Consider the following 144,179-nt stretch of genomic DNA (forward strand, 5'->3'; position numbering starts at 1 on the left):
TGTACGCGGCATAAGAATACCCAACAATGCAATAATGAGATGTCAGAGTAAACCCCATTTAGAAGACCATTCAGTGTTACAATGATCTGCGAAAATTTGAGCACCCAATCAGCAACCCAATAAAATGGTATTTGCTCATCCCAATAAATCAAAAACGGGACAATTGCCTCTATAAATCTAAACGATATCACAGTCTTTCTGTGTACTATCCCATCCTCTCCTGGTTCTCACAACCAATTTGCTGGTACATGCCAAGGATAATTAGCAGGCATAGAGTAACTAGAGGAGACATTGAGGTCTATGGTCTGTATTAAGGGCTTCCTGAATGCAACTTGAGTACACCAGTTACAGCAAGTTTGGCAATAAGCTTTGTGGCCTGGGAATTCTAACATTTTCATCACCGTTCCTTTCTCAGCCTTTTATGGTGGGATCATTACGCCACTGGGTTATTCCTTGTCAGGAAAGCATTCAAAAGCAACATTTGTCTCATCCATGCAAACTCTATTGCAATTCAAACAAATGTTGGATGCATACACTAGCAAGTGACAGACCCATAAAGTCTGCTAAATCAATGCATTGTGCTGCTTTTGGCAGGAGGGTTCCCTGTGAGATCACATTTTCCTGCAGAAATCCATGAAGTGCAATCTAATTTATGGTATCCTCCTTAAAAGAACCAGTCCAAAACGTGTTGCCATTCTGTTGGACCAGTGGTCAGGGGTTTACTTACGACACATCTGCCAATACAAGAAATACACGGCACTCAAACAACACCAATTAATCTTCACTTTTGGAACTTTAGGCAAAAAGAGGGAAAAAGAGGAAAAAGTCAACAGCTACAGCCGGAAGGTTCAACGTTTTATTTCCCAATATCTGAAGGATATCTCTAGGCAAGGAATGAGGGTATGGGAGAAAGTAACTGCTAGAAAAGGTACTTGCTACCCCAAAAAAGACCCCTGATGGGCCTGTCACGGAAGCATGAATCAGACGTACAATAACAGATACATGAAATAGGAAGGCTTTATTAAAAACCAAACAGCAAGGTTAAAGTTCAAACGGATGATCAAACAGTCAGCAGAGTCTTCCACCGGAGCCAGGGTCGATAGCCAGGAATGGGAGTCAGCCAAGCCAGAGTCCGTAGTCAGAGAGAGGTGGTGAAACGAAGCCGGGGATCAGGAGCCAGAAGGATCGTCCGTGGGAGCTGGGTCGGTAACCAAGAGCAAGCAGCACAATCACAGGAGCGTGTAGACGAGAGGCCCAAGCAAGGAAATGCTGCAGCAGTCCTCATATATATATGCTGAGCATCCAGCTCCTCCCAGTGGGAAGGAGGAGCCGCAGGGTGTGGTAAGTTATAAGAACCCCAAGAAGCAAGATGGCTGCCAGCACATGTCAGTGATTAGAAGCCTGCAAGGAGGTAAGACCATGACAGGGCCTTACTGATTTGTCCTAGGTTCTCTTCTAAATTGGGTGTACATGCAACCGGGCACATAATAACTCAGGGACCAGGCAGGAAATGTATTTTTATGTTTTAATGCTAGTTGAACTTTGTTGGGGTGCAGGGTGGGCTGTGGGATACTCCAAATACAGTGCACAAAGAAACCAGAGGGAACTCATTGCTTTGTCTATACTTCAGGATAATTCCCCTGTTGACAGACAATAGGAGAGCAAGCAACCTTGGGACTCCAAGTAAAAGAACGGTTCCAAATCAGCAGCACTGGAGGAGATGTTCAAAGGGTTAGAAGCAGTGAACAGTCACTAGGATCCTACACTCAGGCCTATACTACAATAACCTTGTATACCTGTATCCATCCTTCCAATAATCGGCCAACCCCCTTTAGGAAGCGCTCTCCCAAGATGGTCAGCTTGCGGGCGTGCTCCCGTGTAATACAGTCGACGGCCATAGCCGCCGACTGTATCACTCGAACCCCGCCCCGGCACGCCGCATCATTGATTTGATTGACAGCAGCGGGAGCCAATGGCTGCGCTGCTATCAATCATCCAATGATGAGCCGACTAGAGCTGGTGAAAGCAACGCGCGACCACGTCCAAGGAGATTCGGGTCTCAGGTAAGTAAAACGGGGGGGGGGGGTGTTGACTGTAAGGTGTTTTTTCACCTTAATGCATAGGATGCATTAAGGTGAAAAAACACAAAGCTTTACAATCCCTTTAACAATTTCTGCCTCTCAGATGAGTAACCAGTGGCACCAGTGATATTTTCAGCTAGCTGGACACTGCTCACGAATGTCCGGATCATTCTTCATAATGACTATTACACTAATGTAACCATTCCCAATCGGGGTTCTTTTGAGTTCCGGAGTTCCTCCAGACGTTGCCAGGGGTTCCTTGTGCCGTTGCTAACTTACCTCCCTCTATCTGGTGGTGCCTGCATCATTTTGGGTCCAACACCACATCTTTTTAGCAGTCTGTAAAGGGGCATTCTTACCACTGACCACCAATGCAAGAGGTTCTCTGAGACCTGAACAATATTTCAAGGCTTCCTCTGGGGTAAAAAGGTTGAGCAAGGCTGCAATAATGTTTCTTTGTGGATGTAGTAATTATTAGCAGGGATTCCCTAAGACCAGAAAGTTATTTTGAAGGTTCCTCCGTGTTAAAAAGGAGAAAGGCTGGCATAGACGTTACTGAAGGGGCAATGGCCTCCTTGCTAGCCTTCCCCTGGCTTGTCCTGTCTTTCCTCTTCTGGTGTACCTACATATGCCAAATTCTCCTGTCTCTTATCTTCCAGCAAACACAATGGGCCAGATTCACGTACCTGGGCGTATTTCTGTGCGGGCGTAGCGTATCCTATTTCCGCTACGCCGCCGCAACTTAGACAGGCAAGTGCAGTATTCACAAAGCACTTGCACCATAAGTTGCGGCGGCGTAGCGTAAATTGGCCGGCGTAAGCCCGCCTAATTCAAAGTAGGCTGGTAGGGGGCGTGTTGTATGGAAATGAATCATGACCCCGCGTAAATGATGCGCCTAACGAACGGCGCATGTGCGCGCATGCTCAGTATCACGTCAAATTTTCTCCCTAAGTTACGCCGGCTCAATGCCTGTGACGTGAACGTAACCTACGCACAGCCCCATTCACGTACGACTTACGTAAACTACGTAAAGAGATACGCTTGTTCCTATGTCTATACTTTGCATTACCTGCGCTTCATATACCAGGGGTAACGTTACGCCGGACGTAAGCCTTAAGTAAAGTACTTAGTGAATCAACGTATCTAGCTCATTTACATATTCGACGTGTAAATCTATGGAAGCGCCCCTAGCGGCCAGCGTAAATATGCACCCTAGATACAACGGAGTACTAAGACTTACGTCGGTTGGCTGAAGCCATATTTCAGGTGTATTTTGTTCCCAGAATACCGCGCATAGATACGACGGTGCAACCTTTAAATTACGCGGCGTATCAATAGATACGCCAGCGTAACTCGTTCGTGAATCTGGCCCATTATCACCAAAATAACAAAAAATGACTTAATGATCCTAAAACCCTGTCGATCAAACTGAATGCTTTATCAGGAAAGGAATTCAGCAGCCTTTTTAGAAAACGACTTTCCCACAATGACACATCATCATCACAAAACCAATTTTTTCCACCCTTTTTCTTCTTCCCTTTTTGCTTCTCATTTATGGAATGAATCTCTCCCGCCATTTACCGTTTATTTTTAACGCTTCGCCTGCAAGTGCCATTTGCCTGAATTGCCCGTCAGTGAATCAATATTTCATTGCGATTTTTCCCTCTTTGCAATTTCGCTAACAACCTCTGATGCGTACAGGCCCCTTTTAACTCCGACAAAACGTGCATCTCTTATTCACCAGCGCTGTGTTCCTGGGACTAAATAGCTTGCTCATTATCTTGTCCCTTGATATTACTCCCAGAGAAGTGATATGAAATGCCATTACACCGTAATGTTCCCGGGGATTGTGCAATCGTATTAGTAAACACAGAAGCTTATAGAGATGGTGTATAATGCGTGTTGACAGTTACAGCTTTATTAAATCAGCAACACGAGGGAGCGCAGAGGAAATAAAACGGACCCATAGACAACCTCCGTAGCGTTGGCAAAATCTCTTGCTTGCTGAACTCCAGATTTTATGTCAGTAAATAATGCCTTCTCTCCTTTATTTAAAGGACCATTAACCACTGAAATTGGAAAATTTCAGGTGTGAACTATGAGGGTAGACTATGTAATTTGGTGCTAACTTGACGTCCCACTGCAGCTCTGTTATAAAATATCTCCTCCGTTCATTGCAAAGTCCTCCCGTATCTCTTTTACAAGAGGATCACGCCAAAAAGATGCTGAGGATGACGTTTTGTGAGACGCTGCGATATAACGAGCCCCTCATTCTGAGCATGGATTCACTAATACACTCTATGATGTTTTTGTAAAACAAACTTGTCCAGGGTTCATTTTTGCTAGGAAACCAAAGGGCCCATACAGTGGGGTTGATTTATCCACTTGAAGGCCAGGCCTTTTCCTGACACTATGGGGAAAATTTACGTATTATTGGGCGGGCGTAACGTATTTGAGTTACGTTACGCCGCCGCAAGTTTTACACGCAAGTGCTTTATTCACAAAGCACTTGCCTGTAAAGTTGCGGCGGCGTAGTGTAAATCCCCCTTTTTCACTACACGATTTCTCTGCCGAATCTTTAAATCACTGAACACAACATGGCATTAAAAATGTAACTGTTTATTTTGCAAATTTGAAAAATGCCACAGTATCAATGGAGACAAGGAAAGAAGTGCTGATTGGACCAGCTTTGCTCATATAATTGATTGGCGGTGAAGAGATCTGGAGTATCACAAGACGCGAAGAAGCCAACTGCAACAAAAAATTACAGAAATGGTAAACAGTTGAGTAAGACCTGGACCCCTGGTCTGCAATCAAACCCTTACAGATTACAGCAACTTCTAAAAAGCCTCTGTGTGTTTGTGGGACTTTCATGTGTTCTTTAAACGCACTTCAACAGAAAAAAAAAAAAAATGACACAATCTGTTTTTTTGCAAACACGAATGTGCATCCTAATCAGGCCTACATGGCTGTAATGCAATAGTCACACTCTTGTTTCATAAATGTTTTTTTGCGGCTTTGTGGCAGTCATTAAATCAGGGACAGACAAGACATTTGAGCTGTGTACTGTTTACACAATAAGGACTTTATGCAAACGCAGGCTATCAATATGGCTACTGTTTACCAGATGGAGGGTGCGCAAGAGGCAGCGGTCCTTCATCTGCTTCTTAAGTAAAAGAAATTGTGTCGCTCAAGGAGGTCATGAATGGGCACTTTCATCAGGTAGCATGTTACAGCTAGTGGGGAAAGAAGACTAATTTGTGTTATAAGTCGGCTCTATTTAATGTGGGTTTTTTTTATAGACGGACTTGAAGAGTACATAAACAATATTTTCTCTGAAGAGTCACTTTAATGTATTCTATACATTTCTTGACTTTGCAAGAATCTATAGGAAGTGCGGGTGCCTTGAATATTTCGTTTAAGAATGTGTAGAGTATTAAAATATTCTAATGTCTACATATTTATAATACAGTCAAAACTCTTTGATTACAATACAATTGTCAGGAAAAACGGCTAAAGCCCTCCTGTCGACAGAACAAAAATCTCCTGCGCTCTGGTGTTTTGCTAAACACGGGTAGTGTAGTCCAGTCTTTAAGGCAAGGTCTATAGTCTTGCAGCCCTCCTCAGAACAATGGGTGTTCATATGGCTACAGAGAAAAAGAAAGAAAGTAGGGCGCACCTACCTAGTGAATACCGTAATAAAAATGTTTATTAATTAAAATAGAATAAAAGCAATGGTCCTACTCACAAAACGAGCATAGATATACACTTTTCTGACAAACAAACTGGCTCTACTAAGCCCCTACAGATGGGACTTGATGACGAGAGGATCGGACGTCCCTCAAACGTCTGACACGTTTCTGGGGAGCACCTCATGGACCACCTAGGCTTAGAAGAAAGGGGTGTGCCCCAGAAACGTGTCAGCCGTTTGAGGGACGTCCGATCCTCTCGTCATCAAGTCCCATCTGTAGGGGCTTAGTAGAGCCAGTTTGTTTGTCAGAAAAGTGTATATCTATGCTCGTTTTGTGAGTAGGACCATTGCTTTTATTCTATTTTAATTAATAAACATTTTTATTACGATAATGCACTAGGTCGGTGAGCCCTCCTTTCTTTCTTTTTCTCTAAAGCCCTCCTGTGTTCAAAGGAATGCAAATGCAGGAATGCATCATACAGTCCATAGAACTGTGCACAAAATTAGGACCCTGCACACATCTACATGAGCATGTGCATGTTTGATGGACTTTGGCACCAAGTGGCCCTACAGGACACAGGTGTTACAAGTTAGGCCCTGTGGAGGAAAGAGGGACATAGAGACTTTGTTCCAAATCAGGGACAACCCCTCGAAATCATGGAGAGTTGAGAGCTATATATATATATACCAGTGGCCATACGGGGCGCAGGGGCACCCCCCCAATCCATGCACCCATCCCCTAATCTACATGCGGGGCGCCAGAAACACACAATTAGAGCCTGAGGCATTATTTGGCTTGTGTGACAATAGCAAATTAATATCCGATATTGTCTTCCTGATTTTCCCTCTGTAAGCGTGTCCTGAGACCTGATTGGCCTGAGAGGAGAAGCGCTTGTATTGGAGGAGAAGAGGTAGAGGAGGAGGAGACGCAGGGGAAGCCGCTGTGAAGCCAAGGAGGAGGTAAGGCCACTGCTCGGAGAAAACTACCTAGATGGGGTAAGTACAGGGTTGGTGACCTACAGACGGATGGACGGAGGGGGGGTCCGGGTGGCGGGTCAGATTGTTTGCCGCCCCCCCCAAAAACATATGCAGACAAACAACACTGCACATTACTGTATATGTTCTAACCAATGAACATGATCCTATTATTCTATCGCTATAGATCCTATTGTATTCTATATTACGTATAACACACTGCATCACTAACCTGATGTAACCACTGGATACAATCATGATATAGTTCTGACAGCATAGCAGGAACACCAGACATGATCATAATACAATACATACATGGTGAACTATGGCCAGTGTGTGAGCAAGGTGCAGCGTGCTATGGCGGGCAGTGAATACACAGTGGGGTTGATTTACTAAAACTGGAGAGTGCAAAATTTGGTGCAGCTCTGCATGGCGGCCAATCAGCTACTAACTTCAACTTGTTTAATTAAGCTATAAAAAAAGCTGCACCAGATTTTGCACTCTCCAGTTTTAGTAAATCAACCCCACAGAGTCCGAGATAAAGAATAGCAGTATATTATAGAAAGTTCCATCAAAATACAACAAGACCATGTGGGTAGGCACAGCTGTCCGGAGACACTTACGAACAGTACCAACAGTCTGTAGTCTTGTTTAGTGCCAACAGCGTCTACAATGAGGAACAGGAATGGGGCCTGGCCAGGGGAGGCTCCCTGAAGCAGAAATGGACGTAGTCCCTGCACTATTCCTTCTCCTCCGGAACCTTTCCTTACCTCTAAGCACTGCCCCGGCTAGACAGTGAACTTTTCCCTACACTAGCCACTCACATAAAGTGAAGCCAAACCAGGGGCCGGACACTTAAATAGACTCTGATTGACCCAAGATGGTCGTGCCACATGTGGCACCAGCGTCCAATCAGACAGATGGGTCCCTGTCACTAAATGAAGTCATAGAGGAACCAAGATCCTCACAACTCCCTTCCCCTTCTGCATTGATGCTTCAGTCGGGAGCCACCTGCAGTGGGGGGAGTACAGACTGCACCTGCCTACAAATGACCTGATGTCTGGCAGCTTACCTGTTTCCATCTGTCCACTAAGAGGCCTGACTTCCTGTATGGCCCCACCCAGGCCATCCCAGGAAGTCTATATTAACTGTTGCACTACAGGCCTGCAGTGCTGTTCAACAGTGTTGTTTGCTTTAGTTCCTGTCTGCAGTGTGCTACGATTATCTTCCTGTGTATCGTTTTTGGCTCGTCCATGACTTCTCCTGTTTGCCTGTGAGCTTGAACTTTTGCCAGTCCCTCGGTTACCCCTGTCTGCCTGTTGCCCCAACCTCAACTTACCCATCACTACCGCTTGTCTGCTTGCTGCTTCCCCTCTCTCCCTGTAAAGCGTGACCTAGGGGATCCCAGGGGTCGCGACCTGGATCCAGCTGCGGCGAAGGCCATCCTCACCACTAGAGGCTCTGGTGAACACAAAGCTGGGTCTTAGACTCCGCGCCCTGGGCGATCTTGGGTTCACACTTCCTCTCTTATCGCAGCAGTCGGTCATAGGTTTCACTACCCTGTGGTGCATCCCTGACACCAACGGGGTGCACTTGTCACCTGGCCACAGGTGACCTGACACCTGAACACTAGAAGATCAAAATCAACTCTGTTACACTGTGTAAGGCATAGAATATTAAACAAAAAATAAACTGCTATTAAAAATGTGAAAAAAGTCTATATGCATAATATGCAAAACAAGTCCATATGGTGACGTGATTTCCATGGGATCCCTTGTATTGGATAACTTCACCAAAAGATTAGTGCCAATAGAAAAGCGAACACCTCCACCCAATAAATGTATGCTTACCAGCTCCTGAGTCCTGAAACCTCCTATCACGGGAGGTCTTAAAAACTCTTCGGGCTCTAAACCTAGCCAGGGCCTTTGATCTCGCAATATGGTCCTACTGCCAGACTTGTGATGAAAAGCAATGCGAAAAATCTACCAAATTCATTTGCATGCACCTAATCACTTTCTGAAGTGTAAAAGTGGTGATATACTTTTCAATGCTAAGAGTATCATTAAAAAAGTATTTGATGCCTCTTATTATTTTCTGCATGTGATAATTAGCGGTATTTGTGAAAATCTTTGCTCGCATCCCAGCCTGCTAATCAGATCAGGGAGCCTTGGTGGCAGTCAATTTTCTTCTGCCATCTGCACTGGCTGACAGGTTCCAAACATCAACAGCTTGTTTAGGGACTGAAGATGAGGTGCCCTCGCTGCGTCATCCAGCGGGCAGCTGTTTCCAGTGTTATATCGTCTCTTAGGTTTGCCCTCCAGGAAAATAATACTCCAGTATTTATGACACTTTTATTCTCAGGCTTCACTTAAAATGTGTTAACTTTCAAATAAAATTAAGCACCTGTCATCCAGCCATTAAAGATCTACCATTAAAGCTCCAGCCCGCGTGAAAGGTATAAGGTAGCCCGTGCTACCACCGACTGGCAGTAATCCCTTTAAAGCAGAGGTTCACCCATAAAGAACACATTTTCCCCTTAGATTCCTGCTCGTTTTGTCTAGGGGAATCGGCTAGTTGTTTTAAAATATGATCCGTACTTACCGTTTACGAGATGCATCTTCTCCGCCGCTTCCGGGTATGGGCTGCGGGACTGGGCGTTCCTTCTTGATTGACAGTCTTCCGAGAGGCTTCCGACGGTCGCATCCATCGCGTCACGATTTTCCGAAAGGAGCCGAACGTCGGTGCGCAGGCGCAGTATAGAGCCGCACCGACGTTCGGCTTCTTTCGGCTACGAGTGACGCGATGGATGCGACCGTCGGAAGCCTCTCGGAAGACTGTCAATCAAGAAGGAACGCCCGCTCCCGAAGACCCATACCCGGAAGCGACGGAGAGGATGCATCTCGTTAACGGTAAGTACGGATCATATTTTAAAACAACTAGCCGATTCCCCTAGACAAAACGAGCATGCATCTAAGGGGAAAAGATAAAAAAAAACCCTAATTGGGTGAACTCCCGCTTTAAGTTATTTTGGATAAAGCCTGGAGCCTCCTGTTTGAACATGCCCAGCAAGAGCCATCCAGGGGGGCATCCATACAAGGTATCCTAAGCCCATTCCAAAGGCTCTTCCCATTTCAAAGGGACTGCTGCAATGTAACATAAGTCTGGCAGGCCTGCAGAAAAATCTCATTTATTTTGCTTGTGCTTTGCAACTCTCTTCTTACGGTTAGTACTTCACACCATTTGCGAATTGAATGCGGGATCCATACATCCAATACGCAATAGCAGGTGATTTTGACCGACTCTCTATGGAGCAGTGTTGCCAACCTACCAGATTGAAATTTACTGGCACGACACCCGAAATTTACGGGCGCAGCCACGTTTTTACTGGCATTTCACAAAAGTTACTAAATTACATTTTTAGGTGCAAATTTCAGTATTTAGGCTATAAACAAGTACGCTAGGCAAATAGCAATGTGATTTAAGGTAGATATTAAGGTAGAAAAACATATTTTTGTTATTTTCGATATAATAAGGGCAAATTATTTAGTCACATCACCCCCTGCCTCCATCCCCCTCTGTCACCAACACCCCCTGCCTTCACCCCCCCTCTGCGGTGCCACAATCTCCCTCTGCCTCCAATCTCTCCCAGGCCCCCTGTCTCCATCCCCCACCCTCTGCGGTGCCACCATCCCCCTCTACGGTGCCACCAACACCCCCTGCCTCCAATCACCCCCTGCCACTAACACCCCCTGCCTCCAATCTTCCCCTGCCTCCATCCCCCTCTGCGGTGCCACCGCAGCCACCATCACCCCCTGCCTCCAATCTCCATGTGCAGTTCCAAGCCGAACCGATCTCGGCTATTTTTACTGGCACATTCCCGCAACCACGGACATTTACGGGGGAAAAAGTGCCCGTTTTTACGAACTGTCCGTAAAAATACGGACGGTTGGCAACACTGCTATGGAGCTGGTTCACATATCTCCCCAGCGGGTCCGGTGCGTTTTGCATCCGTCTCTTGGTCCGTTTCAGGTCGGGATTCAGCTCGAAATTCGGGCTGAAATCGGACCTGAAACGGTGATCGGGGACACGCCGGGCCCCTGCTGTAACGGCGAGCGGGAAAATGCCGGACCCCTGCTGTAACGGTGAGCGGGGACACGCCGGACCCCTGCTGTAACGGTGAGCGGGGACACGCCGGACCCCTGCTGTAACGGTGAGCGGGAAAATGCCGGACCCCTGCTGTAACGGTGAGCGGGGACACGCCGGACCCCTGCTGTAACGGTGAGCGGGGACACGCCGGACCCCTGCTGTAACGGTGAGCGGGAAAATGCCGGACCCCTGCTGTAACGGTGAGCGGGAAAATGCCGGACCCCTGCTGTAACGGTGAGCGGGGACACGCCGGACCCCTGCTGTAACGGTGAGCGGGGACACGCCGGACCCCTGCTGTAACGGTGAGCGGGAAAATGCCGGACCCCTGCTGTAACGGTGAGCGGGGACACGCTGGATCCCTGCTGTAACGGTGAACGGGAAAACGCCGGACCCCTGCTGTAACGGTGAGCGGGAAAATGCCGGACCCCTGCTGTAACGGTGCCGCAAACTGCCCCTGCTGTACGGTGCCCCTGCTGTAACGGTGAGCGGGGACACGCTGGATCCCTGCTGTAACGGTGAACGGGAAAACGCCGGACCCCTGCTGTAAGCCGCATGTGCCTCAGATGTGAACCGAACCTCAAAGCAAAGAGTTGTGTCGCCTCTTCCCTTTTAAGCCATGTGGTAAGCACCCGCTAAATCTCAACAATACATACAGTGTAGTTTTCCCCTTCTCATAAAAGAAAAAAAAAAAACTTGTCATCTTAATTTCCATCCCTTATGTTCAAACAAGGATAAAGCAATTTAAGACGGAAGATTTTAGCTGTAGCATTTTCTGGATATTTTTTTTTTTCCTGTAGCCCGAAGGCTGTCGATTTCAGTTTTCTGAATCCATCAGAAGTTAATTTAGCAGTGGTGGGGACAGCCCAGCTTGTAATGTACATTCATAAGTTCCTAATCATGGCGTATCTATCCCAAAAAAAAAAAGAAAAAATTTACAATCCTCACTCAGCACCATATGGAACGAGATCCACGCGATGGCAAACGCGATATGCCCGAACGGACAAAAAAAAAGACGACGGTTATGAAAAATGAAAAGAACGTTGGATATTATTATATTGCTCCATTACTAACACATTACACTTCAAAAGACCTGCCTTTCCCGAGCTTTTATTTATTCTTGTAAGCCAGTAACAATACCTGTTTTATGCGGCCCCGGAATTGGAGACACATTGAGCCGTTTTCTTGTGATTTGCACTGTGTAATTCAGGCCTTTGGCAAAGTGATACAAATCTCTGCCTGCTGACAACAGACATATGCGGTGCATATGGTGGCTATAAGGCAGAGAGGGTGAACGAAGCCAAGAAACGCACAGCGATCAGAGGGAGATAATCATGTAAAAAAAGGAACAAAGGGGAAAAGACAAAAATAATTAGTTCTGTTCTGGAACATGCCAATTAGAGATCTTGTTTAACCCTTCCAGTTAGAAAATACTTTACATTTATACACAATATTGTCAAAAGTATTGGGACGCCTGCCTTTATACGCACATGGGGCCAGATCCACGTAGCGCGGCGCTTTTTTACGTCCGGCGTAGCGTATCTCAGATACACTACGCCGCCGTAACTTACAGCGTATTTCCCGTATCCACAAAGAATTTGCGCCGTAGGTTATGGCGGCGTAGTGTAAATGTGTCGGCGTAAGGGCGCGCAATTCAAATCACTAAGTTGTGGGCGTGTTTTATGTTAATACGTCTTGACCCGACGTAAATGACGTTTTTTTTTTAACAGTGCGCATGTTCCAAATTAACCCGCAACAAGCCAATGCTTTCGACGTGAGCGTAATTCTACGCAAAGCCCTATTCGCGAACGTTTTACGCAAATGACGTAAACAACGGAAAATTCGACGCTGGCCCGACGTCCATACTTAACATTGGCTACGCCTCATATAGCAGGGGTAACTTTACGCCGGAAAAAGCCTTACGGAAACGACGTAAAAAAAATGCGCCTGCCATACGTTTGTGGATTGGCGTATCTAGCTAATTTGCATACTCGACGCGGAAATCGACGGAAGCGCCACCTAGCGGCCAGCGGAAATATGCACCTTAGATCCGACAGCGTACCAAGACGTACGCCAGTCGGATCTAGCCCAGCTTCAGGCGTATCTTGTTTTGTGGATACAAAACAAAGATACGCCGGAGCAACCTAGAAGTTACGCGGTGTATCAATAGATACGCCAGCGTAACTGCTTTGTGGATCTGGCCCATGAACTTTAATGGCATCCCGGTCTTAGTCCGTAGGGTTCAATATTGAGTTGGCCCCGCCCTTTGCTGCTATAGCAGTTACAACTCTTCTGTTTTTTAACGCATATGTAACGGAATGGCCCGTGATACCCAGAGACTTTTGAAGGATGCGGGGTACTCCTGTGCCAGCTTCACTAATGACTCTTGGGTCTAGGGTCATCCTATGTCCAATAGGGGCATAGGATGACTGAGAAATGATATCTCGGATTACATGAGATGGGACAGTAATGATAATATATATTGCAGGATATCTTGAAATATTACAAGTTGTTGTTAACCTACACTGACCACTATACTAACCCACCCGATCCCAACACTTACCTACCTGACCACTACAGTAACCTACCTGACCACTACACTAACCTACCTGCTTCCTATACTGGCCACTACACCAACGATTCCTACACTGTCCACTAGACTACCTAATTTCTACACTGACACCACACTGACCACTACAATACACTGACCACTGCTCTGTCCACTCCACTCCACTGACCACTACACTACACTGACCACTGCTCTGTACACTACACTGACCACTCCACTGACCACTACACTACACTGACCACTGCTCTGTACACTACACTGACCACTGCTCTGTTCACTACATTGACCACTGATCTGTCCACTAAACTGACCACTGCTCTGTCCACTACACTACACTGACCACCACTACACTGACCACTGCTCTGTCCACTACAGTATTCCTATCCTGACCAATACTGACTCTGCTTGTCTAATCTCTCTCTCTGGCTGGCTGCTCCCTCTCCCCAGACCGTATCCACGACCCCTTGAGGCCAGCAACACGACCCTGCAGATTGTGTCTTTCATCAATCTGGAGGAGGTAAAGAAAGCACATCGGTCCGGAGGAGAGGGGGAGCCTGGAGGAGGTAAAGACAGCACATCGGTGCGGAGGCTAGGTGGAGGCGGGACTCCAGGAGCAACCATGATCGTGGATAGGCCAGCCCTGCCGTGTTCGTGGATAGGCCAGCCCCGCCGTATATGACCCCATTCGCCAAATCACAGGGCGCCAGCCGTAGGGACACACACTGCCTGGCACAGGATTTTGCCCCCCTAAATGTTGTGTCAAGGGCCACGGTCCCCTCCGCACCCCCATGCTACACCACTAGAGCTTACTGACGGCTGTACTGCCACACCACTCTCTCATTAAGCCCTTCAAACCTCCTGGCCAAGGTGAGTAGAATATCAGCCCAGGAACAGGGTGAACTGCAAAAAGAAAATTGGACCATTAATAATGGAAATAAGAGTCAAAGAAGAGGGACTGAGAAGCACAAGCCACAGTGATAGAGGCTGGTGGACCTCGTATGTCTGCTGTACTCATTAAACAACAACAAGAAAAAAAAACACAAAGGCAACTTTATTCTTTAAATAAAAGTACAAAAACATAAAAGTAACGTATAATTAAAGTTGAAAGTAATGACTTTTCAATGTTTGTCTGGTCTAATCGGAATGAGTACATTCAGATATTTAAAACTTCTTGTCCGTGTGGACTCTGTACAGTAAGAGGAGAAGGTAAATGACTTGATATAAAAGCCATGTGTTTGCATTCAGAAGTTGTGACTTAAACCTATACGTTTGGCTGGCTGTATAGAATGGCCCCCGGGTGTAAACGGGATGTGTTGCAAGATTGGGACCCATTGAGACAAAGGCCCTGTACACAGCGCCGGCCCAAGACATCCTCTTGCCTGGTACCAAGAATGAAATGCTGCCCCCCCCCAAAAAAAATAATAATTAAGCCCACCAAAATGCCCCCACAACCATTATTTTATATCATGATAACTAAAGTGGACCTATCATGGCTCTATACATGTATATAGGAGTATAAAGAGGACCTGTTATGGTTGTTTATATGTATAGGAGCATAAAGAGGACCTGTTATGGCTCTATTCATGCAATTAGCCCCACAGTGGAGCGGAGAGCGGAACGGGAGGAGCGGTAATTAGCCCCACAGTGGAGCAGAAAGCGGAGCTGGCGGAATGGGATGGCCGGTGGGCAGCAATTTGCCACCCCCCCCGAAAGTGCCGCCTGGTACAATGGCACCATCGGGTCCCATGGTAGGGCCGGCCCTGCCTGTACACACGACCGGTTTTCCTGCAATTCTCTAAATCTATTCCCTATTTTGTAGCCACTTTTAGCTGGATTCAGGTAGGGTTACGCCGGCGTATCAGTAGATACGCCGCCGTAACTCTGAATCTATGCCGGCATAAATTTAAGCGTATTCTGGAAACCAGATTCGCTTAAATTAGGCTCAGATACGAGCGGCGTAAGTCTCCTACGCCGTCGTATCTTAGGGTGCAATTTTTCCACTGGCCGCTAGGTGGCGCTTCCGTTGAGTTCGGAGTAGAATATGCAAATGACTAGATACGCCGTTTGACGAACGTACGTGCGCCTGTCGCAGTAAAGATACGCCGTTTTCCTAAGAGGTACTGTACGCCGGCGTAAAGATAAAGCTGCCCCCTAGGTGGCGTAGCCAATGTTAAGTATGGTCGTCGTTCCCGCTTCGAAATTTGAAAATTTTACGTCGTTTGCGTAAGTCGTCCGTGAATGGGGCTGGACGTAATTTACGTTCACGTCGAAACCAATACGTCCTTGCGGCGTACTTTGGAGCAATGCACACTGGGATATGTACACGGACGGCGCATGCGCCAGTCGTAAAAAACGTCAATCACGTCGGGTCACCAACCATTTACATAAAACACGCCCCCTCATCCTCATTTGAATTAGGCGCGCTTACGCCGGCCAATTTACGCTACGCTGGCGCAACGTAGGGAGCGAGTGCTTTGTGAATACTGCTCTTGCCTCTCAGAGTTACGTCGGCGTAGCGCATATGAGATGTGCTACGCCGGCACAAAAATGCGGCGATCTACCTGAATCTGGCCCTATAACTTTTGCGCAAACCAATCAATATACGCCTATTGTGATTTTTTTTTTACCAAAAATATGTAGCAGAATACTGGATGAGAATTTTTGGGTGGGGGAGGGGAGTATTTGTTTGACGATGGTCCCACCTAAATTTGCAGAATTTTGAGATGCCTCCAGCTCATGATCCTTGAAGTCCCCAATGGTAACCAGTTCAGACATTATTTAAACTGGGAATTCCCAGTGATAAAAGCTTCTATTGTCTTATTTTTTGCACAGATCATTAAAATGTACTGTGATCCACCTTGCTGACAGTTTGTTCGGTACAGACAGGAAAATTATATTTTTTTCTCCTGGTGTCAAGTGTGCATGGCGGCAGTCTGCGGATGTTCAGCACTGATTTACGCACTGTGGTTTAGGATTAATGGAGACATTGTGACATTCTTGGAATTTTACTTCTCCTGATTTAGACCCGGGAGAGGAATATGAGATTGTGAATGGTCTTTCCAACATTCTGGCAAATTTTCTCTCCAAGAACGCATTTTAAAACTATGTACGTTTTTAACGTAAAGTCTACTTTGTAAATCTCACATTTGTTGCATGATGATGATACTTAAAGCAGAGTTTCACTTATTTCTAATCATTACCGTATATACTCGAGTATAAGCCGACCCGAATATAAGCCGAGGCACCTAATTTTACCAGAAAAAAATGGGAAAACGTATTGACTCGAGTATAAGCCTAGGGGGCCAGATTCACAGTGGAGATACGACGGCATATCTGCTGATACGCCGTCGTATCTCTGTTTCTATCTATGCGACTGGTTCATAGAATCAGTTACGCAAAGATAGCCAGAAGATCCGACAGGTGTAATTGTTTTACACTGTCGGATCTTAGGATGCAATACCGCGGCCGCCGCTGGGGGGAGTTCGCGTCGTAAACCAGCGTCGGGTATGCAAATTAGGAGTTACGGCGATTCACAACGGATTTTCGCATTCGCTACGTCGCCACTAGTCTAGTCTCCCGTCGCAAAGTTAGTCGTCGTTTTAGGTGCCCTAACTTTAGTCAGCAAGCGTATTGCTGTCTAAAGTATGTCCGTCGTTCCCGCGTCGAAATTTAAAAATCAACGTCGTTTGTGTAAGCCGTCCGGGAATACGGAATTACGCTACGCGCGTCGCCGTTCAAAAAAATGACATCACGGCGCGCAATACACGACGGGAGTTCGGAAACGGAGCATGCGCGGTAGGTCCGGCGCGGGAGCGCGCTCCTAATTGAAATGGCACACGCCCATTTAAATTGGCCCGCCTTGCGCCGGAGGCCGCCGGCGTAGGTTTTCATCGCAAGTGCTTGGTGAATCAGGCACTTGCGATGAAAAATTGCGGCGGTGTAACGTATCTACGATACGTTACGCCGCCGCTCTTCTATGTGAATCTGGCCCAGGGTGTCCATCTGCATGCCTCACTGTGCCCATGTCCCACTGTGCCCATGACCAGACTGACGTTTAACATGGAAGTCTATGGAAGGGGTGTCCGGCTTCAAAAAAATCAGTGCACCCCAGCCGTAGGTCCCCGGGACAACAAACTTTGCACCCTTGTAGAGGAGAAATGGGGCTACGTGTGTGTCCAGGGGACCTACGACCGCCCGGTACCGGGTCCCCAAAGTCACCAGAGAAATTACCATTTAACATGGGAGTCTATGGAAGGGGTGCCCGGCTTTGAAAAAATTGGTGCTCCCCGGCCGTAGGTCCCCCAGACAACAAACTTTTCTACATGTGGGGCTACATGTGTGCCAAGTTTGGGGTCCAGGGGAACTATGGCCAGCCGGTACCGGGTCCCCAAAGTCTGGGAGGTTAGGCGCAAAAAGGTGACTTGAGTATAAGCCGAGGGGGGCATTTTCAGCACAAAAAATGTGCTGAAAAACTCGGCTTATACTCGAGTATATACGGTAAACCTCATTGCAATGGCCACCAATGGTGCTGTAATGCAATCTATTCATTAGGATAAAAAAAACTTCTGTGTGCAGCAACCCCCCCTCAGCCCCCTCATACTTACCTGAGCCCCATCTCGATCCAGCGATGTTGCAGGAGTGTCTCAGCTGCCAGGGACTCTCCCCCCTCATTGGCTGAGACAGCAGCGCAGTGCCATGGGCTCCTATTGCTGTCAATCAAAGTCAGTGAGCCAATGACTTTGATTGACAGGGCTGAACCGCGGCTCCATGTCTAAATGGAGCAGTGGCTTGGTTCAGGTGCTGCCATTGCAAGTTGCTTGCTGTAGGGGCACTCGGCAGGAGGAAGGTCCAGGAGCATCGGCGGGAGACCCGAGAAGAGGAGGAGCTGGGCTGCTCTGTGCAAAACCAACTGCACAGCGGAGGTAAGTATTGTTAACCAAGTATTGAAATGATGCGCTGGAAGCTTCTTGGATGCGGTGAATACTTTCCTTTTTTGGAGGATATTAAAAACAAGATTGGTTAAACCCACAAGTGCTTTTTTTATTTTTTTTACCAATACTATTCCTTTATTTTGGCTTTTGGAATTTACAAATGCAGCAAATTTAGAAATCAGGCGAAAGGTTTAGGGGTGGAAAGCACTTTTTGATAGATAAAAAGTGCATTTTATATACAACTATATAGATCAGACCCAAATGAGGGACAGATTAGGAGGAATGAAGGACAGAGGGACATTGGCCCAAATCAGGGACAGTCCTTCGAAATCAGGGATAGTTGGGAGCTATGGAAACATGAAAACAGGAAGTGAATGACAAACAAGTGCATTGAACATAGATAGACAATACATCCTGTTATATCAGACATAGAATATAGGAACTGTACACTATAATACTACAGCGCCACCTGCTGCATAGATAGGTATAGTGCATACAGTATTGTCAGTTTATTTACAACCATGCTGTTGTTCTTTCCAACAAGTATAACATGTTTGTTATTTTTTAAAGAAAAAAACTGAGACTTTAGCATCACTTTAAGTTACAAAACCTTCCGCATGCAGCTCCGACCTCCCTCCTTCCCCACAGCCCCCCTTTTACCTACCTGAGCCCGATCTTGATCCAGCAATGTGCATGAGAGCAGAGGCTTTCGGCTCTCTCCCTCCTCATTGGCTTAGACACAAGCCAATTGGCTTCCACTGCTGTCAATTACAGCCAGTGAAAAGGAAGCAGGGGCGGGGCCTAGCCACACTCTGGGTGTCTCATGGACGCACAGAGCAAACATCAGAAAGGGGGGGAGCCAGAATGAGGGCTGCTCTGTGCAAAACCATTACACAGGGCAGGTAAGTATAATGGCCCGGATTCACAAAGCACTTACGCCGACCTAAATCACTTTACGCCGACGCGCCGTACCCACAAACCTAAAAACAGGCTTAATCCCGCCGACGTAACTTGCCTACCCCGGCGTAGGGTGGGCGCACATTTACGCTGGCCGCATGGTGGCGCTGCCATTGATTAACCATTCAAATATGCAAATGAGGAAAATACGGCGATTGACGAACCTGCGCACGCCCGACGCAGGCTACGAGAGGTGCGCGTAAGGCCGCGTACACACGGGCAAACATGTACGATGAAACCGGTCCGCCGGACCGTTTTCACCGTACATGTCTGCCCGGGGATTTCTGTACGATGGCTGTACTAACCATCGTACAGAAATCCGCGCGTAAACAATACGCGGGGCGTCGCCGCGACGATGACGCGGCGACGTGGGCGGGCCTGCCAGTTAAATGCTTCCACGCATGCGTCGAAGTCATTCGACGCATGCGAGGGATGGCGGGCGCTCGGACATGTACGGTAGGTCTGTACAGACGACCGAACATGTCCGAGCGGGCAGGATTCCAGCGGACTGTTTTAAAACAAGTCCAGGAATATTTGTCCGCTGGGAAAAGGCCCGGCGGGCAAATGTTTGCTGGAATTCTGTCCGCTCGGTCCTACACACGACCGAACATGTCTGCTGAAACTGGTCCGCGGACCAGTTTCAGCAGACATGTTTGGTCGTGTGTACGGGGCCTCAGTTGTACGTCCGGCGTAAAGTTAAGCCCCATAAAGGAGGTGTAACTCAGCAGCAGACATGCAAAGGTCTGCATCAGGGAACACAAGCCGGCCAAGCCGGCGTATTTTACGTTGGACGCGTGTTTGGATGGGCGTAGATTACGTTCATGGCGTAGGCAGTGATCCGGCGTATCTTAGGCAGTTGTTCCGACGTGGTTGTGAGCATGCGCACGGGGATGCGTCCACGACACGGTCACGCCTCATTTGCATGGGGTCACGCCTCATTTGCATGGGGCAAGCCCACTTCCACCTACGCTGGCCTGCGCCTTCGAAATCTACGCCACGCCGACGCAGCTTTGGGAGCACTGGCTTCCTGAATTCCATGCTTGCGTAGCCTACATTGATATGCGCTACGGCGGCGTAATGTGCGCCCGCTCTCTGTAAATCCGGGCCATAGTGTTTGTTATTTAAAAAAAATACATTCAGACCTTTACATTCACTTTGAGGGCCAGATTCACAAAGAGATACGACGGTGTATCTACAGATACACCATCGTATCTCTGACTTAGGCTGGGTTCACACTACGGTTTTCCCGTCCGTCAGCCGCATACGATTTCAGTATTGAAAACGTACGGGCCCGGACGGGAAAACGTATAGATAGACAATGCATTGCAAATCGTATGCACTCAGATGCATCCGAGTGCGTACGATTTGCTGGCAAAACGTTTTTTAAACGTACGCAACCACGGTTTTGCGGCCGTTTTTAAAACAGTATGGCAAACGCATACGTTTTCCTTTAACATTAACGTCAATGGAAAACGCACATATGTGCGGTTCCATACGTTCCTGTCCGTTTCAGCCGCATACGGTTTTTCATATAAATCGTATGCGGCTGACGGACAGGAAAACCGTAGTGTGAACCCAGCCTTACACTGGTCCTATCTATGCGCCTGATTCATAGAATCAGATACGCATAGATAGGGCTAGATCCGACAGGTGTAACTGTGTTACACTGTCGGATCTTTTTTTCAATTTAAAAATGGCGCCGGGGGCGTTCCCGCTGATTTACCTTGAATAATATGTAAATCAGCGAGATACGCAAATTCACGAACGTACGCGGACCCGACGCAGTCTTCTTACGACGTTTCCGTAGCGGCGTACCCGTCGTATACTTACCCCTGCTTTTATCAGGCGCAGCCAATGTTTAGTATAGCCGGCGTTCCCGCGTTGAATTTGAATTTTTTAACGTCGTTTGCGTAAGTCGTTCTAGAATACGGACGGACGTCGTTTACATAAGCGTCGAAACCACTGACGTCCTAGCGACGTCAGTGGGAGCAATGCACGCCGGGAAATTCCCCGGACGGCGCATGCGCTTTTAAATCGGCGCGGGAACGCGCCTGATTTAAATAGTACACTCCCCCTAGCCGCGGAATTTGAATTCCGCCGGGGGATTTAGGATCCGCCGCCGCAAGTTTGGAGGTAAGTGTTTTGTGAATTAGCCACTTTCCTCTCAAACTTGCGGGAGCGGATCTTAAATCACGTAGATCGAGCGGATCTATAGATCCGCTGATCTACGTGAATCTGGCCCTAAGTTTTAGAAAACTTGTCCCAAATTCGATAGAAACAAAATATTAGGAAGTGTTTGTCAGACTTCAAAAAACTTTTACTGGCAGCAAACAACATTTTCTTCTTTCGGATTTGTACTTTTTCATTTTGAGAGCAGCAATTTATTTTGTGTACAGGATGATCCGCGTTCTGGATTGCTGTGCCCGTGTCTTAATACCTGTGGGTTTTTCTTGTCCTATTTTGCAGCTTTGCTCAGAACTTCGCTCTGCTAAAAGCAAATCACATCAGCTGTGCATGTAATGCGACACTGGCAATTTCTGCACATTAAAACTATTTACTGCGGAGATGTGATCGTCACACTAATGGATCCTTGTTCTGTTCACAGCTAAACTGTTGTTGTTCATTTTTACAGCAGGCTGACCCAAGATGACGTTTTTGTTGTTTAACTATTTCACCGACAAAAAATGTTCTTACAGGATTTGCCTGTAAAAATTGAGGCCCAGATTCACAGCGGAGATACGATACTCTGTCGTATCTCTCAGAGTATCTATGCGACTGATTCATAGAATCAGTTACGCATAGATATCCCTAAGATCCGGCAGGTGTAATTGTTTTACACTGTCGGATCTTAGGATGCAGTACCGCGGCCGCCGCTGGGGGGAGTTTGCGTCGTAAACCAGCGTCGGGTATGCAAATTAGGAGTTACGGCGATCCACAACGGTTTTTCGCGTTCGATACGTCGCTGCTAGTCTAGTTTCCCGTCGCAAATTTAGTCGTCGTTTTGGGTGCCCTAACTTTACACAGCACACGTATGTGCTGTATAAAGTATGGCCGTCGTTCCCGCGTCAAAATTTAAAAATCAACGTCGTTTGGGTAAGACGTCCGGGAATACGAAAGTACGCTACGCACGTCGCCTTTCGAAAAAAATGACGTCACTTCGCGCAAAGCACAGCGGGAATTTCGAAACGGAGCATGCGCAGTAGGTCCGGCGTGGGAGCGCACCTAATTTAAATGGCACACGCCCCTTTAAATTACGCGGGCTTACGCCGGAGGCCGCCAGCGGAGGTTTTCATTGCAAGTGCTTTGTGAATCAGGCACTTGCAATGAAAACTTGCGGCGTTGTAATGTATCTACGATACGTTACGCCGCCACACTTCTACGTGAATCTGCCCCTTAATACCTTGGGCTAGATTCAGAGAGGAAATACGCCGGCGTATCTCCAGATATGCCTTCGTATTTCTGAGTCCGGCCGGTCGTATCTATGCGCCTGATTCATAGAATCAGTTACGCATAGATTTCCCTAAGATACGACCAGCGTAAGTGTCTTACACCGTCGTATCTTAGGCTTCATATTTACGCTGGCCGCTAGGTGGCGCTTCCGTATAGTTAAGCGAGGAATATGCAAATGAGCTAGATACGCCGATTCAGAAACGTACGTCCGGCCCGGCGCATTTTTTTACGACGTTTACGTTAGGCTTTTTTCGGCGTATAGTTACCTCTGCTATATGAGGCGTATCCTATGTTAAGTATGGCCGTCGTTCCCGCGTCGAGTTTTGAAAATTTTACGTTGTTTGCGTAAGTCGTTCGCGAATATGGCTGGACGTAATTTATGTTCACGTCGAAATCAATGACGATTTGTCGGCCGAATTTCGAGCATGCGCACTGGGATTTTCTCACGAACGGCGCATGCGCCGTTCGTAAAAAACGTCAAATACGCGGGGTCACATGTAATTTAAATAAAACACGCCCACACCATCCACATTTGAATTAGGCGGGCTTACGCCGACACACATACGTTACGCCGCCGTAACTAAGGGCGCAAGTTCTTTCTGAATACAGAACTCGCGCCCTAAATTACGGCGGCGTAGCGTATCTGAGATACGTTACGCCGGGCGGATAGATAGACCATTCTATCTGAATCCAGCCCATAACATGTAAACTGATTTATCATTAATTTTCCATTAACATTTTGCTTTCTGAAAGAGCCGCAGGATGTTATATTTACACAGCAGAAAATCAATAGTTTGAGTTGTGATAAATGGTATAATTTAGTTATTATCTCCAAAATTATGCAACTGTAAAAAAAAAAAAAACAGCAATATACATTATTTGTGCGCTATTTAGCAAAATAATGCATTATGTTAATGCCTAAATAAATGGGACTAAATTACAGGTTTTGAAAGGTACAATTTTAAAAAAAGAAAAAACGATGAAAACAGATTGCTTAATTATTACAAGTTTTCCCGACTTCTAAAGTGTACCTGTCACTGGGGATGAGCTTAGAGTTCGAGTCGAACATTAGTTCGATTCGAACGCTGGCTGTTCGCCAGTTCGGCGAACAACGAACAATTTGGGGTGCTTGCGGCAAATTCGAAAAGCCACGGAACACCCTGTAAAAGTCTATAGGAGAATTCTAAAGTGCTAATTTTAAAGGTTAATTTTCAAGTTATGGAGTCTGGTGGAATCACGTGACTCCGCCCACTCTGACGCAAGGGGAAACGCAGGGCTTTCCTATTGACGTGGATGGGTGGTTTCCGTTGCATCAGAGGGGGCGGGGTCACCCACCCACGTCACTGGGAAAGCCCGGCGTTTTTCCCATTGCGTCAGAGAGGGGCGGGGTCACGAGACGGGTGGCCCTGCCCTCAGCTACATAAGAGCTGTCAGCCAGGCAAGCCGCGGTCATTCCCGGGGTGTCTCCGGTGGAGTAAGGATGATGTGCGTGTTCCTCTGGACATCATCGCTGGAGCGTGGAGATCACCCATCGCTGGATACCAAGAATGGATTCCATCGCTGGAGTGGGGTTCGAGACATCGCTGGAATGTTTTTTTTTTCTTTTTAATAAAGGACTTATAAAGCTGTGTCTGTGTGGTTAACAATTGACACAGGAGTGATCAGTACCAATCACTCACTGACACCAATGACGGGGCATTATTCCTCCCGCTGACACCAGTGATGGAACACTATTCCTCCCACTGACACCAATGATGGGACACTATTCCTCCCACTGACACCAATTATGGGACACTATTCCTTCCACTGATACCAATGATGGGACACTATTCCTCCCACTGACACCAATGATGGGACACTATTCCTCCCACTGACACCAATGATGGGACACTATTCCTTCCACTGACACCAATGATGGAACACTATTCCTCCCACTGACACCAATGATGGGTCACTATTCCCCCCACTGATACCAATGATGGGACAATATTCCTCCCACTGACACCAATGATGGGACACTATTCCTCCCACTGACACCAATTATGGGACACTATTCCTCCCACTGACACCAATGATGGGACACTATTCCTCCCACTGACACCAATTATGGGACACTATTCCTTCCACTGATACCAATGATGGAACACTATTCCTCCCACTGACACCAATGATGGGACACTATTCCTCCCACTGACACCAATGATGGGACACTATTCCTTCCACTGACACCAATGATGGAACACTATTCCTCCCACTGACACCAATGATGGGTTACTATTCCCCCCACTGATACCAATGATGGGACAATATTCCTCCCACTGACACCAATGATGGGACACTATTCCTCCCACTGACACCAATTATGGGGCACTATTCCTCCCACCAACACCAAAACTAGGGCACTATTCCTCTCAATGACAACAATAGTACACTATTCTTCTCACTGACACCAACGAGGGGCACTATTCTTTCTACTGACACCCATTGTTTACTCCCATTGACACCAGGACATCTTCTTCTCCCAATGGCCACAGTCCGGCCACCTAAAGTCTGAAGGACAGTAAACTGGCTCTGTGTTTGGAACATTTGAAGACCTCTGATCTAGATGAATGTACTGTAATATTGGGAAAAAATATACACAATACACTAGGTTATGTTTATACATTTTTAGCCAGCATCCCATGATCCAGATTGAATAAAAAAAAAAGTGTAACTAAATATTTTATTTTGGTTATGAAAAGGAGAATTTATTATAATGTGATTGTTATACATCTCTTATTGTGAAGACACAACCTAAAGATTTATTTTTAAGTGTAAAAAAAATATAGAAGTTTAATATATTATATCTGTTTTATTTATGAATCCCAGCCAAAGTCATGCCCAGTCATTTGGTAGAACTTCATATTAAATGGCCTGTAGAATTCCCGTAGTCTCTGCACCACTTCGGGGTCAATGTTGGGGTGAGTCCTGCCCTTGGTTTTTCCCAAACAGTGGGGTTTGCTGCTCCCTTCTGCCTTCTTCAAGCAAGGAAAACCTTTAGTCTTATTGAAATAAAAATGTTTGTCCGTTATGATCCTTTTAAGCACCAGAAAATCCTGAACCCGCCCCAGTTCTCCAGCGGGATCGGTGATCAGTCTCTCCCCGCTCACAAACAGGATCTGCCTCATAGGGAAATACTGGAGCCAGTTCTCCAAGTGCTTGGCATAGATGCCAATCTGGATGGCACTCCATGAGATATCGATAAGGCCCCTAGTCCTGTTTTTAAACGTCAGGCTCTCGAAAGTAGGGATGTCGGGCCTCTTGGATAACGTCTGGGTATAATCCGATATGACGCGAGTCACGGGGTCCCTCACCACCACGATAAGCTTGGCGTCCTTCGACATGGCCGAAATACGGGCTGGGGCCTCCTTGGTCACAAAATAACTGGGAGTTTTTTCCATGGTAATCTGGCCATCGAGAGTCCGCGGCATCAAGTCCCTGCCAATAAAAAGAGAAAAACAGATTAGTAAAAAAAAACGATAAGCTTTAACATGTCATGAAATACTGATAAAATGTTTAAGTTGTTTGCATTATCACATCTACCTAGGATAAGGTGACCAGATTTTTAATATGAAATCCGGGGACATTTTTTTTTTTTTTACTAGTAATGGCGACAATTTGCGACTCTCTTCTCGTCGCCGCCCGCCTCACAGCCTGTCAAGTCTTAGGCCTCGTACACACGACCGTACATGTTCGCTGAAACTGGTCCAGCGGAGCAGTTTCCGCGGACATGTTCGGTCATCTGTACGGCCGACCGGACAATTTTCCGGTGGATCGGACAGGTTTCCAGCGGACAAATATTTCTTAGCATGCTGGAGGCCTGTCCGTCGGACATGTTCGGTCGTCTGTACGACTCACAAGACATGTCTGCTCGGCCGAAAGCCCTCGCATGCGTCGAAGTGATTCGACGCATGCGTGGAAGCATTGACCTTCCAGGGTCGCGCACGTCACCGCGTCATTGTCGCGGCGACGGCGCGGCCACGTCACCGCGTTCGCTGTCCACGGGAAATTTGGTCTGATGGTGTGTACAGCCATCAGACCAAAATCCGCCAGCGGACATGTCCGATGAAAACGGTCCGCGGACCGTTTATCGGACATGTCCCGTCGTGTGTACGAGGCCTTACTCTCCAGGCCCCCGACTACTACTGGATGGGGAGTGGAGGAAGATCACTCCGCCAGAGAGGGCAAGGGGATAAGCAGGTAGGAGGCTGGCCGGAACTTGGGCCATGGCAGAAAAACATGCAAAAATATTCCCTCCGCTCCGACCAGCACATGATCATCAGAAAGGGGCACCGATAATGGAAAAAAACACCCCCCCCCCCTAAGCTAGTAGGAGCGGCGGGGGGGGGGTGTAATTCAGATTTTTTTTTCTGTTTTGGAAATTGCCTCAGCCCAAATCCAATCCGGGGACAGACTTGATCCAAGGACAGTGTCCTCAATCTGGGGACCTTCCCTGGAAACCGGGGATGTCTGGTCACCCTAACCTAGAAAAAACCCAGCAAATCTAGTTTTCTGTGAGACAGTGTGGTTGATTTATCAAAGGCAAAAAGACTGTGCACTTCTACACTCTGCAAGTGCACTCTTCAGAGCTCAGTAAATGAGGTGAAGCTTAAAGCGGTAGTTCACCCCCCCCCGACACATTTTACCATCGAGACAGGCATTGTAGCGCGAGCTACAGTATGCCTGTCCCGATTTTTTTAACCCCGTACTCACCTTGTACTGGGACATCGTAGATTTCGTCTCCCGCGGGGAATGGGCGTGCCTATGGAGAGGGAGGATGATTGACGGCCGGCCCTGGCACGTCACTCTCCCCGAAGACAGCCGGAGTAGGTCTCGGCTCTTCACGGCGCCTGCGCACAGGCTATGCGCACGCGTCGTGAAGACCAAGCCTATTTCGGCTATTTCCGGAGAAGCGTGACGCGCCAGAGCCGGCCGTCAATCATCCTCCGTCTCCATAGGCACGCCCATTCCCCGTTATCTTCGATGGACGACTACAAGGTGAGTACGGGGGTAAAAAATTTGGGACAGGCATACTGTAGCTCGCGCTACAATGCCTGATTTTAAGGTAAAAGAAAAAATGTTTTTTTTTTTTTCGGCGATAGGGTGAACCCCCGCTTTAAAGCGATTGTAAAGCCTTGTTTTTTATTCTATTAAAATAAAAAAACATGTTATACTTACCTCCTCTGTGCAGTTGGATTTGCACAGAGCACCCCCCCCCCCATCCTCTTCTTCTTCTTGGGTCCCCTTTCACTGCTCCTGGCCCCTCCCTCCTGTTGAGTGCCCCCACAGCAAGCAGCTTCCTATGGGGGCACCCAAGCCGAGCTACAGCTCTGTGTATCCATTCAGACAGGGAGCTGCGGCTCCGCCTTGCTTTAAGAATATTTTGATCAATGCAGCTCAACGCACCTGGTTTGAAGTAGCCCTTAAAGTGTCCCTCTAAATTATTTCACAATGTTGGCAACCATGTAGATGATGTCATCTGCAAGAGCCGCAGAGGAAGTGAGTAGAGGAAGACTTCCACTGCCAGCTTCTGTGTTTACAGCGGCACTTACAGGTCCCGATAAACCAGCTGAAATTTGCTCAATAGGTGGCCTGCTGATTTTTTTTTTTTTTTGGGCCAAATCAGAGCTGTGTCAAATCTTATGCAGCTGCTGTTGAAGTATTCTGATGGCCGCCACCTGTCAGAATACAATGGCTCAGTAGAGGGATTCATCCTGCTGTTTAGTATAGATGGAGAAATCAACAAGAAACAAGTTGTGGCCAGCTTTACACTTGCCTTCCTCTGGTAACTGCATGAGACTAGAAAAAGGTATTTAAATGTAGTCTATCCACCCCTAAGCTAAACTGGAATATGCATAAGACCTAATTTATTCTAAATTTCTGCTGTTGCTATGAGATCTATCTTGGCATATGCAGTAATACTATTCAGATTTAATGGCTCTTTATATTCTCTGCTAAGTTTGTAAAAAGGTTCCAGCTGTATAATGTTGAACAGTGCATGACGACAAATGTAATACTACTTGTTTAAACAATCAGCAGTACAAAATAAAATAACAGTCAGTCTAAAATGCAAATACACCTAATGGCTGCAATAGAGCGTTTTAGAAACTTCAGTATATTCTTTATGTTTTGTTCATTGTACTGCGTTGCTTTTTATTATTGAAATTTTGTAAAAATGACTTAAATAATGCACATGATGTAAACCTGGTTATGTATGCTCTAAATGGTGAAAAGGATGCTGAGCTGTGGGGAAGAGGTGGAGACCAGAACTCCGCGGGGGAAGGAAATAAGGGCCAGATTCACAGCGGAAATACGACGGAGTATCTCAGATACTCCGTCGTATCTCTCAGAGTATCTATGCGGCTGATTCATAGAATCAGTTACGCATAGATATCCCTAAGATCCGACAGGTGTAATTGTTTTACACTGTCAGATCTTAGGATGCATCTTAGCCGCCGCTGGGGGGAGTTTGCGTCGTAAACCAGCGTCGGGTATGCAAATTAGGAGTTACGGCGATTCACAACGGATTCTAGTTTCCCGTCGCAAAGTAAGTCGTCGTTTTTGGTGCCTTAACTTTACACAGCAAACATACCTCCTCACTTCATATCATGCAGCCCAAGGTCTGAGCCCTGGAGCGCCAGGTTGATGATGCAGAAAACAGTAATAGGAGTAATAACCTACATATTGTGGCCCTGGTGGAAGGCTAGAATCCTACTGTCTTCTTGGGGAGTTGCTGCACTCTCTCCCGTTCGCTCGGGGGGGCCCACGGACACCCCTCCCCCACACCTTGATATTTTGGTTGCTTCATTACAGGGACTGGGACGAAGCTCTCTGTGCTGCCCATGTCAAAGGAGGCCTGGCCTCCCAGAATTGTAGGCTAGTTCTTTTCCCTAACTACTCGTTGGAAAGAGTTTTCTTCTACTTTAAGGTAAAAGGGAGAGGGTGCAGCAACTCCCCACGAAGACAGTAGGTTTCTAGCCTTCCACCAGGGCCACAATATGTAGGTTATTCCTCCTATTACCTTCTTTAAGCAGCTCACCCAGCCCACTTATACTTACCTGACCCCGGTCTCAATCAGAGGCCATCTCGGCTCTCTCTCTCCTCATTGACAAAGACACAGCAGCGGCCACTGACTCAGACATAGCAGTGGCCATTGACTCCCACTGCTGTCAATCACAGCCCATGTGGAGGGAGTGGGGGGCGAGGCCGAGCCACGGTCTGTGTGTCTTATGAACACACAGAGCCGGCTCGGGAGTGAGCATGCACAAGTGCCTCCTCAGCAAGTAGCTTGCTATGGAAACACTCTGTGGGGAGGAGAAGCCAGGAATGCCAGTGGGGGACCCAAGAAGAGAAGGATCAGGGCTGCTCAACACCATTGCACAGAACAGGTAAGTAAAATGTTTGTTATTTTAACAAAAAATTATAATTGTGCCTTTAAATTGACTTTTTACTGCCCAATGGCTGTCCATGTGAACGAGCCCTTAGTAAGCATTATAATATTATCAACCTAAAATGTGCACTAGTTCCTTTTAACCTGAAAACAAAAAAAGAGGAGAACTAAAAGTTAATGGAATCCATTACACACCCAACAGCCTCTGTATGCAATCCCATTCACCGGATAGTCATTGGAACCTTGTATCACTCTCTCCGTAATTCACTGCACTCATAAAGTATATACTTATATATACAGGTATGTATAGTAGCAGTTTCCATGGTACCTGCCTATAAGAGCTGACAAGTTAAAGGTTGCTGAACATTTTACTACAATTTTCATGCATTACACAGAGGTAACCATTAAGTGTAGTAATACAAGTACAATCACAGGGATCTGTAATGTTGCTACCTTACATTCATAGCGTGCATAAAGATATTCACCACCAATTGTACACACAGCGCTGCTGAAATAGGACAGCAATCTATCATATCACATTGAAGGGTCTATTTTTAGTGTGTCACTAAAGGGAACACATTATGAGGAAAATAAACTGCAGTCCTCTGCCATCCAGGTATACTCCGACTATCAACTGCCAATCTATCAGCAGCGGGAAGATGAAGAGGAACAAGAGATGAAATGGGTCACGTGATCACCTGTCAGCTGCCACTTAGCCCCAAGAGAACCACGGCACTGTACAGTTTGCAGAGTGTGATACATTTTGTTTAGTTTATTATGAAAGGGATCTGTATAAAGTACATGAACATGCACATAGAGACGGGTGTGTATGTATTAATGCACAGTATGGGGCAGATCCTCAAAGAAATTACGCCGGCGTATCTGTTGATACGCCGCGTAATTTCAAATTTTGCTGGTCGTATCTTTGTTTTGGTATCCACCAAACAAGATACAACGGCATCTGTGTTAGATCCGACAGGCGTACGCCTAATGCCCCGTACAGACAAGCAAACATGTACGATGAAACCGGTCCGCCGGACCGTTTTCACCGTACATGTCTGCCCGGGGATTTCTGTATGATGGCTGTACTCACCATCACACAGAAATCCGCGCGTACTCGATGACGTGCGTGGCCCTGCCAGTTCAATGCTTCCACGCATGCGTCGAAGTCATTCGACGCATGCGATGGATGGCGGGCGCTCGGACATGTACGGTAGGTCTGTACAGACGACCGAACATGTCCGAGCGGGCAGGATTCCAGTGGACTGTTTTAAAACAAGTCCAGAAATATTTGCCCGCTGGGAAAAGGCCCGGCGGGCAAATGTATGCTGGAATCCTGCACGCTCGGGCCTACACACGACCGAACATGTCTGCTGAAACTGGTCCGCGGACCAGTTTCAGCAGACATGTTCGGTCGTCTGTAGTGTTACACATTAGTGTTACATCTCTCTCTCTGTGTAAGGTCCCTCTCCTTCCCATGGTTAATCTCCCAAAAAGAGAGCCCTAGAGACCCATCTACAGGAACCTTAACAGGTCACATGGTAGACACACCACATCAAAGTTAACCCCAACATGTCACAATTACAGTACAGACTTTAATACTATTAACACCTACTGTGCCTAGACAGTAAATAAGTGTTTATACATGGCCGTGTAATTCAGCGTGGAAGTCCAACAATTGTTCTTGCGGTGGACTTTTGCTGAGTACATCCGCCGTTGGTTTCAGATCAGGGATGCAGGAAGTGCTGAAACATGCCAGCAGGCCAACAAGTATGTATAGTATGGAGTCCAGTATGGAGTCACCAATGGAAGGCCAAGGGTTTCTTTTAAACAACCCACTAGGAATTATTCATTCGATAAATTAACGATATGCATGTGCATGTATACAAACTTCCTACTGTAAGTAAACCCATCAGCACTGATGGAAGTGCACCGCGGTGAAGCAGTCAGTACTGTTAACCTCCCAGCAACAGGGAGGCAACAACAACATCTGTTCTCCGGGTTGTCCAATTCTCCTCTCTCTCTCAGACGAACAAAACATTTTTACCAAAAATCTACAAGTGATCCAAAGCTGCCCCTCTTGTTTTTACAAAACAATTAGCACTTCACATAATGAAGCCAAACTGGAGCTGACACGGTGGCCCTGGGCACCTGAGATAATTACACCAATTTGCTAATGCTGCAAAGCACTAATCTGTCTTGAAACAATCGTCCCTCTCGGGATGCTGCTGAAATATTAACAGCTGATGAAAAAGGCTCATATACGAGGCTCTGCATAAAACAGACAGCTGAAACATATATAGGAACCTGCCAAGAGCTATACATAGCAGTGTCCATACTCCTCTGATTCCATCACCTCTGCTGTGCATTATTACATAGGGGTGTCATGGGATGTAAGTTCCCTTAATAGAGTAGTCCTTGTCCATAGGTTGTAAGGGGCATCTTCTGTCCATCACCCTAGGAGGTATATAGTACAAACAAATGGCAACCACCCCAACCTTTAACTGGCCTTTGCAGTAAGGAGCACATAGAAACTCCCTCTACCTAGGACTTCCCAAAAACCAAATTTCACGTCTACAAGTAAGTCGTCCAGAACATAGCAGCCAGACTGGTAACTGGGGAAAAAAACCTGGGAATCAATCACACTGTCCCTGAGGACCCTCCATTGGCTAGCTGTGAAGGATCGGGTTACATTTAAGACCCTTTGCCTCACTCACATATGTACACAAGGAAAAGCCCCCTCCGGTCAACTAACCAGAACCTCCTCCACATTCGAGACCCGCTACAATTTAAATGGCGAACGAAGATTCGCAGTCCAAGGACCCCGTCTATGGAACGCTCTACCCGCGTATATCCGCTTGGAAGAAAACCATCTGATCTTCGGGAAGAAGCTTAAGATTCACCTCTTCTGAAGACACAGACGGACACTGGCTGCAAAAGTGCCTTGAGGCGATTAGTTCGCGTTTGCAGCGCAATACAAGTTACTCATTCGTTCACTCATTCATTCATTTAAAATACAACAACAAAAAAATCCCAGCTCGCTTACCAGCCAGCCTGCGCCAAACTGAATTGTCCTGTCTAACAGTTCACGCTAAAAGCAAGGGGTTTAGTTTGCAAATATATGCATAAGCTGCAATGGTCATGTCACGGCACCCCAGTGTACTGCAGTCCTAAGTCTATAATTTTGAGAGTCTCCTGAGTTGGAGCACAAATCTAATAGTGGATAGATTAAGGGCAGGTATGCCTGGAGAGAGCCCACCCCTCCTTAGAGGGGCAAGGGCAAGGGGTATAAACCCTGGCTGGGGGAAGAATTGAGAAAGAGCTAGTGGAAGCTTGAGGGAGTGAGAACCTAATTTTCCCTGGAAGGATGAAGATCTCCTGAACCCCTAATATAGTGGTGTGATGAAATGATATAGGAACCAAAGAAAATTACTTTAAGGCTCGTGGTCAAGGGACGGAAATTCCTATCTTCACTTACACACTCGACAAGGAGGGAGAAGAAACTTTTCAAACCTTCTAATGCTTCCACTGTCCCACCATCTGGAATATTGATGAATGTGGCCACTTTTGTGCTACCCACCTTACCCAACTAAGTATTTTATCAAGTTAAAAAAGACATGTGTTCATCAAGTTCAAACAAAAGCCAAAAATGAAATAAACTACTGTAGAGGTGAATAATTTTAAGTTCTGGAGATTTTGTAGAGTTGGAGTCAAAGGGAAATGTAAAATAAAGAGGTTTTTGGTGGTTTTTAAGGATATAATGGGTCTTTATTGTCTCCTGAGGACAGTGGCGTCTCCAGCTTTCATATTTAGGGGGGGCACATGGGGGGACAGGGACAAAAGTAGGGGGGCCAACTATAAAATGCAATTATATATATATATATATATATATATATATATATATATATATATATATATCCTGGGGCCCTTTATTACGATTCCACTATGGGCCCTTTCACATGTTCTGCAGTGAGCTCCCTTCCTACTATACTGGGGCCCCCCAGGGTGGCAGAAAACAAGAGATATATGTCACCAGCACACCAAGAAAATATAAGGGTCCAAAGCAGTGGGAGAACTATCAGGGTTTCAAAGGTTGTCTTGCCACCGGGCCCTGGTGTTCTGCCACAGTGGGGGATCCCCAGCTGTCTTGCCCCTGCTATTTACAGCGCTGGTCTGGCATCTGTCTCCTTGGCAGCGGCGGCAGTCTATTAGAACCTAGTGCTGGTGACATTATGGGTGCATGCAGGGGAAGGCTGGCACTATTGGTTATAGAGAGCTGAGCCCCCAGCTGGTCACCTAGCAGCAGTAATGCTGTATAACCTTCTCTGTTGACATGCTGATCGGGATGTGATCCAGGTGATGCTCCCAGTCAGATCTAATAAACACAGTATTTATTAGCATCAAGAGTACAACCACATAAATATAATCAACCGTATGATCAGCAGCCATGTGGGCTCTCTGCCTGTAAAGTGTGGGCTTTGATCAATAAAATCACTGATATTTATGACTAGGATTTGACTAAGAGCATCACCTGGATTGCATCCCAATCAGCATGTCAGAGAAGGGTCCACTGCTGCTAAGCAGGGAGCTCAACTGTCTACAACCAATAGAGATGGGCTTGGGTGTGTTTGAAATCCCACATGCCCGATCACGCCAGGAAGCCGACACTCCACAGTGCTAATCAATGTATGGGCTGCCTAAGAGCTAAGACCAGCCATAGACAGTTTTAAATCTCAGCTGGTTCAGCAGAAACTGGCTGAGATTTGAACCATTAATGAGCAGATTCTCTTATGATTATCACTAGTGGTTGCTGTATAGTCACTGGTGATAATCACTGTTTGTCGGGAGAATATAATTGCTGGGCAGGAGGGATATTTCCCTGTCACCACTGTCTGTTGATGGGGGAATCATGCAAGTTTCTTTCCTGCAATCTGTGGATGCAGGAAAGAAATTTGCACTGTATATTATCTGCCTAACTGAAAGTGAAAGTAAATTGTGAATGTTTTGAAAGAACAGGAGAGGGGGAGGGAGACAGATCGGGGGGGGGACAGAAGGGATGGAGATAATGAAGTTCAGTGATTACAGTGTACTGCAGTCTGCAGTGCACACATTTAAACACGGCCCAGGCTAGAATATCTGGTTGTGTGAGCGCTCGCATTATGCAGTGTCGGCGAGCACAGGGAGGGGGAGGAATCCCCTGCAGAGTTGACTGGGGACGCTCTCCCTCTCGGGAAGCAAAATACAAAAAAAATTTTTTGGGGGGGCACATGGTGGGGCACAGCATGATGTTGGGGGGGTCAGGGCCCCCTCTGGCCCCCCCCTAGGGACGCCTCTGCCTGAGGATTCCTGAAGTTTTTTTATCTATTCTGGATCTGTTCTTGTGCCATAAATTTGTCTTTCATTAGCCTCATTATTTTTATGTTTTTTTTTTTTCCAGAGAATTAAAAAACAGATGGCTAAGGTAAAACATTGAAGTTACACGAAGTAATGTACAATACACAAATTACAATCTAGTACACAAAAAAAAAATACAAAGAACACTTTAAGGTGTTGACAGCCCATAAGAATCAATTTGGATGTCAACACATCAAAATGTCTCAAAAATCGGTAGCAGCTCAATATTTTTAACACACAGCAACACACTATGGTGCCTTGCTGCCAAAGGTGTGCGCACTGGGTGTGCCTGGGCACACCCTAATCACCCCAGGCAGCGCAGATTCCCCCTACTGCCCTGGCTCCCTCCCCCCGCAGTGCTGCCGGCTTCCCTCCTCTTCTCTCTCGTTGGCTGCCACTGCAGGCCAAGAAAATGTTTGCCCAGGGTCCAATCAATATAAAAGATGGCCCTGGCTGCTTGTAATAGAAATTGAGCAGCTAGTTAGCCATTTGGATTGCTATTTCAAGAGAGGCTCTAAAAAGAGGTACCGGAGTTACAGGCATCATCCCCTTACAACCACTTGAAGACTGATGATGTACCAGGTACGTGACTGGTCGGCAGTTGGTTTACATCAGTAACTGCCCGCTTGGCTTATAAGCTAGCATTGTAGCCCTGAAGGAGGCCCAATTGGACCCTATTGGCTCATCAGTGCTGACCCATTTGCATAGGTGTGCGCAGCCTATTGCATTAGGGTGTGCACCCCAAAGATCAAACATATTTGCATGTGTGTGCATGTGTATATACAGTATACTGATGGTGTCAGCAGAGCGGTGGATGGTGTCAATAGGGCAGTGGACAGTGTCAGTAGTTAGGGAGCTTTGGTGAAATTACAGGGGTCTACAGTATTTCTGTGCGTTACTACACATTTAACGCAGTATATTTCAGTGCATTACTGCACATTTAATGCAGCATATTTCTGTGCATTAGTGCACATTTAACGCAGTATATTTCAGTGCATTACTGCACATTTAATGCAGCATATTTCTGTGCATTAGTGCACATTTAACGCAGTATATTTCAGTGCATTACTGCACATTTAACGCAGTATATTTCAGTGCATTACTGCACATTTAATGCAGCATATTTCTATGCATTAGTGAACATTTCTGTGCATTAGTGCATGTTTAACGCAGTATATTTCTGTGCATTAGTGCATGTTTAACACAGTATATTTTGGTTTGTTATGTGCCATTTAATGCTGTATTATTCTGTGCGTTAGTGCACATTTAATGCAGTATATTTCGATGCATTAGTGAACATTTCTGTGCATTAGTGCATGTTTAACGCAGTATATTTCAGTGCATTACTGCACATTTAACGCAGTATATTTCAGTGCATTACTGCACGTTTAATGCAGCATATTTCTATGCATTAGTGAACATTTCTGTGCATTAGTGCATGTTTAACGCAGTATATTTCTGTGCATTAGTGCATGTTTAACACAGTATATTTTGGTTTGTTATGTGCCATTTAATGCTGTATTATTCTGTGCGTTAGTGCACATTTAATGCAGTATATTTCGATGCATTAGTGAACATTTCTGTGCATTAGTGCATGTTTAACGCAGTATATTTCAGTGCATTACTGCACATTTAACGCAGTATATTTCAGTGCATTACTGCACGTTTAATGCAGCATATTTCTATGCATTAGTGAACATTTCTGTGCATTAGTTCATGTTTAACGCAGTATATTTCTGTGCATTAGTGCATGTTTAACACAGTATATTTCGGTTTGTTATGTGCCATTTAATGCTGTATTATTCTGTGCGTTAGTGCACATTTTACGCAGTATATTTCGGTGCAATTTGTGATTAGGGTGTGCCCAGGCACACCTGGCACACCCTGTGCGCACGCCTATGCCCATTTGTAAAAATGGGATTGGCCCAGGGGGTAATTGCCCTCTTAACAGTCATTCACTAGTGTTGACTTTAGACAGAAAAAAAAATAAGCGTTGAATACTTGTTGCAGCCCATGTCTTGAAACCATTACACCGTCAAATGCCACATGCTATCATGTACAAGTCACAGATTGTTAAACAGTTTGCAATTTGACCCCCGGCAATCGGTTGGCCCTTTGACTGCCAGTCAGTGTGAATTAAGGACAAGGTTGACATCGTTTTGACAACTCCGCTCAACGAGACATCTTTCTACACCAGGATTAAATCATTATTTCGCAGCTGGTGGCTGTGGAGGAGTGGGGGGGGGGGGTTGCCCACTTGACCGCGTGATGCATAGCAGCAGGTGAACAAATTAATGAAACAAATATTAAATAATGACTCGACGAGAGGCAATTGAGGAAGGTGACTGTGCAGGAAAAACACATTAGCAAAGTCTTATTGCAGACTGCCAAATCATGAGTGTTGGCGGCGTTACCAGATTATCGATGTCTGTATTAATGAACCAGGGTAGTGCCAAGAGGCTGCATCCAGAGCTGGCTGTACTGTCGCCAGTGGGTGTCTATGTATGGGGGGTGGGGACTGGGAGAAGGTGACAGGCGTCTTTCCTGACAATGGTATTTTTATCATACCCTCGAGGGTAAATCTGGATGGCTTGTTAGAATATTATATTACATGACGCTATTGCCAGATCTCTGACATTACCGAACAAATGTTCCTCTGAGTGGGCAACACAAGGGCCTGTCAACACCCAACTGCGGCATTTAAAGCGAATCTCTGCATCAGACATAACTGGCCATGCTAATGTACACTATATTGTCAAAAGTATTGGGACGCCAGCCTTTACACGCACATGAACATTAAAGCGGATGTGCCACTAAAAAATTATATTAAAAGCCAGCAGCTACAAATACTGCAGCTGCTGACTTTTAATATAAGGACACTTACCTGTCCTGGAGTCCAGCGCCGATCGCAGCAGATGACGAGCCGATCGCTCGTCACCCTGCTGCTCCCCCCTCCATCCACGGTGAGGGAACCAGGAAGTGAAGCGCTCCGGCTTCACTGCCCGGTTCCCTACGGCGCATGCGTGAGTCGCGCTGCGCCCGCCAATTGGCTCCCGCTGTGTGCTGGGAGCCGAGTGTTCCCAGCATACAACGGGGGACGGACGGGAAGCAAGGGAAAAACCCGTCTTTTGCCCGCATCGTAGGGCCGGAAGTGGGTGCAGATACCTGTCTGTAGACAGGTATCTGCACCCCCCTCCCCCCTGAAAGGTGTCAAATGTGACACCGGAGGGGGGGAGGGTGCCGATCAGCAGGACTCCACTTTAGAGTGGAGATCCGCTTTAATGGCATCCCAGTCTTGGGCCGTAGGGTTCAAAATTGAGTTGGCCCCCGCCCTTTGCCGCTATAACAGCTTCAACTCTTTTGGGAGGGATTTTTCCCAAGTTTAGGAGGGTGTCTATGGGAATGTTTGACCATTCTTCCAGAAGAGCATTTATGAGGTCAGGCACTGATGTTGGACAAGAAGGCCTGTCTTGCAGTCTCCGTTCTAATTCTTCCCAAAGGTGTTCTATGGGGTTGAGGTCAGGACTCTATGCAGGCCAGTCAAGTTCCTCCACCCCAAACTCGCTCATTCGTGTCTTTATGGATCTTACTATGGATAGGGAAGCAGTCCTGCCTCCAATAATTGTAATTGTCACGTCGCCACTCCAGCCGGAGTGGGTAAAGTGCCCCTGGACAGACCTCTCTCACAGGCCTGGCAGCCAGAGCGTCACTTAGAACTTCTGGGAAGGAACAAGTCTCTGCCACCGACTTGGCTCTAATAGAATTAAGATCTTAGGATGAGACCTCTGCCACAGGCCTAGTGCTTGAAAGTTTGGATAATAGAGCGAATCCTCCCAGTGTATCACTGACAGTTTGCCGCATACAACCTGTCAGTGTCCGGTGCCCAGATCCCTGATGGTTCATCTAAGACTTGTTGGATCAACTACCTCCAGGTTCACCTCAGACCGATTCCCCTGTACAGCATCAGATGCTCCGGGCCATGAGGGCCCAGAGTCAGGAACTCCGCGTAGCACGTGCGCCCCGGCCTGGTAGGCCATATCGCCGGGGCCCGTGATGTGGGCAACCCCTAAAGGTGGGTGCCGCACCTGGAACCAGGAACCCGCGAAGAACCCCGAGCAATGGCCTCCGCCACAGAAATACCCCTCCCCAGCATGCTCCGCGAGGGAAAACTCCTCTAATTGGCTGCTGGGGAGAAGCGGCTCCGCCTGGACCCCTCTGGCGCCACCTACCGTCCAGAGATGAAACGGCATCTTTGGAGAAGAGAATGACCCACGGGACAGTTCAGGGCTGGCGATAGTCACATTTAGATAAATCAACACAGATGAGAGCAAATAAGTCTCTCATCCTACTAAATTTAACAGACTGATAACTGATAAGTACACAGGCGCTACAGGAATATTCACATTCATATGATATACAGTTTATAGAATTTGACACCTGCGGCTAAAGTATCAGCATTATAGAAATGGGCAGTGGAGCACATAACTGAAGTCTGTGTTGGAAGAGAAGATCATATCAGTGCGCACCAAGAACTGGAATTTTACCTTGCTGGGCCCTTAGCAGAGACGGCAACACCTCTAAGACAACCCCATTGCTTCTGTGCATCAAGGACATAACTAGCCATTGCCAGGGGTGTATTTAGGTTTTGTGCTGCCCTAGGCCTGGTGAAACTCGCGCACCCCTACTTTATATATGACGCACCCCTTCCTTTTTAAGACTCGTCCTGTCATTTTCATGGGATGAGGACAGGGGGGGGTGAGGACAGGGTGGGATGAGCACAGGGTGGCATGAGCACAGGGGGACAGGGTGGCATGAGCACAGTGGGACAGGGTGGCATGAGCACAGGGGGACAGGGTGGCATGAGCACAGGGGGACAGGGTGGCATGAGCACAGGGGGACAGGGTGGCATGAGCACAGGGTGGGATGAGATGAGCACAGGGGGACAGGGTGGCATGAGCACAGGGGGACAGGGTGGCATGAGCACAGGGGGACAGGGTGGCATGAGCACAGGGTGGGATGAGCACAGGGGACAGGATGGGATGAGCACAGGGGGACAGGGTGGGATGAGCACAGGGGGACAGGGTGGCATGAGCACAGGGTGGGATGAGCACAGGGTCGGATGAGCACAGGGGGACAGGGTGGCATGAGCACAGGGTGGGATGAGCACAGGGTGGCATGAGCACAGGGGGACAGGGTGAGATGAGCACAGGGTGGGATGAGCACAGGGGGACAGGGTGGGATGAGCACAGGGTGGAATGAGTACAGGGTGGAATGAGCACAGGGGGACAGAGCATCTTTTAATTTAGGGGGAGAGGGTGGTATGGGGATATGTGCTGGGGAGTTATTTGAGAGGGAAGATGATATGTGCTAGGGGGGGGGGGGGGGGCGCTTTTTCGCCGCCCCCCACAAAGTGCCGCCCTAGGCCTGGGCCTTGTCGGCCTAGGCCATAATACATCTCTGGCCATTGCACACAATGCAACGCAAAACTACCAATGTGAAATCTTTACTGGTAGTTATTTTTCTATCCTGATAAGTTTCCTCCTTAGATCTAAGAAAATTTTGTGAGTTTCCCTTTAAGCAGTAATCCCCCCCCCCCCCCTTAAATCACATCCCATCTTAGAGTTCTTCTTTTCCAGCCTTCACGAGAGCTCATCCTCAGCAGCCTGACATAATCCATCGTTAAATCAATTGTCTAATTGTGAAATTGCTTCAGCTAATTGGAAGCAGTAATAGCGCTGGTGTCGCCGCGTGCTCGGGACCCTGAGAACAGATGGGACATTTAAAGCATTAGCAAAGCTTAGATTCGATCAGTCAATTACACTAGGTGACACTTGTTGGGATAAGGGTAGCATACGGCTGTGGCGGCGCGCCAGATCCAGCCATTAACCTTCTGCAAATGACTGTGGAGAGAGGCAAAAAGATACCCCGAACCTCCATAATGATAAATTAAACATACAAAAATACATCCAATATTTCTGATTAAATTCTGTTAAAGGGCAACTCCAGCGTCACCACGCCACCTACTGCTAATCCTGTGCAGGAGACACTGTAGCTATGCTAAAGTCATAAAACTCCCAGTTTTATCATATCAGTTGCAGCCAGGTTCAATGTTACTTCTAGGCAGGCTGCAGGCCAGGGCCGATCCTAGGGTCACAGACGCCTGGGTGCAGAAATATTTCTGGTGCCCCCACATGGGCGTGGTCATCTTAGTATCTCCTCCCCTTTACAAATGGTTCTATGGCTACGACTTAAACACAGAGATGCTCCCCTAAGAAGTCTTCATTAGTGTCCCCCATCAGAGTCCCCCCCCCAGCAGGTGTCCCCCATCAGAGCCCCCCACAGCAGGTGTCCCCCATCAGGGCTCCCCCCAGCAGATGTCCCCCATCAGAGCCCCCCCCCAGCAGGTGTCCCCCATCAGAGCCCCCCCCATCAGAGCCCCCCTAGCATGTGTTCCCTATCAGAGCCCCTCACAGCAGGTGTCCCCATCAGGGCCCCCCCCCCCAGCAGGTGTCCCCCATCAGAGCCCCCCCCAGCAGGTGTCCCCCATCAGAGCCCCCCCCAGCAGATGTCCCCCATCAGATCCCCCCCCCAGCCGGTGTCCCCCATTAGATCCCCCCCAGCAGGTGTCCCCCATCAGAGCCCCCCCCCAGCAGGTGTCAACCATCAGAGCCCCCCCACACCAGGTGTCCCCCCATCAGAGCCCCCCCACAGCAGGTGTCCCCCATCAGAGCCCCCCCCCACAGCAGGTGTCCCCCATCAGAGGCCCCCACATCAGGTGTCCCCATAGATCAGTACCTGTCCAATAGATTACTGTAGCTCAGGTGCGCTGGGAGCAGAAGCACATTACAGGGGGCGGGGCATACGCGGCATCTTTCGTTACTTGGAGGGTGGCACTCCGAGAGCATTTCTGGGAGTGCACGGGATGATTGGCAGCAGCTCCGGCCAACCCAGAAGCCTCTCATCACACCGCCTATGGGAGAAGAGCCGACACGCGCAGAGGGGGCGGGGCAGACAGGAGACTGCTACATGCACACCGGACAGAATTAATTAATGGAGCCTAGTACCAGGACATGTTCCGGTACTTAGTTCAGCTGTGGTACCCAGCCCAGATTCCGGGGACAGTGGGAGGTATGCGCTCGTCCGTTGCCAGCGGAGAGAGCAAGCAGGATGGGGAACCACAGCACCCGCTACATGCGCTCCGCCTCTGGACACAGACAAGGAGGAGGGAGGGGAGCACTTTGGAGCTTCGACGCCCCCACCTCTGCATCCTGCCTAGGATCCGCCCTGCTGCAGGCTCTTGTCACATGATTCTTTGCAGCCTCCTTCCCCGAGAACTACAAAGAGCAACACTATCTGCAACCACAGGGATTAGACACCTTTCACACTGGAGCGTATTGCAGGCGCTATAGTGTTAAAATAATACCGCCCTTAAAAATATGTCCCCATTCACTCCAGTGTGAAAGCCAGAAGGGCTTTCACACTGGAGCGGTGCGCTAGCAGGACGGTAAAAAAAGTTCTGCTAGCCGCATCTTTGGAGCGGTGTGTTTACCGCGCCTCCTCCGCTGCTACCCATTGAAATCAATGGGACAGCGCGGCTATACCGCCCACAATGCGCTGCTTCAGCCCTTTCTCGCCCGCTAGCGCGGGGGGTAAATGCACCCCGATAGCGGCCGAAATGCGCCATAAATCCGCCCATAGCGTCAGCGGTAAAAATAGCGGCATTTTACCGCCCGGCACTATGGGCGGCACAGTGTGAAAGGGCTCTTAAAGCGATAATAACCACTTAAGACCAGGACCTTTAGGCAGCTAAAGGACCCGGCCAGTTTTTGCGATTCGGTTTAACTGACAATTGCGCGGTCGTGCGACGTGGCTCCCAAACAAAACTGGCGTCCTTTTTTTCCCACAAATAGAGCTTTCTTTTGGTGGTATTTGATCACCTCTGCGGTTTTATTTTTTGCGCTATAAACAAAAATAGAGCAACAATTTTGAAAAAAAATCAATATTTTTTACTCTTTTGCTATAATAAATATCCCCAAAAATATATATATATAAAAAAAAAATGTCCTCAGTTTAGGCCGATACGTATTCTTCTACATATTTTTGGTAAAAAAAAAAAATCGCAATAAGCGTTTATCGGTTGATTTGCGCAACATGTATAGCTTTTACAAAATAGAGGATAGTTTTATTGCATTTTTATTATTTTTTTTTTTACTATTAATGGCGGCGATCAGCGATTTTTTTCGTGACTGCGACATTATGGCGGACACTTCGGACAATTTTGACACATTTTTGGGACCATTGTCATTTTCACAGCAAAAAATTACTGTGAAAATGACAATTGCAGTTTGGGAGTTAACCACAAGGGGGCGCTGAAGGGGTTATGTGTGACCTCATGTCTGTTTCTAACTGTAGGGGGGTGTGGCTGTAGGTGTGACGTCATCGATTGTGTTTCCCTATAAAAGGGAACACACGATTGATGACGGCACCACAGTGAAGAACGGGGAAGCTGTATTTACGCACAGCTCTCCCCGTTCTTCAGCTCCGGGGACCGATCGCGGGACTCCAGCGGCGATCGCTTCTGTGGGTCCTGCGGTCACAGAGCTTCGGACCGGGTCGCGGGCGCGCGCCCGCGACCCATGGCTGGGCACTTAAAGAGGACGTACCTGTATGTGCTTGTGCCAAGCCGTGCCATTCTGCCGAAGTAAATGTGCAGGAGGCGGTCCTTAAGTGGTTAAAGCCATATTTTTAGAAAATAAAAAGTAGCAAACATGTTATATTTAACTGTTCTGTGTAATGGTGTTGCACAGAGCAACGCCGCTCCTGGCTCCTCCCCCCCTGCTGGGTACCGAAAGACACAGCAAGCAGCTTGCACTTGGGGCACACTCCTGAGCTGCGGCTCTGTCTGCCCATTCACACACGGAGCTGTGGCTCGGTCCCGCCCCCTCCTGAGTGGCTCACTGGCCGTGTTTGACAGCAGCGGGAGCCAATGGCCAAACATTCCCATAGGCACACTCCTAAATCTTGTGGACGGCCTTCCCGGAAAAGTTGAAGCTGTTATAGCTGAAAAGGGGCGGGGCCAACTCAATATTGAACCCTACAGACTAAGACTGGGGTGCCATTAAGGATCATGTGTGTGTAAAGGCAGGCGTCCCAAAACTTTTGGTAAAGTGCATTTTCCCAAGTACATGTTTCATATTAATGTAAATCTTACAATGACTGTGAAAGAAATTATTCTTCAGATAAATAAATGAAGCCCATCGCGTTTTTATACTTTACCCTACAGAGTCGCAAATCAAAATAAAAAAAATAAAAAAAAATTAAGTAACGATAATTCACCCGGCTTTGTTTTTTGAGATCACAAATCTCAGTTTGATGAATGCGAGTCGCGGTAATAATTTTTATCCGCCAAACCGGTACTAAATGTATTTTGAGCGCAGTTTGAGAGCGCTGACCTCGGCTTGTCTCTATTTTCTCTGCTGTAATCCTCCCTGATTTATGCGGCTCTCTGCCTGTGAGGCTGCTTTGTGCTCTCTATACGCACACCGGCCCGAGCATGCTCTGATGTGTTGATCATTATCGCTCATCGTTTCCCACCTCTCCGCCGCACTTTGCTTGGCTGATAAATTTGCTGTCATTGGTTTGGTGACGGCACCCGAAAAAAGGCTTTTGTGTGACTGTGAGTCCTCGTTTAACCTTTATCCTAACCACTTCAATGCCGGGCACTTTCACCCCCTTCCTGCCCAGGCCAATTTTCAGCCTGTAGCGCTGTCACACTTTGAATGACATTTGCGCGGTCATGTAATACTCTACACATATGACTTGATGAGGTTGCACTGAACTAGCTAGATTCAGATAGAGTTAGGCCGGCGTATCAGTAGATTAGTCGACCCAACTCAGAATCTGCGCCGACCTAAGTTTAAGTGTATTCTCAAACAGAGATACACTTAAACCTATCTAAGATACGCCGGCTTGCGCCATCCTATGTTAGGGTGCAATATTTTGGCTGGCCGCTAGGTGGCGCTTCCATTGCGGTCGTATGTAAATCACTAGATACGCCTATTCACGAACGTACGCCCGGCGCAGTACAGATACGCCGTTTACGTAACGCATTTTCAGGCCTAAAGTTATTCCATCAAATAGCTGGAATAGTAATGTTAAAGTTTGGCCGCCGTTCCCGCGTTGAAATTCGAAAATTTTACGTCGTTTGCGTAAGTCGTCCGTGAATAGGGATTTACGTCGTTTACGTCCACGTCGAAATCAATAGGCCCATGCGGCGGACTTAGCCGCAATGCACACTGGGAAATGTAGGCGCACGGCGCATGCGCAGTTAAAAAAAAAACGTCAATCAGACCGACTTACGCAAACGACGTAATAATTTGAAACTCAGCGCAGGAACGACGGCCATACTTAACATTAGCTACCCCTCATATAGCAGGGGTAACTATCCGCCGGAAAAAGCCGAACGCAAACGGCGTAAAAAAAAAGCGACGGGCGGGCGTTCGTTTCTGAATCGGCGGTTCTCTTCATTTGCATATCCGACACGTAAAAGACCGAGGCGGCACCTAGCGGCCGGCGGGAGATTGCAGCCTAAGATCCGACGGTGTAAGTCGCTTACACCAGTCGGATCTAAGGGAGATCTATGCGGAACTGATTCTTATGAATCAGTCGCATAGATCCGACCGTCGGATCTCAGAGATACGACGGCGGATCAGGAGATCCGCCGTTGTATCTCTTTGTGAATCTGGCCCACAGTCCGAGTCAACTAACTCTCAGACTAGCCCCTAAATTTAAAGTAGCGCCGGCCAGAAAGTAGCAGGCCGCCACATACGTCACCTCGTTCCTGGCGGTCGGAATTTTGTGTGACCGTTTTGTATGCAACACAAGTTTGAGCCAACATTACGTCGGAAAGAAATCCAAGTTTTTCTTGTCGGATTTTCCGATCGCGTGTACGCGGCATTAGACTCACATTACGTTCTCGGTCTTCGGACTGAATACTTCTAGTGGAGGAAATAAATTCTTGCAGGGGATATTACAGTCAGACTCATTTTAAACTACTACGTGGGGACTATTTAAAAAGAAAAATGGCCAGAGTTGGACTTTAACAGTAAGGAAAACACACAACTGGCGTCCTACTGAATGTTCTTCTTGGGTCCACTAATGAGCTCAGCGCTGTAGAAATCCTCTCGTCTCCCCCGGCTGTGTGTAAATAAACATATTATCTCCATCAGCTGCCCAGACACAACCTAATAAATGATTTAATCACTTATAACATTATGATCAGCAGCATCCCCGCCTTTCCCCCCCCCCCCCCCCGGTGGCTGAGAACGGCCGGAGGTTAAAAATGATTTCCTTCCAGCACAGAATTATCACCCCCGTGCATATGTGAGCGCGCCTGATAACAGCGTGTGTGTCGCCGGGCCCAGGCAGATGGAGTCTATCAATAAAGGGCAAGAGGGAAAGAGAGGGCTCCAAAACAGAAACGCTATTATTTTGATTGATGCGTTGGTGCGTTTGTGACACGGCAGCATAATGGTTCGGCTTTTGAAAACGTTATTACTGCTTAAAGGGCGGCTCCAGCCACACAGAACAATAAGCAGAACATGAAACGCGTAGATTATGCCCACATTTCCGGGAGAAGAGACGCTTAAAGAGGAGATATAAGCACAATGTACAAGTATCTAAATAGTGAATCGAGCATAGGGGATAGACTATTCAATTTGGGTCTGTTAACCACTTGCTTACTGGGCACATAAACCCCCTTCGTGCCCAGGCGAAATTTCAGCTTCCGGCACTGCGCCGCTTTAACTGACATTTGCGCGGTTGTGCGACGTGGCTCCCAAACAAAATTGACGCCCTTTTTTCCCCACAAATAAAGCTTTCTTTTGGTGGTATTAGATCACCTCTGCGGTTTTTATTTTTTGCGCTATAAACAAAAAAAGAGCGACAATTTTAAAAAAATATATATATTTTTTACTTGTTGCTATAATAAATATCCCAATTTTTTTTAGAAAAAAATATTTTTTTTCTCAGTTAAGGCCGATACGTATTTTGACGTATTTTTGTAAAAAAAAAAAAAAAATCGCAATAGGCGACTGGTTTGCGCAAAAGTTATAGCGCCTACAAAATGGGGAACAGAATTATGATTTTTTTTAATTATTTTTATTTTTTACTAGTAATGGTGGCGATCTGCGATTTTTATTGGGACTGCGATACTGCGGCGGACGTATCGGACACTCTTGACACAAATTTGAGACCATTCACATTTATACAGCGATCAGTGCTATAAAAATGCACTAATTACTGTATAAATGTGACTGGCAGGGAAGGGGTTAACACTAGGAGGTGAGGAAGGGGTTAAATGTGTATCCTGGGTGTGTTCTAACTGTGTGGGGGGAGGGGGGTGACTGGGGGAGGTGACCGATGCTGTGTCTCTATGTACAAGGGACACAGATCGGTCTCCTCTCCTCTGACAGGACGTGGAGCTCTGTGTTTACACCCCATCATTACACACAGAGCTCCACGTCCCTGCTGTGTTACCGACGATCGCGTGTACCCGGTGGACATCGCAGCCTCCAGGTACACGCATCGGCTCTTCAGTGATGGGACAGTGTTTACCCGCTGCGCGCCACCCAGAGGCGCGCTCGGGTAATGCACTTTAAATGACGTCCAAAGACGTCCACTTGGCACTTGAGAGCCGCGCTGTTGACGTCTTTTGTCAATAGCGCGGGTCTCAAGTGGTTAAGAAGGCACACAGCCACTCTTTAACCTTTTACCACTTCCTTCAAATGGATGTACTTGGGTTCAAGTGGGTATACTCGGGGCCATGGGTGCAGCTGGGGACATCAACATTTTCAGCTGGCGATGCTGAATAAAGAAAAAAGAGATCCAGTGGCTAAATACACTATATTGTCAAAAGTATTGGGACACCTGCCTTTACACCAGGGGTAGGCAACCTCGGCACTTCAGCTGTAGTAAAACTACAAATCCCATCATGCCTCTGCCTCTAGGAGTCATGCCTGTGATTGTTAGGGTCTTGCAATGTCTCACGCAAGTTGGCATCACTGGCGGAAAGGAGGCAATACTGTATACCAGGGGTCTCCAAACTTTTTAAACAAAGGGCCAGTTTAATGTCCTTTAGACTTTAGGAGGGCCGGATTGTGACCAGCAGGGGCAAAAAAAAAAAATTGGCATCATTGAAAATAAATATGGTCTCAGGATTGGTGGTCAATAGGAGGGGTAGTTCCACTATTAATAGGAGGAATAGTATCCCATCATTGGTATCAGTGAGAAAGAGTGCCCCATTGTAGCTGTCAGTTGGAGGAATAGTGCCTCATATCAGTGGAAGACGTAGTGCCCCAAGGGCCGGATAGAAGCTAGAAAAGGGCCACATCTGGCCCTCGGACCACAGTTTGGAGATCCCTGCTGTATAATATTTGTTACAAAGTTCACCAGGTACTATGTAGCAGTTTGTCTTTTTACTTCATGGCGGAAACAAGTAAAGAGAGGAAATTGATTTATGAATCTATAGAAATTCTTGTCGGAAGGCTTTATTTTCATGGGCTTTTTTTTCCCCCACAAACCCGTTACAAAGTTCAGCAGCAGAAATGTCTCATCAAGGTAGAGATATGGGGACATTTTACGACAACGTAGAGCTCATTCAGCGCAATGCTTTTGGAGGGTTACTCAATTCCGTACCAGCAGATCATTCATAAAGGAAACTTGGAACGCTCCTATCTGAGATGCAGAATAACTGGCAAGTTGATTATTTTGGAAAATCAGTCTTGCGAGATAGAATGACTGCCAATTTCGCGATTTCAGGCTCTTTACAATATCCAGATCCTATCTGCACATTGTGCGCCGTGAGTTTAAAACTTATTACAGTCTACAAGACTTTCAGAATCAAATTTTCTCCTGAGATGAGCAATCAGGCGGTGATGGAGCTTTTTTTAACATGAAATATATTCTTTTTAAACATTATGGATGGAAGAGCTCTGAACTGGCTCCCTATAGGCGTATCATTCTAAAGTTTGCCTTTCTAAAGTTTGTCTTTTTTTTTTGTGTGAACTGATTGGCTACAAGTTGTCTTGGGGAATATAGTAATGATCTGATTGGATACTGGTTGGTCTAGTACTTTGACCGCACATTGGTTGTAGACCGCTATAGTGATCTAATTGTCTACAAAGCTAGTTGAGTCAGTCTGAGACATTAAATTCAATACATTCCTACGCTCAGATGCAAATCTTGAGTTCAGCTCAATAAAAATATAACCGGTAAGCATGTCATCTTAAATTGTCTTGCGTTTCATCTGGAGGGGGGGGGGGGGGATTCAAAGCAGCTTTAGCGTAGAATTCTATCCTAAACTGAACTATGCTGACTAACCTGTGTACCTGAGCTGTCCCCACTGGAAGAACACAATGGCCCGGATTCACAAACACTGGCGCATATTTATGCCGCCGTAGCGTATCTCCTTTACGCTACGCCGACGCAGCGCAGAGAGGCAAGCACTGAATTCACAAAACCAGTGCTTCCAAATCTGCGCTGGGTTTCCAAGGCGTAAGTTGGCGTAAGTGGAAGTGGGCGTGAGTCATGCAAATGAGGCGTGACCCCATGCAAATGATGGGCCTAGTGCCACACAGATACATTTTGCCAACTGCGCATGCGCCATCCCGTGGGCACATCTCAGTGCACTTGCTCACAAGCACGTCCGAACAACTGCCTAAGATACCACGGATCACTGCCTATGGCGTGAAGGTAACCTACGCCTAGTTATATTCACGTCCTACGTAAACTACGTAAAATACGTTGGCTTGTGTTCCCTGGTGCAGCCCTTTGCATGGATGCTGCTGAGTTACACCTCCTTTATGGGGCATAACTTTGCGCCGGACGTATGACTTTACGCGCACTGCGTCGGACGGACGTACGTTCGTGAATCGGCGTATCTCCCTCATTTGCATATGTGAATAGAAAATCAATGGGAGCGCCAAATACGTCCAGCGTAAATATGCGCCCACTCTATGCCGGCGTAGGTAAGTTGCGTCGGTCGGATGAAGCCTATTTTCAGGCGTATCTTGGTTTTGTGGGCACGGCGAACACATACGACGGCGCATACGATACACCGCTGTGCGAGAACCTGGCCCTATAACTTTTGCGCAAACCAATCAATATACACTTATTGCAATTTTCATTTCCAAAAATATGTAGAAGAATACGTATCGGCCTAAACTGAGAAAAAATTTGCTTTTTTTTAAAAAAAAATGGGGATATTTAATATAGCAAAAAGTACAAAATTCTTTTTTTTTTCCAAATTGTCACTATTTTTTTGTTTATAGCACAACAAATAAAAATCGCAGAGATGATCAAATACCACCAAAGGAAAGCTCTATTTGTGGGGAAAAAAAAGGACATCAATGTTGTTTGGGTGTCACGTCGCACGACCGCGCAATTGTCAGTTAAAGCGACGCAGTGCCGAATCGCAAAAAAAATTGCCTGGTCATTCGGCAGCCAATTCTTCTGGGGCTGAAGTGGAATGACCATTCTGAAAACAGATATCCTGGTAATGAAGGGGGTTTATACACAGTGCCGATCCTGACCTCCCTGGAGCCCTAAGCAAAATGACATGTCACATTGAAGTTGAGAAGTGGGGGGGCTGCCGAAAATTACATGTCACATTAAAGTTGAGAAGTGGGGGGGGGGGGGGGCACTTCCGACAGTGACATGTCACATTAAATCATCTTACATTAAAGTGAGAAGCCGGGGGTGCTGACTTCTTACCTCTTCTCCCATGCTGCCAGCGAGTTAAGAAGCGGGGTGAGGGGCTAAAAATGACCAGGCGGGGCCTCTAGTAATTTGGGGGGCCCCCTGCAGCTTTGCGGGGCCCATAACCGGCTTGCATAGTGAGCCTATAGGGTGGATCGGCCCTGTTTATACAGGTTGGTACTGTACAAGTGGTTAAAGAAATGAAGCAGGGTTAGAAGTACTATGGGGGACGCGGGTGGCATTTTTCTTTAATTGACTCAGTTTTTACCGCCTTACAACTAAGGAACGCTGCAAAGTTCCTGACATGTACCCATTAAAACTAAACCAAAAATCAGCCATCACTTCCCTTATAATTGCTTCTGTCACAATCCCCTTGGTTATAGCAAAAAGAAGATTTTGCCACAAAACCCAAATTAACTTCCTATAAACATTTGTCTAACTGGCCACCCGCGCGGTTTATTCCGCGTCCGACCAGCGATAGATGGGGTCCTAAAAGCGCTGTTGTTTTTTTTCCGTCTGTTTGGCTGTTGACATCTCGGTTGTGTATAACAACTCGTTATGGTCGAGTAAATTCGGCTTCCAAGATTCTTTGTGGGTGGGAATGGCGCTGAATGGACGCTTTTACTATACCCCTCACGCAACTTCAAAAGGCCTTGTGAGATTCTTTTCCAACCGGCTAAAAGAATTTGGAGAGAAAACTTGGCAGGACTTCTCCTTGAACCGAGTCACAGTCCACTTTTCACCGACTGAACAGCGAAATACAAAAGGCGCTTTATTTATAAGGAGGCGGCGATAAACCCGGAGCCTTAGCAAGAAAGGATTATATCTATTTCCCTTATTTTTTCAACCCCCCGGAACAAGGGGCTGCGTCCCCCCGGCCCAGAGAGAGAGCTAGATTACCCGGTGATAATCTATTAACTGATTTAGTAACCGATTCATTAGCCGACCTCATTACCCCAGAGAGACCGAGGGCCTCTTTAGTAGAAGTAATAAATCTCCTTTTTCTCAAAATATTTGGTGTGGGGGGGGGGGTAATGAGTCTATTTATATATTTATATAATAACACCACTTCTCACACCCGCGTTTTTTGCCAGTTTATCGGAATATCTGAATTGCAGTTCAGTGCAAAAGGAAAACAAAATAATGGAAGCGGGAGGGAAAAAAAGCAATAACTTGGATTAATTCTAGAAAAATAGACATACAAACTGGACAGATCGTGTGTTTAAGCTACAGGAAAGAGGGGGCTTTTTGTTATTGTAATTACCGTAAATGGGCACTGGTGAGACTGCACGGCCATCTGAATAACAGCAGTGGGTGTGTTTTGGAAGTGTCTATCAGAGCCAGTGGCCTGTGGGCTCTAATCGGCTTCCAAATGGTTAACCAGAGGGTGCACAGGGTGTGCGTTCCCTGGTTAATACTGACACGCGTCTCAGCCAATCAGGTTCACTGGGTCTGGTTACCGGTCACCTGATTGGCTGAAGCGACATCGAGGGATCGTGGAGGAGGATGGCTGACCCGAGAAAGGTAAGTGCTGGGCAGGGGGTCAATCTGGTGGTATTTTGGGGAAATCTGGCGGCATTTTATGGGGCAAACTGGCGGCATTTTACGGGGCAAACTGGCGGCAATTGATGGGCACAGTGGCGAAAAATTGATGGACACAGTGGAGACAATTGATGGGCACAGGGGGCTACGTTTGATGGCACAGTGGTGACAATTGATGGCACAGTGGCTGCGTTTGATGGCACAGTGGCGACGCTTGATGGCACAGTGGCGACAATTAATGGCACAGTGGCTGCGTTTGATGGCACAGTGGCAACAATTGATGGCACAGTGGCTACGTTTGATGGCACAGTGGCCACAATTGATGGCACAGTGGCTGCATTTAATGGCACAGTGGCGACAATTGATGGCACAGTGGCTGTGTGTGATGGCACAGTGGCGATAATTAATGGCACAGTGGCGACAATTGATGGCACAGTGGCGACAATTGATGGCACAGTGGCTGTGTTTGATGGCACAGTGGCAACAATTGATAGGCACAGTGGCTGTGTTTGATGGCACAGTGGCGATAATTAATGGCACAGTGGCGACAATTGATGGCACAGTGGCTGCGTTTGATGGCACAGTGGCAACAATTGATGGGCACAGTGGCTGCGTGTGATGGCACAGTGGCGATAATTAATGGCACAGTGGCGACAATTGATGGCACAGTGGCTGCATTTAATGGCACAGTGGCGACAATTGATGGCACAGTGGCTGCGTGTGATGGCACAGTGGCGATAATTAATGGCACAGTGGCGACAATTGATGGCACAGTGGCGACAATTGATGGCACAGTGGCGACAATTGATGGCACAGTGGCTGTGTTTGATGGCACAGTGGCAACAATTGATGGGCACAGTGGCTGCGTTTGATGGCACAGTGGCTGCGTTTGATGGCACAGCTGCGACAATTGATGGGCACAGTGAAGCTGCAATTGATGTTTTTTTTTTTTTTTTTAGTTTGTTTGCGCCCCCCCCCCCCCCCAAAAAAAAATTTGAGCACCAGCCGCCACTGCTAGCATGCAACAAAAAAGAGAGGAACGATCATCCAAAAATCTGATCGTGTGTACGAGGCTTAATTCTTTAACCCCTTCACCACTGTATACAAACCCCCAAAAATGCGTTGTATGTAGTCATTTTTACTGGTGGTTTGTTGCAAGGCATCAGCCACCTCATCCGTGAGGGTGGAGCTCTTCTTTAGGTTTTAATAGCCCTGGCATGGAGTATTTATGTAACTTATTAAAGCCGGAGTGTAGGATCTTTTATATGCAGACATTTTCTCTTTGCGCGGCGGGATTCCAGGGTGCGTTCCATCGTCATTCATTAAACAAGTTCTTCCAGTTCTACCCTCCTGGACATCCATCACCACGGCCCCCCACCGTTTCATAACCGTAAGATTAGGAAAAAGGAGGTCCTTTAGCACACACTGGTGTTTTCATAAAGCCACTCTGGTTTGGAGAGAAGCTAAATCGCGAATAAGAGCCAGATCTATATTTAATATAAGCAATATAAAGAGATTACACTTCCGCTAGTTTATGGGCGCCCTGGGAGGACTCTGAATGCTACTAAACTGCTGTAACAACAGCGTGGATCGGGATATTTAGAGCCGGTAATTGAGCCCTTATAAAGTCTTCAGCTCCAGCTCTCACCCACATTAAATTACCAAAATCATTTTCTTCAATGCTTTGTCGCTGCTTTAATCTCGGACATATGTTTAATTAGCTTTTATTTTTTTTATCTTTATTTTTTCTTATGCTTTGTTTTTTTACAACGTCTGGGGGATTTTCAGATTAACCAACTAATGAAGTCATGTTTTACACTGATACTCTTGAGATTCTGAGGATCAGTTATGAAGCTTGGGACAAAGCAAACCCGTTCTTTCCCTTATGCCCCGTACACACCATCACTTTATGCGATGAAAAAAAACAACGTTTTTAAAAACGTCACTTTAATTGACCGTGTGTGGGGGAAAACGTCATTTTATGTCTTGTAAAAAACGACCAAAAAAAATTGAGGCATGCTTCAATTTTATGTGTCGTTTTTCAAAACGTCATTTTTTACTTCACAGAAATTGACCGTGTGTAGTAAAAAACGTCGTTTAAAACGACGTTTTTTCACCCGCCCATGCCCAGAAGCTACTTATGAAGCGAGCTTCAATGGAAAAAGTGGTGAGAACATTGGTGGTGAGTTGCTAGAACATTGTGAGAAAAACGATGGTGTGTAAGCAACTTCGTCTTTGAAAATTGAAGTTTCAAAAACGTCATTTTTTACTTCACAGAAAATGTCGTTTTTTTTTCATCACATAAAGTGATGGTGTGTACGGGGCATTAGGCTTAGCAACTGATCAGATGTGTGACTCCACCTTGTAGTTAACCACTTGCCGCCCGCCAATGACAAATTGACGTCGGCAAAGTGGTTGTAGAATCCTGACTGGACGTCATATGACGTCCTCAGGATTCTGAGCCGCTGCGCGCCCCCGGGGGCGCGCATCGCGGCGATCGTTGTTGCAGGGTGTCAGTCTGACACCCCGCAACACCGATCTCGGTAAAGAGTCTCTCACGGAGACTCTTTACCACGTGATCAGCCGTGTCCAATCACGGCTGATCACGATGTAAACAGGAAGAGCCGTTGACGGCTCTTCCTCACTCGCGTCTGACAGACACGAGTAGAGGAGAGCCGATCGGCGGCTTTCCTGACAGGGGGGGTTCGCGCTGATTGTTTATCAGCGCAGCCCCCCCTCAGATCGCCACACTGGACCACCAGGGAAGCCCACCCTGGACCACCAGGAAAGGGCAAACTGTAAAAAAAACCCCCCCCAAAAAAAAAAAACATAAAAAAAAAAAAAAAACATAAAAAAAAATGCCAATCAGTGCCCACAAATGGGCGCGACACGTCACCGCGGAGGGATTTCGGCGCGGATTTTGATCTCATGGTTAGTACAACCATGAGATCAAAATCCCCCAGAGGATTTATCCGCGGAAACGGACCTCCGGACCGTTTCCGCGGATCGATCCTCTCGTGTGTACTAGGCGTAAGTGTTTCGTGAATCCGGGCCATAGTGTCTACAAAATAGGGGATAGTTTTATGGCATTTTTTTTTTTTTTTTTACTAGTAATGGATGCGAATTGCGATTTTTATAGTGACTGTGATATTGCGGTAGACATATCGGACACTTTTGACACTATTTTCGGACCATTGACATTTATACAGCAATCAGTGCTATAAAAATGCACTGATTACTGTGTAAATGTCACTGGCAGGGAAGGGGTTAACACTAGGGGGCGATCAAGGGTTAAATGTGTTACCTAGGGAGTGATTCTAACTGTAGGGGGAGGGAACTAACAAGGGGAGGAGACCGATCGGTGTTCCTCTGTACGGGGAACACACCATGGGTCTCCTCTCCTCTGACAGGACCTGGATCACACAGATCCACGGTCCTGCTCTGTTACCGGGCAATCTCGGGTGCCCGACAACATCGCGGCCGCCAGGCACGCGCACTGGCTCCCGAGTGACGCGGTGGGCGCGCGCGCCCCCTAGAGGTCTGGGAAGCCGAGGACGTCATATGACGCCTGCCCAGAATGACAGCCGTCATTTGATGGTGGGCGGGTGGCAAGTGGTTAAACCAATTTTCTTATATAGAAGAGAAACTATCCACAACCAATAACAACCCACATTTACACGGGAGGAAAAATAAATGTTTTAATTTTCTAACTCTTGTAGGAATTGATACCATATGAAAAAACAGCAGGAATTTGATTGCTTTGCGATACATTTAGGTAGTTGTTTTTATATCATTTTTACCTAAATGCCCAATGATGCCTAACAAAGAATCATGGAAGCACATCCATCACTTTTGTGGTTCCTGATTGCATTCCACCCCTACCTGAAAGGCTCCACCAGGGGGAGACATAAAAGATGTCCTGACACCAGGATTGTCAAACCCGTATAACAAAAGTGGGCTCATAGATCTCGGGTGCCCACTTTATAACATAGAATAGATGATGGGTAGGGGTGAGCTTTATAACATAGAATAGATGATGGGTAGGGGGTGAGCTTTATAACATAGAATAGATGATGGGTAGGGGTGCCCACTTTATAACATAGAATAGATGATGGGTAGGGGTGCCCACTTTATAACATAGAATAGATGATGGGTAGGGGTGCCCACTTTATAACATAGAATAGATGATGGGTAGGGGTGCCCACTTTATAACATAGAATAGATGATGGGTAGGGGTGCCCACTTTATAACATAGAATAGATGATGGGTAGGGGTGCCCACTTTATAACATAGAATAGATGATGGGTAGGGGTGCCCACTTTATAACATAGAATAGATGATGGGTAGGGGTGAGCTTTATAACATAGAATAGATGATGGGTAGGGGTGCCCACTTTATAACATAGAATAGATGATGGGTAGGGGTGCCCACTTTATAACATAGAATAGATGATGGGTAGGGGTGCCCACTTTATAACATAGAATAGATGATGGGTAGGGGTGCCCACTTTATAACATAGAATAGATGATGGGTAGGGGTGCCCACTTTATAACATAGAATAGATGATGGGTAGGGGTGAGGTTTATAACATAGAATAGATGATGGGTAGGGGTGCCCACTTTATAACATAGAATAGACGATGGGTAGGGGTGAGCTTTAAAACATAGAATAGATGATGGGTAGGGGTGCCCACTTTATAACATAGAATAGATGATGGGTAGGGGTGAGCTTTATAACATAGAATAGATGATGGGTAGGGGTGAGCTTTATAACATAGAATAGATGATGGGTAGGGGTGAGCTTTATAACATAGAATAGATGATGGGTAGGGGTGAGCTTTATAACATAGAATAGACGATGGGTAGGGGTGAGCTTTATAACATAGAATAGATGATGGGTAGGGGTGAGCTTTATAACATAGAATAGATGATGGGTAGGGGTGCCCACTTTATAACATAGAATAGACGATGGGTAGGGGTGAGCTTTATAACATAGAATAGATGATGGGTAGGGGTGAGCTTTATAACATAGAATAGATGATGGGTAGGGGTGCCCACTTTATAACATAGAATAGACGATGGGTAGGGGTGAGCTTTATAACATAGAATAGATGATGGGTAGGGGTGAGCTTTATAACATAGAATAGAAGATGGGTAGGGGTGCCCACTTTATAACATAGAATAGATGATGGGTAGGGGTGCCCACTTTATAACATATAATAGATGATGGGTAGGGGTGAGCTTTATAACATAGAATAGATGATGGGTAGGGGTGAGCTTTATAACATAGAATAGAAGATGGGTAGGGGTGCCCACTTTATAACATAGAATAGATGATGGGTAGGGGTGAGCTTTATAACATAGAATAGATGATGGGTAGGGGTGTGCTTTATAACATAGAATAGATGATGGGTAGGGGTGCCCACTTTATAACATAGAATAGATGATGGGTAGGGGTGATCTTTATAACATAGAATAGATGATGGGTAGGGGTGAGCTTTATAACATAGAATAGATGATGGGTAGGGGTGAGCTTTATAACATAGAATAGATGATGGGTAGGGGTGAGCTTTATAACATAGAATAGATGATGGGTAGGGGTGCCCACTTTATAACATAGAATAGATGATGGGTAGGGGTGAGCTTTATAACATAGAATAGATGATGGGTAGGGGTGCCCACTTTATAACATAGAATAGATGATGGGTAGGGGTGAGCTTTATAACATAGAATAGATGATGGGTAGGGGTGAGCTTTATAACATAGAATAGATGATGGGTAGGGGTGAGCTTTATAACATAGAATAGATGATGGGTAGGGGTGAGCTTTATAACATAGAATAGATGATGGGTAGGGGTGCCCACTTTATAACATAGAATAGATGATGGGTAGGGGTGAGCTTTATAACATAGAATAGATGATGGGTAGGGGTGCCCACTTTATAACATAGAATAGACGATGGGTAGGGGTGAGCTTTATAACATAGAATAGATGATGGGTAGGGGTGCCCACTTTATAACATAGAATAGATGATGGGTAGGGGTGAGCTTTATAACATAGAATAGATGATGGGTAGGGGTGAGCTTTATAACATAGAATAGATGATGGGTAGGGGTGAGCTTTATAACATAGAATAGATGATGGGTAGGGGTGAGCTTTATAACATAGAATAGATGATGGGTAGGGGTGCCCACTTTATAACATAGAATAGATGATGGGTAGGGGTGAGCTAAATTGAGAGAAATAATCATTTTTTTGTTCAATCTCCTAATTGAAATTCAGAATGAATACCGTATTTGCCGGTGTATAAGGCGACCGGGCGTATAAGGCGACCCCCTTATTTTACCGTTTTTTAAGATGGTTTGCCTGTACTCACCGTATAAAACGACCCCCCCCCCCCCCCCCCCCTTCCGACGCTTCATATTTCTTCCTTCTGGAGCCATATTCTTCTTCCTTCTTGCTGGAGATGGAGCCAATCACGGCGAGCAATGTATTCTATTAATGAATACAAAGCCTGCTTGGATTGGCAGAGGCTGTAACATCATCAGCCCACACCTCTCTGACTGTCAAAAGGCAATCCAAGAAGCGCCCATCAATGCAGCCTCACCAGCGCCCATCAAATGCAGCCTCACCAGCACCCATCAATGCAGTCTCACCAGCGCGCATCAAACACAGCCTCACCAGCGCCCGTCAAATGCAGCCTCACCAGCGCCCATCAAACGCAGCCTCACCAGTGCCCATCAATGCAGCCTACCAGCACCCATGAATGTTTGCTTGCTTCCATTCATTCGGGAGTCGGGACACAGACACAGTCCTCCGCCAGGCGCTGCGCCTCTGACTCTATGTGCGAACGGAGCAGTGGCTACCTGCTGATGCTGAGACTTAGTTGCTTGCAGCAGAGAGAAGAGAGTAGGAACCCCAGTGGCCGTAGGCAGCAGGGCGCCCTAGGCGGCTGCCTAGTTTGCCTAGTGGTAGCACCGGCCTTGCTGGTAGGTTAATTGGCCCTAGTATGTGCATGTATAAATGTGAGTTAGGGACCTTAGATTGTAAGCTCCCTGAGGGCAGGGACTGATGTGAACGTACGATTTAAGTGTAAAGTGCTGTGTAAATTGATAGTGCTATAGAAGTACCTGTAATAAATAAATGTAACCTGCCTACAGTCAAATATTAATCTGTCGTTATTTTGTCCTTGTAGGCTGAGAACCCTAAAAAAAAAAAGTCAATCCATCTGAAAAATTTCCACTTCAACTCCAGGACTATAAAGCCTTCCACAACGTCCAACCTGCTGTAAGGACATCTCTGCACACTGAGTGGGGCCCAGACGCCCAGCAGACTCCAGGTAAGCTACTATTAGGCCCCATTAACACCTGGCACCACCTTGAACGTGTGTTTTATTGCCCGTTTTCACACAGTGTGCATAGGACAGTCCGTTTGCTTGAATGGGTTGCCCTATGCATGACAAACGTGGGCACCCAGGCGCCGCAGAGGTGGGGGCGCCAAAGCTCCAAAGTACTCCCCTCCCTCCTCCTTGTCTGTGTCCAGAGGCGGAGCGCATGTAGCGGGTGCTGTGGTTTCCCATCCCGCTTGCTCTCTCCGCTGGCAACTGACGAGTGCATACCTCCCGCTGTCCCCGGAAACCGGGCTGGGTACCACAGCGGAGCCTATTACCGGAACACGTCCTGGTACTAGGCTCCACTAATTAATTACGTCCGGTGTGCATGTAGCAGTCTCCTGTCTGCCCCGCCCCCTCTGCGCGTGTCGGCTCTTCTCCCATAGGCGGTGTGATGAGAGGCTTCTGGGTTGGCCGGAGCTGCTGCCAATCATCCCGTGCACTCCCAGAAATGCTCTACGAGTGCCACCCTCCAAGTAACCAAAGATGCCACATATGCCCCGCCCCTGTAATGTTCTTCTGCTCCCAGCGCGCCCGAGCTACAGGGATCTATTGGACAAGTACTTATCTATGGGCACACCTGATGTGGGGGACTCTGATGGGGGATACCTGCTGGGGGGGCTCTGATGGGGACACCTGCTGTGGGGGGCTCTGATGGGGGACACCTGATGTGGGGGGCTCTGATGGGGGACACCTGCTGTGGGGGGCTCTGATGGGGGACACCTGATGTGGGGGGCTCTGATGGGGGCAACTCCTGTGGGGGGGCTCTGATGGGGGACACCTGCTGGGGGGGACTCTGATGGGGGACACTAATGAAGACTTCTTAGGGGAGCATCTCTGTGTTTGAGTCGTAGCCATAGAAACATGTGTAAAGGGGAGGAGATACTAAGATAACCACGCCCATGTGGGGGCGCCAGAAATGTTTCTGCACCCAGGCGTCTGTGACCCTAGGATCGGCCCTGGTTTTGCCACATGCAAAAAATGTGTGTCTGCTGGCCGCATCTGGGGTGCCATTAACTTGTCTCTTTTGCGCATTACTGTAAAACGCATGGAAACACGCGCTCGTTCCCGAAAAAACACGCAGATGTGAATGCAGCCTTACTCTTCAGCTGTGTAGAGTGCATGGAGTCTCAATACACCATAAATGTTCACAAACTCTTCACATCAAGAGCTTCGAGTGGGACTCTCAACAACTCTTGTTTGTTCTGAAGTGTTCAGCCAGAGAGGCTTTTGGCGTGCCAGGAACAAGCAGCGCTGTGCCACTAATACGCAGATCAATTACTTCTCTAAAGGACTTATGTTACAAAGACAAAGGCATGGCAACCCCAACAGAAGACCCCCCTCCATCCTCCCCACTTATCTGCATGCCGATTAATGTTAAAAATAAGCATGGAAATTTTAATATCAATTGCGTTGCTTTCTGAGAATTCTCATACACAGTTGGTGATCTTTTTTTTTTTTTTTTTCAGTTGATTTCTATCATTTGAAAATCAGTTTTAGAAACACATTTCCAAGAGTTCCTATTCTTGGAAATGACATTATAACAGTACAATTTCCTTTGCTTCTCCAACTATCAGCAGTAAGTGGAATAAGCAGGGGCGGACTGACCATTCGGGTGCTCGGGCACTGCCCGAGGGCCCCATGCCACTAAGGGGCCCCATCAGGGTTGCCAGCCTCAGAAAACCAGGGACAGTATGTAAAAATCTGTATTTTTTTTAAAAAATCCCAAGAATATAGCTGCCCGCCTCTCCAGTACCTGTCATTTCCCCTCCGCTACTAGGAGGTTTAGGAGGCACTTTTTCTGCTCATCAGGAGTTAGGGGATCTCGTTTGGGCGAACCCCTTGGTGGTAACAAGGCGGCTTTTTCAGCTACCTTTGGGCTTTTAAGCTCCTTCCTGGACCACATCTGGGGGATCTCTTCTTTCCAATTATTGCGGGTGTCATCTCTTTAACCACTTAAGCCCCGGACCATTTTGTTGCTAAATGCCCAGGCCAGGTTTTGCGATTCGGCACTGCGTCGCTTTAACAGACAATTGCGCGGTCGTGCGACGTGGCTCCCAAACAAAATTGGCGTCCTTTTTTTCCACACAAATAGAGCTTTCTTTTGGTGGTATTTGATCACCTCTGCGGTTTTTATTTTTTGCGCTATAAACAAAAATAGAGCGACAATTTTGAAAAAAATGCAATATTTTTTACTTTTTGCTATAATAAATATCCCCAAAAACATATATGAATTTTTTTTTCCTCAGTTTAGGCCGATACGTATTCTTCTACCTATTTTTGGTAAGAAAAATCGCAATAAGCGTTTATCGATTGGTTTGCGCAAAATTTCATAGCGTTTACAAAATAGGAGATAGTTTTATTGCATTTTTATTAAATATTTTTTTTTTACTACTAATGGCGGCGATCAGCGATTTTTTTCGTGACTGCGACATTATGGCGGACACATCGGACAATTTTGACACATTTTTGGGACCATTGGCATTTTCACAGCAAAAAATGCATTTAAATTGCATTGTTTATTGTGAAAATGACAGTTGCAGTTTGGGAGTTAACCACAGGGGGCGCTGTAGGAGTTGGGGTTCACCTAGTGTGTGTTTACAACTGATGGGGGGTGTGGCTGTAGGACTGACGCCATCGATCGAGTCTCCCTATAAAAGGGATCACTCGATCGATGCAGCCGCCACAGTGAAGCACGGGGAAGCCGTGTTTACCTACGGCTCTCCCCGTTCTTCAGCTCCGGGGAGCGATCGTAATGGGGCGGCTATAAACGAATAGCCGCGCCGTCATCCCGGTCGCTCCCGAAGGGTTACCGACCGCCGCATGTACCCGGGGGGGGTCCCGATCGGACCCCCGACCCGCGGAAAGGCGGAGACGCACATGTACGCCCATATGCCTGTACGTGCCATTCTGTGGACGTATATGTACATGCGGCGGGCGTTAACCGGTTAAACGCCATTATTTGGATATCATATATCTTGCCCACCTATGGGATCTAGGGGTGAGAGATATTTTGAATGCAGGGGATGGAAGACAAGCACCTCCGCCTGGGGACTTCTTTTTTAAATGCACCTGTAAATGTTCGGCATATATTATTTAAAATGAAAAATGTGATACTTTAATATTCCTGAAGAAGAATGTTCTACATTTGAAACGCGTCGGATTATCCGCCTTTACTTGTCATCAGTTGGTCTGGTGACGTGTATTCGATGACGGACAGTATCGTTGTTACATCTCTATTTTAAATCTCATTCATATATTTTTATGTTGTACATCGTGATATTTTTGATCTGTATTTATACTATGTAATACATTAATATTTAAATTTTTTGAGTTAAATTTTTGTTGCCTTAAAAATCCCGCCTTAGAGGTTTTCCCATTTTTCACGCCTCTCCAGTACCTTTTCAGCGTGTGTATTCTGTGTATGTATACTGTATGCATGTGTGTGTGTGTGTGTATACTGTGTGGCCCCATAATCTATTGCCTGGGGGCCCCATAATCTCCTATTGCCCGGGGGCCCCATAATCTCCTATTGCCCGGGGGGCCCATGAGTTGTCAGTCCACCCCTGGGAATAAGTAAAGGAAGAGATTATGTTCTGGAGCAGGGAGCTTGACCAGTCCAAGCTCAGCCAATCTCTATGGTCTAGACCAGCCTTTTTCAACCGGGGCGCCTGACGAGGTGCCAGACGAGGGCTGCCGGGCTATCTGTATAAAGCACTACAAGCCCCAGCATTTCTTGCCTGCCCTTCACCACCTGAGGGTTTCGCATTATGACAGTCGGGTTCCAGAGTCGTGTATTTATCACCAGTTAGCAGATGATTACTAACATTGATTGCTTTGAGCCACCAGATAGACACTTTGGCGCAGTTTTTATAAAATAAGCTCCGTTTTCTCTCCCTAACTGGTTATACTTTGAAGCTGAAATGTGCTAATACATAAATATGATAATGGGGATCTGCTCTTTATTTTTTTGTAACGGAAAGATCCTCTGGCGTTTCTGCATTTTCCGCCTTCCTAGCACTGAGAACGATAATGGCCCATCAGCCCTGAATAAAAATGGCTTCACATTACATTCTCGCAATGCACCAGCGATCCAAGGTATCAGGCTCTGGCAGCGGAGTCTCATTAGATCCCTGGCGCGGAACTTATGTTCACGTCCTTTATTGGACAGAACAGTTACAAGCCCGCCATTATTCTGAAACCACTCCATTTATGCTGAGCCAAGCAGCCATTACTACCTGAACTCTGCCTGCTAGCTCATGGCGTACAAGGATATCAAGACAAAGGGAAAGGGCAGATGAGACACTCAGATCAGAGATGGATACGTTTGCCCCTGGGCAACATCAGAGTTGGGCATCCAACGGCAGAGTTGGGCACAGCTATAGGGGATAGCAGAGGTATCAGTTGTAATGGTTCAGTAGGTGCATGGGGTGTAACTACAGTGGTTGTTAATGCATACTTCCCAACCGTCCCGGATTTTGCGGGATTGTCCCACGATTCGCGGTAAATCCCGCGGTCCCGCGATCAGGGCTAAAGTCCCGCGATTCCCCCCCCCCCCCCCCCCCCACGATTACAGCGATTTGCGGCCAGCGTAGATACGCCGTCGTAAGTCCGAATCTGCGCCGTCGCAACTTTAAGCGTATGCTCAAACTGAGATACGCTTAAATGTTGCTAAGATACGACTGGCGTAAGTCTCTTACACCGTCGTATCTTAGGGTGCATATTTACGCTGGGCGCTAGGTGGCGCTTCCGTCGTTTTCGGCGTAGAATATGCAAATGACCTAGATACACCGAATTCACAAACGTACGTACGCCCGGCGCATTGTTTTACGTCGTTTGCGTAAGGCTTTTTCCGGCGTAACGTTGCTCCTGCTTCTATGAGGCGTACGCAATGTTAAGTATGGACGTCGTTCCCGTGTCGAACTTTGAATTTTTTACGTTGTTTGCGTAAGTCGTTCGCGAATAGGGCTGGACATAATTTACGTTCACGTCGAAACCAATACGTCGTTGCGGCGTACTTGGGAGCAATGCACACTGGGATATGTACACGGACGGCGCATGCGCCGTTCGTAAAAAACGTCAATCACGTCGGGTCACCACCCATTTACATAAAACACGCCCCCCTCATACTCATTTGAATTAGGCGCGCTTATGCCGGCCCCATTTACGCTACGCCGTCGTAACTTAGTAGGCAAGTGCTTTGTCAATACAGCACTTGCCTCTCTGACTTACGGCGGCGTAGCGTAAATACGATACGCTACGCCGCCGCAAAAATACGCTATAGTACCTGAATCTAGCCCATATTTTCTATTATTAATATTCATAGTAATGATAATAATAATAACATTAATATACAGGATTTATATTATGCCAACAGTTTGCACAGTGCTTTACAATGTAAAAGAAAACAGATACAATACAATTCAGGTCAACAGGGTTATTGATAATGGGGCATATTCTTAAAGATCTGAGGCGGCGGAACGTATGTCCTTTACGTTACGCCGTCGCAAGTTTAAGTGGCAAGTGCCTGATTCCCAAACCACTTACCTGTAAACTTGCGGCGGCGTCGTGTAAAGTCCACCCGCGCAAGCCCTCCTAATTCAAATGATCCTGGTAGGGGGCGTGGATCATTTAAATTAGGCACGCTCCCGCGCCGATCGTAATGCGCATGCTCCGTCGGGTAAATTACCCGACGTGCATTGCGCTAAATGACGTCTCACGGACGTCATTTGTTTTGACTGTAACGTAAATGGCGTCCAGCGCCATTCACGGACGACTTACGAAAGCGACGTTAAATTTTCAAATTTCGACGCGGGATCGACGGCCATACTTAACATTGAGTACGCCACCTAGGGGGCATGTTTATCTTTACGCCGCGTATTGCTTACAGAAACGACGTTAAAACACTACGGCGGGCAAGCGTACGTTAGAGAATCGGCGTGACTAGTCATTTGCATATTCTACGCTGACCGCCACCTAGCGGTCAGCGTAAATATTGCAGCCTAAGATACAACGGCGCAGGCCGTCGTATCTTAGGCATGTTTAAGTGTATCTCAGTTTGAGAATACACTTAAACATAGGATCGGACTTACGTCGGCGTATCTGCTGATACGCCGGCGTAAATTATTTGAGAATATGGCCCAATATTTCCACTTCTATAGAGATCCTCAAATATCTCCACATAGAACCGTAAATCAAATTTATAATAATTATATTTATCAAACAATGTGTAATTTAAGTCCACTGGTTATTAAAGTAGAAGATTCTCCCGATGATATAAATGAAGACATTACAAGTGTCAGTTGGGTTAATGGCGAGCGGCGGCGTGCCGCGCAAATGTTTTATAGACCCGGCAATCTCGTACGACAGCCGTCTGATTATTTACATCTGGGGCCCGAGCCTCACACTCACCTACTCTATTAATTAGGTTTATTTCATTAAACAGGCCTCATCCTAGCCATGCTTTATTCTCTGTATTATCTCTGTCGGTGAGGGAGCGGGCGGTTCAGGGCCTCGTCTATCTCTGGGAGAAGATTCCTGCGCAGTCAGCACATTCTCTCCATCTTCACTAAGTGCCCAGAATGTCTCCGACAAATGGGACTTAATTAAAACATCAGCAGCTGGGAAGGCGCTCCAGTGACCCGATCGTGGAATAGAGCCAACTGCCAAGTGATTGTCACTGATCTACTATCACCCCGAGGTGTGGGGATGACAGGGACATTGTCACCACTTTCTACTTTTGCAGAGCGGTGCAGTGACCTTGGTGCGTAGAATGAGCATGTGGCCTCTACACAACCACATGAACTGACAAATGCCAACTGATGTATGTAACTCCTTCCTCTATAACTCTCCTCTCCCGAAATACTCTGCTGGAAGACTCTGCTCCTTCCTCTATAACTCTCCTCTCCTGAAATACTCTGCTGGAGGACTCTGCTCCTTCCTCTATAACTCTCCTCTCCTGAAATACTCTGCTGGAGGACTCTGCTCCTTCGTCTATAACTCTCCTCTCCTGATATACTCTGCTGGAGGACTCTGCTCCTTCCTCTATAACTCTCCTCTCCTGATATACTCTGCTGGAGGACTCTGCTCCTTCGTCTATAACTCTCCTCTCCTGATATACTCTGCTGGAGGACTCTGCTCCTTCCTCCAGAACTCTCCTCTCCTGATATACTCTGCTGGAGGACTCTGCTCCTTCCTCTATAACTCTCCTCTCCCCGAAATACTCTGCTGGAGGACTCTGCTCCTTCCTCTAAAACTCTCCTCTCCTGAAATACTCTGCTGGAGGACTCTGCTCCTTCCTTTATAACTCTCCTCTCCTGATATACTCTGCTGGAGGACTCTGCTCATTCCTCTATAACTCTCCTCTCCTGAAATACTCTGCTGGAGGACTCTGCTCCTTCCTCTATAACTCTCCTCTCCTGAAATACTCTGCTGGAGGACTCTGCTCCTTCCTCTAAAACTCTCCTCTCCTGATATACTCTGCACTGCTGGAGGACTCTGCTCCTTCCTCTATACCTCTCCTCTCCTGAAATACTCTACTGGAGGACTCTGCTCCTTCCTCTAAAACTCTCCTCTCCCGAAATACTCTGCTGGAGGACTCTGCTCCTTCCTCTATAACTCTCCTCTCCTGATATACTCTGCTGGAGGACTCTGCTCCTTCCTCTATAACTCTCCTCTCCTGATATACTCTGCTGGAGGACTCTGCTCCTTCCTCTATAACTCTCCTCTCCTGATATACTCTGCTGGAGGACTCTGCTCCTTCCTCTATAACTCTCCTCTCCTGATATACTCTGCTGGAGGTCTCTGCTCCTTCCTCTATACCTCTCCTCTCCTGAAATACTATGCTGGAGGACTCTGCTCCTTCCTCTATAACTCTCCTCTCCTGATATACTCTGCTTTTAATTTTGTGTGTTTCCTGCGCTTAGGGTAACCCATAGAAATTAATGGGCTGCCATAACCATGAAGTGTGGAAATGCAGAAAAACATGAGCACGCTCTGTTGCACCTGCTGGGTGTGAATGGAGCTTCAAGACATGAAGGTCAGGTAAACATAACACCTGTGCCCCATCAGATGCTGCCAGTGTGCCAATCAATTCTCGCTACTGTGCCCCATCAAATGCTGCCTGTGTGCCCATCAATTGTCGCTACTGTTTTTTATTTGCTTTGCTCACCTTTTTATCTGGACTCTCTGTCACTCAGTCTGGTCTGGTGGGGCAAACTTCTGCGCCGGTCTTCTCTTCCTGGCTCCCTGGTCCAGGCAGGCAGCGCTCGGGCGGGAGGAGGAGTAGCCTGCAGGAGGTCGCGTCGGAGATTTGCGGCCCAGGGCTGCAGCAGAGGTCCTCGGGAAGGGAACAGCTGGCTGAGCCGAGCCGTGGATCTAAGGCACTGGTCTGGCATGGCAGAATGCCGCCGCCCGCCGTGCTGACTCCGCCAAAAGGTCACTGACTGGACTGGAGGTCGGAGGTCGGACTCAGAGAGAACGGTGAGTGCTGCTCTCTCTGCTGCTGCACACTGAGTGAGCACTTAGTGAGCACTTCCTGTCAGTCTGGCTGGGAACAGGACACTGAATCTCCTGTACCGCGCGGTACTCGGCCGGACTGACAGGAGGAAAGAAGAGGAGCTCGGCCACGCTACAGCCTAGAAAGGGGAAATTGGGGGCCCCAGGCCAGCTCGGGGCCCCAAGTAAATGTTTGCTTTGCCTGTCGTGTAGCGACGGGCCTGCTGCTACACAGCAAAGGGGCCTCTGGGTTCCTGCCTGTAATGGGCCAATGCTTCTGAATAAGAGACTGTCAGGTGCTCACAGTGTTCCAGCTAAGTTCTGCAAGCAAGTGAGTACTGGAGTGAAGAAGAGGAGCTGTTTATAGAGACTGTATATAGGAACAGTTGTCCCTGAAGTTATTGTTGAAGCCAAGTGTGCCTGTGAAGATTCGGTGTGCCTAGCTGTGCAAGGTGGGGGATCCCGATTTACTTGTGGTTCCTTAGGGTGTGCGCTACAGTGGAAAAATGGTAAAAAAAATAAAAAAACACTGTTCTACCAAATATCTGTTATCCCAGACCCAGAGTATAAAGTTTATAATACATGCCCTCAGTACTCTGACCTTGAACCAATCCAAACCCAAAAAAATGGAGAATGACGCAGACATCATTACATTACATTATCCCCATCGTTGCAGAACTGCTCAATTCACAGTTTTCCTCCCAACTCTGCCGCATCTTCCCCGGGGAATGGCAGAGAAAGATTTAGAAATCTTTACGCTAATTACAGATTACAATTTCCATTTCTGACTGGCCTGCTGAATAATTAATCCAGAAAGCTCTTATTCTTACCAATAAAAGGCAATCCCAGACAAGCTGAATATATCCGCTATTAAAATTAACTTCTTCATGACCAGAAGCATTTTTCTGTGAGAAGGCATTTAAGGATTTCACTGCTTTTTTCTTTTCTCCTGATGTTATACAATATACAATATCTTAGCTAGTTTGCCTACCCAGCATAATCGGTGGAAGTAAAAAGGAAAACCCCAGGCAAAAAAAAGGAGAACCCCAGGCAATAGAAGGAGAACCCTGAGCACACAAGGAGAACCCCAGGTAAAAAGAAAACCCCCTTTTAAAAATGAGAGCACCTAGCAAAAGGGAGAACCCCAGGCAAGAAAGGAGAACCCCAGGCAAAAAGGAGAACCCCAGGCAAAAAAGAGGAACCCCAGGCAAAAGGGGAACCTCAGGCAAAAGGGGAACCTCAGGGTAAAAAAAGGAAACCCCCAGGAAAAAAAAGGAGAACCCCAAGCAATAGAAGGAGAACACCTGGCAAAAGGGAGAACCCCAGGCAAGAAAGGAGAACCCCAGGGAAAAAGGGAACCTCAAGCAAAAGGGGAACCTCAGGGGAAAAAAGGAAAACCCCAGGCAATAGAAGAAGAACCCCAGGCAATAGAAGGAGAACACCTGGCAAAAGGGAGAACCCCAAGCAATAGAAGGAGTACCCCAGGCAATGGAAGGAGATCACCTGGCAAAAGGGAGAACCCCAGGCAAGAAAGGAGAACCCCAGGCAAAAAGGAGAACCCCAGGCAAAAGGGGAACCTCAAGCAAAAGGGGAACCTCAGGCAAAAGGGGAACCTCAGGCAAAAGGGGAACCTCAGGCAAAAGGGGAACCTCAGGGTAAAAAAAGGAAACCCCCAGGAAAAAAAGGAGAACCCCAGGCAATAGAAGGAGAACACCTGGCAAAAGGGAGAACCCCAGGCAAGAAAGGAGAACCCCAGGGAAAAAGGGAACCTCAAGCAAAAGGGGAACCTCAGGGGAAAAAAGGAAAACCCCAGGCAATAGAAGAAGAACCCCAGGCAATAGAAGAACACCTGGCAAAAGGGAGAACCCCAAGCAATAGAAGGAGTACCCCAGGCAATGGAAGGAGATCACCTGGCAAAAGGGAGAACCCCAGGCAAGAAAGGAGAACCCCAGGCAAAAAGGAGAACCCCAGGCAAAAGGGGAACCTCAAGCAAAAGGGGAACCTCAGGCAAAAGGGGAACCTCAGGGTAAAAAAAGGAAACCCCCAGGAAAAAAAGGAAAACCCCAGGCAATAGAAGGAGAACACCTGGCAAAAGGGAGAACCCCAGGCAAGAAAGGAGAACCCCAGGGGAAAAGGGAACCTCAAGCAAAAGGGGAACCTCAGGGGGAAAAAGGAAAACCCCAGGCAATAGAAGGAGAACCCCAGGCAATAGAAGGAGAACACCTGGCAAAAGGGAGAGCCCCAAGCAATAGAAGGAGTACCCCAGGCAATGGAAGGAGATCACCTGGCAAAAGGGAGAACCCCAGGCAAGAATGAAGAACCCCAGGCAAACATGAGAACCCCAGGCAACAAGGAGAACCCCAGGCAAAAAAAAAGAACCTCAGGCAAAAAGGAGAACCTCAGGCAAAAAGGGGAACCTCAGGCAAAAGCGGAACCTCAGGCAAAAGGGGAACCTCAGGCAAAAGGGGAACCTCAGGCACAAAAAAAAGGGAAACCCAAAGTAAAAAAAATTAGAACACCAGGCAAAAAGAGAACCTCGGGTAAAATAAAGGAGCACCACAGGCAACAAAAAGAGAACCCCAAACAAAAACCCCTGACAAAAAGGAGAACCCCTGGCAAAAAAATGTAGAACCCCAGGCAAAAAAGAAGAAACCCAGGCAAAAAGAGAACCAGAGGCAAAAGGAGAGCCTCAGGCAAAAAAAAAAAAAGGAGAACCCCAGGCAAAAAGAGAATCTCGTGCAAAAAGAGAACCTTGTGCAAAAAAATAGAACATCAGGTTAAAAAAGGAGATTTACAGGCAAAAAAAGGAGAACCTCAGGCAAAAAAAGAACCTCAGGCAAAAAAGGAAGACCTCAGGTAAAAAAAAGAACTACAGGCGCAAAAAAAAAAGGAGAAACTCAGGCATAAAAAAGAGAACCCTAGGCAAAAAGAAAACCCCAGGCAAAAAAGGAGAACCCTGGGCAAACAGAAAACCCCAGGCTGGTGTAAAGAATGACTGAAACAACATCCCCCCCCCCCCCCAGTTATTTTCTTTGTGTCCCTTCACGTCCTGTCTTGGAGACACAACAGGAGGTGAGAGGTCTCTCCAAAGCATAGATAGATCCTATCATGGATGGCTTTCACTGTAACAGGTTTATGATTTCAGCTCAATACAGGGACGGATCAGTCAGCGGCGTCCGCCAGGTCAGCGGGAGATCTCTCCGTTGATCTCCGCTGAGTCGGCGGATGACAGGTCCCTCTCTGCTCACTGAGCGGGGAGGGGCTTGTCGAGCGCTGCTGTTTGCCTATGGAGAGATCGGACGAAAACGGACAGCATGTTCGTTTTCATCAGATCTCACCCAATCCAATCCACCAGGACTGATGGCGACGTATCACCATACTTTTGATTTTAGAGGATCGGATGTCAGCGGACATGGTCACCGCTGACATCCGACGCTCCATAGACAAGCATGGAGGTCCGCCGAAACAAACTGACAGGCGGGCCTGAACGGTCCGCCAGTGTGAAAGGGGCCTTATTCAGCAATTCACATCAAAGTTACAAAAGCAACTTTTCTGAGGCTAGCAGGACCCCTTCATCAGGCATGTGACATAGTCACATGCCTGATGAAGGGGTCTGAAACATTGCTTTTGTAACTATAATGTCATCGCTGAATATATGCTTTGGACCCATTCTGGAGATTTTTAGTATGCTGGCGACATGCTTTCCGCTTTGAATAGCTTCGGTTTCCAGCACTCACTTACATTTACAGACACTTTTCAGGAACATGTGCACTGGGAATATTGTGTTTGAAGAGATATGTTATCTCTTCCTGTCCCTTTGTCACTAGACAAGGAAGTGAAGGTAAAACCAAAAAATACTGAAAGACTTTGACCCCTGTCAGCTCTACCAAAAAAAAAAACATAAAAAATGTTGTCTGGATTTGAGATTGAAGTTTCAAATCCCCAGCAAGTATGGTTGGTCGTTAGAAGCTCGTGGACCCACTTTGCACGCACTTTGACCACGCGGTCTCTAAAAAGAGAGGCGAAGGACTAACGGGGCTGGTTGAGTGGGCTAGATCCTCTCACTCCCTTATAGGGAGTCCCTCTGCCCCGTTGGGCTTCAAAGCAGAGCAGGTAGGGCGGGCTGTGTGGGAGGAGCCCCTCACACACCCGCCATTGCCACCCGGGGCATGGAGAAAGGTGGCAGATTGCCTCTGGGGGAGGCCTGCCTACTCCCAACTCCTGCAGTCCGGCTCCTCTCTCGAGTACACGCACAAAATACACTTTAAAAAAAAAAGAAGCTCGTGGACCCGATAATGGTGGGTTTGTTTTCACAGAAAGGATTGTGATTGTTTCTCAGATAATAATAGAGTTGTGTCACCTTTTACGTACTTAGCAGAGGGCCTCTTTAACGCCACAGACTGAGGATGTTCAGGAGTCCTCCAGACGCAATGGAAACCCATTCAAAGGGGAAACGTTACCGGGAACTGTGCCTGCTCATGTCACAAATATTGTCAGAGCTTAAGTGCTATCGACAAGCTGGAGACCTTCCATACCATTAGCTGGAGCCTTGCATTGATTTTCTCCTTTTAACAAGAAAATCTTCTCACTTTATAAAATCTTAACGGCGTCGAACGCCATCAGCTTCCTTACTTTCGGACAATTGTTTAGACATGGAATTATCGAGTGTGGAACCTTGCGGGATGCAGACAGCAAGTTCATTAAATAAACTGAGAACATTTGGTCCTTGTACGTCTTAAGCAAACACTTATTTACAGAGTCAGGTATCTTCCAGATGCGTCAATCGTTTTTTTATCTGTAGCTGTGTCTGATCATCGTGGATATTTCCCTGTATACGGAGAATATTTGAGTATTTCCTACAGAAATGTTTCCATCTGTGCATAATGCATATTTATGGATTTGACCTTCCCAATGTCTGTTACACTTTTTATTTTCCTATCTATACCTATTGGGGTGATTATACTCATGTGGTAGGTGCTTTTCCAATGAGTTGCGCCAACCCAAGCTGTACTTTAGGGCATGGTAGCCTACTTTTATTGAAACGGAAAGTTTACATAAACATCAGTTGCCCACACAGGGGTTCTTCCACAAGAACATGAATAGTCAAATGAAAATTCTGAGCTACTTGGCTCCCTTGTCAACAGCACTTTTGCTCTTTTTACCAGCTCCTCTTATTGGGTTGCCCAGTTATCCTGGTTAACTTTGCTCATTGAGCCTTTAGTCACAGTGCACGACCCACTCCTGGCCTCTGGATTGAGGTTCTCTTGACACCCCAAAAGGAGCCCACCTGACTCCTGGGACGAGACCTTCTGTCTCTTGACTCCTGGCTGGGGCTCCTTTAACCCCTGGGATGTGACCTCATGTCTCTTGGCTCCTGGCTGGGTTTCCTCTGAACCCTAGTTGGGACCTCCTGTCTCTTGACTCCTGGCTGGGACTCCTCTTACCCCTGGTTGAGACCTCCTCTTGACTACTGGCTGGGACTCCTCTTACCCCTGAGTGAGACCTCCTGTCTCTTGACTACTGGCTGGGACTCCTCCTACCCCTGAGTGAGACCTCCTGTCTCTTGACTCCTGGCTGGGACTCCTCGTACCCCTGGTTGAGACCTCCTGTCTCTTGACTACTGGCTGGGACTCCTCTTACCCCTGAGTGATACCTCCTGTCTCTTGACTCCTGGCTGGCACTCCTCTTACCCCTGGTTGAGACCTTCTGTCTCTTGACTACTGGCTGGGACTCCTCTTACCCCTGAGTGAGACCTCCTGTCTCTTGACTACTGGCTGGGACTCCTCTTACCCCTGAGTGAGACCTCCTGTCTCTTGACTCCTGCCTGGGACTCCTCAGACCCTTAAATGAGACCTCCTGTCTATTAAATCCTGGCTTGGGCTCCTCTGACCACTGGGTGAGACCTCCTGTCTCCAATATGGGAGCTGTTTCCAAACTGGGATCCCTGAGCTATCCTACATTTGAATATATAACGACCCTGCACACCTGTGTACTCACACAGGCAGCCGGCACCCAGATACAGGATTGAATGTTTCGTCCCACCCAAGACACTTTGGAACCTTCAAGCTCCAGGTCCCAATCCAGGACTACAGAATGCCCCGGGGGCGCGCAGCGCAACGATCGGTGGTTCGGTGTGTTGCTCGGACACACCGCATCTGCAATCATGGTAAAGAGCCTATGATGTAGGCTCTTTACCATGTGATCAGCTGTGTCCAATCACAGTTATTCACAGTGTGTATAGGAAGTGCCGGTTATCAGAATTCCTCTCTTCATGCTGACAGCGCTTAAGTAGAGGAGAGCCGATTTGCTCTCCTGATGGGGAGGGGGTGTCTACGCCAATAATCAGTGCATTGAGTATCAGTGCAGTCCCACCAGTGATGCCCACCAATGATGCCAATCAGTGCCCACCAGTGGTGCCAACCAGTGCCCATCAGTGATGCCAATCAGTGCACACCAGTGGTGCCAACCAGTGCCCATCAGTGCCCATAAGTAATTCCTGTCAGTGCCTTCTCATCAGTACCACCTATCAGTGCCGTCTATCAGTGCCCATGAGTGCTGCTTATCAGTGCCCATCAGTAAAGGAGAAAAATCACTTATTTACAAAGTAGTATAACAGAAGCTAAGAAAAACTTATTTTCAACATTTCCTGTCTTTTTTCATTTGTTTAGCAAAAAATAAAAAATAAACAGTGGTAATTAAATACCACCAAAAGAAAGCTCTATTTGTGTGAAAAAATATAAAAATTAAATTTGGGTACAGTGTTGCATGACAGCACAATTGTCATTCAAAGTGCGACAGCAAGTGTCTTCATGTCCTGCTGAAGAAGTGACTGGGTGTCCTGAAACACAATGGCCCGGATTCACGTAGAGCGGCGTATATTTGTGCAGGCGTAGCGCATCTCATATGCGCTACGTCGACGTAACATTGAGAGGCAAGAACAGTATTCACAAAGCACTTGCTCCCAACATTGCGCCGGCATAACGTAAATTGTCTGGCGTAAGCCCGTCTAATTCAAAGTAGGAAGGAAGTGGGCGTGATCTATTAAAATGAAGCTTGACCCCATGCAAATAAAGGGCCGAACGAACGGCGAATGCGCGCGCATGCTCAGAATCACGTCAAATTTACTCCCTAAGATACAATGGCTCAATGCCTACGACGTTAACGTAACCTACGCCCAGCCCCATTCACGTACGACTTACGTAAACAACGTAAAATATGACGGCTGTTGCCTGGTCCATACCCTAACATGACTTACACCTGCTTTATGTGGAATAACTTTACGCCGGACGTACGCCTTACGTAAACGGCGTAGATTACTGCGACGGGCGTAAGTACGTTCGTGAATCGGCGTATCTCGCTCATTTACATATTCGACGCGTAAATCAATGGAAGCGTCCCTTGCGGCCAGTGTAAATATGCACACAAGATACGACGGCGTAGGAAACTTACGTCGGTCGTATGAAGCCAAAATTCAGGCGTTTCTTACTTGCAGAATAAGGCGCATAGATACGCTGCGTAAGTGCACGGATGCGCCGTCATATCAGTAGATACGTCGGCGTAAGTGCTTTAAGAATCCGGGCCATAGAGGAATTCTGGACCTTATATATTGGACTGAGAGGCGCAACCTATTGTAAAGGGGCATTTGGATAGAAGCAACGGATTGACGCCAAGTTGTTTATTTTGCCTGACAATGTTACTTTTTAATCCAATATAAATAAGACTGTATTTTAAGAAAATGTATAATAAACTATAAACGTTTATACATTTATGGATTTTTTTTTGTTGCATAACGCTACATGGGGTAGACGAACAATACAAATTTATATGTACAGTAAAATGGCACCAACCAAAACTAGTACAAAGATTAAAAGATGAAGAAGCTGCAAAGTGATTAAATCGTGGAAAGTGCTTAAAAAAACGAGGATTTAATATCACTTTGAGGATAACCCATGTGGCCCATTGCCAAATGCTTCACATTAAATAAAAAAAGTTTTTAGTTTTTTTTTTGTAAAGGTTTATAAGATGGAGCCAGTGACGGCCGTCCATCATCGGAATGTGGCTTCTAAGCCAAAAAGAAGGTTGAAGCTCAGTCCTGGAGACGGAGGGCAACAAGAGAGAACAGAATACAGAAGCGGATAAATCTTTCCACCAGTGAATAGAAGAGTATGAGACGGAGGCAAGGAGTCACCGTGGTGGGTGACAGATAACTCGGACTATTGGTCTCTCACAGCAGGTGTTTCTATCAAGGTTTAAATTACAACAGACCGAGGACTCCGTCTCATCCTTTCAGTTTATTTCACAGTCTGTCATCCATCTTGAAGACGATAGCTTGTTTTGTTGTCGTTTGTGTGTTGCAAACCCAAAAAGATAAAAGCTCCTATTGTCCCACGTCGCCCAGTTCTCCCGGAGAGCCGCAGAATCATCCGAAGAGCTGGCACTAACTACTAGTTATGATTAGCAAGTGCTAATTTATGGGATCCACATATAAAAACCAGCGTACAAAAAAAAAAAGAAATGAGATTGCAGCTGCCATTTTTTCTTATAAAGTATTCAATGTAGAAGCGGCCCCGGGGTTGCAAACATCTAACTTAGGCCGGGTTCACACTATAGAATGAAAAAAAGGGGGGGAAAAAACTGCGCTAATAAAATAATGAGAGAACCCGTAATTTAAACGAGTAAAAAAGTGATAGCTAGTGAAGCAAATGTAAAGCTGCACCTTACTGTGTGACATTAAACAGTGGTACAAATATGGAAAAAAAAAACAAGTTGCGCTAAACATTATAAACAATTAATGTGACCAAATATAAAAACAAAAGTGAATCATATGGTCAATTAAAACTTGACAATAATCATATAACATGCATGAAACCCTCGAACAAGAGTCTATGTGTAAAGTGATTGAAATGTTGCATCACAAAAGTGATCGAAGTGAGATGCTCCTTCACCAGTGAAGAAAAAGAGTGCTCAAGATATATTGGTGTCCGTTTATGAAGCAGTGAATTCTATTCACTGCTTCGTTCTCCGGCTATCACGGTGAAGATTTTTCTCCTCTGTGTGCCGGTTTATCAAGCGGAGAAGATCGCTTTACCCTTGGAGGAGTGAAGTGATCTCCCAACGCTTCTAACACTGGAGAACGGCCCCTGATACTGGAATCTCGTGAGACTCTACGAGATTACAGTACCAGAAATTCACAGAAACACCGAGATGTCAGTTTATTGAGCGGTGATAAATTTGAAATTCGACGCGGGAACGACGGCCATACTTTAACATGGCTGTTCTAAAGATAAGCCATGATAAAGCAGGCGGAAGTTTGCCACGGGAAAAACCGACTAGCGACGACGTAAGAGATTGCGACGAACGCGCGTATCTTTGTGGATCGCCATAAGTAGTCATTTGCATATTCTACGCCGACCGCAATGGAATCGCCACCTAGTGGCCGGCCTAGAATTGCATCCTAAGATCTGACGGTGTAAGTCAATTACACCTGTCGGATCTTAGGGCTATCTATGCGTAACTGATTCTATGAATCAGCCGCATAGTTAGGACGGGCGGATCACAGAGATACGACGGCGTCTAAGGAGATACGCCGTCGTATCTCTTTTGTGAATCTGGCCCTATAACTTTTGCACAAACCAATCAATAAATGCTTATTGCGATTTTTGTTTTACCAAAAATATGTAGAAGAATACGTATCGGCCTAAACTGAGGAAAAATTATTATTATTTTTCTTTTTAATGGGATATTTATTATAGCAAAAAAGTAAAAATATTGTGCTTTTTTTCGAAATTGTCGCTCATTTTTTGTTTATAGCGCAAAAAAATAAAAACCGCAGAGGTGATCATCTACCGCCAAAAGAAAGCTCTATTTGTGGGGGGGGGACTATCAAAATTTCATATGGGTACAGTGTTGCATGACCGCGCAATTGTCATTCAATGTGTAACCGTGCTGAAAGCTGAAAATTGATCTGAGCAGGAAGGGGGGTGAAAATGTCGGGTATTGAAGTGGTTAAAAAAAAAAAATGACATTGCGAATCTACTTTAAGACTGAAGCACAGAGACCACTGACCATGCAAATCAAAATGCAACAAGATTTCAGTTTAGTGCCAGCAATAAAGAGAAAGTAAATTCTGATTGGCTGCTGCGAGTTAGGAAACTGAGAGCGAGAAGTATGCTCCTTCATAATCCTTAACCAAAATAAATGTATCCATCATTATTTTAATAGTGTGTACAGACACTTATATAGTAAATAAAATCAAATGTAAAAAAAAAAAAAACGCAGCCAAAGTTTTATTTAAACTCCCTAATAAATAGAAGTAGCAGCAGGAAAGAACATACAATTATTTCCGATCGCCACAAAGCGCCCTTTCAGTGATTTCATATGGAATCCATTTTGCACATGCTGTTATTTTTCTCTCTCCCTTTTTTTTTTTTTAAACATCCAAAAAACACACTGTAGCGTTATATCATCTAAAAACAACATACATTTCATTACTTGGCTGCGGCCCCAGAATCCCGAGCCCCTTCCATCAGCCGAGCCTGCGACACAGACCGCTCCTCATAAATTCCCACTAAGGTGTATCCATCAACATGAAATTCCTATTAGTTTGTCCCCTCTGCTTCCTCTTGTCTGCTCAGAGAAATATGAATTTATCTCCTCTCTATCTCAGCGCCTAATCTCTTAAGTGCACGCGGGACGTTGACAAAAACACTCATGCACTTTAACTTCTTCTGCAGCAATCGACGGCCATGTTGACACAGCAGCTTAAAGGGTTACTTCACCTTTTCACAAAAAAAAAAAAGGTGAACTAACTCACGACATCCTCCCTACCCCCCTCCGGTCCCTGCTGCATGTACCTTTTGATATCGCCATCTTTCAACACCCTTTCCAGCTGGGATGTAGGCAGGTGCAGTCTGTACTCCCCACTGTAGGTGGCGCTCGACTAGGGTTGCCACCTTTTCTTCAAGCCAAACCCGAACACTTGCGGCGCATTATTATAATTTTTTTTGCAGTAAATGTTGCATATATGCTGAAAGTATGGTCAATAATTCCAATGTGCGAAGGTAGCGGGCCGGGTGAAACCAGAAGTGTGTTTATTAAAAAGTTTCTGCAATGACACAAACACATGACCTTCAGAATGATAGACTGGGCAGCAACTGCCTCTGTGTTCCACCAGAAACAAAAGGTCATTCTTTTGGTTCCCCCTGCTATTAGCAATGGTTCCTTTAGAATGTGCTTTCTGTCATTCAGGCTTTTTACTCTATGCTGCCATCTACTGGTGATTTAATAGAAATGCCATGAGTTTTACTTTCCCCATTAGCAGAACTATAATCCTTTTTTATGGGTTACCTGATTTTGACATTCCTTATATCAGGGATCATCAAACTACGGCCCTCCAGCTGTTGCGGAACTACACATCCCATGAGGCATTGTAAAACTCTGACATTCACAGACATGACTAGGCATGATGGGAATTGTAGTTCCTGAACAACTGGAGGGCCATAGTTTGAAGACCCCTGAACCCTATAGGATTATAAAAGACCTGGGAGACATTTGGGTGCCCCAAGGAAAGTAGCAACATAGTGCACAGAGCGCGCCGGTGGGTGTGGCCAAATTGCTCTTGCTGGCTGACATCACCACCCCACCCTTCAGTGATGCCAAACCTGCCCCCAAACAGCGGCAACAGTTTTGTGTACGACTATCTCGGTAACTTGGGGAGCCACAGCCTGGTCTGAATAATGTGTCCGGGTTTCAGGTAGACTAAAACCCGGACACCCGATTCAAAACCCGAACTGTCCGGGTGAATCCTGGACAGGTGGCAACCCTACGCTCGACCGAAGCCGAAATGCAGAAAGGGAAGGAGGTTGTGAGGAACTTGGTTCCTCTATGACTTCCTGCAGTCACAGAGAGACAGCTGTCCAATTGGACGCTGGTGCCCCACATGACTTCGGCAGCCATCTTGGGTCAGGCAGAGTCCATTTAAGGCTCCAACATTTGACACGCTTTATAGGGGGTAGAGAAAGGAAGTGCCACCTAAGTGCATTATTAAAGAGGCTCTTTTAAGGACACACTGTACAAAACACACTTACAAGAAGGTAAGGAAAGAAGACTCATCTGTAACATCCTGTAGTCTTCGTCCCGGATCCATGGGCTGCTTAGAAGTGAAGATAGCAGAATGTGTGGAGTCTTCAGGCTTGTCCTGTGGCCATCAGGACGAGGCCTGTTCCAGCCTCACGGGTCACGTGACAGGTCACATGATTACTTCCGAGGAACACTCCCGGGAGGAGGGTCAGACAGGGAGAACAAAGGCCGATTGGGCTAGGCACGCGGAGCCACTGCTCCTTCTATTGGCCTCGGAAGTAATCACGTGACCTGTCACGTGACCTGTGAGGCTGGAACAGGCCTCATCCTGATGGCCACAGGACAAGCCTGAAGACTCAACACATTCTGTTATCTTCACTTCTAAGCAGCCCATGGATCCGGGACGAAGACTACAGGATGCTACAGATGAGCCTTCTTTCCTGACCTTCTTGTAAGTGTGTTTTGTACAACCAGGTTGGTCTTCATCAGAGGAGTATGTCCAATGAAGTGAATCAATCCTAATACAAAACAGGCAACGTCCACCACAGACAAGTGGTTGTTCTCAAGTGGATACTGATGGTACCAACAGGTGTATGGAACATCCAGAGTAATATGTCTTCCAATCAATGACAAGAATTTATACTCTTACCGGAACGGGTGGACCCGAGTGTCAGCGACAGCGAGTCAGTAAAGCATGGGTGTCCAGATCGGCAAGTCGACCAAACCATCAAAAAAGCCCAGGGAACATCGGAAGCGACTCAGAAGGATCTTGTAGGTGACAGCAAAACTGGAAGGCTGATGACCCAATTGGATAGTCAAAAAACACACATCTGGGGGGGGGGGGATTATGTAAAGAAAAAATGCCTCCAATGGTGTAGGTCAAAAAAGCAGGATTTTATTTAAAAAACCAACATACATGGATAAAATGTGATCACAGGATAAAAGCAATGTGCGGAGCAATGAGCCAAGACTGACGTGTTTCGTCCCAAGCGCAGACCTTATAGAGTAAATAGGAGTCTTTGTCCCAACTGGTGATTATTTTTTACCTAGACTAAAAATAAAAATAAATTCCAACATTTTGAGTTGTCATCGGAACCGAGACTGAGAGACAAAATCTTCCAATAGGGATACTTGCTGAGAACTAAGAGGGGATTTACCTCACTTTGACGTGATGTGGATACAGCAGGAAGTGAGATGACAACAGGAAGTAAAGGGAAATCTTTTAAAAAGGGGGCACAAGGGGCAAAACAAGTCTATCAGCAGTTTTATCCATTTCCTATCCATATATTTTGGCTTTAGCTATATTTTAAGCCCCAAAGTTTGCCCCATTTTACACCCAATGCTCAATAAACTGCAATCAGTCTGTGGCCCTCTTCCCTCCGCAGTAATATGAAAGTCACAGAGCTTCACCCAGGCCTCATCTCTCACAGAGATAACACTCCAGAGATGTACTCCCCCCCCCCTGCGGTCACCATTATCTCTCTGATGGAAAGCTTTCAACAGCAACAGGAAGGCTGCATGTAAAATTATCCAGGAAGGTGATCCTTTTTATTTGGCAATATATTTCCCCTCTCCACTTGTGATAAAGCGGAGACTTTCACCTTAGGCTGAGCAGGAAAATATATGGCTTCCCACATGCTTATGTCAAGCGATCTATCAAACCAAATACGCCGAGGATTATGGGGTCGTTTTTCAAAGTTTCTTTGCTCACTTTTGCTAAGAACGTCTTTTTCTGTCTTCCCCACATGTTCAATAGGTAAAGCAGGGCTGATGATGGTTAGAAAAAAAAAGTGTGAAAAGGAAAATATCTTATATAGCCTCTAACAAGCAAACAGAATCCGTGTATTCGTTTCAAATGTGGGGTGCAGAAATGTCACCTGGAAGTTCAGAGGTTGGGGAATAAGACTTTTTGTCAATGTAGCATCAGCGTCAACAGCGCGGCTCTCAAGTGCCGGGTGGACGTCTTTTTAAAAGCATTACCCGCGCGCGCCACTGGGTGGCGCGCAGCGGGTAAACACTGTCCCGGCGCATCGCTGAAGAGCCGATGCGTGTACCTAACAGCCGCGATGTCCGCCGGGTACACGCGATCGGCGGTGACACAGCAGATGACAGCAGGGACGTGGAGCTCTGTGTGTAATGATGGGGTGTAAACACAGAGCTCCACGTGCTGTCAGAGGAGAGGAGACCGATCTGTGTCCCTTGTACATAGGGACACAGCATCGGTCACCTCCCCCAGTCACCCCCTCCCCCCACACAGTTAGAACACACCCAGGGAATACATTTAACCCCTTCCTCACCCCCTAGTGTTAACCCCTTCCCTGCCAGTCACATTTATACAGTAATTAGTGCATTTTTATAGCACTGATCGCTGTATAAATGTGAATGGTCCCAAATTTGTGTCAAAAGTGTCCAATATGTCCGACGCAATATCGCAGTCCCAATAAAAATCGCAGATCGCCGCCATTACTAGTAAAAAAAAAATCATAATTCTGTCCCCTATTTTGTAGGCGCTATAACTTTTGCGCAAACCAGTCGCTTATTGCGTTTTTTTTTACAAAAATACGTAGAAAAATACGTATCGGCCTTAACTGAGAAAAAAAATAGTTAAAAAAAAAAAAATGGGATAATTATTATAGCAACAAGTAAAATATATATATATATTTTTTTAAATTGTCGCTCTTTTTTTGTTTATAGAGCAAAAAATAAAAACCGCAGAGGTGATCAAATACCACCAAAATAAAGCTCTATTTGTGGGTAAAAAATGACGTCAATTTTGTTTGGGAGCCACGTCGCACGACCGCACAAATGTCAGTTAAATCGACGCAGTGCCGGAAGCTGAAATTTCGCCTGGGCACGAGGGGGGTTTATGTGCCCAGTAAGCAAGTGGTTATGGAGCAGGACCGCAGCATCCCTAACAACCGATGACTCATTCAGCTGTCAGTGGTATTCCCCTGTTGACAGCTAAAGTTAAAAAACAAAGTCCTGGAAATTGGAACTGTCAAAAAAAAAAAAAAAAACAGTGGGGCAATGTTTATCAACAACATTGCTCAGCCACTGAAACACTAAGACCCCATTCACACCTGAGCGACAGCCGCGTTCGGCGGTAGCGGCGTATTTTGCCGCGGGTGTGAAACTTTCAATTTTTTTTTTTTTTTCAAAAGTCTTCCCATTGCTGTCAATGGGAAAACGCCACTGTCGCCTGAAAAAAAAGGTCCAGAACTTTTTTTCAGGCGACAGGCGTTCGGCGTCTATGAGATGTGAACCATCTCCATAGACAGCAATGGGAATTCTCCCCTCTAGCGGCAGAAGCGTCCGGCGTCGGGCGTTTTGTCGCTCAAGTGTGAATGCAGCCTAAGATAAAAAGAAACATTGGCCCGGATTCACGTAGATGCGCGCATCTTTGTGCGGGCGTAACGTATCCTATTTACGTTACGCCTCCGCAACTTTGACAGGCAAGTGCAGTATTCACAAACCAAAGTTTGCGGCGGTCGGCAAGTGGTTAACTCTTTATTCTCCTATTATTTTCCTTTCCAAAAATTGTTTGCTTTGTTTGTTAATATTTTTACACCTTTTACATTTATTTACACTTTTCACATTGAAAAAAAGCGCCAAAATAAAATAAAGAAATATATTTCATTTGTAAACAACTTTTCAATGCTTTGTGCCGACAGCTGAACTGTAAACAAAACAGTTGCGGCAGGTATCGGAAAACGTTATCGGCGAGTAAAAAAAAAAAAAAGGTTTTGGTGCATCCCTACTGTATATATATAGAGATATAGATATAGATATAGATATATCTCTATATATATGAATTTCCCAGACGAGAGATAGAAAGATTCCAAGCCGAACATTAATTCTCCCTGGTCCCCGTCAGATAATTGTTTATGAAAAGACAGATGAGGGTAATAATACCCACTGAAGGCCTTTGATGTATGTGGTGTTAATGGATTGGAATGATCGCTTGGTTAATAATAAGCGGGCGTATTTGTCAGGCCAGGCGCGGGCCCGGGGGCCCTTTGTACGCCTCATCCGCCAAGCGATATCATCGAAGCTTTATAAGGAGGGATTCGAGTGACAGGCCTCCCAGAGACAAGCCTATGAATAAAAGAGTGACTGGTACCCAGACATAATTGAACTGCCAGCGAAATGGACATGATATCTTAATGGCGCAAGATAGGAGGCGAGTAATGAAGTCTGGGTGGAAGGAAATAATGAACGCACACATCACAGGGTGACACGCGGGAACCTGCTCCCGGACACTTCCTCTTCCCCCCAGCTGGCAAACGAGCGCACGCCAGTGATTTTTCTCCCCCTTTCTTATCAAATCACCTGCTGGTCTGTTTCACAGCTCCCGCAGGGAAATCTTTACACCCTTGTCAGGAGTCAGAGGCCGGGCACGGTGATGTGTGTAGAACAGGATTCACTGCGACGGCGTACGCTGTTTATGACGCACCCTTCCAGCGAGAGAAGAATGCCGAAAACAAAAGAACAAGCTGTTTTACATTGAACCTTTTCCATTAGAGGAATCTCATGTTTATCGGTTTCTTGTTACACATGGGCGACCACAAATAACCCCCCACCCCCCCCCCCCCCACCCCGGCAAATGTGAAAACGCTGAGCGTTTTGCAAGAGAAGCAACATTTTTAAATACATTTTGACTTGATATACAAGCGATGTCTTGATATACAAGTAGCGAGTATAAAAGAGAAGAGAGGCGCCTCTAAGTGTAGCAGTAAAACCTCGGATTGCGAGCATAATTTGTTCCAGAAAGATGCTTGTAATCCAAAGCACTTGTATATCAAAGCAAGCTTCCCCATAAGAAATAATGGGAACTCAAATTATTTGTTCCACAACCATTTATTTATAGGTCTTCTGTGTGCAGCCACCCCCCCAGCCCCCTAATATTTACCTGAGGCCCATCTAGAGCCAGCTAAGTTGCAAGAGAGAAGGGTGGGGTGCATGGGGAGCAACATCCAATCAGATAGCTTCCTCAGTGACCCAGGAAGTCATGGAGAAACCATGTGCCCCTTGACTTCCTCTCCAGCTGCAATGCTGCTGCGGAAGAGCGCCATCTGCAGTTGAGTAAGTAGACTGCACCTGCCCACACACAGCCGCAAGTATAGAAGGGGCTTTTATACGTGCAGCTGCAGGGTGTGGAATGCCTATGGGTGCTCAACCTGTGGCCCTTCAGCTGTTGCAGAACTACAAGTTCCTTGAGGCATTGCAAGGCTGACAGTTACAAGCATGATTCTCAAAAGGCAGAGTCATGATGGGACTTGTAGTTCTGCAACAGCTGGAGGGGCCACAGGTTGAGCACCTATGCCTTAGCCCAGTGTTTCTTTTACTCCAGTCCTCAAGGCGCCCCAGCAGGTCATGTTTTCAGGATTTCCCTCAGATGGAACAGCTGTGGTAAATTACTAAGGCAGTGAAACGGATCAAATAACCTGTGCAAAGCCTGAAAACATGACCTGTTGGGGCGCCTTGAGGACTGGAGTAAAAGAAACACTGGGCTAAGGCATAGGTGCTCAACCTGTGCCCCTCCAGCTGTTGCAGAACTACAAGTCCCATCATGACTCTGCCTTTTGAGAGTCATGCTTGTAACTGTCAGCCTTGCAATGCCTCATGGAACTTGGACACTACCTTAGCCAATTATCATAGGTGCTGTACAGTAGCTTCTTCCCGCTGCAGATTATCCTTCATACTGGTGCCCCACCTAGGGTTGCCGCCTTTTCTTCAAGCCAAACCCAAACACTTTAGCAGCCTGGGACACCTTTGGGTGCCCCAAGGAGAGTAGTAATGCAGTGCCCATAGCGTGCCGCAGCAAAATGTGGGTAAGGCCAAATCGCTCTTGCTGACATCATCACCCTGCCCCCCCAGTGATGCCGAACCTGCCACCAGCCCACAGCTCCCGGACGGCAAAAGATTTGTGTGTGATTCTCGGTTACTTGGGGAGCCACAGCCTTGTCTGAATAATCTGTCCTGGACACAGGATTCAAGTCGTGGACTGTCCGGGTGAATCCCGGACAGGTGGCATCCCTAGCCCCACCAACACTTCAATTGCAGAAGGCCTTCACCTATCTCCACTTGGGAGATGAGGCGGTCCAGGAACCCCTTTAAATGCATCAAAAAACCTCCACACTAAGAAGAAGAAGAAGAAGAAGAAGAAGAAGAAGTCTAGAACAACCCAATATGTGTGAATAAAGCCCAATCCAAGGCCCAGCGATCCGATTCCCTCATACAACGTCTACTGGGCTACCATCTGGAAGGTGCACTCATAGAGCCACAGGTTAGAACATACAAACGAGACACGTAGGGGCATTTATAGTGAACGTCTCACTTCCCCCCCCCCCTCTTTCTCATGGAGTAACTGTTGTCTACTCCCCCCGTCTCACCCTCCCATGCATTCATGTAGCGAAAGTCAAACTGTATGATTAAAGTCTCTGAGTCGTTCCCCCGGCGCTCACTTCCCAGTTTCCAAACTCCATCTCCAGGGAATAATAGATTCATTAAACACTGAGGCCGATCCAGTTAGATAAAATAACTCCAGCGATCCCCCAGAGATTAAATGCCAGCTTAGTTTAAGTCCGAGGATTAGAAACATAATACTGATTAGCTTACACAGAAAATCCTCCACCCTCCCGTTTCAAGTCCTTATGTTTTTCGAACTCAACTTGCACAAGAGAGAAGGGGGGGGCGACGACACCGCTGCTGAGAGTATTATACCAGCGGGGCTGCCAGATATCAGTTTCTATCACATAACCAGCCCATTTCTACTTTACATGAATGATCAGATGCTGCACAATTCTTCTTTACAGTGAAAAATTGTTAAAAAAAAAACACTTTCAAGAGAAGTTTATGTAAGCGAGTCATAGTGGTGGGAGGGACCAGAGTGAATCAGAGCCCAATTGTATTCAGGTGTTAATGAACCGGTGGGTGCGGTTGACAGAGAATATACTATTTTAGCTGGATTCAGATAGGTTTACACCGGCGTATCAGTAGATACGCCGTCGTAACTCTGAATCTACGCCGTCGCAAATTTAAGCGTATTCTGGAAACCAGATACGCTTAAATTAGGCTAAGATACGAGCGGCGTAAGTCTCCTACGCCGTCGTATCTCAGGGTGCATATTTACGCTGGCCGCTAGGTGGCGCTTCCGTTGAGTTCGGCGTAGAATATGCAAATGACTAGATACGCCGATTCAGAAACGTACGTGCGCCCGACGCAATTAGTTACGCCGTTTACGTTAGAGATACGCCGACGTAAAGATAAAGCTGCTCAGCAGCCCATGCAAGGTATGGACGTCGGAACAGGCCTATCATTTTACGTTGTTTGCGTAAGTTGTACGCGAATCAGGCTGGACGTAATTTACGTTCACGTCGGAATGGCGTACTTTGGAGCAATGCACACTGGGATATGTCCACGGACGGCGCATGCGCCGTTCGTAAAAAACATCAATCACGTCGGGTCACGAGTAATTTCCACAAAACACGCCCCCCTCATCCTCATTTGAATTAGGCACGCTTACGCCGGACCATTTACGCTACGCCGCCGTAACTTAGGAGGCAAGTGCTTTGTGAATACAGCACTTGCCTCTCTGACTTACGGTGGCGTAGCGTAAATGCGATACCCTTGTGGTTAACACCCAAACTGCAATTGTCATTTTCACAGTTATCAGTGCATTTTAAATGCATTTTGTGCTGTGAAAATGACAATGGTCCCAAAAATGTGTTAAAATTGTCCGATGTGTCCGCCATAATGTCGCAGTCACGAAAAAAATCGCTGATCGCCGTCATTGGTAGTAAAACAATTTTTTTTTATGAAAATGCAATAAAACTATCCCCTATTTTGTAAACGCTATAAATTTTGCGCAAACCAATCAATAAACGCTTATTGTGATTTTTTTTACCAGAAATAGATAGAAGAATACGCATCGGCCTAAACTGAGAAAAAAAATAGTTTTTTTTATATTTTTGGGGATATTTATTATAGCATAAAGTAAAAAATATTGCTCTTTTTTCAAAATTGTCGCTCTATTTTTGTTTATAGAGCAAAAAGTAAAAACCGCAGAGGTGATCAAATACCACCAAAAGAAAGCTCTATTTGTGGGGAAAAAAAGGACGCCAATTTTGTTTGGGAGCCACGTCGCACCACCGCGCAATTGTCAGTTAAAGCGACGCAGGGCCGAATCGCAAAAACTGGCCGGGTCCTTTAGCTGCCTAAAGGTCCGGGTCTTAAGTGGTTAATAATATTATAAATATGCAAGTATTTATAATATTATGAATGTGTAATAATAACAACATTATTATATATTATAACAATCATGCATTATGATATATGAATGTACAATGTATATGTAAAGCGCTGCGTATATTTAGAATATAGTGATGTCACTGCTTTTTTAAAGCGGTCCTCCACCCTAAAGTGGAGTCCCGCTGATCGGAACCCTCCCCCCCTCCGGTGTCACATTTGACACCTTTCAGGGGGGAGGGGGGTGCAGACACCTGTCTAAAGACAGGTATTTGCACCCACTTCCGGCCACACGCTACGGGCGAAAGACGGGCATTCCGTCACATCCCGTCTGTCGCCCGTTGTGTGCTGGGAACACTCGGCTCCCAGCACACAGCGTGTGAGCCAATCGGCGGGCGCAGCGCGACTCGCGCATGCGCCGTAGGGAACCGGGCAGTGAAGCCGCAGCGCTTCACTTCCTGGTTCCCTCACCGTGGATGGAGGGGGGAGCAGCAGGGTGACGAGCGATCGGCTCATCCTCTGCTGCGATCACCGCTGGACTCCAGGACAGGTAAGTGTCCTTATATTAAAAGTCAGCAGCTGCAGTATTTGTAGCTGCTAGCTTTTAATATATTGTTTTAGTGGCACATCCGCTTTAACTAGGATAAAACACAATCCTCAGACCACTCACTAGGGGGAGCTATACATTCCTTGCATGTACAAAGTACCGGTGTTGCATCTTGCAGTAAGGCAGTGTTTCTCAATTCCAGTCCTCAGGCCCCCCCTACAGGTCAGGTTTTCAGGATTTCCCTCAGATGAAAAGGCTGTGGTGATTACTAAGGCAGTGAAACTGATCAAATCACCTGTGCAAAATAATGGAAATCCTGAAAACCTGACCTGTTGGGGGGGCCTGAGGACTGGAATTGAGAAACACTGCAGTAAGGGAACCCGGGACTAAATTTGCTTCGCTGGTAAGGAGAGCCTCAAGTTTAGTGCAGCCGTTCTATAAAAACCCGTATTTTGTAAGCTGGAGGATTGCGCTGAGATCCGCTCGGAGTAATGTTTCTGTAAACTTGCGCATATTGCCGGTTAGGATACGGGATAAATCAGTCTTAAACCCCAGGCCTGGATTTTGGAGTTGGTTATATTTCCATCTAGTGCTTAGGGAGAAACCCCGACCTGAACGCAGCCATTAATCCAAGGATTCAGAAAACTCAGGGGGACTCGCTTTTTAGTTTAAGACCAGAATCAGGTTTCAGTTTGGGTTTGGTTGTGGCTGCTTCAGAGTGCCACTAATTCCTGGGGATCTTCATAAGAAGTGGCTGGGGGTGATGTAATATCTGAGGTCTGGAGCTCGGGCTACGCAAGATGGTTCGAATTTATATTTTTGTTGGGGACGTCTCCATACCAGCTGAAATTTCAAAGCAGGCTGACTGTATTACTGTCATGGATATGCAATAATGTCTGGCAGCTTACCTGATCTCCATGTGTTCATTAGAGGCCCGACCCTCCTTGTGACTGTCTTTTATCACCTTCCTCCCTGTATTGCTCCACCCCAGGCCATCCCAGGAAGCCTATATTAACCACTGCACTGCTAGTCTGCTTTTCTGTTCAACCGTGTTGTTAGCTTAAAGCGGAGTTCCACCTAAAAATGGAACTTCCGCTTAACCCACTCCTCGCCCCCTTACATGCCACATTTGGCATGTAATTTTTTTGGGGGGGGGAGTGGGGGCTTCAGGAGGAGTGGGACTTTCTGTCCCACTTCCTCCTTCCGCCGAGGGGCTGGAAAGGCGATTAGCTTAATCGCCTTTTCACAGCCCCTCCCTGTAGGCGAGCGCCTGTCCAATCGGACGGCGCCGCGCCGCTCACGCATGCGCACTGCCGCTCGCGCATGCGCAGTGGGTGCCCGGCCGTTAAGCCGAAAGCTGTCATTGCCGGGTGCCCACACTAAGAATGAAGACGCCAGCCGGCGAGGGGGAGCGAGGAGCGGAGCCCCGACCGGTGTGTCGCTGAAGCCGTGGAGCAGGTAAGTGTCTGTTTATTAAAAGCCAGCAGCTACACTTTTTGTAGCTGCTGACTTTTAATAAACTTAAAAAAAGGTGGAAAATCCCTTTAAGTTCCTGTCTGTAGTGTGCTACGATTATCTTCCTGTGTACCGTTTTTGGCTCGTCCCTGACTTCTCCTGTTTGCCTGTGATCTTGATCTTTTGCCTGTCCCTCGGTTACCCTTGTCTGCCTGTTGCCCTGACCTCAGGTTACCCATCACTATCGCTTGTCCTGCTTGCTGCTTCCCCTCTCTCCCTGCCGAGCGTGACCTAGGGGATCCCAGGGGTCGCGACCTGGATCCAGCTGCGGCGAAGGCCATCCTCACCACTAGAGGCTCTGGTGAACACAAAGCTGGGTCTTAGACTCCGCGCCTTGGGGGATCTTGTGTTCACGCTTCCTCTCTGATAGCAGCAGTCAGCTATAGGGTTAACTACCCTGTGGTGCATCCCTGACCCCAACGGGGTGCACTTGTCACCTGGCCACAGGTGACCTGACAATTACTCTGGGGGAAACGAGAGAGGAGGTGAGCATAATTTTTAAATTGTTAGATTTGAAAAGAAACCGGAGACACATTCTTTTATCAGGGGACACATTTTTCCCAGGGAGAACCCTCTAAAATCAGGGACTGCCCCGGGAAGCCGGGGACATCTGGTCACCCTATGGCAAGTTGCAATATGTTACATTTTTTGTTTTTGGGTTTATATAGACTTCAAACACAGGAGATATCAGAAAAGGAAAAAACAGAAAAGGGAAGGGGTTAACAAGGCTGTCAGTCACGTTGGGAAGGTTGCTGAACTGCAATTCCTGCCGGGAGGACCTCCGTGTGATTTTTTTGCTGTTGGGAGAGGTGAGAATACACCTTCCTCTATTGAGTGTTATCACTCCTGTCTGCATTGTTAACAACATATGTTCATGGAATGGAAATGGGGGGAAAAACAACAGTAATTTCACCATAAGCAATTTAGTTATTTTATGCAGCATTCGTTCGGGGGAATTTTGATCCTATCTTCTTGCAATACCACCACTAAGGGCCCGTTTACTTCTTTGTGGTGCATTAAAGACCATTGTCATGCATAAACCTGCTTTGCGTTATTCTCAGACCCAGGCTGCCAGCTTACCCCAATTTGCCTAAATTTACAAATGACCCTTTTCTTTCTAGAACAACCCATGGCAACACAGTAGCGTTCACCATAGGTATTTGCAAAAAAAAAACTTTTATTATTAATATTATAATTATTTTTAAGTCACTTTTAAGAAAAGTACTTCTCTCTATGAGCACATCATTGAGCACACCTAGAATAAAATACAGCTGTGAGCAGTGGTGGCTGGTGCTCCATTTTTAATTTTTTGGGGGCGGAGGCAAACAAACACTGCGCTTTACAAACAAATAGTAATAATAATAATGCAAAAAAAAAAAATAGCAATCCCAGTGATCCAGTTGTGCTCTGTAGGGATCCACCACACCACCGTTGCACATTCGGCTTCACGGGACCATCTTCTACTCTGACGTCATCAGGGGCCGCTTGTCTACTTTAGTTTTTTTTGGAACTGGTCCCCCCTTGTATCATTAGGGGGCTGGATGAAAAAAACAATAAGAGACATCTGGCCCCTGGTGACACCTCATGGCGTAGGTGCTGTAGAGTACCCCAAGGCCTCCTGGATTCTGCGTCCAAGGCACGCAACACATATGACCCTAAATGCAAGTAGCCACAATGTATTTTTTTTAGATCTATTTGTTATACACAGTAAAACCTTGGTTTGCAAGCATAATTTATTCCAGAAACATGCTTATAATCCAAAGCACTTGTATATGAAAGCATTTTTTTACAGGGTGTAAAAGAGAAGAGATGCGCCTCTAAGTGTAGCAATAAGTTGCTAAATGTTGTCCCTTCATTACATGTCACCAAATTGCTACACTTAGAGGCTCCTCTCTTCTCTTTTATACTCAGTTGTGACATGACGCTACTCTTATTTCAAGACATCGCTTGTATATCAAGGCAAAATGTATTAAAACATTTTGCTTGTCTTGCAAAACTCTCTCAAACCAAGTTACTCTCAAACCAAGGTTTTACGGTATACTGTTTACTGTATATTACTATGATAAACTAGGATGATGATCATGATTACATGTGCAGCAAAATTGCAGGTTTGACCAACAATTAAGAATTCTAAATTGGTAGACTTCTTAGGCTATATTTCCTTAAAAAAACCCAACCCTTTCTAACAAAACCTTGTCCTCACAACCAGTGGCAGCCCATCCATAAGGGCCGCAGGGGCGCCGCCCCTTAATCCATTCGCCCAGCTCCTAATCTACATGCAGGGCACCGGACGCATGGATTTCAATGTTTTTTCTTTTTTTTTTTAAGCACGTGATTAAAGCCTGACGCTCTAATTGGCTTCAAAAGAGGGTGGGCTCGGGGCTCAGTGCACTGTCTCAGTTGTGAGACAGTAGCAAATTAATATTCGCTATTGTCTTCCTGATTCTCCTCCCGGATCGGGAATCAGGAAGTGGGGCTTAAGACCCAATTGGCCGAGAGGAGAAGCGACCATATTGGCCACCGAGGAGCAAGACGCCGAGGAGAAGACACAGGGGAAAGCCACCGTGAAGCCACAGAGGAGGAGACGCAGGAAGCAGCCAAAGCTGCGTACGACCTAGATGGGGTAAGTGCGGGGCTGGTGGGCAGACGAGCTAGCGATAAAGGGGGGATTGACTGACCGACTGGGAGGGGGGGTGGCTTATGGTTTGTTTGCCGCCGCCTCAAAAGAATGGAGCATAAGCCGCTACTGCTCACAACTGTGGGGTAGATTCAGGTAGATGGGCGTAATTTTGTGTGGGCGTAGCGTATCTCCGATACGCTACGCCGCCGTAACTTAGTGAGGCAGGTTCTGTATTCACCAAGAACCTGCGCCCTAAGTTACGGCGGCGTATCGTAAATCTGCCGGCGTAAGCGCGCCTAATTCAAATTGTGAAAAGGTGGGCGTGTTTTATGCAAATAAAACATGACCCCCACGTAAATGAAGTTTTTGACTAACGGCGCATGCGCCGTCCGTCAATGTAACCCAGTGTGCATGCTCCAAATTAACCCGCAAAAAGCCAATGCTTTCGACGTGAACGTAAATTACGCAAAGCCCTATTCGCGAACGACTTACGCAAACGACGTACAATTTTCGAAATTCGACGCGGGAACGACGTCCATACTTAACGTAGGATACGCCTCATATAGCAGGGGTAACTTTACGCCTGAAAAAGCCTAACGTAAACAACGTAAAAAAATGCGCCGGGCGGACGTACGTTTCTGAATCGGCGTATCTACCTAATTTGCATATTCCTCGCGTAAATATACAGAAGCGCCACCTAGCGGCCAGCGTAAAATTGCAGCTAAGATACGACGGCGTAAGAGACTTACGCCGGTCGGATCTTAGTCAAATCTATGAGTAACTGATTCTATGAATCAGGCGCATAGATACGACGCCGCAAACTCAGAGATACGACGGCGTATCTGGAGATACGCCGTCGTATCTCATACCTGAATCTGGCCCTGTATTTTTTTCTAGGTGTACTCAATGATGTGCTCATAGAGAGAAGTACCTTTCTTTAAATTTACTTAAAAATAATAATAATAATAATAATAATAATAATAATATTATTAATAATAAAAGTTTCAACCTTTTTCTTTTTTATATTTGCAATATTTGCAAATAAATTTAGAAGCTTCTGTTTTGCGACGGGAAAAATCCCTGCAATGTATACAGATCACCCAGGGTGGGGTTGTTTTTTCCTAAACAAATTTGGAGTTACTCTTTAACATTTGCTGCAAATATACGTAAAATAATGGCACATAGGGGGACATGACAGGTACAGGTGCTCTCTATAGTGACCACCAGCTGCCAGGCATTAAGAAGGCCCTCTCCCCCTTCCGGAACTGGGTTTGTGATTGTAATCCCTCATATTCTGTCCTTATAGATGATGACTTCATATCTGTTTACCTAACACCTGTGGGAAAGGGGTGACAGGATAATCCGGCGCTTTGGATGGAAAGCAAAAGGCGAGGCGGAGAAAGTCTCGGCATCCACAGAAGCCGAACAAGTGAACAGTGTGGTGAGCACCTTTGTGCCGCCTGACAGTGGCCTCCTGTAACCTGCTATTATCGGCCTTTGTTCTTCCTTAATCGCATTGTCATCATGTCAAAGACCTGTTATTAAACCCGAAGCTGAACCGGATTAACGTCTTAAACAAGAAGCTGTGAGGTTCTGGCAGACAGGATCAGAGCCACTTCCATCTGCCCAATGTTCTCTACCGGAATTTTACTGTTAAAGTATAATGGAGGACATAGGTCAATAGAGGGGAGACCTCTTTTCAAGAAGATCTCATGGCCGGTTATTTCTGTTCTGTTCCTACAAAGCAAGCCTTTGCCTCCATCAGAACTCTCCATACTGTGTGGGTGCTTTGACCTCAAAAGTGACCATATTTTCAAGGCATCACTTTTTTTGGTCTCGCCTTCTAAAAATGCCTGAACTCTGGGTGCTGCCCAAAGAACAGAACTGTCCTAGCACCTAAAGTTTGGATTTTAGTTTAAAGTGGTTTTATAGTTTTTTTTTTTTTACTTTTACCTACAGGCATACCTCCCAACATTTTTAGATGGGAATGAGGGACACCTACCAGCAAACGTATGTAGGCATGGGACACGCCCCCTGCCACACCCCCTTAAAAGAGAATTAACCCCCAAAAAAGTTAATGAAATCAACAAGGGCTTTTTTTTTTACTACTACTATTCCTTTATATTGGCTTTTAAAATGTACAAATGCAGCACTTTAGAATTTGGAAGGAAGGTTTAGCACTGGGAAACACTTTTTGAATGAAAAAAAGTGCATTTTTTACACAACTATATGGATCAGACCAAAATGAGGGACAAATGAGAGGGAAAGAGGGACAGAGGGACATTACTGCAAATCAGGGACAGTCCCACTTTCTGGATGCATTGTACAATGCTAAGATTGTATGTGACAAAATAGAAAGGAAATTATATTATAAGAGAGAAAAGGGGGAGAAGGAAAAAAATGGTTATAAAAGACTCTGAATACAAGGAAATATCTGAATACATTTGCCAAACCAAAGACGGATACAAGAAAAAAAAAAAAGGAACAACTGTCCAGGACATGGATCCGACTTTGGCCGGATTGTCATGTGGAACAACAGAGCATTGTTATTCCGATTAGCTAGTAGTATCCAAATCATTATCAAGTTAAGCTCTGTGCACTTAGCACTGGGGAAGACATATTTGGCAAGGCATCTATACAGACTATTTTATTGTTTATAGCGCAAAAAAATAAGAAACCCAAAAGGTGATCAAATATTACCAAAAGAAAGCTCTATTCGTGGGAACATTGTATAAATTATTATTATACAGGATTTATATAGCACCAACAGTTTGCGCAGCGCTTTACAACATCAGGGAAGACAGTACAGTTACAATACAATTCAATACAGGAGGGATCAGAGGGCCCTGCTCGTTAGAGCTTACAATCTAGAAATATATGTTATTTTGTGTACAGTGTTGCATGACCGCGCAATTGTCAGGTAAAGTACCGCAGTGCCGTATATCAAAAAAAATGGTCTGGTCATAAAGGGTAGAGGACTGGGGTAAATCTTCCAGAGGTCAAGTGGTTAATGCTGGTGTTAATGGACTCTTGATGGGCTACTATTTTTTTTTCTGCTTTAATATAAAGAACGCAATAAAAATTCAAGGTAGGTGCTAACCCTTCTCTGCTCCAAAATAAATAAAAAATATATACAGAGTAAAATTAGTTTCATTTTACACTCACCAGGTTCACCAAAAACCCTTTCTAACTACCAATGTTGCCTACAGTTGTTTGGTTCCTTCTCATGGACTAAATCCACACCTCTTTAGAAAGGTTCTGTGGTCATTTCACAGCAGTGACGGCCCATCCATTAGGGGCGCCGAGGCGCTGCCCCCTCTCTCCAGGCCTCCCCTATATGCTCCATGGCCACCGCAGCCACCCCCTATTCAGGCGTCCGGCCCCTTTTAGGCACCTGAAATACAGCGGCGGGGTTTTTTTTTTTAAGCACCTGATAGGCTCTAATAGGCTTCAAAATAGGGTGGACTCAGAGCGCAGAGCATTGCACTCGGAGCCCACCACCACAGGTGTGTTATAGAAAAGCAAATGAATATTCACTATTCTAACACTGAACCACCTCTCCACCAATCAGGAAGCGTGGGTCTGATACCCATCACCTGAAAAGGACAGACACTCCTATTGGATGCCCGGCAGGAGGAAAAGCATGGAGGACACAGGAGCCGCCGCCTGAATCGCTGCCCGCCCCACAGCTCGCTGCTGTCACCCGCTGACTGACCCACCACCAAGATGAGGTAAGTGCCGGACAGACAGCGAGCTGGGGTCACAGTGGTTGCATTTAATGGGCACAGTGGCTGCATTTAACAGGCACAGTGGCTGTATTTTACAGACACAGTGGCTGCATTTGATGGACACAGTGGCTGCATTTGACGGGTACAGTGGCTGCATTTGATGGGATTTTTTTCAGTGTTTTTCAGAATTTTTCAGTTTATTTGCGCCCGCCGCCACTGTTTCACAGCACTAGGAAGCATCTCTGTTCATATTCTGTCTGATGAATTGCACTCTCGCTGTGCTCCGTACACACTACAGCCAGTGTTACCACAGAGGTCAACCCGGGCTGCGAGCACGCTCACATGTGCACCACTGGCACCGGGCAGAAAGATGAACTTGTAAAAGCTGAAACGAAACAAGGAGCCTTTAAATAAAACATTATGAAAAAGGAACCCCTATGGTCTAAAACACAGCACTGCCCACTAATCAGACGGTTGTTTCAAAGCACCAAGGGCTTAAAATATTCTTGTTACACTTAAGAAGTGCCTCATTAGCCTCATGTTGGCTTTCCCTCTTCACGGTGATAAAACACTTCCTGTAGAGAGAGTATAAATACAGCAAACTTTTTCCGGAAAGACGGGGGTGGAATAATGAATATGGAGTGCTGTCTACTCCTTTTGGATTGGATTAATGATATAGTCACACTGTAAAATATAATTCTCATGGCTGACTCGTTTGGTAGATTAATAGTCCCCAAAGAATAGTTAGTGAACTTGCTGTCGGGACCTTTAAATACCAAAAACCAAACTTCACACGAAGGTCAGAAAGGTCACTTTCCAGCAAATTAATCTGGGATGTGCTCTAATGTTAAAGCGGAACTATACTGTATCTGAGCACCACAAATCGAAAACGTTATTCAACCACTTGCCTACCGGGCACTTTCACCCCCTTCCTGCCCAGGCCAGTTTTCAGCTTTCAGCGCTGTCGCACTTTGAATGACAATTGCAGTGTCATGCAACATTGTACCCATATGACATTTTTTATAATTTGAGACAGATAGAGATTTCTTTTGGTGGTATTTAATCACCACTGGGTTTTAAATGTTTTGCTAAACAAATGAAAAAAGACCAAACATTTTATTAAAAGCAAAATGTTTCTCAGTTTCTGTTATAAAATTTGGTAAATAAGTAATTTTTCTCCTTCGCTGATGTACGCAGATGAGGCTGCAGTGGTAAACTGCACTGATAAGGTGCACTGATATATTTAATATTTTAAAGCTTCCCAACCTTTAGATGTGTTTTTTTCTTTATTTTCAACTTGTTTTACTCATATCAGTTACATTGTTTCTCGCCATCTTCTAGCCAAATTCCGACAACAATTGTCCGATGGAGCATACAGACAGTCGGATTATCCGACAAAACACGTCCATCAGACAATTGTTGTCGGAATATCCGATCGTGTGTACGGGCCTAAAGGGAAAAAGGCCTGAAGGAAAACAAATGCAACCACCATATCTAAAGACGTGTAACCTGCAATATATTACATCGTTGTTCCTAAATGTGGATATATTTAGATAATTTAGTTAAATATCAAAATAATAATTCAAGTAATGTTAAAAGGTCTATGTCTGAAATAGAAGATTTAGAAAGATAAAAGATACTAGAAGAACAATGAGCAGTAGGTGTGAATTTTGGAAAACACGACAAGTAAATTCCAGCCTCTCGCCTTTGTTTCTGGATTATGACATCATCTAGTGGTAACCAACATTATTATCAGCTAAGTTCCACGTACACGGTTGAAGATTTTTTCTCCAGCTTCACTAAAATGGCGTAAGGCGCTCAACGAGTCTATCTTATCTGAACGACACAGTCTGACTGGCATTAGAAGCAACGTCCAAGTCTCATTTCCTCCGGGAGGCTGACCCCTTTGTTATGTACATTTTGTATCAAACTGCAGTTTATGTTTTTGCGCTTCAGTTGCTGGTGGTTCCCGGGCCATCTGGTCCATGTTTGGGCTGTGTCCAACTGTCATCAATTAGCCCAATCTTTGTACTACAGACGAACATTTGTCTTATTCAGGTCTAACTACACCGACACAGCTCAATCCACTGCTGCCTCTAGCGAAGGTGGCTGGAACCTGGCCAATCTCCACTAATGCTACAAAGACAAAGAGGAACGTTCGTAAAAGGGCCTTCTACCTGCCAAGGATAGGTGGTGTCTCACATAATGTTGGCTTGGTTAGAAGGCTGCTTCAGCCAAAGTTTTCTTCTCCTAAATGAGGAAATCTTTTAATCAACAGAAACAGTGTAAAAAATCAAATAAAGCCCAAGTCTTAAGCCTCGTACACACGATCAGTCCATCTGGTGAGAACGGTCTGAAGGATCGTTGTCATAGGTTAACCGATGAAGCTGACTGATGGTTCCTCACGCCTACACACCATCGGTTAAATAACCGATCGTATCAGAACGCGGTGACGTAAAACACAACGATGTGCTGAAAAAACCGAAGTTCAATGCTTACAAGCATGCGTCGCCTTGATTCTGAGCATGCGTGGATTTTTAACCGATGGTCGTGCCTACTAACGATCGGGTTTGACCTATCGGTTAGGAATCCATAGGTTAAATTTAAAGCAAGTTGGCTTTTTTTTAACCGATGGTTAAATAACCTATGGGGCCCACACAGGATCGGTTTTGACCGATGAAAACGGTCCATCAGACCGTTGTCCTCTGTTTAACCTAATCGTGTGTACGAGGCCTTAAGGATGGTGAATTTCAGGAAATGGCCTCAGTGTCAATATTTTAAACACAAATCTGAGTTTCAGAAAGTCAGAATTCTGAAATCAAAAATCAGAATTCTGAGTTTCAAATTTGGAATTCTGAGATTAAAACTTTGGGCCATTCAAAAGTTTATTAAACACAATTCTAAGTTTGAAAGTCATAATTCTGAGTTTGAAAGTTAGAATTCTGAGATAAAAAATCTGAATTCTGATTTTGAAAGTCATAATTCTGAGATTAAAAGTAAAAATTCTGAGATTAAAAATCTAAATTCTGAGATTAAAAGTCAGAACTCTGAGTTTGAAACTTTCAAAGTCAGAATTATAATGAAGAGCTTTGGGGACATCCTATTTTTTTTTTAAAAGCACAATTCTGAGTTTCAAAGTCAGAATTCTGAGGTTAAAAGTCTAAATTCTCAGACTAAAACTTTGGACCATCCAAAAATGTATTAAACGCAATTCTGAGTTTCAAAGTCAGAATTTTTTTTCGTCTTTCAATAGGTTTTCAAAGTCAGAATTCTGTGATTAAAACTTTAGGCCATTCAAAAATGTATTAAACACAATTCTGAGGCCTCGTACACACAACCGAGGAACTCTTGTCGGAAAAGACACATCGTTTTCCTCGACGAGTTCCTTGTTAGGCTTGTCGAGGAACCCGACAAGCTTGCTTTGCGTACACATGGTCAAGACAAAATCTCCTCGTTCTCAAACGCGGTGACGTACAATGGCAGGGGAAGTTTGATTCCACTGGCACAACCCTGGGGGCTACTTTTGCTGATCTCATGTTACTGCGTGTTAAGTAAAAGTGTGGTAAGAGCCGATTTGCACTTTTTAGTCTGTTACAGCGTGAAAAATGTGTTATTTCCATTACAAACGCTACTTTTACTCCTGTCTCATACTTTATTCTGAGCATGCGCGGGTTTCTTAGCATACACACGCTTGAGTTTCTCGTCGAAAACCAGCCCGACGAGGAACACGACGAGGAAATTGTTCTCTTTTTTTCTCGTCGAGTTCCTCGACAGTTTCCCCGATGAAAAACGCACACACGACCATTTTCCTCGGCAAAAGAGCTCTCCCACCAAGTTTCTTGATGGATTCTGTCGAGTTTCTTGGTCGTGTGTACGAGGCCTGAGTTTCAAGGTCAGAATCTGGGATTAAAAGTCAGAATTCAGGCTTTTAACCTCAGAATTCTGACTTTATTCTCAGAATTATTGCTTTCAAACTCATAATTGTGTTTAATACATTTTTGGATGTCCCCAGGGCTCTTCAATGCTTCCATACTTAGTCCTATCTTGAATGTCTTTATAATTGAAAGGCAAAAGTGTTTTCACTCATCCTAAAAAGGTCCTTAAAGACATAGATGAGCGAGTTTAAAGTGGGGGAACTTGATTGGCCTGCACAAAGTCCTGACCTCAACCTGATAGAACACCTTTGGGATGAATTAGAGCGGAGACTGCGAGCCAGGCCTTCTCTCCAACATCAGTGCCTGACCTCACAAATGCGCTTCTGGAGGAATGGTCAAACATTCCCATAGACACCCTCCTAAACCTTGTGGACGGCCTTCCCAGAAGAGGTGAAACTGTTATAGCTGCAAAGGGTGGGGCCAACTCAATATTGAACCCTACGGACTAAGACTGGGAGGCCATTAAAGTTCATGTGCGTGTAAAGGCCGGCGTCTCAATACTTTTGGTAATATAATGTTATGTAAGAAACCTTCCTTAGAGAGATCCTGCATGTCGATCCATACAACCATTAGTAATCCACCCACTGGACAATGAAGTCAGCGCACAACTCAGCCGTCCAGCAACTGTAAATCCATTGTGAAATATCTCACATTCTGCTCAGAGGCGGGAACGCAGACGTACAGATTTGTCATTGTTACTCTTAGATATTTTACATAAGCTAACGTGTGTTTTTTTTGTGGACTGATCCTTTAAATCTTGGATATAAGCACGATAATAATTGCGCACAGATGACTAGCTCGTTCCTCCCTCGTAATCCTCCAGCGAACAATCAAAAACGGATTAAAAAATCTGGTGTCGTTCAGCCAAGAGCGGAACGCACGTTTCAGGAGAACTTGATATCAGCGTCGTCTGTAATCCCGTCTTGCTACAATAGGGAGACGAGGACGACGGTTCCTGGACACCAAAAGACTGGGGGTTGGAATTCGCAAAGCTTCCATGACGTTGAAAGATTTCGGGTTGTAGTCTGTGATATTCTTTTCATTATTTTTTTTTTTGTGTATTTAAAGAACATCTGAGCGAGGAACGGCGTCAAAATCCGGAATCTCGGGAGCCTCTCATATTACTTTTCGCGTGAGGCGATGCAGAATTCGGCCTCATGGAGGCTGAGAAAGTTTGGCGGAGGCAGACACACAGCCGGATGCAGCTGTTGAAGGGAATGCAGCCGTGCTTGTGAGCGAGCGGCAGATTTCCTCTCACGATTGGCCCATGTCACACTTGTAATATTTTGCGGCGTTCTGTAGACAGCTTGGAGGTTCAACAAAATGGATAGGCTAAGACCGTTACGCCACAAAAAAATCACGTTCCTTGCTGCCGGCTTTGGTTTGCCTTGGTGTATTGCATTTGTCACCCTCGGAAGTATTTCAAGTGTACCTGTACTAAAACAAAGCTGCCCGCTCACACTGCAAACTGTTTGTAACATCTCTGCTCTCTAGTGGTCACCCTCTCTGTTGGTTCTGGTGACATCTCTGCTCTCTAGTGGTCACCCTCTCTGTTGGTTCTGGTGACATCTCTGCTCTCTAGTGGTCACCCTCTCTGTTGGTTCTGGTGACATCTCTGCTCTTTAGTGGTCACCCTCTCTGTTGGTTCTGGTGACATCTCTGCTCTCTAGTGGTCACCCTCTCTGTTGGTTCTGGTGACATCTCTGCTCTCTAGTGGTCACCCTCTCTGTTGGTTCTGGTGACATCTCTGCTCTCTAGTGGTCACCCTCTCTGTTGGTTCTGGTGACATCTCTGCTCTCTAGTGGTCACCCTCTCTGTTGGTTCTGGTGACATCTCTGCTCTCTAGTGGTCACCCTCTCTGTTGGTTCTGGTGACATCTCTGCTCTCTAGTGGTCACCCTCTCTGTTGGTTCTGGTGACATCTCTGCTCACTAGTGGTCACCCTCTCTGTTGGTTCTGGTGACATCTCTGCTCTCTAGTGGTCACCCTCTCTGTTGGTTCTGGTGACATCTCTGCTCTCTAGTGGTCACCCTCTCTGTTGGTTCTGGTGACATCTCTGCTCTCTAGTGGTCACCCTCTCTGTTGGTTCTGGTGACCATTGTCAATGGGACTGAAAGGGGAAAACCAAACATTTGTAGTTGTCGTCAAACAAGAACAGACGGGAGGTCATCGAATAAGGAAGCTTCAGGGACGTATTTACATGGTGTTTGCCTGGGGCGGCATTTTTTAGCGGGATTGCATCTGTACGGGGATGATATGCAGCTGCAGGCATCACCCCGGTATCGTTTTTTTTTAGAAATGGAAAAGAAATGGCTGCACATCGAAGAAAGTCCAATTTGCCATTTATTGAATCACCAAAGTGACATGAAAGGACACCAGACCTGGTGTCCTTTCATGTCACTTTGGTGATTCAATATACAGCAAATTGGACTTTCTTCGATGAGCAGCCATTTCTTTTCCATTTTGTATTCCCATGGAGGCGACCGGGGCTAGCATTTGATTAAAGCTCTTATCAGGCACAGCCTATTCACCTGGAGCGGTGATTTCTTAATTTCTATAGTTTCTTAGAGCCGTGTTCTATCAGAAAGCCGATCCGATTGCTATTACAAGAGAGCATGCGTATTTACCGCAAAGGCAAACATGGTGTTTACCTGAGGCGGCATTTTTTAGGGGGTTGGCATCTGTACTGGGATGATATGCAGCTGCAGGCATCACCCTGGTACAGTTTCTTAGAGCCCGGGGGTTCAATCACAAAGCCGCTACCCATCAGAATGCGTAACGTAACAAAGTGACGTTCCGTCGTGGCCATCTTGGTACACCCCGCACTCAGCCGCAGTAACCCTACAGTTAGAAGTCGGCAAGCCGACATCTTTTTACACCCACCGGAGTCTTGCATTTCACACACATTTTTACCAGTGAAATACAGGATTTAGAAGTCCGTGATACTGTTTTGATGTTGAATTTTAAAAGCTGATCTCACAGGTTTGCTGATCTGACAGAATACTGCTGCTTTTATAATTCTACATTAAAATTCTAAATCCTGTATTTCACTATATAAGTTCAGTTTACTGGTAAAAATAAGTGTAAAAAGTAAGACTCCTGTGGGTGTAACAAGATGTCCGCTTGCCAACTTTTAACTGTAACCTTACTGCGGCAGAGTTTGGGTGTACCAAGATGGCTGTGACGGAACTTCACTTCCGTTACACATTCTGATGGGTAGTGACTTTCTGATAGAACACCGGTTGTCAGCTCTCTTGTAATAGCATTCGGAGTGGCTTACCAGCCGCTTCATTGCTATTACAAGCAGTGGGAGGGGATGTTCCCCCCTCCCGCCACCTTTTGTGAATGGGCATCTGCTTTTTTGGGATACACACAGTTCCCAGAAGGCAGTGCGCCCCATTCCCCATTTTTTTTTAGTGTGGAACTCCACTTTAACTTGGTATTCTTGTAAACTTGCTGTGAGGCCTCGTACACACAACCGAGGAACTCGTCGTAAATGAAACATCGTTTTCCTTGATGAGTTCCTTGTTAGGCTTGTCGAGAAAGTTGACAGGCTTTCTTTGCGTACACACTGTCAAGACCAAATCTCGTCGTTCTCAAACGTGGTGACGTACAACACATACGACGGCAGGGGAAGTTCGATTCCACTGGCACAACCCTTGGGGCTGCTTTTGCTAACCTCATGTTACTGCGTTTTAAGTAAAAGTTTGGTAGGAGACGATTTGCACTTTTCAGTCGGGTTACAGCGTGACAAATGTGCTACCTCCATTACAAACGCTACTTTTACCGAAGGTGCGCTCCCGTCTCATACTTTATTCTGAGCATGCGCGGGTTTCTAAGCATACACACGATCGTGTTTCTCGTTGAAAACCAGCCCGACGAGGAACACAACGAGGAAATTGAGACTCCTGACGAGAAAAACGAGATCTTGTTCTCTTTTTTTCTCATCGAGTTCCTCGACAGTTTTCTCGATGAAAAACATTAACACAACCGTTTTCCTGGGCAAAAAAAGCTCTGCCACCAAGTTTCTTGATGGATTCTGTCGAGGAAAACGGTCGTGTGTACGAGGCCTTAGAGTCAACTACAGCAAGTTGAAAAGACGCATGCAATCTCTATGTAGATAGAGGGCCAGATTCTCAAAAGAGTTACGCCAGTGTATCTATAGATACACCGGCGTGATTCGAAAAACCCGCCGGCGTATCATTGTTTTGTATTCTCAAAAGAAGATACGCCGGAATTAGGCTAGGATCCGACTGGTGTAAGTCACTTACACCGTCGGATCCTAAATGCAATACTACGCTGGCCGCTAGGTGGCGTTTACGTTCAGGTCTCATTTGACTATGCAAATGAGCCTGATACGCCGATTCCCGAACGAATTAGCGACGCGTACGTCGTTTCCGTAAGCGTAAACTTACCCCTGCTATATGAGGGGTAAGTTTACGCCAGTCCGCCGTATGGCATGTTAAGTATGGCGTCGGGTCCGCGTCGTCTTTTTCCGTCGGTTACGTCGTTTTCCTAAGTCGTTCTTGAATACGACTTTACGTCAATGACGCACACGTCGGCGTCATTGACGTTTTCCGTCGTGAGCTGGAGCATGCGCACTGGGCTATTTTTCAGCCCGGCGCATGCGCAGTTCAATCGGCACGGGGGCGCGCTTAATTTGAATACAAGCCGCCCCCTTTGAATTACGCGCCCATACGCCGGGCCAATTACACTACGCCGCCGCAAATTACGGAGCAAGTGTTTGGGGAATACGGCACTTGCTCCTGTAGGTTGCGGTGGCGTAGTGTAAATGGCTTACACTACGCCAATGCAGATTCTTACAGAATCTGGCCCAGAGTCCCTGGGCCAACCTTAACAGTGCAGTTCACTAAAATACAGGAGCTAAAAAAAAAAAAGATTTGCATTACCCACAAAGTGCTCATGCTTCTTCTAACCTGCAATTGACTCCACGACGCCAAACACAGACAAATGTAAACTTCCAGAACTATGTCCTTCCCTCCCCATTCTCGCACCCCAGTCATCCCAGCACTGACAGATCATTTGATGCTGCATTTGACAGAAGCTCTGATTTCTCACCACTGTTGGCCCGTCTTTGCTTATATAAAGCCATGGCGCGTTTCCAGCCGCGACCGTCTCACAAAGAGTTTATGTCGCGTCTGCTTGAAGTTTAGACAAAACCCCCGGGGTGTCCGATGGTGACATCACACTATGAGAGACAAATTACTCGTACCAACCGCAGCTAGAGACACCACAACGTCTGTGCTTTTGCCAAGGGTCCCTGTGTATGATTTCACTGCTGTTAAAGGGGCACCATTTTTTTAGGACTATTAGGTTCAAACAATAATTTATATTGATTAATTAGCGCTGCACTAATGTTTTTTTAAATATACGCTTATTGGGATGTTTTTTTTTTACCAAAAAAACGTGTAACAGAATACATATTGGCCTAAACCAGGGGTCTCCAAACTGCGGCCCGGGGGCCGAATGTGGCCCTTTGCTAGCCTTCATCCGGCCCTTGGGGCACTATTGCTCCCAATGATTTGAGGCACTATTCCTTCCAATTACACCAACAATGGGGCTCTATTTCTTCCACTAACACCAATGATGGAGCACTACTCCTACTGACCACCAACACTGAGGCCATGTTTATTCTCACTGAGGCTCGGCTCGAGGCATTTTCTCCCCCTACTGGTTGGAATTCGGCCCCCCTCTAAGTCTGAAGGACAGCAAACTGGCCCTTTGCTTGAAAAGTTTGGAGACCCCTGGCCTAAACTGATGAAAAAATTACCGTATTTTCCGGCGTATAAGACGACTTTCTGGATGCAAAAAAATGCATCCAAAGTCGGGGGTCGTCTTATACGCCGGGTACGGTCTCCATGCTGCGAGAGCGTCAATGATTTAAAAGACGCTCCTTCTCCTCAGTGTGTTCTGTGATAGGTGGAACACAAATCTTCCCAGCAGCACCTCTGTTCTGTGTTCCTCCTATCACAGATGCCTTCTCATCCTCGGACAAGATGAGAAGACGTCCGTGATAGGCGGAACACAGAACAGAGGCGCTGCTGTTAAATTTTGTGTTTCGCCTAACACAGGACAGTCTGAGGAGAAGGCGCGTCTTTTAAATTATTGACGCGCAGCACGGAGACTGTCACCGCACCGCACCGCCTGAAGTCTATCCAGAAAAAAAGTGAGTGATGGCACTGTTTGCAGTGATTGCACTTGGGGGCAAGCTCAGGCACAGTGGAGGCAAGCTCAGGCACAGAGAGGGGGCAAGTGATGGCACAGAGAGGGGGCAAGTGATGGCACAGAGAGGGGGCAAGTGATGGCACAGAGAGGGGGCAAGTGATGGCACAGAGAGGGGCAAGTGATGGCACAGTGGGGGCAAGTGATGGCACAGTGGGGGCAAGTGATGGCACAGTCGGGGCATGTAATGTAATGGCACAGTGAGGAATGTAATGTAATGGCACAGTGAGATTTGAAAAAGCCTGTTTCTGTCAGCGGTTCTGGCTACCCCTCAGCTTCCAGAAAGACTAGTAAGAAGGGGGTAGTCTTATACAGTGAGTATATCCCAAAACAAATTTTTTTCCTGGAAAATTAGGGGGTCGTCTTATACGTATATCATTGGTCCTGGCGCACAGGGTGATTATGGTGTGCCCAGGCACTTCCGGCACACCCCCTGCACACGCCTATGACTGCAGTGCATTGTGCTGTTTAAATGCAGCATGTTCCATTTTCACAAAAGAGCGCACCTACTTCATACATTGGTGTGAGCTAAGCCTATTGGAAACAATAAATTTTAGCTTGTTATTGCACTGGACTCGCAATGAGCATGCGGTGTGAATGGGCCCTTAATCATGTCATATGTATGTGACAAATTAAAGTTTTAAATCTCATTAAGTACCCATATTATCAGCCTGTAACTGTGCAGCATGGTGGAAGTGGTACATTAGGAAATGTTCTGGGTAACAGTAAAAATTGACTTTCCATTACACTACGCTTGTATTGACAGCTCCAGAATGGCTGCCCAGGGAAAAGCTCCTTGGTATACACTGTGGTTTCAAACTGTTTTATGTACTACAAGGCAAACACATCGACAGATAGAAATATGGAGTCCTGACAGAGTGGAATTAAAACACAGCCAAACCTAACAACTGTTCCCAGTTCACCCAAAACCTTCAACTTTTTGTAGATCTTCAGAATTAAGGTGGTCAAAACATCTAACACAGTCTTTCTTAACCAGAGTTCCCCAGGACCCCTAGGGTCTCTCCAAAGGTTGCTAGGGGTTCCATGAGTAATTATCAACTTCTGCCCCTCATACAAGTAACCAATGAAACCAAGGATAGTTTAGATATCTGCACCTATGTAAGGAATATTCTTCACACTGATCACCAATGTAAGGAACATTCTTCTCACTGATCACCAATGTAAGGGACATTCTTCCCACTGATCACCAATGTAAGGGACATTCTTCCCACTGATCACCAATGTAAGGAACATTCTTCCCACTGATCACCAATGTAAGGAACATTCTTCCCACTGATCACCAATGTAAGGGACATTCTTCTCACTGATCACCAATGTAAGGAACATTCTTCCCACTGATCACCAATGTAAGGAACATTCTTCTCACTGATCACCAATGTAAGGCACATTCTTCTCACTGATCACCAATGTAAGGAACATTCTTCCCCCTGATCACCAATGTAAGGGACATTCTTCCCACTGATCACCAATGTAAGGGACATTCTTCCCACTGATCACCAATGTAAGGGACATTCTTCCCACTGATCACCAATGTAAGGGACATTCTTCTCACTGATCACCAATGTAAGGGACATTCTTCCCACTGATCACCAATGTAAGGGGCATTCTTCCCACTGATCACCAATGTAAGGGACATTCTTCCCACTGATCACCAATGTAAGGGGCATTCTTCTCACTGATCACCAATGTAAGGAACATTCTTCTCACTGATCACCAATGTAAGGGACATTCTTCTCTCTGATCACCAATGTAAGGAACATTCTTCCCACTGATCACCAATGTAAGGGACATTCTTCCCACTGATCACCAATGTAAGGGACATTCTTCCCACTGATCACCAATGTAAGGGACATTCTTCTCACTGATCACCAATGTAAGGGACATTCTTCTCACTGATCACCAATGTAAGGAACATTCTTCCCACTGATCACCAATGTAAGGGACATTCTTCTCACTGATCACCAATGTAAGGGACATTCTTCCCACCGATCACCAATGTAAGGGACATTCTTCTCACTGATCACCAATGTAAGGGACATTCTTCCCACTGATCACCAATGTAAGGGACATTCTTCTCACTGATCACCAATGTAAGGGACATTCTTCCCACTGATCACCAATGTAAGGGACATTCTTCTCACTGATCACCAATGTAAGGAACATTCTTCCCACTGATCACCAATGTAAGGGACATTCTTCTCACTGATCACCAATGTAAGGACATTCTTCCCACTGATCACCAATGTAAGGGACATTCTTCTCACTGATCACCAATGTAAGGAACATTCTTCTCACTGATCACCAATGTAAGGAACATTCTTCTCACTGATCACCAATGTAAGGAACATTCTTCTCACTGATCACCAATGTAAGGTACATTCTTCTCACTGATCACCAATGTAAGAGACATTCTTCTCACTGATCACCAATGTAAGGGACATTCTTCCCACTGATCACCAATGTAAGGAACATTCTTCTCACTGATCACCAATGTAAGGGACATTCTTCTCACTGATCACCAATGTAAGGGACATTCTTCCCACTGATCACCAATGTAAGGGACATTCTTCTCACTGATCACCAATGTAAGGGACATTCTTCTCACTGATCACCAATGTAAGGGACATTCTTCTCACTGATCACCAATGTAAGGAACATTCTTCTCACTGATCACCAATGTAAGGGACATTCTTCCCACTGATCACCAATGTAAGGGACATTCTTCCCACTGATCACCAATGTAAGGGACATTCTTCCCACTGATCACCAATGTAAGGGACATTCTTCTCACTGATCACCATGCTAATGTACTGTGAGTTGTCGGAATACGTTTTTTCAAAGAGTCCTCCATGTTAAAAAGCTTGAGATCGGCTGATCCAACCCTTGCTTGAGTCCTTTTAGACTTGAACTTGTGTCTCTGGAAGTCTGAGGCCTCGTACACACGACCGGACATGTCCGTTGAAACTGGTCCGCGGACCAGTTTCAGCGGACAGATCCGATCGTGTGTACAGGCTAGCGGACAGATTTCTAGCGGACAAATGTTTCTTAGCATGCTAAGAAACATGTCCGCTGGAAAGCTGTCCGTCGGACATGTCCGTTGGTTTTGATTGATTTGATTTGACGCATGCGTAGAAGCATTGAACTCGCGCGATAGAGAACGTCGGTGTCGTCTATGTCACCGCGTTCTCTGTCCGCGGCGATTTCGGTTTGATGGTGTGTACAGCTATCAGAGCGAAATCTCCCAGCGGAAATGTCCGATGATAACGGTCCGCAGACCGTTTTCATCGGACATGTCCACTCGTCTGTACGAGGCCTTAAAGTAAAGATCTGATTCTTTGCAACTGACGATAAAAAATATCTTTTGTTCCCAAATAAAGTGCATATGTTTCCTATGACTGTATGTTCATGAGGGAAATCCTAAACCTTTTGAAGGACCCAAGCCCTTCATGACAGATGTGGCACATTGATCTAGTACTACCACCACCAGCAAGGTACTACAACTCTTAGCATCCTAGAGGAGAACCCATCCCGCCCTTAACACTTGCTGGAACTCCAGCCTCTGAGAAAAGGATTATACTCATTAAATCGCCGGCTTGATGGATTCTTTCAGGAAGAGTTTTCAAGAGCTGCACTAAAAAAAAAGAAGACTGTTAAACATCCACAAGACGAGTTTCTGTGAACAATACACGTCTTCGTCATTTTACTGCCAATACAAAGCACCACTGACGCTATGAAGACCGTATTAAACAGATCTGCTTACAAGGACGGTTCAGTATTGCGATCTCACACTTTTATGGCTGCGATAGAAAAAAAAAACGAACGCATTTATAGCTGCAAATATGAGCTTGATATTTTATTTAAGTCTCACTGGGCGCCGAGGCGATAAAATCACTGCGCAATTTCACTTTGCTTTCAATAATGCCAACAACAGTTTCGCAAAGTCTTGTCTTGGGAAAAAAAAAAACACAGTGAACTGAGCTAAAAACGACTTTTTGTTTTGAAACTTCTAACAACGTTCACAAATACGTGTAATAAGGCCTCATGCACATGGAGGTTCGGAGGTCTAGAATCCCGTCACCAGAGAGCCGCAAACAACCCCAATACATGTGAATGGCTGTGTGTGTGGCTGAAATACGCCGCCTTTGTGTTTCGGAAAAAATGCGCCATACATGTTTACGAGAGTACGGCCGCGTGTAGCCAACCGCTTGAATTTGTGGCTGTACATGGCACCCGCGGCTTCCTGTGTCAGGTATTTTATTCTTCTGTTCTGTGTGAATGTGAACCCCAACAACCTAACTCAGACCAAAAAGACCCAATAAAATGAACAGACTTAAGCCTGGTACACACAATCGGATTTTCCGCGGACAAAACGTAGGACTTTTGTCTGAAGGGCGTTGACCATGAACTTGTCTTGCATACAAACGGCAAAGAATTGTCGGCCAAAAAACACGTTTTTCAGCTCTTTAGCGCCACCTTTTGGGCAACTTCTGCTAATGTTGTGTTATGGTGAGCATTGCTTCTGAGCATGCGTGTTTGTACTTTGGAGTTTGTGTACACACGCTCAGAAAATCCGACAACAATTGCCAGCATTTGTCCGTGGAAAATCCAACAACAATTGTCCGATGAAGCGTACAAAACGGTCGGATTTTCCGCCAACAGCCTGTCATCACACAATTCCCGTCGGAAAATCCAATCGTGTGTACGAGGCTTTAGGCTCCATTCACAAGTTGCTGTTGGGCTGCAGAGCAAGTTGGAATCACATTATTTTCTATGGCGCCCGCTCACATCAATGCAGCTGCAGTTTTTGAAAGGGTACAGCAAATTTATTGGGACGGTTATAGCATGATATTGGCCTCACCAACTTCAATGGAGACACACCAAAACGTGTGTATAATGCATGTTTTAGTGTCGGATCACACTACAAAAATGCACTCCGGATTTGTTCCAGATGTGTTTTTGCTTACAGTTCACACCACAAAATCTCACTCTCTGCATGCGTGCTTTTGGTATGTTTTCAAAGTGTTCCAGTGCATTTTTTTACCTCTATTTTTTTTTCAAGGTTTTCCAGGCTTTTTTTTTCTGTTATGTGTTCTGGTGCTTTTTTTGTCGCATTATACTGCAGTAGTCCGGTACAGTTCTATACATGAAATGCACTGGAACTGACTGCACTGGTGTGAACTATTCCATGGATTCTACTTGTCTTGCATTTTTGATGCATAAAAAAAATGCACTTGACTACATCTGGTGTGAACTGCCCCTAAGGCCCCATACACACGAGAGGATTTACGCGGATTTCCATCCGATGGAGTGTACTCACCATCGAATCGAAATCCGCGCCGAAATCCTCTGGCGATGACGTGTCGCGCCGTCGCCACGATGATGACGCAGCGACGTGCGCGACGCAGTCATATAAGGAATTCCACGCATGCTTCGAATCATTACGATGCATGTGGGGGATCCCCTCGGACGGATCGATCCGGTGAGTCTGTACAGACCAGCGGATCGATCCGTGGCCTTAGGGTATTTTTAGCAGAGTTTTGTGTATAAATTCCTGTCCAGTAAACATAGGAAGCATGAAAAACGCATCAAAAATGCGGGATGTCGTACTAATAAAATGCACTGAAAACCATATCATGTTGCAGGTGTACTCGTGTGAACCCAGGCTATGGCTAGGTTCACATCTAAGCGTGTGGGGTTGATTTTGTAGCAGCGCGTCTTTTTATGCGTTTTCATGCTTCCTGCATTTTTATGACGGGAGGGGGAGACAAGTTGTTAAATACCTGCTCCCCCCTCCAAAAGGTACCAAATCCGGCAGCAGATGGGGGTAGGAAGCAAACAAGCGGAGCTTCCCCTTTTGGGTGGAGCTCCACTTTAATAACTGGTATATAACTCAAACAAAAAAACTAAGTGTACTGCATAAGTGATATATACCACATACATAGGCGTGCGCACAGGGTGTGGCAGGTGTGCCTGGGCACACCCTAATCACCCTGTGTGGTGCAGATTGGTGCAGATTGCACCAAAATATTCTGCGTTAAACGTGCACTAACGCACAGACAAATACAGCATTAAACGGCACATAACACACAGAAATATACTACGTTAAACGTGCACTAATGCACAGAAATATACTGCGTTAAACGTGCAGTAATGCACAGAAATATACTGCGTTAAACATGCACTAATGCACAGAAATATACTGCGTTAAACGTGCACTAATGCACAGAAATATACTGCGTTAAACATGCACTAATTCGAAGAGATATGTATAAAAGAAGACCATAAGACTGCAAAGTACCCTAAGTGCAACAGTAAATAAACTTAGCACATGTGATACCAAACAGCACTTCAAATCAAAGCTTAGTTCCTACAGGTCACGTTTACATCTATACAGTTTCCACCGATGCGTTTTTTGGAAAGGTGAGTTATTTTATTTTTTTACGCGGCATGGTGCGTTTTTTGGCTCCATAAACATTATTGGAATTGGATCAAAAACGAATGATAATCGCATGTACATGCATTTTTGGTGTGTTTTTCTGCTTGACAACAGACTTCTCCACCTATCAACATTAACACATTCCAAAAAAATGCAAAATGCATTAAAAACGCATCAAGAATGCGCATGAAAAATAGTGAATTTCGTCAGAAAATTAGCCTTAAAAACGCGTTAAACCGCACATGCTTAGATGTGAATCTCGCTGCAGATTTGATCATTCCAGTCACATGGCTAAAAATAAAGATCCTCATCCTTGTGGACTGAATTTTTTGAAAAGAAGGATCCTTATCCTAGGCCAATTTTTCTTCCCTGATTTCTTGTTTTTTTCTCCCTTCTCTTTTATTTATGCTCCCCTCGCCAGAACATCCGGGCTATTTTGTCACAAAGCGCTTCGGCACCACCGACCAGTATATATAGAAGAAATTCACAAATCTAGGATATTTTTATTTATTACTATTTATTTGGGAAGCGCGCATATACATGCGCGCTTCCCAAATAAATAGTAATAAATAAATAAATAAAAATATCCTAGATTTGTGAATTTCTTCTATTGGAAACAATGAGGCAATCAGATCTGGCTCATATCATACACCTAGACACCCCCCCCCCCCCGTGATTCTTGTTATACTATTATATTGAATTATGTATCAATACAGATTTGTTTGTTTGTATAAGAATGTATCACTATAGATGTATTTGTATATTCAATGTATCAATGTACAGTGTTTGTGTCCCGCTGTTGGCCAGCTGGGGGCAGCAGAGATCCAGCATCTCATACAATGTGTTAGAATGGGATCTCACCTGTACCAGTCCAGCCCCATGTCGTAGTTGCGATCGAAGAAGTGGGGTTCGGCTCCCACAGCCCTGATGTCGGGATGCACCCTGAGGAACTCCAGCAAAGCCCGGGTCCCCCCTTTCTTCACCCCAATGATGATGGCCTGGGGTAGCTTCTTGCTCCCTTCCCCCAATGGGGTGAGGGTACTGCCCCCCTCCTGGGCAGGGTATGGCACCCCAATACTAGGGAATAGGCGGCTCCACTGCGCCCCCTGGTGGTCCCTCATCTTCTGCAGCAGCCTTTTCCTCTTCACTGATTGCCAGAGTGCCAGCGGTGAGTCCTCATAGACCCCCTCCTCCTCTGGGGCCCCTATGATGGGCCCTGGCAGGCTCTGGCAGCGATCAGACAGACAATAGAAGACATAGAGGGACATGATGAGGGAGCAAAGCATCAACACAAACTTCCTGAAGATACTCCTGGACAGGGGCTCGGGCAGGACTGATGGGAAGGTCATGGTCGCCAACAGGGGGCTGAGGTCGCCATGTCAGGTGATCCTGGACCAGGGTGCCATGGCATCACAGCTGGGAATCAACAGGGGCCTATGGGACCTACTACACCCACTGTGCCCCCTTCCAGCATCCTCCTATCACATGCTGTGGCATAAAGACTGCAAGCTCTTGGGGTCAGCAGAAAGAAAAATGCACTAATTCATTAGAGATGGCATGATGCAAAAAGTCTGTGTTCATGACAATGCCAATCAGATGTCACCTCCATGCCACACACTGTGCGATCCTCTCAGCTGGCATCACCAGTCCTGGTCTTCTCTGTGCGGAGTATTATCCTGAGGGAGGGGGGGGGGCTGCTATGGTAAGCGGGGGGAGTCTTCAGCAAAGCCTGATATGCTGGCTGGGAGCTGCAGCTGTCCCAAAAATCCCCCCCGGAGCCCCTGACAGCCCCCTGCCAGCTCGTCTTCACACAGCGCTTCTGTCAATGCTCATCACACGTGGGGACCAGCACAGCAAACTTCTCAATGACATCACAGCACTCCGGGAGAAGGAGCTCCTCCAATAGGAAGCCAGGAGTGAGATCAATGGAATGTGGAGGGGCCAATCAGGAGAAGGGAGGGGTGGGCTTACTTTCACAGCCACTATGAAAGCTTCATTCTGCTAAATTACCAACCAGATATTATATGTCACATCTGTGTCCTGTGCTACCTGTCCATCATCTCCTCCTCATCTGTATTCTCCATCATCTCTTCCTCCTCTGTCTTCTCCATCATCTCCTCCTCATCTGTATTCTCCATCATCTCTTCCTCCTCTGTCTTCTCCATCATCTCCTCCTCTGTCTTCTCCATCATCTCCCCCTCCTCTGTCTTCTCCATCATCTCCTCCTCCTCCTCTGTCTTCTCCATCATCTCCTCCTCTGTCTTCTCCATCATCTCCTCCTCCTCTGTCTTCTCCATCATCTCCCCCTCCTCCTCTGTCTTCTCCATCATCTCCTCCTCTTCTGTCTTCTCCATCATCTCCCCCTCTTCTGTCTTCTCCATCATCTCTGTCTTCCCCCTCATCTCCTCCTCCTCTGTCTTCTCCATCATCTCCCCCTCCTCTGTCTTCTCCATCATCTCTTCCTCCTCTGTCTTCTCCATCATCTCCTCCTCTGTCTTCTCCATCATCTCCCCCTCCTCTGTCTTCTCCATCATCTCCTCCTCCTCCTCCTTCTCCATCATCTCCTCCTCTGTCTTCTCCATCATCTCCTCCTCCTCTGTCTTCTCCATCATCTCCCCCTCCTCCTCTGTCTTCTCCATCATCTCCTCCTCTTCTGTCTTCTCCATCATCTCCCCCTCTTCTGTCTTCTCCATCATCTCTGTCTTCCCCCTCATCTCCTCCTCCTCTGTCTTCTCCATCATCTCCCCCTCCTCTGTCTTCTCCATCATCTCCTCCTCCTCCTCTGTCTTCTCCATCATCTCCCCCTCATCCTCCTCTGTCTTCTCCATCATCTCCTCCTCATCTGTCTTCTCCATCATCTCCTCCTGTCTTCTCCATCATCTCCTCCTCCTCTGTCTTCTCCATCATCTCCCCTCCTCTGTCTTCTCCATCCTCTCCCCCTCCTCCTCTGTCTTCTCCTCCTCTGTCTTCTCCATCATCTCCTCCTCCTCTGTCTTCTCCATTATCTCCTTCTGTCTTCTCCATCACCTCCCCCTCCTCTGTCTTCTCCATCATCTCCTCCTCCTCTGTCTTCTCCATCATCTGCCCTCCTCTGTCTTCTCCATCATCTCCTCCTCTGTCTTCTCCATCATCTCCCCCTCCTCCTCCTCTGTCTTCTCCATCATCATCTCCTCCTCTGTCTTCTCCATCATCTCCTCCTCTGTCTTCTCCATCATCTCCCCCTCCTCCTCCTCTGTATTCTCCATCATCTCACCCTCCTCCTCCTCTGTCTTTTCCATCATCATCTCCTCCTCTGTCTTCTCCATCATCTCCTCCTCTGTCTTCTCCATCATCTCCCCCCCCTCTGTCTTCTCCATCATCTCCTCCTCTGTCTTCTCCATTATCTCCTCCTCTGTCTTCTCCATCATCTCCCCTCCTCTGTCTTCTCCATCCTCTCCCCCTCCTCCTCTGTCTTCTCCTCCTCTGTCTTCTCCATCATCTCCTCCTCCTCTGTCTTCTCCATTATCTCCTTCTGTCTTCTCCATCACCTCCCCCTCCTCTGTCTTCTCCATCATCTCCTCCTCCTCTGTCTTCTCCATCATCTCCCCTCCTCTGTCTTCTCCATCATCTCCTCCTCTGTCTTCTCCATCATCTCCCCCTCCTCCTCCTCTGTCTTCTCCATCATCATCTCCTCCTCTGTCTTCTCCATCATCTCCTCCTCTGTCTTCTTCATCATCTCCCCCTCCTCCTCCTCTGTCTTCTCCATCATCTCCCCCTCCTCCTCTGTCTTTTCCATCATCATCTCCTCCTCTGTCTTCTCCATCATCTCCTCCTCTGTCTTCTCCATCATCTCCCCCCCCCCTCTGTCTTCTCCATCATCTCCTCCTCTGTCTTCTCCATTATCTCCTCCTCTGTCTTCTCCATCATCTCCCCTCCTCTGTCTTCTCCATCCTCTCCCCCTCCTCCTCTGTCTTCTCCTCCTCTGTCTTCTCCATCATCTCCTCCTCCTCTGTCTTCTCCATTATCTCCTTCTGTCTTCTCCATCACCTCCCCCTCCTCTGTCTTCTCCATCATCTCCTCCTCCTCTGTCTTCTCCATCATCTCCCCTCCTCTGTCTTCTCCATCATCTCCTCCTCTGTCTTCTCCATCATCTCCCCCTCCTCCTCCTCTGTCTTCTCCATCATCATCTCCTCCTCTGTCTTCTCCATCATCTCCTCCTCTGTCTTCTTCATCATCTCCCCCTCCTCCTCCTCTGTCTTCTCCATCATCTCCCCCTCCTCCTCTGTCTTTTCCATCATCATCTCCTCCTCTGTCTTCTCCATCATCTCCTCCTCTGTCTTCTCCATCATCTCCCCCCCCCTCTGTCTTCTCCATCATCTCCTCCTCTGTCTTCTCCATTATCTCCTCCTCTGTCTTCTCCATCATCTCCCCCTCCCCTGTCTTCTTCCTCTATGCTTCTCCTGACTTCTCCTTTGTGTTACATCATTACTCTCTCTCTCCTTCTCTCTCTATCTCTCTATTTTTCTTCCTTCCTTCATTTCTTTATTTCTTTCTTCCTTCCCTTTCTCTTTTCCATATCCTCTTCCTTCCCTTTTCTTGTTTCTTTCCTTTCCTACCCCCCCCCCTTTTCCTTCCTTCTTTCCCTCTCTTTGTTCCTTTAATTTTTCCCATCCTTCTTTCATTCCTTTCTTTCTTTCTTCCTTTCCTCTTTCTCTTCCCTCTGCCCCCTCCCCCCCTTTGTGTTTCATCCTCTCTCTCCTCTTTCCTCAGCTGTCTCCTCTCTGTAGTTCTTCCTTCTGTCCTCCCTGCAGGGTTCTATGTGTTGAACATATACCGAGGGCATGCATTAAACCCCAGGGGACTACACAAGTGTGAGCGCCTCCTAAGAAGACCCAATGGGGGAGATTTACTAAAACTGGAGAGTGCGAAATCTGGTGCAGCTGTGCATGGGAGCCAATCAGCTTCTAACTTAAAGCGGGAGTTCACCCGAATTTTTTTTTTTAATCTTAGATTAATGCTCATCTTGTGAAGGGGAATCGGGTAGTTTTTTTAAAATCGAAGCTGTACTTACCTTTTTTGAGATAGATCTTCTCCGTCGCTTCCGGGTATGGTCTTCGGGACTGGGCGTTCCTATTTGATTGACAGTCTTCCGACGGTTGCATACATCGCGTCACGAGTAGCCGAAAGAAGCCGAACGTCGGTGGATCATTCAAATTAGGCGCGTTCCCGCGCCGAACGTACTGCGCATGCGCCGTCCCTAAAATTTCCCGACGTGCATTGCATAAAAATGACGTCGCAAGGACGTCATTGGTTTCGACGTTAAGGTAAATGGCGTCCAGCCCTATTCACGGACGACTTACGCAAACGACGTACATTTTTAAATTTAGACGTGGGAACGACGGCCATACTTAACATTGGTTGCCCCTCATATAGCAGGGGCAACTTTACGCATCGCAAATCGTACGTAAACGTCGTATGTTCACTCCGTCGGCCGGTCGTACGTTTGGGAATTCGCGTATTTTGCTAATTTGCATACTCGATCGGGAAAACGACGGAGGCGACACCTAGCGGCGAAAAAAAAAATGCATTTAGGATCCGACAGCGTAAGAGCCTTACGCCTGTTGGACCTAATGGATATCTATGCGTAACTGATTCTAAGAATCAGGCGCATAAATACGACCGCGCAACGCAGAGATACGACGGCGTATCTGGAGATATGTTGTCGTATCTCTTCTGAGAATCTGGGCCTAAGTACTTTGGGGAAATTATACATTTTAGATGAAAAACGCAGAAAGGGCGGAAATAGTCCAATTTTCACCCTGCGCCGGTCCTTTATGTCGCTTAAAGCGAAGCTCGGCGAGGTTCTGTAGTCCAGCAGAGGGGACCTGCCCACGTCTGACAACCTTGCCTGGGACTTTAGTTGTCAGCAAACTACAGAAAGTTTGGAGCTCGCCCGATTCCCAGGATATCAACAGATAATTCTCTTCACTCGCAGAATATTTAAAGAGACAAAACATGGAAAAATGTGCGAGTATTGTAGAGATTTATTATATAACCGCGGCGATTATATTCATCGCGAACCTTCAAATCCGTGTTGTTGGGGGTTCCAGAATCTGGGGATGGGGGGGGGGGGGTCCTAATGGTGCCTGTGGGGGATGGAATTCCTTCCTGCATGGCCACAGATTCTTCATTTGAAAAAAGCAAAAAAAAAAAAAAGAAATCGGTGGCGGTGAAGTTCCAGGACTTATCAGATATTCAAAGTGCCGGTGAAATGATCCGCGTTTCTGACAACGCTGCCGGCGTCGCATTCTCTATGCAAATCTTATTTGACTTGTGTTTGCCTAGGAAGCCGCGGCCGGATTTGAATACAAATTTCTCATTCCAATGCGATCCTTCCTGTTCCAATCACCTGCTTCATATTTATTTTACTCCCCGTTTACATACCGCGCCCTGGGCATGAGAGGAAGACGGCGAGAAATATACCAGGAGGACAACTCCGCAACTTACACCCGGGAGAGGTCCCTGAATACTACCAGGTGTGGCACCATAGTCACCATAGTCACATGGGGCCAGCTTGGAGTATGTATGTGCCATACCTGGGGGATCCCCATGGTGGTTGGAAATCACTGTAGTAGACACCACTGCTACATCAACTACTACACTGCGACTAAACTGCTGCTACACCACTATTACACCGCTGTTACACCACTACTACACCAAGACTACACCACTATTAAACCACTATTACACTAAGACTACACCACTATTACACCAAGACTACACCACTGTTACACCACTGTTACACCACTACTACACCAAGACTACATTACTATTACACCAAGACTACACCACTATTACACCAAGACTACACCACTACTACACCACGACTAAACTTCCGCTACACCACTTTTACACCGCTGTTACACCATTACGAAACCACTATTACACTGCTGCTACACCACTATTACCTCACTAGTACACCGCTACTACTACACCACTATTACACCAAGACTACACCACTATTACACCAAGACTACACCACTATTACACCACTACTACACCACTATTACACCAAGACTACACCACTACTACACCACTATTACACCGCTGTTACACCACTACTACACCAAGACTACACCACTATTACACCAAGACTACACCACTATTACACCACTACTACACCACTATTACACCAAGACTACACCACTACAACACCACGACTAAACTTCTGCTACAGCACTATTACACCGCTGTTACACCACTATTACATCACTAGTACACCGCTAGTACACTGCTACTACACCACTATTACACCACTACGAAACCACTATTACACCAAGACTACACCACTATTACACCACTACTACACCACTATTACACCACTACTACACCACTATTACACCGCTGTTACACCACTACTACACCAAGACTACACCACTATTACACCAAGACTACACCACGACTAAACTTCTGCTACACCACTATTACACCGCTGTTACACCACTACCAAACCACTATTACACTGCTGCTACACCACTATTACATCACTAGTACACCGCTACTACACCACTATTACATTGCTGCTACACCACTATCACATCGCTGCTACACCACTATTACATCACTAGTACACCGCTACTACACCACTATTACACCGCTGCTACACCATTACTTCAACCACAACTACACTGCTACTACATCACTATTAAACTACACTGCTATTACACCACCACTACACCACTATTACACGGCTACTACACCAATAATGCACCACTAGAGAGGCGGGGCGGCATGCGGCAGCTGAGACCAGGAAGCTAGTCGAGATTACTGCATAGTAGTGGTGTAGTAGCAGTGCAATAGTGGTGTAGTATCAGTGTAGTAGCAGTGCAGTAGTGATGTAGTAGTAGTATTTTCCAGCTTGCACAGGGACCCCACAGGTACAGCACATACACACTGACACTGGGCCTGTGTACAAATTGCCATACCTGGAATTCTGCTTCATATAAAGTAATTCTCCAGTCAAATAATAAAAAATAAAAAAATTGTCTATTTTATTTTTTTACCAGAAGGAATGTTTATTGAATGATGTGATAACACCGGAGAATACAAGAGAGAAATACAAAAATCGTTTATTAAAGGATAAAACAGAAAAGCAGATTTAGCAGGAATCCTCGGGACCTTTTATTTGCAGTTACCTCCTTCAGCCACTAGATGTCCTCAGTCAGCCAGCATCATTCAACCCACTTGGGACCCCCGGCTATCATAGTCTGTCAAACAGTCATGTCATAGTGATGAGCTCATTTTTTCCACTATGATGGCTCCTCCAATCAGCATGCACCTTGTCAGCATATGATTTGATTGGCTCCTTGTGCTGCTCCTCCTTCGACTCTGCTGTAAACTTGTACAGGGACTGGAAGAGGCCGGGATTAGGTCACGTTTAAGAACTTACATTGAAATAAATATACAGAGCTGCTTAAATTTGTGTTGTCTATCTCTGCCGAGAGCAGCTGCAGCCACGATCCTCAGTCACGATCCTCAGCCACGATCCTCAGCCACGATCCTCAGCCTCGATCCTCAGCCACGATCCTCAGCCACGACCCTCAGCCACGATCCTCAGCCACGATCCTCAGCCTCGATCCTCAGCCACGATCCTCAGCCACGACCCTCAGCCACGATCCTCAGCCACGATCCTCAGCCACGATCCTCAGCCTCGATCCTCAGCCTCGATCCTCAGTCACGATCCTCAGCCTCGATCCTCAGTCACGATCCTCAGCCACGATCCTCAGCCACGATCCTCAGCCACGAACCTCAGCCACAATCCTCAGCCACGATCCTCAGCCACGATCCTCAGCCTCGATCCTCAGCCACGATCCTCACCTACGATCCTCAGCTACGATCCTCGGCCACGATCCTCGGCCATGATCCTCGGCCTCGATCCTCGGCCACGATCCTCAGCCTCGATCCTCACGATCCTCAGCCACGATGCTCAGCCACGATCCTCAGCCTCGATCCTCACGATCCTCAGCCACGATTTTCAGCCACGATCCTCAGCCACGATCCTCAGCCACGATTCTCAACCACGGTCCTCAGCCACGATCCTCAGCCACGATCCTCAGCCACAGTCCTCAGCCACGATCCTCAGCCACGGTCCTCAGCCACGATCCTCAGCCACGATTCTCAGCCACGATCCTCAGCCACGATTCTCAGCCACGATTCTCAGCCACGATCCTCAGCCACGATCCTCAGCCACGACCCTCAGCCTCGATCCTCGGCCACGATCCTCGGCCACGATCCTCGGCCACGGTCCTCGGCCACGATCCTCGGCCACGATCCTCGGCCACGATCCTCGGCCACGATCCTCGGCCACGATCCTCGGCCACGATCCTCAGCCACGATCCTCAGCCACGATCCTCAGCCTCGATCCTCAGCCACGATCCTCAGCCACGATCCCGGTACAGTTTATTTTTTTAACCAGCGATCCCGGCGCCTTTACAGCCACCCAATCACCTACAGGACTTGGAAGGGGCCCATAAAGTGTACCGGTCACTGCCCAAAGCTGTTACAAGGGGGCTTGTGTGATAGCAATAACGTTGGTACATAGAACACCCCAGAATCCTGCACTCTGTACATAGCGCACCCCAGAATCCTGCACTCTGTACATAGCGCACCCCAGAATCCTGCACTCTGTACATAGCGCACCCCAGAATCCTGCACTCTGTACATAGCGCACCCAGAATCCTGCACTCTGTACATAACGCACCCCACAATCCTGCACTCTGTACATAGCGCACCCCAGAATCCTGCACTCTGTACATAGCACACCCCAGCATCTTGCACTCTGTACATAACGCACCCCACAATCCTGCACTCTGTACATAGTGCACCCCAGAGTCCTGCACTCTGTACATAGCACACCCCAGAATCCTGCACTCTGTATATAACGCACCCCACAATCCTGCACTCTGTACATAGCGCACCCCACAATCCTGCACTCTGTACATAACGCACAAGCCGCAATCATCTCATCTCTATGGGCAGTGCCAGCACCGGCCGTCTCCTTCTCTCATTTCCTCCCAGCATTGGGCCGCAATCATCTCATCTCTATGGGCAGCGCCAGCGCCGGCCGTCTCCTTCTATCATTTCCTCCCAGCATTGGGCCGCAATCATCTCATCTCTATGGGCAGCGCCAGCACCGGCCGTCTCCTTCTCTCATTTCCTCCCAGCATTGGGCCGCAATCATCTCATCTCTATGGACAGCGCCAGCGCCGGCCGTCTCCTTCTCTCATTTCCTCCCAGCATTGGGCCGCAATCATCTCATCTCTATGGGCAGTGCCAGCGCCGGCCGTCTCCTTCTCTCATTTCCTCCCAGCATTGGGCGGCAATCATCTCATCTCTATGGGCAGTGCCAGCGCCGGCCGTCTCCTTCTCTCATTTCCTCCCAGCATTGGGCGGCAATCATCTCATCTCTATGGGCAGTGCCAGCGCCGGCCGTCTCCTTCTCTCATTTCCTCCCAGCATTGGGCCGCAATCATCTCATCTCTATGGGCAGCGCCAGCGCCGGCCATCTCCTTCTCTCATTTCCTCCCAGCATTGGGCCGCAATCATCTCATCTCTATGGGCAGTGCCAGCGCCGGCCGTCTCCTTCTCTCATTTCCTCCCAGCATTGGGCGGCAATCATCTCATCTCTATGGGCAGTGCCAGCGCCGGCCGTCTCCTTCTCTCATTTCCTCCCAGCATTGGGCCGCAATCATCTCATCTCTATGGGCAGTGCCAGCGCCGGCCGTCTCCTTCTCTCATTTCCTCCCAGCATTGGGCCGCAATCATCTCATCTCTATGGGCAGTGCCAGCGCCGGCCGTCTCCTTCTCTCATTTCCTCCCAGCATTGGGCGGCAATCATCTCATCTCTATGGGCAGTGCCAGCGCCGGCCGTCTCCTTCTCTCATTTCCTCCCAGCATTGGGCGGCAATCATCTCATCTCTATGGGCAGTGCCAGCGCCGGCCGTCTCCTTCTCTCATTTCCTCCCAGCATTGGGCCGCAATCATCTCATCTCTATGGGCAGCGCCAGAGCCGGCCGTCTCCTTCTCTCATTTCCTCCCAGCATTGGGCTGCAATCATCTCTTCTCTATGGGCAGCGCCAGCGCCGGCCGTCTCCTTCTCTTATTTCCTCCCAGCATTGGGCCGCAATCATCTCATCTCTATGGGCAGTGCCAGCGCCGGCCGTCTCCTTCTCTCATTTCCTCCCAGCATTGGGCCGCAATCATCTCATCTCCATGGGCAGTGCCAGCGCCGGCCGTCTCCTTCTATCATTTCCTCCCAGCATTGGGCCGCAATCATCTCATCTCTATGGGCAGTGCCAGCGCCGGCCGTCTCCTTCTCTCATTTCCTCCCAGCATTGGGCCGCAATCATCTCATCTCTATGGGCAGCGCCAGCGCCGGCCGTCTCCTTCTATCATTTCCTCCCAGCATTGGGCCGCAAACATCTCATCTCTATGGGCAGTGCCAGCGCCGGTCGTCTCCTTCTCTCATTTCCTCCCAGCATTGGGCCGCAATCATCTCATCTCTATGGGCAGTGCCAGCGCCGGCCGTCTCCTTCTCTTATTTCCTCCCAGCATTGGGCCGCAATCATCTCATCTCTATGGGCAGCGCCAGCGCCGGCCGTCTCCTTCTCTCATTTCCTCCCAGCATTGGGCCGCAATCATCTCATCTCTATGGGCAGCGCCAGCGCCGGCCGTCTCCTTCTCTCATTTCCTCCCAGCATTGGGCCGCAATCATCTCATCTCTATGGGCAGCGCCAGCGCCGGCCGTCTCCTTCTCTCATTTCCTCCCAGCATTGGGCCGCAATCATCTCATCTCCATGGGCAGCGCCAGCGCCGGCCGTCTCCTTCTATCATTTCCTCCCAGCATTGGGCCGCAATCATCTCATCTCTATGGGCAGCGCCAGCGCCGGCCGTCTCCTTCTCTCATTTCCTCCCAGCATTGGGCCGCAATCATCTCATCTCTATGGGCAGTGCCAGCGCCGGCCGTCTCCTTCTATCATTTCCTCCCAGCATTGGGCCGCAATCATCTCATCTCTATGGGCAGCGCCAGCGCCGGCCGTCTCCTTCTCTCATTTCCTCCCAGCATTGGGCCGCAATCATCTCATCTCTATGGGCAGTGCCAGCGCCGGCCGTCTCCTTCTCTCATTTCCTCCCAGCATTGGGCCGCAATCATCTCATCTCTATGGGCAGTGCCAGCGCCGGCCGTCTCCTTCTATCATTTCCTCCCAGCATTGGGCCGCAATCATCTCATCTCTATGGGCAGCGCCAGCGCCGGCCGTCTCCTTCTCTCATTTCCTCCCAGCATTGGGCCGCAATCATCTCATCTCTATGGGCAGTGCCAGCGCCGGCCGTCTCCTTCTCTCATTTCCTCCCAGTATTGGGCCGCAATCATCTCATCTCTATGGGCAGTGCCAGCGCCGGTTGTCTCCTTCTCTCATTTCCTCCCAGCATTGGGCCGCAATCATCTCATCTCTATGGGCAGTGCCAGCGCCGGCCGTCTCCTTCTCTCATTTCCTCCCAGCATTGGGCCGCAATCATCTCATCTCTATGGGCAGTGCCAGCGCCGGCCGTCTCCTTCTATCATTTCCTCCCAGCATTGGGCCGCAATCATCTCATCTCTATGGGCAGTGCCAGCGCCGGCCGTCTCCTTCTCTCATTTCCTCCCAGCATTGGGCCGCAATCATCTTGTCTCTATGGGCAGTGCCAGCGCCGGCCGTCTCCTTCTCTCATTTCCTCCCAGCATTGGGCCGCAATCATCTCATCTCTATGGGCAGTGCCAGCCCTGGCCGTCTCCTTCTCTTATTTCCTCCCAGCATTGAGCCGCAATCATCTCATCTCTATGGGCAGTGCCAGCGCCGGCCGCTTCCTTCTCTCATTTCCTCCCAGCATTGGGCCGCAATCATCTCATCTCTATGGGCAGTGCCAGCGCCGGCCGTCTCCTTCTCTCATTTCCTCCCAGCATTGGGCCGCAATCATCTCATCTCTATGGGCAGTGCCAGCGCCGGCCGTCTCCTTCTCTCATTTCCTCCCAGCATTGGGCCGCAATCATCTTGTCTCTATGGGCAGCGCCAGCGCCGGCCGTCTCCTTCTATCATTTCCTCCCAGCATTGGGCCGCAATCATCTCATCTCTATGGGCAGTGCCAGCGCCGGCCGTCTCCTTCTATCATTTCCTCCCAGCATTGGGCCGCAATCATCTCATCTCTATGGGCAGCGCCAGCGCCGGCCGTCTCCTTCTCTCATTTCCTCCCAGCATTGGGCCGCAATCATCTCATCTCCATGGGCAGTGCCAGCGCCGGCCGTCTCCTTCTATCATTTCCTCCCAGCATTGGGCCGCAATCATCTCATCTCTATGGGCAGCGCCAGCGCCGGCCGTCTCCTTCTCTCATTTCCTCCCAGCATTGGGCCGCAATCATCTCATCTCTATGGGCAGTGCCAGCGCCGGCCGTCTCCTTCTATCATTTCCTCCCAGCATTGGGCCGCAATCATCTCATCTCTATGGGCAGCGCCAGCGCCGGCCGTCTCCTTCTCTCATTTCCTCCCAGCATTGGGCCGCAATCATCTCATCTCTATGGGCAGTGCCAGCGCCGGCCGTCTCCTTCTCTCATTTCCTCCCAGCATTGGGCCGCAATCATCTCATCTCTATGGGCAGTGCCAGCGCCGGCCGTCTCCTTCTATCATTTCCTCCCAGCATTGGGCCGCAATCATCTCATCTCTATGGGCAGCGCCAGCGCCGGCCGTCTCCTTCTCTCATTTCCTCCCAGCATTGGGCCGCAATCATCTCATCTCTATGGGCAGTGCCAGCGCCGGCCGTCTCCTTCTCTCATTTCCTCCCAGTATTGGGCCGCAATCATCTCATCTCTATGGGCAGTGCCAGCGCCGGTTGTCTCCTTCTCTCATTTCCTCCCAGCATTGGGCCGCAATCATCTCATCTCTATGGGCAGTGCCAGCGCCGGCCGTCTCCTTCTCTCATTTCCTCCCAGCATTGGGCCGCAATCATCTCATCTCTATGGGCAGTGCCAGCGCCGGCCGTCTCCTTCTCTCATTTCCTCCCAGCATTGGGCCGCAATCATCTCATCTCTATGGGCAGTGCCAGCGCCGGCCGTCTCCTTCTCTCATTTCCTCCCAGCATTGGGCCGCAATCATCTTGTCTCTATGGGCAGTGCCAGCGCCGGCCGTCTCCTTCTCTCATTTCCTCCCAGCATTGGGCCGCAATCATCTCATCTCTATGGGCAGTGCCAGCCCTGGCCGTCTCCTTCTCTTATTTCCTCCCAGCATTGAGCCGCAATCATCTCATCTCTATGGGCAGTGCCAGCGCCGGCCGCTTCCTTCTCTCATTTCCTCCCAGCATTGGGCCGCAATCATCTCATCTCTATGGGCAGTGCCAGCGCCGGCCGTCTCCTTCTCTCATTTCCTCCCAGCATTGGGCCGCAATCATCTCATCTCTATGGGCAGTGCCAGCGCCGGCCGTCTCCTTCTCTCATTTCCTCCCAGCATTGGGCCGCAATCATCTTGTCTCTATGGGCAGTGCCAGCGCCGGCCGTCTCCTTCTCTCATTTCCTCCCAGCATTGGGCCGCAATCATCTCATCTCTATGGGCAGTGCCAGCCCTGGCCGTCTCCTTCTCTTATTTCCTCCCAGCATTGAGCCGCAATCATCTCATCTCTATGGGCAGCGCCAGCGCCGGCCGTCTCCTTCTCTCATTTCCTCCCAGCATTGGGCCGCAATCATCTCATCTCTATGGGCAGCGCCAGCGCCGGCCGTCTCCTTCTCTCATTTCCTCCCAGCATTGGGCCGCAATCATCTCATCTCTATGGGCAGTGCCAGCGCCGGTCGTCTCCTTCTCTCATTTCCTCCCAGCATTGGGCCGCAATCATCTCATCTCTATGGGCAGTGCCAGCGCCGGCCGTCTCCTTCTCTCATTTCCTCCCAGCATTGGGTCGCAATCATCTCATCTCTATGGGCAGCGCCAGCGCCGGCCGTCTCCTTCTCTCATTTCCTCCCAGCATTGGGCCGCAATCATCTCATCTCTATGGGCAGTGCCAGCGCCGGCCGTCTCTTTCTCTTCCAAATTAACTTTGTAATTCAGGAAGGAACAGGATATTTTTAATAACGGGTCACTGAAAAATGTCCTCCCTATTAACCTCCTCGGAGCGTTCAACATCACACCCAGGCAGAGCGACATTGCCTCCTGGCGTTTTACACAGATAAATGGCCCGCCGGGGTCACCAATCCGCTTTATTCTTATCTCACACACCCCGCCAAGGATAGGCATGCCTGGAAGAGGCACATAAAAGCCGTACGTTTTCCGTATCGACTTCAGACGGCACAATTAACACCGAGACTTCCTAAAAGCAGTTATCACATCTACCTCTATCAATATTCTATCGGAGCGCCATAAACCCGAGGAGAAAGGGCAACCGGCGCGGCTGACACTTTTAAGAGATGTTAATTTTTTGTAACAGATCGTCTCACTGTTCCGTGTATCATTACCGGCATTGCTGATTAATTGGAGAGAAGGCAAAATTAGCTGTAGAATTTAATCTGTTATGCAAAAAATGTCGTGCTAACCGGGCTGTAGTAATAAATTCATTCATTAAATACATTTTCCCCGAACATGCCAGGACAGGACACCCACCGAGAGACCTGCGGGTAATGGGGCTGGGGGGGGGGGGTGGCTATTAACCACATCAGACCCGGACCATTATGCAGGTTAAGGACCTTGCCCCTTTTTTGCGGTTCCGCACTGCGTCGCTTTAACTGACGATTGCGCGGTCGTGCGACGTGGCTCCCGAACAAAATTGGCGTCCTTTTTTTCCCACAAATAGAGCTTTCTTTTGGTGGTATTTGATCACCTCTGCAGGTTTTTATTTTTTGCGCTATAAACGAAAATAGAGCGACAATTTCGAAAAAAAAACAATATTTTTTACTTTTTGCTATAATAAAAATCCCCCAAAAATATATAAAAACACGTTTTTTTTCCTCAGTTTAGGCCGATACGTATTCTTCTACCTATTTTTGGTAAAAAGAAAATCGCAATAAGCGTTTATCGGTTGGTTTGCGCAAAATTTATAGCGTTTACAAAATAGGGGATAGTTTTATTGCATTTTTATTAAATATTTTTTTTTTACTACTAATGGCGGCGATCAGTGATTTTTTTTGTGACTGCGACATTATGGCGGACACTTTGGACAATTTTGACACATTTTTGGGACCATTGTCATTTTCACAGCAAAAAATGCATTTAAAATGCACTGATTACTGTGAAAATGACAATTGCAGTTTGGGAGTTAACCACAAGGGGGCGCTGAAGGGGTTATGTGTGACATCATGTGTGTTTACAACTGTAGGGGGGTGTGGCTGTAGGTGTGACGTCATCGATTGTGAATCCCTATAAAAGGGATCACACGATCGATGACGGAGCCACAGTGAAGAACGGGGAAGCCGTGTTTACACACACCTCTCCCCGTTCTTCAGCTCTGGAGACCGATCACGGGACTAATAAGCCGACCTAACTCAGAATCTGCGCCGACCTATGTTTAAGTGTATTCTCAAACAGAGATACGCTTAAACATATCTAAGATACGACGGCTTGCGGCGTCCTATATTAGGTTGCAATATTTCTGCTGGCCGCTAGGTGGCGCTTCCATTGCGGTGTAGAATATGCAAATTAGTAGATACGCCGATTCACGAACGTACGCCCGGCCGCCGCAGAACATTTACGCCGTTTATGTAAGAGATAGGCCGCCTAAAGTTAAAGATGCCCCCTAGGTGGCATAGCCAATGTTAAAGTATGGCCGCCGTTCCCGCTTCGAAATTCAAAATTTTTACGTAGTTTACGTCCACGTCAAAATCAATAGGCCCGTGCGGCGTACTTAGCCGCAATGCACACTGGGAAATGTAGGCGCCCGGCGCATGCGCAGTCTGAAAAAAAACGTAAAAAACGTAAGGTCAAGCCCCATTAACATAAAACACGCCCCCTCAGACACATTTGAATTAGGCGCCCTTACGCCCGCCCGCTTTAGGCTACGCCGCCGTAACTTAGCAGGCAAGTACATTGTGAATCATGTACTTGCCTCGCTAACTTACGGCGGCGTAGCTTAAATGCCTTAAGCTACGCCGCCGCAAAGTTGCGGCAATGTATGTGATTATACCCATTTGTATTGTTATTACAATGCTGATGTTATGAAAGTATACGCTATGACCACCAGAGATCATGACCACCAAGAACATCATTGTTATTATACAGGATTTATTTAGCGCCAGAAGTTTGCGCATCGTTTTACAACAAAAAATAGAGACAATACTGTACATCAACAATACAATTCAATACAAGAGGGTCAGGAGGGCCCTGATCCTAGGAGCTTACAATCTTGTATTATCCCTATCCTTACTATATTTTATTATCTATGTGATGATAATGGCGGCTCTCGGGTTCCTTCGTGAATCGAAGCATCAAGCAACCTATTATGAAATAACAGAAGATTTGTGGAAATACTTCTTGTGACAAAAGATACGTTTCCGGACTTACAGAGTCAGCAGAGTCCTCTTATCGCGGGCGATGTACCAATTCACCGCTACAAATGGTTCTTCAGATGGAACACGGCGATAACGGAAGTATTCCGCGCACAGCCCCCAGACCCCCCCCCCCCCCACCGCGCACTTCTTTTCATAAATACATTCAAACTGAATCTCAGGCCACAGATTTAATTAAAATACTTTAATTGCCTTCGCTTCTTAAATTACAATCCTTAACCAGCAGCCAACGCAGAGCAAGAATTTAAAGCAGGAGACGGATTTTTATTAAAAACATTTAAAAAAGGAAAAAAAGAGAGATTTGTGAGGTTTGTAGAATAAATCGCGTAATCTTCGTGATCGGAGCTTCAGGTTTCAGCAAAATATGTTTTATTAAAAAAAAAAAAAAGTTCAGTTTTGACTTTGTGGATTGAAAGTACACAACAGAGCAGAAATATCGGGATACTCTTATGTTTTCTTTTCACACATACAGTTGTGCTCATAAGTTTACACACCCTGGCAGAATTTATGATTTCTTGCCCATTTTTCAGAGAATATGAATGATAACACAAAAACACTGTCACTCATGGTTAGTGTTTGGCTGAAGCCATTTATTATCAATCAACTGTGTTTGCTCTTTTTATATCATAATCACAACAGAAACTACCCAAATAACCCTGATCAAAAGTTTTCATACCCTGGTGATTTGGCCTGATAACACCCACACAAGTTGACACAAAGGGGTTTGAATGTCTATGAGGCTGGGTTCACACTGATACTACATGACAGTCATAGGACTATCATCTTACTTTGCTCTGCAACATTGGTCCTACATTGGTCCAGGGGCGGATCCAGGGGGGGAAACGAGGCAATCGCTCCCCCCCCCCACGAGAAAATAATGAGCAGGTGAGCCAGCAGGTGACTGAGCTGGCCGGCGGGTAAGTGAGTGGACAGGCAGGCCCGTGAGTGAGCAATCATGCCGGCGGGCGGTCAGGCTGGTGAGTGGGCTGGCGTGTCACTGAGCGAGCAGGCAAGTGTTCTGTCAGGAAGCCGACCACTGCCCATCAGTGGCGGCTGGTGCTCAAATTTTTTTTGGGGGGGGGGGCACAAACAAACGAAAAAACAAAACAAAAAAACAATTGCAGCCACACTGTGCCCATCAAATGCAGTCACTGTGCCCATCAAATGCAGCCACTGTGCCATGCCATCAATTGTCGCCACTGTGCCATCAATTGTCGCCACTGTGCCATGCCTTCAAATGCAGCCACTGTTCCATGCAACACAGCCACTGTGCCATCATTTATCACCACTGTGCTCATCAATTGTCACCACTGCGCCATGCCATCAAACGGAGATTTCTCGGCCGGATCAATTTCAAGCGGATATAAATTTATTAGCATGCTAAGAAATTTATCTGCTTGAATCGGGTCCAGCGGATTGATCCGGTGGTCTGTACAGACTCACCGGATCAATCCGTCCGCTCCCCTCCCTCGCATGCGTCGTAATGATTCGACGCATGCATGGAAGTACTTACCTTCCAGCGTCGCGCACGTCACCGCGGAAGAATTCCACGCGGATTTTGATCCGATGGCTTGTGTACAAGCCATCGGATCCAAATCCGGAGGAGGAATCTCCGCTGGAAACGGTCCGGCGGACCGTTTCCAGCGGAGATCCCCTCGTGTGTACGGGGCCTTAGACTTTAGGAGGGCCGAATTGTGGCCAGCAGAGAAAGAAAATGTCCCGGGCCCAGCATCGGTGACAATAAATATGGCCTCAAGGTTGGTCTCAGTAGTAGGAGGAGTAGGGCCCCTATTAGTAAGAGGAATAGTATCCCATCATTGGTATCAGTAAGAGAAATAGTGCCCCCTTGTTGGCGTCAGTGGGATGAATAGTGCCTCATATCAGTGGGAGGAATAGTGCCCCAAGGGCCAGATAAAGGCTATTAAAGGGCCACATCTGCAGTTTGGAGACCCCTGGTCAAAAGGATCTGTGAGAAAAGGTAGTTGAACTGTATAAAACAGGAAAGGGATATAAAAAGATATCCAAGGAATTGAGAATGCCAATCAGCAGTGTTCACCCAGTCGTGTGACAATATTAATATTCGCTATTGTCTTACTGATTCCAAACAGGAAGCCGGTCCCGTCACCCCGATTGGCCGAGGAGGAGTACGCAGGGTAAGCCGCCGTAAAGCACAGGAGGAGGAGACGCAGGGTGAAACTGCCACTTGGAGGAAGCGCTGACCGGTAAGTGAGGGGGTTGGTGACCAAACGACCAGCGGGGGGGGTGCCTGTGACCCGACCTGGGGTGTCAGTGGGTGGTTGGTTGCTGCCCCCCAAAAAAAATTATACCACCAGCCGCCACTGCACTATTCAGTGCTACAGCTGATTGAATTACATTTTCTAACATTCCGATTTGAGAGAATTCGACCCCGCTCAACAGAAGTTGATCAAACAATAGCAAACTATTTGGCTGCAGTGTATTCTGACCACTGCGAGTGTTTGCTGTCAGAACACGATGAGATTGATTTATTAAAACTGGAGAGTGCAAAATATGGTGCAGCTCTGCATGGGAGCCAATCAGCTCTCCGCCCCCCTGCTTTTCAGAGCTGAGAGATCCTGTGTTAAATCTGTACTTTGAATGGATGTAAAGAAGAGAATGGTCTAGATAAAGAGGTACAACTTATGTAGGATGATTTGTGTCATCATCTCTGTGTATCACGTGAGTCCAGTCACCTCACTGGGTATATGGAAGGGTTTACAACCACTTTAGGTATGACATACTGGGGTAGATTCAGGTATCTCCGCCTAAAGTTACGGCGGCGCAGCGTACTGTATTTACGCTACGCCTCCGCAACTTACAGGAGCAAGTGCTGTATTCAGAAAGCACTTGCTCCGTAAGTTGCGGCGGCGTAGCGTAAAAGGGGCCGGCGGAAGCGCGCGTAATTCAAATGATCCGGTAGGGGGCGTGGATCATTTAAATTAGGCGCGTTCTGCACATGCGCCGTCCCTAAAATTTCCCAACGTGCATTGCGGTAAATGACGTCGCAAGGACGTCATTGGTTTTGACGTGAACGTAAATGGCGTCCAGCGCCATTCACGGACGACTTACGCAAACGACGTAAAATTTTCAAATCGCAACGCGGGAACGACGTCCATACTTAACATTGGCTGCGCCTCCTAATAGCAGGAGCAACGTTACGACGAAAACGAATTACGCAAACGACGTAAAAAAGTACCGCCGGGCGCACGTACGTTTGTGAATCGGCGTAAGTATGTAATTTGCATACTCTATGTTGACAACTACGGAAGCGTCACCTAGCGGCCAGCGTGAGAATGCACCCTAAGATATGACGGCGTAAGAGACTTATGCCAGTCGTATCTTAGGCTAATGTCGGCGTATCTAGCTTTCTGAATACAGAAAATAGATACGCCGCCGTAGCTTTGAATTTACGCGGCGTATCTATGGATACGCCGGCGTAAATTGTTCCTGAATCTACCCCACTGAAGAAAAGGAGCGTCAGTCCCTTTTATGTATGGGTGACAGTTGGGGGTAGAACACTGAAACAAGAATGATTTCTTTTACTAGGTGTACACAGGAGCATTGTGTCCGCGGTGGCACCGCTGCCCTAGATTCCATGCCAGGAGGCGATAAGAGCCCCCCGGTGACACATAAGCTCGTAGTATTGAATTGTATCCCGCGTTACACTCTGATAATCCTGCGCCGGGCACAATGAGAGACACAGAAGCTCCATAAAAAGATCCCAGCCGGGAGCAGGGGAAAAGGTAACAGAGACGGTGCCGCTGCGGTGTTCAGGTTCCAGCTCAGAACGCTGTGACACCTGTTATCCGTCCCGCGCACACCGGGGGCAAGAGGGCAGCCTGGCATTCTCAGAGCCGGAGACTTGGCACGGGGCGAGAGACATCTGGGAGATAGCGGGAGCATGAATTAGTAAATACAGGTAAAAGGAGACGCACCGGGGGGGGGGGGGGGGTGAACTGACAGCGTCAAAGTGCAGCCATACATCTCATTGTCATATTTTGCTGCCTCGCCTCTCTTTAGTGTAAGATACATTTCCTAATGATAGTTCACTTTTCACGTGTCCATTGTTCTCGGTGCGATACATTGTTACATGTTTACTAAATGACACGTTGTTACAGTTTTCATTTTGTGTGTTTAACCACTTTTTTTGCGATGTGGCACTGCGTCGCTTTAACTGACAATTGCGTGGTCGTGCGACGTTGTACCCAAACAAAATTGACGTTCTTTTTTTTCCCCACAAATAGAGCTTTCTTTTGGTGGTATTTGATCACCTCTGCGGTTTTTATTTTTTGCGCTATAAACCAACGAAGAGCGACAATTTTGAAAAAAACACAGTGGCCCGGATTCACGTACAGCCGCGTATCTTTGTGCGGGCGTAACGTATCCTATTTACGTTACGCCTCCGCAACTTTGTCAGGCAAGTGCCGTATTCTCAAAACAAAGATGCGGCGGCGTAGCGTAAATAGACCGGCGTAATTCAAATTGTGAAGAGGTGGGCGTGTGTTATGTAAAATAACCATGACCCTACGTGATTGATGTTTTTCACGAACGGCGCATGCGCCGTCCGTGGACATATCCCAGTGTGCATTGCTCCAAAGTATGCCGCAAGGACGTATTGGTTTCGACGTGAACGTAAATTACGTCCAGCCCCATTCACGGACGACTTACGCAAACGACGTAAAATTTTCAAATTTCGTTGCGGGAACGACGGCCATACTTAACATTGGTACGCCGCACTTACGCCATCATATAGCAGGGGTAACTATACGTCGGGAAAAGCCTAACGTAAACAGCGTAAATTTACTGCGTCGGCCGGGCGTATGTTCGGGAATTTGCGTATCTTGCTGATTTACATATTTTGACGCGTAAATCAGCATACACGCCCCTAGCGGTCAGCTTAAAAATGCAGTTACGATCCGACGGCGTAAGACACTTACGCCTGTCGGATCTAACAGATATCTATGTGTAACTGATTCTAAGAATCAGGTGCATAGATACGACCGGCCGGACGCAGAGATACGACGGCGTATCTGGAGATACGCCGTCGTATCTCCTCTAAGAATCTGGCCCATAGCGTCTACAAAATAGGGAACGTTTTATGGCATTTTTATTATTATTATTATTATTTTTTTTTACTAGTAATGGGGGGCGATCTGCGATTTTTTATCAGGACTGCAATATTGCGGCGGACAGAGCAGACACTTTTGACACATTTTTGGGACCATTGACATTTATACAGCGATCAGTGCTATAAAAATGTACTGATTACCGTGTAAATGTCACTGGTAGTGAAGGGGTTAACACTAGGGGGCGCTCAAGGGGTTAACTGTGTTCCCTAGGTGTGTTCTAACTGAAGGGGGGATGGGACATACTAGGGGAGGAGACTAATCGGTGTTCATACTTTGTATGAACACAGATCAGTCTCCACTTCCCTGAGAGAACTGGAAGACTGGCCGACTATACCCGAGTGTACTGCGCTCGGTATATGCCAACGCAGTATTCAAACTCGGCACGGGAAAGCGGGTATCGGCGTATATCGCGCACCCACGATTTTGCCCTGATTTTCAGGGCAAAAAAGTGCGCGGTATACGCCGATAAATACGGTAATAGTATTCCAGACATAAATGAACGTCTCTATAATTAAGGTGTAAGGAGAATTATTAATTACTCCGGATTCCACAACCTCCTTTATCACCTTTGATGTACATTTGTCTCTTCCCAGAATCCACTTGTTGGGGGGGGGGGAGGGGTCTGGACAGGATGACACGAGACTAATTGCAGCACTTCGCTAATTGTAAATAGTCGTTAGATTTTAATTGCTGTTTGAACATATTCCACAGAAACAGTTACGGCGCGGCCATTAATAACTGTCTTGACTCCGGCAGACGCCACTGCCGGCTTTATAAATGTCAGCGATCCGGAGAAATGTCCAATATATAAGGAGGAGCTCCGCTCAGACATCTCACACATACAGCTAAGCGGTCTCTGGAAACAGCTGCAAGCCATCCCATGGTGTGATTACACGATTGTCTGCAGTGCTTTCTATCTTGTTATTTTGTCAGAGGTGGCTCTTTAATTAGGCAAATTAGGCGGTCGCCTAAGGCCTCGCACTTACAGGGGCCTCTCGGCCGCCTAACTTGCCTGATGCATTACCCCAGTTTTGAGGGACAGTGGCTGTGCTTCGGCAGCGTTAAGAGCCCTGACTCAGGAGCGGGGCCGCCATCGTCCCTAACAACCAGTGAATATCGGTGACACCACACCTTGTGACGTCAATGACCCAGCATGCCCTCAGTCAATGATGTCACAAGGGGGCCGGTTCACCAGGTGAAATCACCGCCCCTTAGTTATTAAATAGCAGGATCTGGGGAGGCTTCCAGATTCTGACAAGCCCCCTGCCCGAAAAACCCACACAACCACCAGCCAGGGTTGTGGGGAAGAGGCTCTTGTCCTTGAATTATTTTTCCCAACGTGGGGGTGAGAGTGGGGCCCCATGTCAAGTTTTGCCTAAGGCCTCACAAAGCTTAGAGCCGCCTCTGTATTTTGTGATTGTCCCTGGCAGTCACTTCCCTCCGCATCACACATATCTATTCATTACAGATGTACACAGACCTCAATAACACAATAACACACTTTACCCGTTCACTGACCAGCCTGCCGGGTCTTCTGTGCTGGGAGGTAATGTGCAGATTTTAGCGCCTGGACGGAAAGAATAACAGGTCACTTAGCCTTGTGTTGCTGTACCTTTAGACCGCTTTTACATATGTTCAACGTCAAGGTGAACTGGGAGGGAAAAGTGGTTAGGACAGGGGTGGGAAATAAGTGGTGGGGAAGCCTGGAGTGAGGGTGGAGGACCATAACAGGGCCGTCTTAATATCATCATGGCCCCCTGGGCAAAGTAATGCTCTGGGGCCCCTACAATGATGACAGTGCAGGTAAACAGACATCAAGTAGGTAGGAGGCAGACTGCCTCCCCTGTGTATATATCACTCTCAGTACCATCATGGGGCCCCCAATTTTGGGGCAGCTTGGGCTCAAGGACCAGCTGCTTTGGGGATAGTGCAGGCCCCCCCAATGCAGCTGGGGCCCCTGGGCAGTGCCCAGGTGTGCCCTTTCATTAAGACAGCCCTGAATAGGGGTCATCACCAAGACACCCGGTACAAGGGAGGAAAAAGTGGAATTAAAAGACAAGTGAAGCTCCAGAGGATATACCTGTTTTAGAAGGAGAAGGGAACCAGTCCAGCAGTGGTGTAGGTCAAACAGGGCAGCCATCACAAACTTTGGGGCCCCTTACACAGCTTTACACAGGGCCCCCCTGGAGCAGATAACCGGGTGGGAGGTGCTGACGAAAAAAATAAAGTGTAATCTCTTCTCCCCGCGAGATAATAAGTGGGGGGTGTAATGCAAAAAAATAATTAAATACAAAAACAGGAGGGGGGCCAGCCGGGCCTGTAAGGAGCCCTGGGGATCATTGGGCCCCTTACAGGTGTAATGCAAAAAAATAAAATAAAGTAAATAAATACGGGAGGGGGGCAGCCAGGGCTCTTACAGGTGTAATGCCTGTACCCCCCTGATGGCGGCTGTGACGGGGAGCTAGGAGAGACTCAGACCACGCCCGGGCCTGAGAATAACATACATTCTGCTAAAAACTCACCCCCCACCCCATCCACCGCTAAAAACATGGCCGCTCACGCTCACATGCGGAGGCCGCGGAAAAGGTTAAATGAATATTTTCTCCCATTCTGATTATACGCTACATAATGGATGTTCAAAGTCGGTGTATGCGTGCAATTTATCAGATCTCCTTTTACTCACATCCCCCGTAATATATATATATATGTATAATTTACAATGCACACACAAATGAGCGGCGCGGACATGAGAAAAAAACGCAAGTGGTGACACAAACGAATTAGCGTGATTTATATGCAAATGTGTCGCGCTACGCTCAGGCAGACGGGGTGACGGAGAGGGAACGGGATCCGGCTTTAGAACATTAGACAGACATAATCAAGTTTATTCGTAAACTGCAAAGCCGAGCGCCTGACAGATAAAATCGCATGATTTATGCATCCCTGGCCTCTGTGGCCGTTTCTGATGAGCCAGCGGAGGCGTTTGCCGCTGCGTAATGCACCTGACCTCTTTTAGCACTGAAGGCGTTGGAAGTCTGATCCCCCCCCCGTGACGCTAAAGGTGTATTATCCTTTGCGGGGGCTAATTATTCTCCATAACACCAGACATTTCTGAAATGAAGGCCAAAGCCAGCCTCATAAAAGATCATTTCATATTTTTTCCCCCCTTCAGAGATTCCTCTTGGATGCGCTGGATTTATTTTTGCAGTGTGTGTGATACTCAAGTTTTAGAATGCGTCTGCGGACAACGCGGGCTCCTTCGCTGAACATTCGCTCTTACTGAAATTAAAACACTGGGCCAGATTCACGTAGCTGCGCGCCTAGTTACGGCGGCGCAGCGGATTGTATTTACGCTACGCCAACGCAACTTACAGGAGCAAGTGCAATATTCATAAAGCACTTGCTTCGTAAGTTGCGGTGGCGTAGCGTAAATGGGGCAGGCGTAAGCGCGCGTAATTCAAATGTGGAGGGGGGGGGCGTGTTTTATGTAAATATATGATGACCTGACGTGATTGCCGTCCGTGTACATATCCCAGTGTGCATTGCTCCCAAGTACGGCGCAACGACGTATTGGTTTCGACGTGAACGTAAATTACGTCCAGCCCTATTCGCGAACGACTTACGCAAACAACGTAAAAAATTCAAATTTCGAAGCGGGAACGACGTCCATACTTAACATTGGCTGCGCCTCCTAATAGCAAGAGCAACGTTACGACGAAAACGACTTACGCAAACGACGTAAAAAACTACCGCCGGGCGCACGTACGTTTGTGAATCGGCATAGCTAGGTAATTTGCATACTCTACGCTGAAAACTACGGGAGCGCCACCTAGCGGCCAACGTGAGAATGCACCCCAAGATACGACGGCATAAGAGACTTATGCCAGTCGTATCTGAGGCTAATGTCGGCGTATCTTGCTTTCTGAATACAGAAAGAAGATACGCCGGCGCAGATTTGAATTTACGCGGCGTATCTATGGATACACCGGCGTAAATTCTCTCTGAATCTGGCCCACTGGCTTTACTTTTAAGGGGGAATTCCTAAAATCACCAGATTTATTTTATTTATTTGTAGCTCCCTGATGTTTAGGGTGGCTATTAATTACATTTAGTTGCCAAGTAATAGTTGCCTTGGCCAATTGTCAGGAGGTCAATTGATTTCGCCCTAATTCTGGAATTCCTGCACTTCTCTCTTCTGTCACTAGGTGGCATTGTAGCTGGTGACATTAGATAAGACAAGGGCATTGCAAGGACAGGTTAGGAATGGATGGGGTGTCTCAGCCAATGGGCAGGGATTTTTTTGGGTCTTTTGGCCTTCTGGGAGAATTTATTTATTTGGGTGGAGTCAGGTGATCGGGGGTTCTGTGCCACCTGGATGGCTGTCTGGATAGACGTGTGTTATGTTTCCCCCGGGCTGCTAGGCCTGAAAACCTAAGGGGCTAGATTCAGCAAGAATTTACGTCGGCGTATCTATTGATACGCTGCGTAAATTCAAAGCTGCGCTGGCGTATCTTCTTTCTGTATTCAGAAAGCAAGATACGCCGAAATTAGGCTAAGATCCGACTGACGTAAGTCTCCTACGCGTTGTATCTTAGTTGCATATTAACGCTGGCCGCTAGGTGGCGCTTCCGTCGATTTCAGTGTAGAATATGCAAATGAGCTGGATACGCCGATTCAGAAACGTACGTGCGCCCGGCGGATTTTTTTACGTTGTTTGCGTAAGGCTTTTTCCGGCGTAATGTTACTCCTGCTATATGAGGCATAGCCAATGTCAAGTATGGACGTCGGGCCAGCGTCGAATTTTGCGTCGTTTGCGTAAGTCGTTCGCGAATAGGGCTTTGCGTAAATTACGTTCACGTCTAAAGCATTGACTATTTGCGACGTGATTAGGAGCATGCGCACTGGGATACGTTCATGGACGGCGCATGCGCCGTTCGTGAGAAACGTCATTTACGTGGGGTCATGTTTTAGTTGCATAAAACACGCCCACCTCTTGACAATTTGAATTCGGCGCGCTTACGCCGGCAGATTTACGCTACGCCGCCGCAACTTACGGAGCAAGTGCTTTGTGAATACTGCACTTGCCTCTCTAAATTGCGGCGGCGTAGCGTAAATAACATACGCTACGCCCGCACAAACTTACGTCCCCCTACCTGAATCTAGCCCAAGGTCTATCCCGGGGACATGATGGCTGCTAGGCTGTCTGAGGTTGGGACTGCGGCTTGCGGTCCAACCAGAAGTAACAGTTCCGTCGGCCGGAGAACCAGTCATGGTCAGAGATAGAGGGGAAGCTACAGGGCCAGTGCTACCACTAGGCAAACTAACACAGCCCGCAACCTAGATGGGATAAGTGCGGGGCTGGTGGGCGGATGGACGGACGAGCAAGCGACGGGGGTGGGGGAACTGACCAACTGGTGGGGGGGGGGGGGGGGCTGCTGAGTGGTTTGTTTGCCGCCCTCCAAAATGGAGCACCTGCCGGGCACTGACCATTTATGGGCAGCGTAAATGACTGTACGCCTTCCTCACTGGTCTGAGATTTTACACAAGCCCAGGATGTACAGATTCCTTCAGTAAGAGGGCGGCATTCGCTCCTTCCCCGCGAGGAGGGGGCATGTATTTACCTGCATATTTTTGGGTATTGGCAAGCCTTCTCAGATTCCGCCTGGCACTTTTAAGTAGCAGTTGGGCATTAAAGAGAACATTATTTCAGTTTGAAGTGAAATGGTGCTAATCCGCATTTAGCTTATCTCCCAGACTCGAGGGGAATGGAAAAAGCAGTCAGCGATCGATGTGGTTTGTTCTGGAGCGTAATACAGGGAGACCTTTAATGAGTGGGGTTTGCCCAGATGTTGAAGCAGCACATGGCAGTGACGTGCGCACAATCCTCGGTTACATTAAGGAATTCCAGCTGTGGTCACGGGAGCAGGTTCATGGTTGGGGAAAGTTCCAATGCACAGGCTGAGAGGCCTAAACATTCCTAACTCCAAATAGTAATGGTGGCTTTGCCTGAGTGTGTCTTTCATTGACAGTCTTATAACCTGAGGGCATCGGAATGGATAACAAGTTAGTTGATTTAGACATTTCCTACAGAGCTTTATATTGAGCTTGTACAAATAATACAGCACTACATGCAGCCTTTAAAGATCTAATACAGTGGTCTCCAAACTGTGGCTTGCGGGCCAGATGCCGTCCTTTGCTTGTCTTTATCTGGCCCTTGAGGCACTATTTCTGCCACTGGCACAGGGCACTTACCCCCCCTCACTGACAGCAACAGTGGAGAAATATTCCTCCCACTGATAGCAACAATGGGGCGCCATTCTTTCCACTGACACCAACAATTGGGCACAACTTTTCCCACTGACACCAACAATAGGAAACCATTCCTCCCACTGACACCAATGATGGGCCACTATTGCTCCCACTGACACCAACAATGGGGCAACATTCATTCCACTGGCACCAGCGATAGGGCACAATTCCTTACACTGATGCCAATGATGAGGCACTATTTCTTACCCTAAAACAAACAATGGGGCACTATTTCTCCCACTGATACCAATGATGCGGCATTGTTTACCCGCCAGTTTATTGCCTGTTACATTTCAGGGGGGTCAGACTATGACCAGTGGGAGTAGATAACATCCTTGGGAATAAATAATGCCCCAGGTTTGGTGGTCAGCGGGAGGAGCAATAGTTCCCCATCATTACTGGCATCAGTGGGAGGAATAGTGTCCCATTTTTGGTATTAGTGGGAGGAATAGTGTCTCATCATTGGTGTCAGTGGTAGAAATAGTGCCCCACAATTTGTGTAAGTGGGAGGAATAGTGACCCATCGTTGGTGTCAGTTGGAGGAATAGTGTCCCATCATTGGTGTCAGTGGGGGGTATAGTGTCCCGTCATTGGTGTCAGTGGGGGGTATAGTGTCCCGTCATTGGTGTCAGTGGGGAGAATAGTGTCCCATTATTGGTGTTAGTGGGGGTAATAGTGTCTTATCATTGGTGTCAGTGGTAAGAATATTGCCCCATCATTGGTGTCAGTGGGAGGAATAGTGTCTCATCATTGGTGTCAGTGGTAAGAATATTGCCCCATCATTGGTGTCAGTGGGAGGAATAGTGTCTCATCATTGGTATCAGTGGGAGGAGTAGTGTCCCATCATTGGTATCAGTGGGAGGAGTAGTGTCCCATCATTGGTATCAGTGGGGGGAATAGTGTCTCATCATTGGTATCAGTGGGAGGAGTAGTGTCCCATCATTGGTGTCAGTAGGAGGAGTAGTGTCCCATCATTGGTGTCAGTAGGAGGAGTAGTGTCC

The 144,179-nt window shown here is 47.0% G+C and overlaps 1 protein-coding gene across 1 annotated transcript; it reads right to left on the bottom strand.

Annotated features, from left to right (window-relative positions):
• Positions 1 to 25,628: 25,628 nt before the first annotated feature.
• Positions 25,629 to 116,006, bottom strand: LOC120919087 (heparan sulfate glucosamine 3-O-sulfotransferase 3A1-like). The gene is made up of 2 exons (XM_040331085.1): positions 115,034 to 116,006; positions 25,629 to 26,274 (listed from the first exon to the last, which is right to left on the bottom strand). Exons 1-2 carry the CDS (start codon positions 115,519 to 115,521, stop codon positions 25,653 to 25,655), a joined length of 1,110 nt encoding a protein of 369 aa, XP_040187019.1. The 5' UTR covers positions 115,522 to 116,006; the 3' UTR covers positions 25,629 to 25,652.
• Positions 116,007 to 144,179: the final 28,173 nt, after the last annotated feature.

Source organism: Rana temporaria, chromosome 12 (assembly GCF_905171775.1).
Source record: "Rana temporaria chromosome 12, aRanTem1.1, whole genome shotgun sequence".
In the NCBI taxonomy this organism is placed as follows: domain Eukaryota; kingdom Metazoa; phylum Chordata; class Amphibia; order Anura; family Ranidae; genus Rana; species Rana temporaria.

Excerpts from the sequence above, each read along its gene's own strand:
- LOC120919087 (XM_040331085.1), bottom strand. The coding sequence starts at position 115,521 with ATGACCTTCCCATCAGTCCTGCCCGAGCCCCTGTCCAGGAGTATCTTC. Across the intron at positions 26,275-115,033 it reads ATGGGGCTGGACTGGTACAG|GGACTTGATGCCGCGGACTC; the intron begins GTGAGATCCCAT and ends TTTTATTGGCAG.